The following is a 121,896-nucleotide window of genomic DNA, read 5'->3' on the forward strand; positions in this document are numbered from 1 at the left end:
AACGAACTCTCGACACCCCATTTTCTCCAAATAGCTATTTAAAGAACGCATTTATACACACATCCGTTTGTACGTTCACAAAAAATATTTCCATGTTGCCGCCGACTTTTTGACCGCATCTTTGGCACTCACCAGCGTTGCACAGTGAATAGGCTAAGTAGGAAGCACCGACCAAAGAAAAAACGACCACTTACAGCATCATTTCGTCGCTGGTAGACTCACAGTGGTTCCGAAACGTCTGTGAATTTAGTTTAAACTTGAGTTTGATATGAATTTATTATCATTTAATATGAGCGGTTGAATGTCATGTCAATCGGAAAGATCGGATTTCAAGTCAAGGTCATATTCCTAAAAACCGCCGTTTCTTCATTTTGACCAAGGCAAACTCGCTGATAGTGCACTCTGTGGTAATTGGTGCCCAAACATCGACTGTCAATAACACTTCCAGCTCGGAAAGGTGCGAGAAAGCAGCACCCAAAGTTCAAGTTCAGCGTGCAGGTTCCCGTCTGAGATAAGCACCAAGGTGGGGCCCAAAACGTGGGGGATAATTATGTGCCTGTTACGGGGTATGCTGTTGATATATTTTCCTTATCGTTGGACGACCGGACCGGACGCCTCCTGCTGGCCGTGATATGCGTTCCGAACTCGTCCAGCGGATTTCACTTTCGTTTAGGCTTGGTTGGTGCTTACTTAATAGTAAACGCCATATTGTTTCGGCAGGAATTAGAGAAAAATGTTGCTTTTTTGGAAACGCATGCTGGCTGCGTAGCGATGATTGATTGATTTCGTTTTCAATGTGATGATGGTGTTAACTTTTCTTGCCGAAATTTTCGTACCGCTCGGTATGGCGCGTGGTCATCGTATTTGATGAACCATTATATCATTGTGCGCCACAGGAAAAAGCAACCGGATTGGAAGCTATATGATTCCACCTGATCTATTTTGGTGCGTTTGTTAGGCTCACACGATATTAATTCAAGTTGAAAAGCTTGAAAAATACTGAAAAATACAAGTTTAACAGCATATGGTTAGTTTCATGTGCGATGATGACAATAACATAAAAAAAAACAATAATAAAAAAAAGTTTCCGAACGAACAAAGCGTGTCAATCGAAAGGTTTATGAATGATAAAATTATGTTGTTTTATATGTTTTAATATATCTTTCGCAATAATTATAACCTGGTGGCTCATATTTATGGACTAACTCCATGAGAAACTTTATCAATCAATTTGGCACGCTGTTATTAATACAAGCATTGCTGGACAACTCAGTACGAAACAAACAAAGGTTTTTTTTATTATAGTAAAAATTTTGCTAGGAAATCATGAGATGGAACATTTATTCGAATATGTTGCTCGGCTGTAAACAACAAAAGAAGATAAGTGTGTTTATTTCCCGAAGTTCTCAGGAAGCTCTCGTTGCTAGTGATTTGTCCTACACAGTACAAGTAAAAAATTAATGGTGCAAAACCACATTTACTTGATTTCTGTTGTTCGCATTAAATTAGTGGTAGTTATAAAACATAACTTAGCTAACTGACAATAAAAATGTTTACATAAATTTTAATGGAGTTTTTCATGGATCTAGCCTGCTTGTTGCATTGAAATATATTTTCAATGCAACATATTTTTGTTGTCATATTGGAATGAATAGCTATGTAGTGTTGGCTATGCGCAACCGTTACTTGATTAATTGGTCCGGACTTGACTTAATTCTCTAGTAGTTGAGTAGCAAAACATATTGACGAATGATGTTATTGCAAGTTCACGACAAACCTTGCAGACGCATTTCCATTTTATAGACTGCAGGGCAGCGTTCGATTCAATTAAGGACAACGAGTTGTAACGACAACAGCGTTGCCGGGTATCCAGATTTAGCTGGATTATCCAGATTTTTGAACATGTATCCAGGTAGACAGATTTGATGTCCAATTATCCAGATTTTTTATGAATGATCCAGATTTTATCCAGATTTTATTTTCTCAGTTCCGCAAAAAGGTCATCACTTCAAATTTGACGCGAAATTTTGCAATTTTGTCACCTCAAATTTTACGTATCCCAAGACTTTTATCCGAAGAATTCACCTTTCACCCCACGAAATGACTTCCAGATTTTTTTTGCCTTTTCCAGATTTTTAAAAAATGACCTGGTAACGCTGGAGGACAAGGTTGACAACAAAAGGTTGATTAAATTTTTGCATATTTTCGTGACATTCTGGCTAGAAACACTCACCCATAAGTGACATTGGACAGTTTTAAGCATGTTGAGGGGAACTTGAACTTGCTGTTCAACTTTGGTTCCCATAAAACAATCGGACAGGGTTTGAAACATGTTAATCCAATGCTATATAAGCACTGATGGCTGAACGCAGACTAGCGGATTTTTCGCCAAGTTAGTTCATTCCCCACGGGTCATGTCGTATCCAGTTTATGAGTAGATTGAAGGTCTTTTTTAGAGGTGAAAACTGAATTATCTCTGCGGGAAGAGGGTTAATAGTGAGAAGATCGTTACAGGGTTAAATTGTTCGCTCATCAGTGTGCAGGGTGTCACTGTCAAAGTGGTTCACGTTATTTATGCCGTAAAAGTGAAATAATTGAACATTTCTTCTCTGTTTCTTTTCTATTACTCTTTACAGTAGTATAGATAAAGTGGAAGTAGTTCAGTTCGAAGCTTCCCGTCTTTGTTTTTATCACAGTAAGCGGTAATTACGAAGGTGCAGATATTTGCTTGGTTTTTGAATGAGAAAAAGAATGAAGGAAATAGTTTTACTTTTGTCATCACAACAGCCAAATGACGTCCAATATGAGTGTCTCCGGGGCCAGAATAATTCACAGGAGCTAAAATCTGACACCATTTTGAATTCTAAAATGGCGACTTCCGGTTTCTGGAAAACAACCGAAAATTACCACATAACACCCAATATAGTATTCCTAAACGAGCAATTCTCGCTGATACTAGGCCACTAGGTGCACAAGGTCTTTCAAATTTGATATAAATGCACGTAGTTATTAGAAATAGAGAAAAAATATAATGCCATTTTTGTTTGATCGAATTTGTTGACTCCTTGGTCACAAAAGAGCGAAACAGTTTTCAGAAAAGTTGAAATTTTAGTAATTTTTGCTGTATTATTTGAGCTATACGTATCTCTAAAATTAGTTATGTAAAGTATTACAAGTAGAACATTTCTGTAAAGAGGAATGATAGGGCTTTCATTTAAAGTGATCAGAATTTAAACCTCCATCTTGAATTTGGCCGCCATCTTAGATTATATCAGAAAAATGCAATTTTGACCTTGTTCGCAACTACCGATTTTCGATCTGAGACCAGCATTAGAAAGCATTAGAAAACAAAAAATGCTATAAGATGCAAGAAAAAAATTAAGTGAGCATCAGTGTTAACCCATCAAATGAACCTGTTTTCCAAGATGAGTTTAAAATTATTTAACGTACACCGCGCGAACAACGTAGTATAGTAACCTGTCTACTGAGACCAAGTGGATGCACATTAGGCTGTCCCAAAAAAAAAAATCGATGTTGAAAAAGTCAAGGTGTTCAGCCCCAAATTGAAAGATAATGTTATTTATAGCATTTTTGTAGAACATTTCGACTTTCTAAAAGGTCGTTTTCAGGTTGCCCAAACGTGATTTATGAAAAAATGACTTTTTCAAGCTATAAAACCAATCTTTTGCACTTTTTCCAAATCTGTTCGATTCCTACTTTTTTCCATATATTTTTTTATTTTTGTGGGGTTGTTTTTGAATATTTTGCATGGTATGGTTCAGCATCGCATTTAATAATTTGACTCATAGAGCTCACTGAACATCACAACAAAGTGAATTTTCCTTATAATTTTCAGATAAAACCCTTCAAAACACATATAAAAAATTTTTTTGATCAAGAACTGAAATTTTTACTGCAAAGCGGAATTAAAGACGAAAATTTACATGAAAAAAGATCCTAGATATCTTATCGGGGGGCTGAGATATCGGCGTTTTTACATGCGATGGAAAACTTTGCATTTTGTAAAAAATGCCACTAAAGCTTAATATCTCATGAGCTATGTTCGGAGAAGTTTCAGAATATTCAAAAATGCATCTTTTAATGTAGGAAGAAGGGTAATCAATCCACCAATAAGTGAGATAAAAAAATTACATTTTAATCAGAATGAGATAGACGCAAGGTGTCTTTGACAAAGTTTTGGGTTATCTTAAAACAAGAAACTTTACCGAAGACATCGTGTTTCTATCTCTTACATATTACGAGCAACATTGAGTTTTCTTTTAGAAGGCACGAAAAATCATAATTTTCGTTCTAACTTTTTTCGCAGATTTTTCCAAATTTTGAAACCTTCTACTGAGTTGTCAGCCATCCAAAAATGCATTTGTTTTCTGAACATTGTTATTTTTTATCTCCAAAAATAAAGCAGTTATTTAACATATTTGTTAAAATGCATAGTTTTCCATCACATAGAAAAATGCCAATATCTCAACTCCTCGAGAAGATATCAAGTATCTTTTTTCATGTAAATTTTCGTCGTAAATCCCGCTTTGCAATGAAAATTTCAGTTTTTGCTCAAAGTTTTTTTATTTGTGTTTTGAAGGGTTTTATCTAAAAATTATTAGAAAAAGTATTTTTTTTTGTGATGTTTAATGGGCTCTGGGAGTCAAAAAACTGATTACAATGCTGAACCAAACCAGGCAAAATATTCAAAAACAATCCCACAAAAATAAAAAAAAATGTACGAAAAAATGTAGGAATCGAACAGAATTGAAAAAAGTGCAAAAAAGTGGGTTTGTAGCTTAAAAAAGTCATTTTTCATAAATCACGTTTGGGCAACCTGAAAACGACCTTTTAGAAAGACAAAATGTTCTACAAAAATGCTATAAATCACATTATCTTTCAATTTAGGGCTGAGCGCCTTGACTTTTTTAACATCGATTTTTTGGGACACCCTAGTGCACATGTTATAACCCTACTAGCTCCATATATCATAATAGATTGATGCTACAACTAGTACGCCACTACGTTTTTTTTGACGTAGGAATACGTCTTTGTTTTCGATACTGGTATGCATTCTGTAAAATAGGAAATGAAACTGGCAAATGTTACGTCAGATTTCAAACGATAATAACAGCATAACCACATGATGGATAACAATAATCAATATGTTGTTGGATAGATAAAATGTTGAACAATTTTGTAATACACTAGTTATTATTATTTTTCATATGCAAAGCGGTAAAAATCGATGAAAAGTGTCAAGGACAAATTTAAGCGAACAATCAACGAATTACATGCGAGCATTCCTAGCACAGACGACATGTATAGACACCATTCATTTCGTGATATCCTCTGTATCAATATCCAAAAAAAAATTGACAGAGTCCCTCCGTCCCAATAAGTCAATCTATGTTTGCTTCCATGAACCTAGACTAATTTGATGTCTCGAAGGTAAAAGTTTTACGAGAAGCTTGAGACAACCCCTTTTCTTGAACAATTCCTAAAGCTGCTGTTAGAGCGTAATATAAACTGATGTCTTGATGAGAAGAGGCTGGTAAAAGTAACAGTACCGTACAGTATATGTGGAGCAAGGCGCCGCTAGTTTCTCGTCGTCTATCATTGCAGCGGGCACGACTTCTTTTCGCGTGCAATCGAAACTGCAATGCTGCTACTGATGGTGATTGAAAATTGATCTCATGAATATGATTACCATGAAACCTATAAATTACTCAACAAGAATTGAACATTTTTGTAACGGTTATAAGTTATTATTTATTTTTGACGTTGACTAACGTCTATATCGAAGTTAGGCACCTGAATTTGAAAATCTAGTAATTCAACCAGGGAAAAGTGGTCAGGTTTTGAGTGCTTATTTTTCAGTCATTTATAATCTGGTTTTCGAGGTTTTGGCATCAATCGATCAGAAATTCTTTTACGGTTTAATTTATGTAACATAAACAAACTATTGTTTGAGATACACTATTGAAAAATTGGTAATTAATATCGATTGTCTAAATCATACCGCGCGACAATCACTACCTCTCTTCCCAAGCACAGTCGACACTAACGGATACAATCGATCTGACTTTGTTGTTATTGTTGTTGTCACTTTCTGTTTCCGATGCTTATTACGTTCCATGTCATTTCATTAGCTACTTAGCCCCTCCTTCTTTCTAACTAACTGACGAAGCCTTGGTATAAAGATACTGTTCGAACATTTCACCCCATCAGTTAAGCTTACTAGCAGCAGGCAGCAGCAGCGGACATCAACACCGATGGCAGTAGGCGAAGTGGATCAGCAGCGGGCAACAGCGGTGGTGGTTGGCTGCAGTTCTTACCTCTTTCAGTTCGGCTCCCCTTCGATCTGAGTTGGACCCTACCGCTGGTATTCAGATATCGTTGGGTGAATACAACCCGAAACTGAAAAAGACTCGCACCGCCAGGTGGTTTGAGATGCCACCATCATCCAGCGTATGCATATATAGGGTGTGAATATCTGTAGCGTGTGAATTTCTGCAGCTTGTGTCCCTAATATATAAGGTGTGTGGCTAGCGTGTGTGGCTTGCTATATAGCGTGTGTGTATGTTTATGGCGTGTATGCATGTTTAAGCGCGTGTGGCCAGTGATGCCACATATACAGATTAATCTGCATTTATACAGATTTTTTGCGTATTTTTCATACAGATATCTGCATATACAGATTACAGATTTTCTGGAAATAATACAGATTTATACAGTTTTTTTTGGTTTTCATGGGGTCGTGAATTAAACTTCTTTATATAGTTGAAAAACATAAATTAACTCAAATGCGGTGGAGCGTGTCGGAGGTTTTATTATATTCATATGCTACGCATAAACGTGTGCATGAATGAATCACGGAAAAATGTTAAACAAGCTATATTGCATTTTTTTCGAGAAGGATATGTCCAGTACATATGCAAATTTTATTTTACAGATTTTTTCAAATTTTACCAAGGTGATGAGATTTTTTGAGCTCCAAAATACAGATGAAAATGTGGCATCACTGCCCGTAATGCTGGTGGCTGTTAGTAGTACATGGCTACTGCAAAATACTGAAATGTCTGGAATTCTGGACTAAGCAGTAAACAAGAATAATCGGCAACTGGTACCTTTTGGTGCCTCGAAGTTTTGTAATAGAAGCGGTGCAATACGGTAGTCAACGTCATGCGGTCGTGTCTTGAATACCACCCTCCTACTATTTATCTTCGATATTCACTAAATAATCGTGATCGATATAAAATCGAACGAGTAAGTTCTTAAAACTACTAATTTATAAAAGAATGAGAGCCGGCTAGTGCTTATGAATTCTTTGCACATTTACTAAGATCCATTCAGAATCTTTTTTTTACATATCAACATTGTTAGATATTTTTTATTTTCGACTTCACAAATAAAATATTATACACTAAGGTCGCTTTTTACGCGGATTCCGGAATATATGCGTTTTTTTTACGCGAATTCCGGAATTTACGCGATTGTTTTTTACGCGGATTCCGGAATTTACGCGGTTTTTTACGCGAATTCCGGAATTTACGCGGTATTTTTGTTTTGCGCGGATTTCGGTTTCCCTTCACTCGGAATGCAGAATTAACGCTGGTTTTTCTACGCAGATTCCGGAATTTACGCGTTTTTTCTACGTGGCACGTATCCCACGCGTAAAAAGCGACTTTAGTGTACTTATATTAGCTGTCGTCGTAATAAAGTGAATGTAATTGTTGGCAAATAAAACAAACTTGTGAAGCAAAAAACAAAAATGATTCTTCTTAACTTTAACTTCATTGTAATTGTAAATGTTGTTTGCAAAAAAAATACTACAGACACAACACCACCAAGTGTAAATGAAGTTCTTTCGAGTGTAATTAAATATATTTCTAATTAAAATGAAGGGAAGGCTGAGAAATAAAATACGTAAATCACTGAACAAACGAATTTATTGTGTCTGTAATTACATTAATTACAGTGTTTAGTCCCACGTCACCATTTCATACAACCCTAGGGCTGTAAACTTTGTAGTATTTGAGTTAAGTGAGAATAATGAATACAGCACTAGCATGTTTGATACCATGTGGTCCCCGTGGCTCTGTGGTTAGCGATGTCGGTCGGCTAGCTCTCACACACGGTTGTGATATCGGGTTCGATTCCCGATCGAGTCGAGGATTATTTCGAGCTAAAAGTTTTCTCGACTCAGCACAGGGGCACGGTGTATCGTTGTACTTATCCTACACATACAAAATGTGCCAAAAACAATATCGATAACGAATTCTCTCAACTAAAATCTAGTTGATCGAGACCGCTATTAGCCCCCAGGCTAAGCGTGCGATATTGTTTATGTTTGATACCAACAAAGCGATAGGTTTTTGAAGTAGAATACTTCTCTCAGGAAGTTCGGCTACATAGGGATGTGAAATGAAAATCTAAAACCGAAAAAAGTGAAAAATATGTCCAATTTCAAATGCCGATAAATCGGTTAGTATTCGATGGATTTCCTTCGTTCTTGCAGCAATAGATTGAAAAATCTTCTAAGATTCTTCCCAAAATAAGATAATTGTGATTTTATTATTCACACTATTGTACTATTGAAAATAGTCAAGCCTTGTCAAAATGAAAAATTCGACCTCTGATTGGTCGTTATATGCTTGCTTCCCAAGCACGGTCGACAGGATCATATACCTTGAAATTGAAAACATGCTATTTGGCCTATATAAGAGCCTGTTTCAGTCGAAGCCGCTCATAATAGTTCTAGACAGCGACAACAGCAGTCGTCCTTCCTTAGCAGCAGCACTAGCTCTGTGGTTGGTCACCACGTCTCAGGAGCAGCGCGGTTTTTCTCAGCGTGTGTCGCCAGACAGCCATTATTCCCCCCGTGTTGGGGCAGCATGAAGATTGCCATCAGGAAATCCAATTTTGGAAATCAAAATGCCTTTTTGAAGGCAAATAAACAAGTCATTGAAAGTTAATATTTTTTGTCAACGCAAGCAAGTATTCTGTGTTGCATCCTAGCAATTTAAATTTGTCGCACCCGTCTAATTTACTGAATGTGAAATAGCTCCGTGTATCTTAATTCCCCCAATGTTAGAGCAGCTCAAAGGTTGTAATTAACAACCGATTTTGAACAGCAAAATGCTTTTTTGAAGGCAATTCAAAAAATAATTGAAGGTTAATAATTTTCTGGCATCAGCACAAGCAGACATTCTGTGCGGGATGCAATCAAATTCTGTTGTAGTTGTCTAATTTTTACTTTATTTAGTAAACTCCCCACTGTAGGGGCAGCGCAAAAGCTGCGATCAGCATAACCGACATTGAATAATAAACTGCCCTGTTAGAACGCATTCACAAAAGCAGTTAGTTCGACTATGCAGAGCTAATATGAAGACGATTCAATCAATCAGCGTAAACAGAATTTCGTCGTCTCCCAGCTGCCAAGTTGCAACATGATGCAACACGCAACAGCGAGCAAACGAAATCGCTTGATTTTACAAACCGCAATAAGATACGGGTTAAAACTATTGCGTGTGTGAGAGCACCATCGGTGTTTATTCGCTGGATACACTATCTACTGTCTACTGAACGCAATAATCTGCTTACATGCAACACGGGGACGGGAACATTTTCTTCAACGGAGCTGCGCAACACGACACAAAACATGTTATTTTGTTGCTTCAATGAGAGTGCTATCGGTCCGGCTCGACAAGAAATCATTGTTGTGCATCCGTGCTACGAAACTGAGGAAAGACTTTAGAAACTGAAAAAAGAGGTGGAGCTTATCAAATGATCGCTCTGAGCCGGAATGAAGTCACACATATTTTTCAAGTTATGTCATTCCACCACCTACGAATAATAGTTCTGAACAGCGACGACAGCAGTCCTCCCTTAGCAGCAGCGGGAGCGAGCAGTGGGTACCATCGATAGCGGATAGCGGCCACAACTGTGGCATGGCTGCGGATAAGCGTAGCAGTTTCAGCGGATCTCACCATCGATAGCAGCAGGGCCAGCAGATGCAGGTACAGCGGATACCAATGGCGGCCACAACTGTGGCATGGCTACGGATAGCGTTGCAGTTGCTCAGCAGTTGGGCCAGAGTATAGCGGCCACAACTGTGGCATGGCTATGCATAGCGTAGCTGTTGCAGCGGGTATATCAGCATCGATAGTAGCAGGGTCAGCTGTTGCAACGACACTCCCTTCACTAAAATGCTGTTTCAGTGTGGTAGCGGGAAGCATCAGCAGCAGGCTTGCATGAAGTGAATACATCAGCCAGCAACTTTCTCTAAGGCCTCTTCCATAGTAGACGCGAAAAGCGGCGCGAACCGATTCGCTCGGCCGTAGGTTGATGTACAGCTCTACTGATGGCTGTACATTAACCTACAGCTGAGCGAATCGGTTCGCGTCGCTTTTCGCGTCTATTATGGCAGAGGCCCAATGAGAAAGTTGTATCAGTTTGTTCAGAAGAATATTATCGTCAGTAATATTACAGAGATGCGATTGCGTAAATCCGATTTTGAATTGAACAATTGTTCTTTTGAGAACAAATAACACACTTATTTGAAGAGTTAATAGCTTTTGGTACCAATAGCAGTATAGTGACAGCCTCAGCGGTAGACGCAGACGCAGCCGGTACTTCCCTGAGGCCGATGTAAAGGTAAATGGGAGCAGCACGGCGAAACAGTTCGGGTTATGCTTAGTCGCGCGTCATTTTGCGTTGTTGATATTCCCCACATGAAACGACGCGCTTTCGTATGATAGCGGTGGTATTAGCGGTAGATGCATTTGCCAACACTTCCTCCAGTAAAGCCGTGTCTAGTTTTCAATGTGAAAACACCTTTCTCATTGTGTTGACCGTGCGCCTTAGTCCTCACTATCAAGGTAACACAGAGATGTAAGATAAACACTACATCCTATGATAAATTGAACAATTGTCCTTATAAGGACAACGAATGAATTAATGAAGATTTAATTTTGAATTAGAATACTTCTCTCAGGAAGTTCGGCTACATAGGGATGTAAAATGAAAATCTAAAACTGAAAAAAGTGAGAAAAATTTCAAATGCTAATAAATCGGTTAGTTTTCGATGGATTTCCTTCGTTTTTGCAGCAATCGATTAGAAAATCTTCTAATATTCCTACCAAATGCATGAAATTGCAATTTAATCATTCGAACCATTGTACTATTGAAAACTCTTAAGCCTTGTCAAAACACAAAATTCGACCTCTGATTGGTCGTTATACCGCGCTTTCCCAAGCACGGTCGGCAGAGTTATGGACCTAGTAAATTGGGAATGCATCATTTGGCCTATATAAGAGCTTCATCAGATAATAAACAAACATTTCATCGGATATTAAATTGAACAACTGAAATTTGAAGAACACAAATGATTATTTGAAGAGTTAATATTTTCTCGTTTTGCGCTATAATCCAAAGTTAATTATCTTCATCTACATGCATACCCTGACTATTTTTTATTAAGGGGGGATTTGTTAGTAGCTTAAGTATTTATGATAAATATTAGTAAATAATGAGTATGTGTGTCCAATCACAAATGGTGACTTCTCAACACTGTTAGAAATTTGTAATTTTAATTGTTAGGATTTGTTTGCTTTCGCAATTAGGACTTATAATTCGTAGGGATTTAAACCTACTTGTCAGGAAAGGGGAAGTAAACTTACAACTAACTTAATTGCTAAATTATTGGCTATAAAGAGAGCTTATCGTAGCAATTGAGGATTGCAACGATTTTTGTCGAAAATTGTTAATAATTTTATTTGAAATAGCTTCTAATGGTTCAACACCAGTAAGTATATGTAATTCGAGTGAACCAAACCAAGGAGGACGCTTCAAAATCATTTTCAGAATTTTATTCTGAATCCTTTGGAGCGTTTTCTTCCTTGTTGAACAGCAACTTGACCAGATCGGTACAGCATAAAGCATTGCTGGTCTAAAAATTTGTTTGTAAATCAAAAGTTTGTTATTTAAACAAAGTTTAGAATTCCTGTTAATGAGAGGATATAAACATCTCGTATATTTGATGCACTTGGCTTGTATACTCTCAATGTGCTCTTTGAAAATAAGTTTTTTATCATAAATTAGTCCCAAGTACTTAACCTTGTCGGACCAACCTAAAATAACCCCATTCATCTTGACAACGTGATTATTGTTTGGCTTGAGGAAAGAAGCCCTAGGCTTATGCGGAAAAATTATCATTTGAGTTTTAGAAGCATTGGGAGAGATTTTCCACTTTTGCAAGTAGGAAGAAAAAATATCTAAACTTTTCTGCAATCGACTGCATATGACACGAAGACTTTTTCCTTTTACGGAAATGCTTGTGTCATCGCAGAACAATGACTTTGTGCATCCTGGAGGCAAATCAGGAAGATCTGAAGTGAATATGTTGTACAGGACTGGACCCAAGACTGAACCTTGAGGTACACCTGCTCTGACAGGTCAGCCAAACACTGTCGAATGCTTTTTCTATGTCTAAAAGAGCAGCTCCAGTGGAATAACCTTCAGATTTGTTAGCTCGTATCATATTAGTAACTCTGAGCAATTGATGAGTTGTGGAATGCCCATGGCGAAATCCAAACTGTTCATTTGCAAAAATTGAATTTTCGTTGATGTGTGACATCATTCTGTTAAGAATAATTCTCTCAAACAGTTTACTTATTGAAGAAAGCAAACTGATTAGTCGATAACTTGAAACTTCAGCTGGGTTCTTATCCGGTTTTAAAATGGGAGTAATTTTTGCATTTTTCCATAATTTGGGAAAATATGCAATTTTGAAGCAGCAATTGAAAATTTTCACTAAAAATTCCATTGTGCTCTCAGGGAGATGTTTGATTAGTATATTAAAGATTCCATCGTCACCAGGTGCTTTCATATTTTTGAAATTTTTAATAATTGATTTAATCTCATTCAAGTTAGTTCCAATTATTTCTGCAGGTAAAAAAATCTGGGAAGAAATTAAATCAAATTGACGTGTGACTTCATTTTCAATTGGACTCACAAAATTCAAATTTGAGTTATGAACACTCTCAAACTGCTGAGCAAGTCTTTGAGCCTTTTGTTCATTGGATACAAGAAAACGTTCACCATCTTTTAAAACTGGAATAGGCTTTGAAGGATTCTTAAGAATCTTCGACAGCTTCCAAAATGGTTTTGAATATGGTTTCAATTTTTCAACTTTAGTCTCAAAATTTTGATTTCTCAGAAGAGTAAATCTATGTTTAATCTCTTTCTGTAAATCTTTATAAAAAGTTTTAAAAACAGGGTCACGAGAACGTTGATATTGACGTCTGCGGACATTTTTCAAACGAATTAGAAGTTGAAGATTTTCGTCAATTATTGATGAATCAAATTTCACTTGAGCCTTTGGAACAGAATAATTCCTGGCATCAACAATTGCACATTTTAATGCTTCCAAAGCGGAATCAATATTCACTTCGTTTTGCAAATCAAGCTCATTATTGAATTTTCTCTCAATTTGAGTTTTGTATCTTTCCCAATTAGCCTTGTTATAATTAAAAACAGAGCTCAAAGGGTTTAAAACTGATTTATGTGATAAAGAAAAAGTTATTGGAAGATGGTCAGAATCAAAGTCAGCATGTGTGATCAAATCACTACATACATGACTTTGATCTGTTAGCACCAAATCAATTGTTGAAGGGTTTCTTACAGAATAAAAGCATGTAGGACTATTCGGAGACAAAATAGAATAGTATCCTGAAGAAAAATCATTGAATAAAATTTTGCCATTGCAATTACTTTGAGAATCATTCCATGAACGATGTTTAGTGTTAAAATCGCCGATTATGAAAAATGTCGAACGATTTCTGGTGAGTTTTTGTAAATCACCTTTAAAATAATTTTTGAGCTCGCGTGTGCATTGAAATGGTAAATATGCTGCGGCAATAAATAAAATCCCAAGTTCAGTTTGAACTTCAATTCCCAAAGTTTCAATAACTTTCATCTCAAGATGGGGAAGAGCACGATGTTTGATTCGGCGATGAATAACAATTGCAACTCCACCGCCGGAACCCTGAATCCTATCATATCTATGAACCACGTAATTGAGATCATATTTTAATTTTATGTTAGGTTTCAAAAATGTTTCAGTAATAATTGCAATATGCACATTATTCACTGTTAAAAAAATTAAGCTCATTCTCATTGGCCTTCAATGAGCGAGCATTCCAATTTAATATTTTAATTGTTTTATTTAAAATCATTGCTAAATTTTAAATTAGAAACAATTTGAATAGTAAAATTTGTGCCTATTTGAATGGCTTCAAACATTGATTTTGCCTGCAACATGGCGTTCATAAGATCGAACATTGCCTGTTGCAAAAAAGAAAGTTTACCTGCCGTAATAGGCCCCAGGCAGTTGACATTAGAAAAAATATTTTCGGTAGCAATATTAGCTGGAGTGATAGGTGTACAATTATTTTCTAGCGTGTTTTGCTTACCCATATTAACGGTCATTTTCGAACTACCAACACTAGGCGGTATAATGTTCGAACTACCTGTAACCTGTGCATAAGTTAAACGGGTATGCAAAGGAGTAGGTAAACTATCCGTCACTGGTACGCTTGGAGAATTTTGTTTTGAAGTTGGTTTTAATTGAGAAATTGAATTTTGTTTACCTTGCCTTGCCTTAACAATTGCTAAACGGACTGGGCATTGATAAAAATTTGACATATGGTTGCCGTTACAATTCGCACAGCGAAAATTTTTACTCTCTTTCACAGGACATGAGTCCTTTTTGTGAGAAGAGTCTCCACAATTAAGACATTTTTGGTCCATGTTACAGAATTTGGAACCATGGCCATAACGTTGGCAAGTACGGCATTGGGTGATATGCTTTTCACCTCCGCCATACTTCCTATAAATTTCCCACTTTACACGCACATTATACAAAGCATGTGCTTTTTCAAAAAACTTTAAGTTGTTAACCTCATTGCGGTTAAAATGAATTAAATAATTAACAAGGGAAATTCCAGTTCTCTGACTGTTTTCGCCTCGTGATTTTTGTTTCATTAGAATTACTTGGATAGGGGCTATGCCAAGTAATTCTGTTGAAGTAAGTTTGATCTCATCAACGGTTTGATCGTTGGTGAGACCTTTCAAGACAACCTTGAACAGCTTGGCGTTCTTGGTGTCATATGTAAAAAATTTGTACATCTTGTCAGTTAAATACTGAACAAGACGATCACGACCCTTTACTGAGTCGGCTAATAAGCGGCATTCACCTCTACGGCCAATTTGATAGGTAACTTTAACGTCAGAAACAAACGTTGAAAGTTCCTTTTTGAATATAATAAATTCAGAAGAAATAGTTACCACAATAGGCGGAACTTTCTCCTTTTTTAAAGATTTTATATTTTGTATAGTTTCATTATTAATAACTTCCATTTCACCAGCTTCTTGCTCAGGCAAAATATCAAAAGGATTGTCACTACAGACAATCGAAGTGTCAGAAAGAGATGCCTCTCTTTTCCTCCCCGCAGCGATGCGAGGTTTCTTTTTCCGTCCAGCCATTTCAGGTGATACGAAAAAAGTTAAAACAAATGTTAAATTCAAAAGTAGGAAGTCTTGAGAAAGACTGATGGGAAATAACTTTCAGGTAGTCTTTAAAAGACACACTGACAAAACACAAACTTTGAAGCTATAGGCAGTCAAAGACCAGTCCACAAGCAACCGAAAAAACGTCTGATCTGTAGGACAGTTCAAGACGCACTGACTGACTATTATTACGTGTTTGCGTCGCTTAGTGTTTGGCTACGGTCATGCAGAACGCAAATAACGGCGCGATGCGATTCGGCAAGACGAAGTCTGTTGAAATGTATAGCTCAACTTCGCCTTAAAAGAGCTGTACATTTCACCACGGTAAGGCGAATCGCATCGCGCCGGCATTCGCGTTCTGCATAACCGTAGCCCTTGTTCCGTTCCCGTTTAATGATGTCGTATTAAATGTGCATATTACAATTCGGCAGCACTTCAACTTCTCATTTGCACAAAATTTAAAAATATCCAATGAACTTCATTCAAAATATCAGACAAAAAGAAATTACAATACTGCCAATGAACGGTCAACGTTCATTTACTAGAAAAAATGACTGACACGCAAGCAGCCAGGTTATCTTTCTTGTAAAAGTATTCTACTTCAACCTTGCGGTCGTGGCTCTTTTCAACATCGCTAGGAAAAATATCTAAATATGGCGTTTTGTAGAGCAACTCAAGAGCTTTAATGTCATGTATAAGCCAAGTGTGCCAAATGGGGTAAAACGGCCCTAGAAAGTTTTTTTTTTTTTAACCGTCAAAATCACTAAAATCACTGTAGTTTCTGCTAGACTTAAAAGATTTTACTAAAAATTTGGATTATCACTGTACCTTACCAGAGCTACCTACTCTATCAGAAGATAGGCAATTTGGGGTAAAACGTTCCTTGAAGATTTTTTTTCGAAAAATGCCGTCAAAATCACCAATACTGCAATAACTCGGGTTAGACTTGATAGATTTACTTAAAATTTAGATAATTACTCTAAGTTAATACGAACTTAAAGGCAAGATGACAAAAATGACAAATAGATTTACATAACGAAAATAAATATTTATAATATTTTTTTTTCGTCATGCAAATCTATTTGTCACTTTTGTCATCTTACCCTTAAGTTCGTATCTAACTAGAGTTATTATCTAAAATTTCAGTAAATTTATCAAGTCTAACCCGAGTTATTGCAGTTTTGGCGATTTTGACGGCATTTTTCGAAAAAAATCTTTAAGGAACGTTTCACCCCAAATTGCGTATCTTCTGGTAAAGTAGGTAGTTCTGGTAAGGTACAGTGATAATCTAAATTTCAAGTAAAACCTTTTAAGTCTAGCAGGAACTACAGTGATTCTAGTGATTTTGACAGTTTTTTGAAAAAACCCTCTAGGGCCGTTTTACCCCATTTGGCACACTTGGCTTATACATGACATCAAAGCTCTTGAGTTGCTCTACAAAACGCAATATTCAAATATTTTTTCTAGCAATGTTGAAAAGAGTAGGATGACCCTAAAAATTGACAATTTTTAAAAGAAAAATGCGTTTTTTCGTCAATTTACTCCTTTACCCTATATTGTTACCATGCGTTTTGAAGTACTCTTAATGTAGAATAATACCATCAATTTTTAGAAAAATTCCATCAAGTCTAGTAGGAGTTATTGCACTTTTTAAAATTTGGACGTTTTTGGACATATCATTTTCAATGGCCGTTTTACCCCACTTAATCTCAATGAAAAAAATTGAAATTTTGCAAAACTTCCTACCTTGAATAGACAAACAAATGCTGAAAATTTCAGCCCAATCGGAAAACATCAAAACAACATGCGGTTGCGCCTCTCGCGAACTGGCTCTTAAATTGTCATTTTTAGTTTGGTTGAATACCCTCCCAGCTGGTCTTGAGGTACAATGCTGGCCTAACAAGCCAGTTGTCGTAGGTTCGAGTCTCGGCTCGGGAGAGACTGTTAGTTGACCATTGACCAGTTGGCTGCGAAGTCTGTGTATAATAAACAGATGGTCGAGTTCCGAATAGGAATGTAGCACCAAGGCATTGCTTTTTTTTAGTTTGGTTGAAACTTTGCATAGACGTCTCTATAGGCAAAAGGTGTCATTTTATGCTATTGGTTTAATTTTTTGAAGCCCGACTCATTTTTGAGAAGCTATTGAAAATGCTATTTTGGGAAGGTATTGATGATTACAAATATTTTTAGGGCCAGAACGGTTTGTTTGACGCTTTCGATAAAGTTGTAGATCTTTCCGGAATCAGATTGACATTTGACCTTGATTATATCCTCTGGGCGATTCGTCATGCATTTGCAGACTATAACCAAATCGCAAGCAGTCAATGAATTTGGAATCTTTTAATTTATTTGCTGGGTCAGCTTGTGACGTATAAGTATTACATACTTTAGTATACACAGGTTTCCTTATGACGATTTCAAGTGTAAAAATCTCAGCTTCCACCTAATAAATAGCGCTCGAATTGCTCCTTTCACACATGTAATTTTAGTGATTTTCGAGGAAACTATCTTGCATAATTCGAATACGGAGTTTTACCTCAAACGTTTTGACGGTTGCACAGGAGCGGATGTAGGTTCGCATAAACCTAATTTTTACCACCCTGTAATATAACGAACAGGGATTCGTATGTTTGTTCGTAAAGTGCATGTCAAAGTCAAGTTCCTGCAACAAATTTTAACATGCTTATCTTCTCAATTTTTGCCTTCACCAACGTGGTCAATATTGGCTATCTCCAACTAAAAGGAAGTTACCTCTTCTGAAAAGCGAAAGGTGATTGGCCTGCTCATTAACAGGAATATGGTACTTAACCAAAAAACAATATAAAAATCCGGCAACGCGAATGGTTGGATAATATGCAATCATTTGCTCAAGCAAACAAGTAAAATTTAATCACTAAAGGTTTTGGACACTATCTATGAAGACGCGAATTACATTGGGGTTGGAGTGACTTTGCATTCGAAACAATGTCAGTGTAAATCGCACATAGTTTTTGAGCTTTCCTTTAAATCCGTAGCTCTGATTGAAAAATATTCAGGAAATCAAAAAAGCAACTAACAACAGCCTAATGGCAGTCTTGTGATGCCACGGGTGATATCAGTCATCGTCTGAATTGCCCGCTGAATTGAAGACAGTCGCACTTTCTGTTTCGGCCGGTTCGAGTGACTCGTAGGTAATTAACATAGATTCTGTCCGCCATGCACTTCATCTCGATACAAGGTTCTGGTATTCGCAAACATCAGCCGTGCAATTATCAGATTACTTTCAATTCAACAATCGAACCGGGCGGTAAGCCCAGTTCGCTGACTTTGCAACTAATTTGAGAAAAATTTTCTCAATCTGTGCCACACCAATCTGCATCAATCATTTCGTTCACTTTGTTTTCTTCGAAAACTGTCTGCTCGACTCAATGGCTGAGTCCCTTGTGCATTTGAGTTGCCAATAGAAATATTTATCATGTCATGTAATGAATCGTTTCATAGCTCATTATATGTGTACCCAGGTTTTTTGTTTCGCCCTGCAGTTCAGTTGATAACTGGCCAGGTGGAGAAAATGCTGTTTTTCTTCAAGATGGTCAAAATTTATTTAGTGTGGTTTGTGTGCATTTTCACTGCGTTAATTTTTAGAGCAAACCATGAAATTGTTTAATAAAATAATCTGGTAATTCTTTGAAAAATATTATCAATATGTAACGTAGCTTGAAATAAACCGTGCGCTCTCAACCGTTAACACCAAGAGAATGTTTTAGGAGGTTATCAACCACTTTCCTCCAGAAATGGGTAAATATAAGAACAAGTTATACATAATGAATAATTTGCCCAAAATTGGGAACGAGAAATACAGCGAATTTATTTGTTCAATAACGATTCACTTTATTCAATTTTTTAAAACGTAGACATCCAACGGAAAGGTTGTGTTGCATTTGTTAAACAAAGATATATTCATCACTTTGCAGTAGCTCAATATGAACACCAGAATTATATGACGGATCCGGAGCGGGTTTATAATCTAGGAAATTGAGTGAAGAAAGAAACTGATTTATGGTGTGCCAATTTTATTTGCATATAATAAAACAAGTTAATCTAGATATCACAGATTTCGCCATTATAATAATCAACCGAAAAAACCTGCTCAATTTACACAACACCTGAACTTAGATTCCAACATGGTTGATTGTGAGGCATACGTTATTTTCCTTTTTTAACTATGTTAGATATTTTAGTTTACTTTATTTGAAAATTTCTTATGTTACATTTTGTTTTAAATAATTCAGTTTTTTCAAATAAAAACACAACAAAAATTGTGTGGTTAATTTTGGTTCCAAATTCAAATCATTTCAATCAAAAAAGGTTTATATAGTGCAAAAAAGTTAACATTACAAAAAATTGTGTAAAATATGGTCGACAAATGTCATAACAGAAGCTACGAGAGCAGTAACAGTAATAATTTCACTTCACCTTCACTGAAGCTCAAATGTGTAGATGTTGCCCTAGTCCGTGACGCTATAATTATCAGAATAACATTATTTGTGCGATTCGGAACTTAAGTTTTTCCTGTTGCATTTTGATTACTCTACCAGCCATCACCGATGGTGGTTGTTGTTGCGGTCAGCCATTAGACGCACACATGAATGGGAAATTTTAATCAGCGGCGATGTGCTATGACATAACAATGAGCAATCAGCGGCAGAGAAATCGAATCATAATGTGCGAGTGGAATTGGTACGCGTTGGTTGCCTACTGCCTCAGGGAACGTGTGGCGCTGGGACCTCCAGTAATAATCATCATCATCGCTATCTCGTGCTGCAGTTTTCCGAACGTGACTACGCAGCAATATCGAGCATCGCACCATTTGGCAAGAGAGTAGGTGGTGCAGCCCTGCAGGACAGGTTCGAGTTTTGTTGGCGCACTGCATCACTAGCGCTGTAATGCACCTGCAGCAGTTCACGCGCCTAATTGGAATAAGTCAATTGCACATGCCTGGCTACTTCCTTCCAGAATCACCGATTTCCGATTTAACTTTAGGGTGGAGTAATGCTTTCTGTGTGCGAAAATTTCTCTCATTTCCCTGTCAGAGCTTTTGTTGCAGCGTGCGTGGGTCTCAAATTCAGAGCCTGTGGGCCTCGTCGATCTTGGGAGAAAAAAAGAAGGAAAGGAAAAAAACGAGAGTGATCGCCGACATAGACTCTCACTCTCAGTGGGTCCCAGTGTTTTGGTTACCGTTTTTCGGATGTGTGTGGGATGCAGGCTGTAGCAAGTGCAGCTTTGATGCCGACGACGGTGGAAAGCTATAAAACTGATCGTGGACACAAGAAAATGTTTAGTTACGGTGATGTGATCGTGCGGTTAGCAGAGTGAACGGAGAAGATAAAACTTTATCATACACAGGCGAAGATAGCATTGGTGCATCGAAACAACTCACGGAAGTTGTTGAAATGATTCGTTGGGTATGTTTATTTTGTGACTGAATGGATATATTTCATTGGATATGTGGTTCAATCGATTAACAAAAACTGTGATTTCACCAGAATATTGTAAACAATTAGTTGATGGCTGGTCAGTGTGTATTTCTGAGACGAATAAGCAGAGAAGGATTTGTTTTGAGACTGTGAAGTATGTGAAATGTCACTCGAAATGAAGTTTAATTTTTTTGGCGGGTAAATCAAATAAGCGGCAAGATTAATGCTGATGAATTTGGATGTGACTGTTGATCAATTGTTTAATCATATATACAAACACAAAGAATGTTTGGTAATGTGAAATCAACGACGAGTGCTTAAAATATAATGTCTTGTAAACGCGTGTTCGAACCGTAAGCATCCGTACCTAAATTTTGAATATCACTCAGGAATTGTAGTTCAACAACTCTAATATCGTATTTGTATGCAAAGAATCTAGCTGCTGCAAATCATTCTAATACGAGTGCTAGCAACATTTCCAATTACTAATCGGTGTCATGTAAATATTATGGCCAGTGAATTAAAAAAATGCTTCCATTTAATCTTGGTATAAGAAACAAAGGCGAACAGCACGATTTACGCACATATTATTTTCTGTACTTTGCACTTCAAGGGAAGACCAGAATGTGCAATAAATATTTATGTGTTTTATTTATCAGTTAATCTTGAATAAGTTTTCTATTACAATTATTTCTTTTTGTCATTTTTCAACCATATAAAAATTTTCGGCATCCGGGAATTCCTGGGAATACAATATCAATTTTCGAGTCCAGGGATATTTTTACACCTTGCTAGAAACCCTCTTCACGCAAAGATGGAATGGAGCAAATCTACGTCAATACTGTGCAAATCTATCGCAATGTTTTATTGGTCCTAAAACCCGAACAACGAAAAAGGTGTCTTAGCTATACGTAATTTTAGGCACGGGAGCCTACTTTTTTCGATGTTCCAGTCGGTGATAAGAACTAGTATTGGTGCAAAATTTCGAACAGGGAACATCCTTAAATGCCGTAGCTCTTTCTGCAGGTTTTCGATCGAACCTTGTGCAATTAGAACACATTGTATAATTTAGACTGGAACATTTGAATGTAGTATTGACTAAGCATAACTACACGCAAAAGTTCAAGCTTTAATCATCCAATGTGTCCTTTCAATTCGCACAGAATTTGCTCTGACTTCGCACAACCAATGCGTGAAACGCATAACGCTAAAGTTGTACAAGGAATACATTGACAGAGATCAAAATCAGAATATGTATCATATACACAAAAATCGTAATGTCTCGGTAAACTTCGGCTTCGGGCGAACGATCAGTTTCAAGGCGCTCAAAAAACCGTTCTTTACTTTCGCGAGCCGGTGCGTATCAACGGCTCGTGCATCCCTAAAAATCGTCAGCAACCGAAACAGCCAATAGTGAGCCTTGTTGCCGCGGAAGTTATTGACGCTGGTGTCAGTAACGTAGAACCGAATGCATGTGAATGAAACCAGAGTCATAATTAAATGCACAATGTTTTGGACTAATCTCATGTTTTTGTTTATTGTTGATGATTGAATGATGTTTTCAAATGACCTGATTCATGAATGTGAATCGATCAGACAATAATTTCTTCAATGGAGTCAGTACCCAACTTAACAGTATTGATTGCTGGTTGCACTGTTTTAACGATGCCAACCTTCTGATTAACGGCTGATGCTTTATAAGTGTAGTGGTTTGGAGCTGCGCAATACATTCAAAATACGCTAGAGCATCAAATGCGTTATGCCCAATGCACATGCGTTGTACTGGTTCCAATTTTAATCAGTAAATGCGCTAATTTCGCTCATAAATGATGTGGTTACGCACACTCCAACTTTTGCGTGTAGTGTAACATAGGCTAAAACAATTGAATGATAAACATATAATTTGTCGTCATCCAAATTAAGCATATGTTTATTGTCATTATACGAAGCCGAGTTATTCCCGCTTGCTGGAAAAATTCTAAGATAATTCCTGTCCGGAAGCAGCACCATTTGACTTCAATAATAAACTTGAGGCCTAAAAGCATCTTATGCGCTCTCTCGAAAGTCTTCGAAAAGCTAATTGGGAAGCAGATGACTTCTTATATTACTGAGAACAGTTTACTATCGGAGTTTCAAGCAGGTTTTCGAAAAGGTCACAGTTCTAAAACAGCGATCATCCGGGTATGATGATTCAGCTGTTGTGTTTAATAAAAAGGCTGGCTCTATTCTATTGTTGCTATATTTCTCCAAAGCGTTCGATACAATCGATCGCCTTAGGCTTTGTGTAAAACTACGGTTCAGTAAATCTGCTGAACTCTTATCAAACATATCTGTGATTACTTCGGGAATGCCGCAAAGGTTAGTTCTTGGCCCGCTGTTATTTTGCTGCTAGATACATGTTTTCCCTGGAGTAAGGTAATGTAATTTTTATTTAAAAATATAGAAACCATTAAATTTGGGATCCTCAAAATATTTTTTTTAAAACAAATAGTGATTTTAAGCAAATCGGTAAAAACATATTAAAAAAATATTTAGTGCAGGATACAAAACTTATTGTTTTGAATATTTTTAAAAGAAAGTTAAGACAGTGCTCACTTGGATTTGTTCAGAAGAATTTTCATGATTGTTGAATATTGAAGAGACAGTATCCTAAATCAATGACTATCATGTAGCAAAACGGGAATAGAAACGTTGTTGTAGAGATATTGGTGCGGGAGAATATTGAAGAAAGAGAATAGGAGAGAACAACGTAAAGCAAGAAGTGTTTTTTTGCTTTCTTTCACGACACCGCTTACCGTGAAACGCACGTGCTGTTTAAATAAACCGTAGCGTAATTCAGTCTATGGCCAACTCGTGAACAACATAAGAATTATTGTTCATCGCATGAAATTAACAGTAGGGTACCAAAGGAAACCGACTTCCCAAATTTTGTATAACGATAGGTATCAAAAGTTTAGTCTTTTAGAAAAAAGTCCCCATGAAAATTATAGCTTCATCATGCAGCAGCCTCCTTCCCAGAACCAGGTATAGTCATAAAATTCCATTTACACAGATAGACGTTCAAAGCAGCCTTCTGTTGCGTAGTCTGGAATATTCCTTCGCCTGAATAAAGTTCTGGTGCTGGACACCTTATTACCTCGAATCTAGCAACAGATTTGATTTTGGGCGACCGTTGTTTTCTCCATGCGCACGGAGACATATGTTTTACAAGTCCCTGGCAAATGTCTAGAAAATTAACATGTCCTTTGTAATTTCAAAGGTCGGTAGAATTCCACTATTTTGATCGATGAAAAAAGTATGAAATTGTTAATATCGATTATTTTTGCCAAATATTTAAAAAACGCATAAAACGAATTCGACTTCATTTCAGTAGTGCGTACCGCGGTGTACTTCTGTGTATTCTAACCAGAGTGATTCACCACTCTAATTTAGCACAGCTGTGGTGCAAGCAGCAAGTCTGTTAATTGTTTTGCGAGCACCAGAAACACAGCTCAACGAAGAAGCGAAAAGCGTGGTGCAACAAATATTAGTGCTTATGCTGGGCAAGCAGTGAGCGGTTGATATTCATTATGCTTTTTTCTCATATTTGGAAGAATAACCAGCCTGACCTCAATATTGAAAAAATAAAATAAAGATAGTACCCTAACACAACCCCCTTTCCTTCAGCTACGCCATTGATTAATACAGATAAACTTAAAAAAAAGGTGAAAAATTTTGTTAAAGTAGTTAGGAATACACAGCCACAAAGTTTCATTGTAATCGGGGAGGACATAATAAGGTACATTTTTACTTAAAAGTCTAATGTTAGATATTTTTTAAATTTCATTTTTGATAACAATAATCAGATTTCAATGATGCGATATTATTCTTATAGGCATGTCAAGTCATGAAAATAATACAGAAGTTATGATTATGATCACATTTACGGAGATTTATTTTCATGGGTTGAATCATTCAATTGACGGTAATTTATCAAAATTAAAAGCTTATCAACGGAAAGGAGACGAATTTTGTCCCTTCATAATGGTTATAAGTCGGTTTGTTTTCCATCGATTTACTTTATTCTTGCAGCAATCGTTTGGAAAATCATACACGCATCCGCCCAAATACAGAAAATTGTGGTTTGATTATGCGAACTATTATACTATTAGAAATTTTCAAGCCTTGTTGAAACGAAAATTACATCTCTGATTGGTCGCTTACTGGCTTTCCTTAAAAAGGTCGACAGAATGGGTACACCTAGTCAGCCGGAAATGCACTGGGACATAAAAAGCCTGCTTCTGGTCAAATTGATTACATTCCTTTGGTTGATGGTTTGACGCACGTACGTTCGTGCACGGCGGTAGTTTAGCGGATTGCGTAGGTATCAGCTGGTTTTCCGAGTTTGCTTTCGGCTTAAACAGTTCACTTGCCGGGTGGTCACATATCTCAGCAGCAGCGCGGTAGCAGTAAACGTTTCGATTTGCCGGTTGAGAGCTCCGGCCTTCTTCCCCGCAATGAAACTTTGCCTTTTTTTGGCAACAACACAAGCATGCAATCAATCTGCCGCGGCCGTCCAATTTATTAAGTGTGAGAACAGCTTTTACAATGTGTGTTGTCGAGTGCCTTATTACCCCACTGTCGTGGGGGTTTTTTAGCACAAAGGTTGGGGTTGGTCCATCTGATTTTGAACATCAAACTTATATTCGACTCGAGGCAACTAAACAAGTAATTGAAGATTACTCGCCCAACATGTGAAAAGGGCCCATGTGCCATATGTAAACAAGTCAAGTTTATTTGTTTTTTGATGAATACAAGCGAAATCTAGCCTTACCAATTTATTGTTAAAAGAGTTTACTCTTAATCAAACAATCTAATTTGTACGGGTAGATTATGCTTGTATTCATTGAAAAACGTGAAATTGTGGCTTGTTTACATATGGCCCATGGGCCCTTTTCACATGTTTAGCGAGATTAATCTTTTCTTCAAAGGTCTCAAGTGCTAGAATTTGGAAGTAAATGCGCTCTTATTCTGTTCAGTCAGTGGTATTGTGTTTTTATGTGCGAATCAAAAGTCGATAGCCCTTCACGGGCTCGTTTCCTCGAAAACTCGAAAATATTGCACTTGATTTGAAATGTTAGAACGGGTGAACAAAGGCGGTTATTTCGACTTTACAGCATGAAACATTAAAGAATTTTGTGTTTTCTAGCCGCACAGTTGCAATATAATGCAACACGCAACAGCGAGTAAAAGAAATTGCGCTAGTGAGTTGTGGCAGCAGCAGCAGCGGATTGCAGCAGTAGAAGTAGCGAATTGTGATGGTATGAGCAGTGTGTTATGCCAGTATCAGCTGGCTTTCCGAATTTGCTCTCGGCTTAAACATATCACTTACCGATTGGTCACATATCTCAGCAGCAGCGTGTGTTGACAGAGTGCCTTATTCCCTCACTGTCGTACTAGCACAAAGGTTGCGATCAGCATCATATTCAATTTTAAACTGTAGACTACCCTGCTCAAACAAGTAATTAATGATTAACCATTTTTTCGAAAGGTCTCAATCGATCACAGACATATATTCCGTACTCTAGTACGGCACAAAACGTGCAAATTGTCCTTTACTCCAAGCAGTACAGAATTACTTTAAAGTGTTGCATTATTCTTGTACGATAGACTCCCAGCACTTATTTAATGAAGAGTTTCTTTATTTGAGCTTTACAACCTTCTTTTTTATTTAAAATATGGTTTAGTGTTTATTTTTCTAATTTTCTCAACTTTAATTTAATATAACTTCAAAACGAATGCATTTGCGGAGTTAATCATCATATGCTTTTTGATCAAAAAATAACTGTGCAAATCATTTTACTTCATTGAATTATAACTTTAAATACCCTTGAAAAAAAAAATTAGAATAAAGTTGACTGCTTTTTTTGTAAATTAAAGTTTAGTTTTTAATTAAATTTTTTCGTAATGTATAATTTTTTCCACGGTTTATATGTTTCTTATAAGCAAAGATGACTAGTACAAAATTCCTGACTCTTGCAGTATACATCGGACACGATTGTCGCTGCCCGTGAACAAAAGTCGAACTAATTTGTATACTGGTAATTTGAAAATGACGGTAAGGTGGAGAAAGGTGAAGCACTTTATTTTCGATATCCTTGTATGGTCCTGCCATCTGATTTTCGTTTTCATCTGGCGGATTATGCACGATGACTCGGTTTTGCTAATAACCATAGTTTTATGCGAATTCAAGTCATCAGAGGGCAGCACTAACCTTTTTAAAGGTGTCGAGGGCAAAATGTATGAAAAAAAAACTGGAAGTCATGAGTCTTGTTTTTGTCATCTTTGTTATGAGGCAGCATTCTTTGCCTACAAAACATTCTCAGACAGTTTTTCTATACATGCAAAAGTTTATGGGCTGCAAAGTTTTGAATTAAAAATTATTCTTGGGTCCAAAAACTTTTTCTATTACCGGAAAATACTCAGTTTACTGCATAAGATACGTGCGCAAAATTTCATTCAAATCAAAAATAGTCGATGTCGACGATAGGTCATTTGGCGCAGTTTTGTTTAACCATGATCAAAATCCACTACAGCTACGCAGTAGTGTGACGTTCACCACAATTTGATCAAACTGTGCATAAACAAGGGTATGCACGAAACTGACCCGATTTTCAACCAAAAGTTCAGCGTGTTCATTACACTTCATTCAAAATGTTGGTACGAATTGACAAAGATGGTTAATTCGGTTTACAGCACCTACTCGAATTCTTTGCTCGCGTCTGCCACCAGAAACAGAATTTTACTTAACCCAGCCGCACAGCTGCAATATGCAACACGTAACAGTGTAATAAATTGTCGTGTGGCTGAGAGTGCGATGCATCATCCCCTGTCTGCTTATATTTGACACTAGAAGAATTTGGTTGTTTTCCTTGTAAACCGCAAAAGAATATAATGCTTTTTTTGTTGTGTTACCGAGATTTCCATTAATTCAGTTGCGCTGCACACTGAGCTATAAAAAACCAAGCTGAACGAAATTATTAGCGCTCTCATGGTTTAACCAATCGGTTTGCAATCTTCTAAAAAGTTGCTTGGTATAGTAAGGGCTTCAATTTGGATGCTTAGAATAGTTTGCGATTTGACCGCAAAGATGGCGCAGCAATGCTAACTTCTTTGTCTTACACGATAGAGCTTTGCTGCTTTCGATAAAGTTGTAGATCATATAATTTTTCAAAACTTTGTAGAATTCATGAAAATTCCATCCCTGTCAGTTTCTGAGATTTACGAGTTCTTGTTAAATTTGTCTGAATTTCATGTTTTCTTATAATAATCTTGTGAGTTCAATCAAAATAATTGCTCATAAATTTTCCCGCAATCGAAATTGAATAATCCCCTTCTTTCCTGTTGAGTACGGAAGTTTTTCGAGTACTTAACCCTCTAGTGCCCAGTGCCGCCTTTAGACGGGCTTCAGTCAAACCGCTAAAAAGCTTCAAAAAGGACTTAAAAAATGTTTATAAGGCTTCATAGTGATTTTTTCGAAGTCCGTCTAAAAATTAATTTGGGCACTAGAGGGTTAAGTAAAACTATGACATGAAATTTGACAAAATACAGGATTCCGTGAATTACTCACCTCATTCTTTTTATTGTATTGTCCATAAAACATTTTGTATTTTCTGAAATTTTGAAAGATGTGATTTATGTTGTGTTTTTGTTATATTTCACTTTAAATGCAACCATAGATTCTATGTAAAAATACACTTATTGTGAAGTTATTGCATGGAGAACTTAGTTCAGAGCTCTGATACTCTATCAAATCGATTTTCGGTCAAAAATCGAAGTTTGGCTAACACAGACATTGCGGCTCTATGTTGTATGCTCATCCGCAGAAACATATAGGACAAGCGCGTAACTGTCTTTTATTTTGTTACTTTTTTGTCTAATGTTTGGTTATAAAACACAAGAAGTTTTAAAAACCAGCCCGAAAGCAACAAAATCTTTTCCATTTGTTTTGGGTGTGGCCATAATTAAGATAAGGTTGTCGATATAGTCGTCACGCTGACACAGGATTTGATCATAATCAATAAACAATATCTTTATATAACATTTGAAAGTCGTAATTTTTATTGGCAATTTTATTGTTTTGTTTGCCTATTTGACAGCAGACACGCACTTAATTCGTTGGTGCTCTAAAGCAACCAACATTTTCGGTGCATGCGGCTACAAAGTGAACAAAAGATCTCGAAAAAATATCAATAATAAACAAATAATAATGTGTAGTCTCGACGGTTTTGCTGTTCTATTTTATTTTTATTCAAAACCAGCCTTGAATGACGTGACCTTTTGGAATGGGTACCCAGCAGCTTATGCACAACTCACGAACTCGAAAAGTAAAGTTTGGTGTTGAATTCCTCCTTATTGTGCTTCCAGTAACACTAGACCACACTTCTTATAACTTCCTGCAAATTTACCAGGCATTTTTCATATCTAAAAATAGTACGAGGGTGGTATCCAAGATACGACCGCATGTTTGACGTAGGACTACGATAGTTTTATATTTTATTTAGAGAATTTAGACTTTGTTCGATTTGACCACGTTTCACTCTCGACACGGCACACAAAAGCCAAAAACGAGCGGTTATGTTTAATCATAATTTATAGTTTTCTTGTTTTGGTTTTAAACAATTCAAACTCAACAACCACCAAGAGAAAGGCATTGTGTCCATTATGTTGCCGAAACCGAAACCAAAATAGACATGATCAAAGCAATGCCGTGCTATACCTCTAATTACTCGGAAGGGTCATATCAAGTGTCTAGGTCGTTGAAGGCTTCATGCGGACGTTGTGTTCCGAATACTTTCAGATTATTGAGCCTTAATCCATCAAACGACACCTCTAACAACTTACAATCCTAAAACTAGTTCATTGGTGGCCACATATTGTTAAGGTCATATGCCACCAGAAAGTCATAAAAAGAAAAGCGTTTATTTTTAAAAATAATTTAGATTATTTGTTTGCAGACATCTATTTAAGAAGAAATAAACACTGTTTTTAACATTGATGAATACCTTTCATCCTAATGCAGTCAAATTTCTTCAACACGCGAAAAGGCAATTTTTTATATAGGTCTTAATTAAGAACGATTTAGTAGAAAGCAAACTTACTTTTATCTTCAATTGCGCCTGTAAAAGATAGCTCACTCACCGATTTCAAAGCAGTATCATTGTCAGTTTCATGCAACTGCTTAGCAAAGAAGTCACATAAAAAAATCCTGTATTTACAAGTTCGTTGGAAAAGTGACGATAAAGAGTTGCAGTTTTTAGTAGAAAATCTATATTCACAAATATTTTGAAATTGACATTGGAATTTATGAGGATGTAACATGTCACAGTCATTTTTTTCATTTTTGGCCAATTGAAACATTTATTCATTAGGCAGAACCAGAAAAAAATTAATCAGTTTTATGATACCAATGAAAAAACAAACAACAAAATGCCATATTTAAAAGTCATCCGGCTGTTTCCTTCAAGAATAAACCTAGCTCGGTTTGATAAACAACATTAACCTCTCCAACTGATGTTTGCATAATGTTGTTCAATTACAAGTCTGGCAATGACAGGTTGTGTTCATATGTTTAGTATCTTTACACGGTTGTGTTTATATGTTGTGTTGTGCGACAGGTTGTCTTTATATGTTTAGTAATATTTTCTTGCAGATGCTGATGTAATATTTTTGTAATTGAAAAATACGAATATGAATGTTTGAAACCTAACGTCAAGATGCATATAATTTGGGTTTTCTCTATACCACAACCGCGTAATGCAACTAGGATTGTCATATTGAATTAAATTTATTTAACTGGAAAAATAAAACCATCAGTACAGCTTAAACGAGCTATCTGAACTATCTGTTTAAAAATCTTTACGAAGCATATTGGTTTTCTGTTGTCTTGCAAATAGACTATAGTTGGTCATTTAAATAAATCTGAGAAAAACAGAGTGTAGAATTCAAAAAGACAGCAACCCAATGCAACTTCTAATTTTAGGAATTTGAAAGAAGTTTTTATCATTAAACATGTATAAGAAAATCACTACGGTTGCAGTTCAAATGCCATCTACTCGTCACGACAACCAAAAGGAAACGAGCAACGGGGTAGCAAGCTTCTGATTAGTAGAATGTTAACACAACTTTTGTTGAAGAGATATTTTAATTATTATATAACAATCTTTCGCAATATTCTACCTGTCGATTAAGACATCGGTGTTTGAAATCTGTTCAGGGGTAGTAACACAATAAGCACTTTAAAACGATGACAAAACATCTGTTGCAGCTATATAAAGCGAGCTCGTGATTGGTTGAAAGCTGCGAAACTGAACTAGAAGAAGTGGATTTCAACTGAACTTTTTACTAATTTATGTTCATCGTACAATATACAATGATATGCCAACTATTGTATCACATGCTTTGGCAACCGTCGTCGTTCGATCAAGGTCAAAATCCGTTCAGTTGTAATCACATATTGGATGCAACATCCAATATCGTGATATACTGTTGCGTACAGAATTATTTTATCCCCGGTCGCACAGCGTAGTGTGCGAACACGCACCACTGTACGTCGACAGCAGCTACATTGTTTCCACTTGGCTTGACTGCACACAAATGGCAATCAATGCTACTGCACTGACGACGAGCGACCGTCTTCTCATATGAACTTTCCGAAAGAGCTTTACTTTCAAGACATCAAAATAGTCTAGGTTCATAGAAGCAAATATCAGTTGACCTGTTGGGACGGGGAGGTTCTGTCCAATTTATTTTTGCCACTGAATAGAGGTTGTCATAGCAAGCAGTTGGTGTCCACTCATGAAGTCTGTGCCAGGAGTGCTCGCATGTGATTGGTACATTGTTCGTAAAAATACGACCTTGAAACTTTTCATCAATTTTCACTGTTTAACAATTAAGTAACAATGATATATGAAGAATCACAAAATTGTCCATCATTTTATCAATCCAACGACATATTGATTATTGTGATCCATCATGTGGTTACATCAGTATTACCGTTTGAAATCTTTCATTCCGACGTTACATCTTGGTTTTTAGTTTCCTCAGAATGTATCTCGATATAGTGCGGTTAGACGTAGTCCTACGTCAAAACGTTAAAAAAAACTTTAACTCACTGCTTATGTTTTTTTAACACCATGAATACACAAAGCTAGCTGGTGAAAAGAAAACTCAACAAAAACAATTTTCGACAATTATTCCGACCGTGGTCCATCAGCGTAATTGCAGTAAAACTGTGATCACGTGAGCAAACACACTCGGAAGATAACCCGTAATGGCCGGGGGTTTGGTGCAAAAGCATCTCCGTTAACCTTTCACGTTACTAATTGTCTGCGGTTGCTCGCAGCCCGGAAGTTCATCCAAGGTTACCCCGGTCGGCGGTGGCCATTGTGGGCACCTGAAGTTGCCCAACACCGCTTTCGTTTATGATTTATTATGAAAGCCAGCCAGTAAATAAATTCGTCCGTTCGAACCCCTGTTAGCCTGTCGAACGTGGTGTTAAACGGTTCCACTTGATTTTTTCCGGCTCTTTACGCTAACGAGTGGTCTAAAAATGGTATCCGACGTTCGGCTATTATTAGTTTTTTTCTTCTTCTTGTTTCTGATGAATCATCGCTTCGGAAAGGTTTAAAGACCACGTTGTCTGCATTTTCACATCACCGTTGCTGCGAACTATATTAGGTAGGTCGAATCGAGATAATTTGGCTGATTAGATGTATCAGTTTAAGCTCATTAACGAATCGGTAAATACGGGTGGAGCGTTTTTATTTTTATGATGGAGCCTGTCTGGCGACCTCAATTGCGTAGCTTTTAGAATGATTTCAAAGCATTGCTCGACCATTTGCCGAATCGAAAAGAAAGTGCTTATTTTGCTTTCGGTCTCAGCAGAGAAGGTCTCACCTTATCACACCTTTGCTACTGGTACGTAGAAGCACAGCACCGTATCATCAGCTACGAAGAGATGGGCGTAATTTATGAAAAGTGGTGCATAGTGAAGAGAAGTGAAAAACTTAAAAATTGTTAGTGATATTTAGCTGTGGATTTTGTACTAATGACTGCAATTTTAAAAACAAACTATTAGGCGGGTCAGACGCACTCAAATGAAAGAAGAGTGTTATACTTATGGTGAAAACATATGGTTTAATAAAACTCATACCGTAAATATATGAGTAAGTTGGTCAAATGCATTTCTCTTCCTAAAATATTCGTTTTTGTTTTATTATTTACTGATGCTATGAGGTATAAATCTGTTGGACCTGAAAAAAGCAAAATTGATGCTTTTTCAAGTCCAATAGTTGTTTCCGGGATCTCAAACCAAAAATCATTATCTCCAGACGACATTGAATTCGCCAATCTTACAAATCACCCATATCCGTTCTAAGAAAATGTATGAACCGTGGGTATTTCACAACCCCCCTCAAAGATGCTGTCCACGTGGGATGTGAATGGCCCCCAATACTATATCGGAATTAATTATTTTCCATCATACAGTCTTCCAGTAAACAACTGGGAGATTCCAGCTTAGCTTAATAAAAAAAACAATAGGTTCTTTGACGACCGACGCTGGTGGAAAAAGTACTCCGGAAAGTGTCTTCAGAGGCTTGACCCTGTCGGTTTTTATTGATTGAGTTTCTTTCCCAGTGACAGTGTTTGTTTCGTTTTGCCTTTCCACGACCATAAATCACAATGGGGCGATTTTCCATCGCTGAGAGGGAAAAAATTGTATATCACATGTTTGGACATAAAATGAGTCTGAAGGTGATTTTTTTGCCAAGTTGTAACAAAAAATGGAGAATCAAAATACACAGTACCAGTTCGGGTGTTTCTTCGATTAAACAGTGCAATAATTTATTATGCCTTGGCTTCTATGTATGATTTTTTCATGTATTTTAACGCAAAAACAAATTTCCCCGAGTTTGAACATATTTCACTTTGAGGGGCAACAATAGGGCCTTTTTGAATTTTTGAGAAACAAGAAATTTTCTATGTTTTTACGACGCCCTTTTGTCCCCCTTCCCGCAAAAAGGGGAGTATCATATGACGACAAATTGTTATTGTATCTTTGAGTATCTCTCACACTCTTGATATTACATTAAACAGATTTCAAAGAAGTTAATCTAACGTCGCGATAAACCGTTTCTAGTATTGTATGGGAATGGGACACCCGAAGAATGTTCAATGCTAAAAGATGGCGCTGTAGCGGTAGTGGTAGTAAAATCGAAATTTTCACGAGTATTTTGCTTATTGACCGGAAAAACTGCTATAAATTACCCTGTTTTTGTATTATTCTAACTTTCTAGTACGTTCACTCAATGCAATCTAGTATTACAAAAAAAAAACCTAATTTTTCTTAACAACTATATTGAGTCAACGGAGTTGTATAAGAAAATCAAGTTTTTTGATAAAAATATACTGCATATAGTAAAAGTAAGTACTAGAAAGTTAGAATAATATAAAAACAAGGTAACTAATAGCAATTTTTCCGGTCATTAAGCAAAATGCTCGTGGAAATTTCGAATTCACTACCACTACCACTACAGCGCCATCTTTTAGCATTGAGCAATATTTCGGGTGTCCAATTGAGGCAAAATTGACATGTTGCTGACATTTTTCGTAGATCAGACCTATCGATTCCTGAGACCTTTTCACTCAATGAAAGACATTATTCGACTACCACTTTTAGATATTAGTGCATTATCATTAATGCTCATACAAAATCGATAATATTTCACCTTGTGAGGTATACTAAAACCACAGACAAACAGACGTGCCACTCGATGACGATTTCATCGACCAGAAAAATAACGATTATTTTGAAATATTGCTTAATGGGCAGTAATGCCGCTAGTGTCGCTATAAGCAAGCGTGTACATTCATGATCAAAGACAAAAACCGTCAGTGATGCCGCTGGTGTTGATTTAAGCAAGCAGTGAGTGTAACGTTTCGAATAAGGACGAAGATTTCTCAGGGTTTTTCTTCGAAGAGGCACGTCTATTTGTCTGTGCTGAAACCAGATGGGTAAAGAAAATGCTAACATGTGGACAAGCTCTTGAAATTTTGATATTTAGCTTTAAAACAAAATGGGGTCGAAAAAACATCGGAATTTTCTTATTTCTCAAACATTTAAAATGGCACCACTGTTGCCCCTTAAGGTGAAATGTGTTCAAACTCGGGGAAATTTGTTTTTGCGTCAAAATACATCAGAAAATCATGCATAGAAGCCAAAGCAAATTTTTGTTTCATTGTGTTATCTCATTGATATTATTTATATTATTCTGTGAATTAAGACACAGGCCAAAAACATATTTTTTTGGTTTTCCGAATCTGTTACCTCCCTTTTCAATATCACTTTTGTTCATGTTTTGAAATTTTCAACAGTGCAATCTACATGATGAATATCTAAAGATAATACTTTGTTGGCACCGTGATGTTTCAAAAAATCTTAATTATTATTCAAAGGATTGAAACTTCGATGGAACTTAGGTGATTGTACTGATTTGCCTTAAGCCCGAAAGCTTTAACATCGCTTTTTAAATTTCAAAATTAATGACAAAACTTTTTCATTTATTTTTCTATATTTTGTGAGTTGTTAAAGTCTCGGCAATTGGGTGCGAAGGATTTGAGAATAAATTTTCCAAGTCGGTTGCTGTTTTCGTTTACTTTCCGAACTTACACCGCTTCTAAAGAGGGTTGAAAATAATTTTGCTTGTTGCGAGAAAATTCTCGTGCGCGGATAAGAACCGGTGGGGTGGCAATTCTTAAAATTGGTTAATCAGATAAGCGTAAAATGCTGTAAAACAACGTGTTTGTAAACCTTTATGACGTAAAACCAGGCAAGCATCAACACGGCAAACTCAGTATTTAATGGGTTTTGTTCAATTTTTGACGTAAGATTACGTCTTTGTTTTCTATACTGGAGTATATTTTGTGAAATTGACAATGAAAATGTTTACTGCCAAGAGCACAGTATTACCCTATCAGGGCCGGCGTCACACTATTTTCCCGAGTGGGTAGTAAAGAAAAGGGAAGGTTCATAGGTCGGAACAATCGCCATGGTGGACGAAAACATGCGTGTAGGCAAGTTTTTGAATTATTTCTTGGTTTTATTTACCAATTTTCGCGACAAAATTGTTGGAGCAGATCATACGCTTCAGTTGTGTCCAAAAACTCCCAAAGGGGACGCTCCATCTGATTCAATGATTGTTTCGAGAATTGGGCCGATGGCAGATCCAGCTAGCACACCGCGTTTTCGCCCTTATGATTTTTCTTGATGAACGACGCAACTTTCGGCAGGCACTTCTTACTATAAATTTCCCCGTTCACGGCCAGTCCGGAGTGAAAGAAGAGCGGTTTTGACATCCCCTCCTCGCTGATTGTCAGCCACAGCAGCACTTTCTTGGGAAACTTAGTGTGTCAAATGAACTTTACCTCGGAGCTCACTTCCTTCGTTGAGGAAGTAAAATACGAAATGCCTTGCCAGTCGTTGCCATCCATGTTCATCAGGTATTTTCACTGTTTGGCCGGTGGCACCAACCTCCGAGCTTCTTACCGCTCAGGATCGTCGGTCGTTCGGGACCGGGTTTTCTTTCGATTCTTGTTTAATATTGTCAAGATATTGTAGATGCCGAAACGGGCATATCAGGCGTTAGAGTTCAAGTTAATTTTTTTCTATGATTCATGCTGCATGGGTTGTTTCGGTTTGACCAATGAAAAATATGCACAAGTGTAATTCTTGAGGTTTTTGAAATCGAATTTTTTTTGGGCAAATCGCTTAGAAATGCATGAAATTTGTAACTAGATTTATAAACTCTCGCTGAACGATGTTCATTAATAAGTGGTTACTCGCACATGTGCGTAATGTTCCTAAGTACCACTGAAAGGTGGTGTTAAGAGCCGTTTGCATACGTCTAGATAGAGTTGCATCACATTTTCCCCGAACAATAAGGACTACGTCATTAGCATAGCCAATGATTTTGTGCTCTAGCTGCAATGGCTTGGTTAGGAGAACGTCTACCACCAGTGCACAGTGGTCCAGATCGTCGATTTAGCGGTATTTAATTTTTTGTGCGAAAACAGCTGTTGTTAGGTTAATAGTATATCTGAAAGATATTTTGTGTTTAAAAAGGGTTTCTTTTTAGAAAATAAAAATTAGGGTGGCTCCATTTTTATCAAAAATAGCAAAACTAACTTTTTTGCTGATAAAGATACGGTTCTTTTTTGTTCAGAGAAGTTGTAGATCCATTTATTCTAAACAACTTTGCCGAAAAAATCTAGTCTCTATCTTGCATAGTTTTCACGGTATGATGAATTTAATATAGCAAGTTAGGGTGTCGCTGAAAAATCTATTTTTTTCGATGTAACTTTTTTATTTTTGATTCCGCTTTTCCGATTTTTGATTTTTGGCCACCGCTGCCATTGGGAGAGTTGTTTGACAGCAGCATGAGAAGACGCAGGTTTCCCTTTGTCATTCGGCTGCGTCTCCTGATCGGGAAGTCAGTCGGTCAGGCTCTCCTCTTTCCCGCTAAACGAACCAAAGATTAGTGATGAAACCGAAGGTCCTCTGTCCAGCAATTCGCTGTCGAGGATGAAATCCTCCTCCAGTTCTCCTCGGTTCTGCCTGTTGCGTAAGGTCTTGTAGGAGTGTACGCCATGGAGCTTGTTAACTCTGTTTGTTCCGGCAGAGTAAAGTTTTTATTTATGGAGTTCATGTTTGATCCCACGAGTTTGCTACGAAAGAAAGGTCCATTGCGTGACACGGTAGCCTAACGCAGTAAGGCTGAAGTACTTTGGAGTGCGTCAGGTATCCACAGGCTCCGTTAGCAACTGGGAATTGATTAAGCCTCCCTCAGCATTCATTTCTCGGTAAGGGTCGCATTACACCTTAGCTTAGGGGTTTGACCATTAGATTTAACGTAACAGCCATGGTTACAACCATGGCTTATTACACGGTTATCACAACCATCCTCCTTCCCAGGGGCTTTGTACCCTCCGCTCCAGATCTCAATAACACAGTTAGAATTTTTTAATGCATTTTTACACAAAAACAATTTCCTCCGAGTTTGAACATATTTCACTTTAAGGAGTAAATGTCTGGTCGCAGTGGAAAATGTACCCAAAATCGAGTCCGGTTTCGACTGTGTTAAATTTCCTGCAAATCTCTACAATTGCGGGGCTAGCGCTATGATCCTACTGACAGTTACAGTCTCTCCCGAGCCGACACTCGAACCTTCGACGACTAGCTTGTTAGGCCAGCACCGTACTTCGAGACCAGCTGGGAGGGTTAATTTTAAATTGACTAACCATTATTTTCCTGTACGGACTGAATCACTGTGACGAGAATCGTTAATGCAATATTCCGCACTACTATTATTAGCAATACCGTTATTGAGAGTAAGTGGCATGCTTGTTAATTATCCGTGTTTGAGTGTAAATGTTTTTCCTTTCCTTTTTAACACTTTTTGCTATACTATACCGACGCACATGTTGCAGAATTCAACGTGGGGGAAGGAGGTATTATGCTACTTTCAAGTTATCAAGTTTTATCATGGGTTTCCCATTGATCACCCGTTCTTAAGAGCTACTGAAAAGCACTCGAAAAATTCTCAATAAAACTCCATCATCAATAAATGCGATTCACCCTATGATCGGTTTTAAAACACACTTGATATACCTTTTAAAACATTTCCAAGAAACCTACCAAAGTTTTGTGGTTCTCATTTTCAAGAAGAATCTATCTTTTGAAATAATTTTGTTTTATAGAGGAGAATGCAGTCTTGAGAAAGAAATATCCAAGGACTGATTTTACTGTCCTATTCTGTTGTCTTGAAAAGTTCAAACTAGTTTTTTTTACGCGCAACTATTTTCTTTTTAAGAATGCAATAAGTAAATGCGAACTTATCACGGCACACAATGGGGCAGATTGGTCTGTTGGCGCGACAAAACCTCATAACTCCTTAACAGTTGTTTCCACAGTGTTCATATCTTCGGCAATGTTGTTCACCATAACTTCTTGAAAAATGTATTCAGGCAGCTTTAATTTTTTTTTCTACAGATGGAGCTGACATCTATCTTTTGAAAAAATGTTGCTAGCCATTTTGTTTCTTCGGGAAAGTTGTTTATATCATCAATTGACATAAAGTTGTCGAACATATTACAACTGTAGGACTGACCGTTAACGAGATAAAATTATTTTCATTATTCATAAACCCAAAATTTCAGTAATGAATAACTGGGACTTAAGTACATATGTTTCAATTTCAGATATATTCGAACTTTCGAGTCATCATGAAATGAATTATTGAAGGTTTGTAGTTGCCTTTGTATAGTTTTTTTCAACCTATGATGTGTCATCATATTTGAGAAATAATATAAAATATAGTTTTAATGTTATTGTTTGTGATGAAATGTTTCAAAAAGGAACATTGTTCAATTAAAGATTAGTTGGTCATGTTCCCTTTCTAAGAGCTCCTCTTGTTTAATTTTATGCCATTTAACATGAATACTAAACGCTTACTTTTATTTAAAACACTGTTCACCCAATAACAAACTGTTTCCTAGTACTAATAATTATTTCCGAGGGGTCTTAATACTACTGGACGTCAGTTTCGAAAGACCCCCGAACACAATCATGGTCGTGTTGCATACACCGGCATTCAGCAAAGCCTATTGTAGGAAAAACATCGATACAGACACTGCTGATTGACGATTTTTTACATGAATTGACATGAAAACAATCGTTGCGAAAACTCGAATTACTCGAGAAAACGCAACTAGTAGCAGCTGATTTTTGGTTTAGAACTAGCCTCCCTTGTATTTTAGTACAATAATAGTGTCATAGCAGAACAACGTAGAACTTTATGTTTTTCATATTGCCGAAAATGAGGAAAAATTACAAAAAAAGTTGTTTTACACATTATGCCTCCTACGAACCTATTTTCAACAAAACTGTCTTAATATCACATTACCTATTAGTTTATACTCTATTTTATGAGGATCATATGAGTTAGCTAATTATTTCCTAAGTATTTGCATGCCCTACTGGAAAATATCTGAGAAAATTTTTTCTTCCATTTTACAAGCTTTGTGAATCCTCACTTTAACAATATTATAGCACATTTTCTAAATTAATTTTCAAAGTAAATTATCATACTACTGCTGTATTATCATCTCATACTACTACTGCAAGTATAAAATAGAATGAGGCCTGAAAACTTAACTTCATTTTTTTAGTTTTGTTGCGACTTTTTTTGGTTCTGCCCCACAGTGCGGCGCTATGATTTTTTTAATATTTATTTATTTATTTCGTCAACAAATGTAGACTACAGTTATAATAATGCAATGTTTTCTTATATTCTAAACATTATTTCCAGTAGTTAGTAGTTTTTTTATTTGATTTCTGCCCATGGTGATGTCGATATTTTCGCAGTGGTGATTATAGAGACGCATCATGCGATTTATTGGGCCATTTTTTGAGTAGTTAGTTCTGTGAGAGTTTTCTAAAAATATTTTACGCTTTCTTAATTGACGACTGGGTGCATTAAAATTTAGTTGTGATAATAATTTAGTAGATTGCACGTGTTGAGAAATAATGTCATTGATAAAATAAATCATTGGAAGTTCGCGGCTTTCTTTAAGTACTTGTATGTCTATAAGCATGCAGCGTGCTTCATGTGATGGTGAGGGAAATGCTGTCCAATTTAGCTTACAAAAGAAATTGTTTTTGGACAGATTCAATGCGTTCTTTATGCGTGACAATATAGGGATTCCATACAATGCTACAATATTCCAGAATTGGTCGAGTCGGACGTATGTAATATATAATAGTTTGATTGTATATGGGTCTTGAAAATTATGGCCGAAGCGATTCTAAGGATCTTGTTATTGTTTCGAAGGTACCTTATGAGGAATTAACATAAAACCGTCTATGAATATGGCAAACAGACTGTGATGCACTCCTTCAAAATAATTGTCTTTTGTTAAGCTCTATTTAAAGTTCCGAGCGAAGTGAAAATCTCATACAAAATGTTCAGTTTTTCACGTGCGTGAAGAATGCAACCTGCAAAAATTTTATTTCGCTTGGAATGGTAAACAAATTCGATCCAGCGAAATCGAAGGTTGTGGGTCGAATTAGGCTTACTTTTTTCACGCATGCACACACTGTTAAAAAAAGAAGCAGCTAGCAAGAACTTGACATTCCAGCGCGATTATATTCTCTCAGTTCCGACCAATTTTTACTTCACTCGAAGTGTAAACTCGTGAATTTCGCAACCGAGATTTCGCGACAGATTTTGCTAGCGAAAATTTATGCTTTTTGCCAATTTTTCTCCTCGCTTGGAACTGTAAACTATGCTTTCAATAAAAAATTGTTGTATTTTAATGGTTTTGAAAATTTTAGGTGAACCTTGGGAAGCACCTTCGAATTACTGCTCATTATTACATAACTTTTTTTTAAAGCTAATGAAGAAACAAATGTCAACATGCTCGTATTGTGACGTCATAGGGACCCGATACCCTTGATAGTAATGCTTTTGTGTTCGCACAGTCTAAAAGGTCATTGTCCGATAAACACATGTATCGTGGTTGCAGCAGTAAATCTGAAACTGTGGAGACCGGCATAAAACAAAAATCACTGTTCATTGGCACTGGTGCATCGACTGATGGGTGAGATAGCCATAAACAAAGAGGTCACGTTACCGTCAAGGTATCAAATTGCATTATCGGTGTTACCTGACGTGTGGTTATTCTGCGTTTGTTTTGTTAGAGTTGAGTGGACTTATTCAACTCGCTCTTTGAGGCTGTTTGCTCGAGTGCTGCTATGATTACAAACAATGTAAGGCGTGAAATTTCGCTGATTATGGAGATTTGGGAAAACACCCTTCAGTTGCCCCCATAAACACGATCATATTGTGAAATTTTCAAATAACAAAAAGCAACAACAACAAAGCGGTTTGTAACGTTCACTTTAAAGCCAACTTTCAAAAATGGTGATGAAATAACGCTTCTGGAAGTTGTCGAAAGCAAAAAATGATTCTAGTTCCTACTGGAAATTTAATAGTAATACAAATGTACGTGGATTTAGACAAATATCTCTTAGATTCCGAAAGGAATTTAATTAACATAAATCAAATAAAGCAAGCGAAAACCTGATGATAAAGGTTGATACATCGGATAAATACTGGATCAATCGATCCAGTCCGTGAAGTGGTCGGAACCAGCGAAAAACCGTTCGCAGTCTGTTATATTTCCTCGTCGAATACGCCTTCGCTGGATGAAAATGAAAACTTATTTGTGGAAAGTAAAAAATCTTCCAACAGAGAAAGAGGTAGAGAGACGGTGACCGGTCTCGGTGGCAATAGACATTCAAGTGCTTTTCGATTTAACACTCCATAGGGTAAACCCCCAAGTGTCTGCTTCTTTTTCTGTACGTTTTTCAGTGCACAGTATTGTAGTCGGCGAAAATGGTGATGTTACTCAAAAAATCAATTAAATTATAATATGCATCTTATTTTTCAACATTTTCAAATTTCGCGAGCAATTTTATTGCAGTAGTTAATATTTTTTTTTATTTAATTCCTTTTAGTTTTGGAAAAGTCTAACTGCTCAAATGCAAAGTAAACATTCGCCGTGTGAATTTCCAAAACAACTGCTAGCGGAATTGAAATTAAAAACACACAACACTCATTATTCACTGCTCTGACATGCACTTGGCAGCCACGAGATATGACTCGGGCAGGATCCGGACTTTTGCGAGGCCTTGCCGTTGGACTTTCATTCGATTTTCCTTTCGTTTTCGATTTGTTCCTCCACAACACATGTTCATATGAAAACAAACTGGCTGGTTTTCCTGGCTCTAATTTTGCGGTTATTTTTGTTATTGTTGTTGTGTTCCGACGACCCGCTAAACTGTACTCGTTCCACAGAGTTGAAGAAGGAAACTCGCTCTCTTATGCCATCAGCGAGTAAAAAAAACTGGTCTCAAAGTTTCTTCCTCATCCAGCGGTAGCGTGCGTGTGTGGCATATACCTGCTACTATTTGGACATCTCCGGTAAGCTCTTCTACCAGCCGATGCTTTTATGCGGCGCAAAGCATAACATCAAAAAAGCGGCCGCGGGGGCTTGCAAGCCTGCAGCAGCAGCAGTCGTATCAGCAATAACTGTAACTGGTGTAAAAGGCATGAAGTAGTTTTCGCTTTCTTCGGAAAGCGGGAAAACAGGAAACGTTGGCCAAGCCGGCTGCAGTCCATTCTATGAGATAACATATTTTACGACAGTATAATTTATAAATATGTCATAATAGCAGCTATTGCCAATTATAAAAAAAAATAAGGTTTACGCGCAGTGCGATGTTTTATGTTTGCATTTCTCGACATAGCATGACAATGCCATTGCATAAAAAATCACAGGAAGGTTGTATGCAAAGCCACAACCGCAAGGTTGAAGTAGAATACTTTTACAAGAAAGATAACCCGGCTGCTTGCGTGTCAGTCATTTTTTCTAGTAAATAAACGTTGACCGTTCATTTGCAGTATTGTAATTTCTTTTTGTTTGATATTTTGAATGAAGTTCATTGAATATTTTTAAATTTTGTGCAAATGGGAAGTTGAAGTGCTGCCGAATTGTAATATGTACATTTAATACGACATCATTAAACGGGAACGGAACAAAGGCTACGGTTATGCAGAACGCGAATGACGGCGCGATGCGATTCGCCTTACCGTGTGAAATGTACAGCTCTTTTTTAGGCGAAGTAGAGCTATACATTTCAACACATTTCGTCTTGCCGAATAGCATCGCGCCGTTATTTGCGTTCTGCATAACCGTAGCCAAACACTAAGCGACGCAAACACGTAATAATAGTCAGAGTATGCATGTAGATGAAGATAATTATAGTTAATTTGGATTATAGCGCAAAACGAGAAAATATTAATTTGTGTTCTTCAAATTTCAGTTGTTCAATTTTATATCCGATGAAAAGTCTGTTTATTATCTGATGAAGCTTTTATATAGGCCAAATGATGCATTCCCAATTTACTAGGTCCATAACTCTGTCGACCGTGCTTGGGAAAGCGCGGTATAACGACCAATCAGAGGTCAAATTTTGTGTTTTGACAAGGCTTAAGAATTTTCAATAGTACAATAGTTCGAATAAAAAAATTGCAATTTCATGCATTTGGTAAGAATCTTAGAAGATTTTCTAATCGATTGCTGCAAAAACGAAGGAAATCCATCGAAAACTAACCGATTTATTAGCATTTGAAATTGGACATATTTCTCACTTTTTTCAGTTTTAGATTTTCATTTCACATCCCTATGTAGCCAAACTTCCTGAGAGAAGTATTCTACTTTAAAAATTAGACAACTACAACAGAATTTGATTGCATCCCGCACAGAATGTCTGCTTGTGTTGATGCCAGAAAATTATTAACCTTCAATTATTTTTTATTTGCCTTGAAAAAAGCATGGTGTGGTTCAAAATCGGTTGCTAATTACAACCTTTGAGCTGCCCTAACATTGGGGGAAATAAGATACACGGACAACATGCACTGTGGAAGCTATTTCACATTCAGTAAATTAAACGGGTGCGACAAATTTAAATTGCTAGGATGCAACACAGAATGCTTGCTTGCGTTGACAAAAATTATTAACTTTCAATGACTTGTTTATTTGCCTTCAAAAAGGCATTTTGATTTCCGAAACTGGATTTCCTGATGGCAATCATCATGCTGCCCCAACACGGGGGGAATAATGGCTGTCTGGCGACACACGCTGAGAAAAACCGCGCTGCTCCTGAGACGTGGTGACCAACCACAGGGCTAGTGCTGCTGCTGAGGAAGGACGACTAATGTTGTCGCTGTCTGATGCTACGCTATGCCACAGTTGTGGCCGCTATACGCTGGCCTATCCACAGCCAAGCCACAGTTGTGGCCGCTTCCGCTATCGATGGTACCCACTGCTGCTAAGGGAGGACTGCTGTCGTCGCTGTTCAGAACTGTTATGAGCGGCTTGGACTAAAACAGGCTCTTATATAGGGATGAAAATAGGAATGAATTATTTCACGTACGTGGTGGAATGATATAGCGATCATTTGATAAGCTCCACCTCTTTTTTCAGTTTCTAAAGTTTTTCCTCAGTTTCGTAGCACGGATGCACAAAAATGATTTCTTGTCGAGCCGGACCGATAGCACTCTCATTGAAGCAACAAAATAACATGTTTTGTGTCGTGTTGTGCAGCTTGGTTGAAGAAAATGTTCCCGTCCCCATGTCGCATGTAAGCAGATTATTGCGTTCAGTAGACAGTAGATAGTGTATCCAGCGAATAAACACCGATGGTGCTCTCACACACGCAACGGTTTTAACCCGTATCTTATTGCGGTTTGTAACATCAAGCGATTTCGTTTGCTCGCTGTTGCGTGTTGCATCATGTTGCAACTTGGCAGCTGGGAGACGACGAAATTCTGTTTACGCTGATTGATTGAATCGACTTCATATAAGCTCTGCATAGTCGGACTAACTGCTTTTGTGAATGCGTACTAACAGGGCAATTTATTATTCAATGTCGGTTATGCTGATCGCAGCCTTTGCGCTGCCCCTACAGTGGGGGGTTTACTAAATAAAGTGAAAGTAAAAATTAGACAACTACAACAGAATTTGATTGCATCCCGCACAGAATGTCTGCTTGTGTTGATGCCAGAAAATTATTAACCTTCAATTATTTTTTATTTGCCTTGAAAAAAGCATGGTGTGGTTCAAAATCGGTTGCTAATTACAACCTTTGAGCTGCCCTAACATTGGGGGAAATAAGATACACGGACAACATGCACTGTGGAAGCTATTTCACATTCAGTAAATTAAACGGGTGCGACAAATTTAAATTGCTAGGATGCAACACAGAATGCTTGCTTGCGTTGACAAAAATTATTAACTTTCAATGACTTGTTTATTTGCCTTCAAAAAGGCATTTTGATTTCCGAAACTGGATTTCCTGATGGCAATCATTATGCTGCCCCAACACGGGGGGAATAATGGCTGTCTGGCGACACACGCTGAGAAAAACCGCGCTGCTCCTGAGACGTGGTGACCAACCACAGGGCTAGTGCTGCTGCTGAGGAAGGACGACTGCTGTTGTCGCTGTCTGATGCTACGCTATGCCACAGTTGTGGCCGCTATACGCTGGCCTATCCACAGCCAAGCCACAGTTGTGGCCGCTTCCGCTATCGATGGTACCCACTGCTGCTAAGGGAGGACTGCTGTCGTCGCTGTTCAGAACTATTATGAGCGGCTCCGGCTGAAACAGGCTCTTATATAGGCCAAATAGCATGTTTTCAATTGCAAGGTATATGATTCTGTCGACCGTGCTTGGGAAGCAAGCATATAACGACCAATCAGGGGTCGAAATTTTCGTTTTGACAAGGCTTGACTATTTTCAATAGTACAATAGTGTGAATAATAAAATTACATTTATCTTATTTTGGGAAGAATCTTAGAAGATTTTCCAATCTATTGCTGCAAGAACGAAGGAAATCCATCGAATACTAATCGGTTTATTAGCATTTGAAATTGGACATATTTTTCACTTTTTTCGGTTTTAGATTTTCATTTCACATCCCTATGTAGCCGAACTTCCTGAGAGAAGTATTCTACTTCAAAATGTGAATGTGTACACGTATACCTACTAAATGAACCGGGTAATAACCAACATCAACGTCAATTTAGTAATTTGTGCTACAATTGTGTCCGAGGTGTGAGCTCGAAAGTATAAAATAGACATAACGCTTCCGGAGCTTGAAGAAGATAGCAGCATTGAAATGAAAATTGAAGATGGGATTTTTAATTTACAGATAAGTATTAATGGGACATTTTTATTTATACTATACGTCGCATCATGATTAACTTGGATTATGATTATTAAAATTAGATTAGTCATTTCGCTAATTTTTGAATTTTCAATTTTAAAGTGCCGATTTCTACGCGGGTTGTTTTGATGCGTTTTTTTAAACGGGATATGTTTACAATAACGCGGATTATTTTTACTCGATTCGGAAGATTAATTGTAAGCGGTATCAAATAAGTTTAGTATAAATATATCGAATCTAATCTTTTAAATGCGGTACAATCAACCGCGTAAAAAGCGACCCCAGTGTACTTAAAATGCTAATCACCGAACCGCTAAATTTTCATTATAACACGAGAGAAAATATTTATAAGTTTTTCCACTCTAGGAATCCGACGATATATGAGCCGTTGAGAGCAAAAGTGGTACATGTGCCATTTTTACACTTTTTGGGTTTTTTGCATAAATTGATGCAGAACGCAATAATGTACTAGAATATCCAAGAAAAACCGAGATCTGATAACCTAAACCAAAATTATAGCCAACACAATTTTTGGTAATTAACATAATCACAATTTCGTTGAGAGCAAAAGTGGTACATGTCCAATCTGAGCATATTAGATGAATTGTAAGTCGAGGATCTTAGGATATTAAACAATAATGTCTTCAGCAAAGTTGGTCAAGTGATTGAGTACTTTCAGGTGAAGATCTGTCTGCTTTGGAATTTTCTCACTACGTGGTGCTAGTGTACCCGTGACTATTTTGTAGCAGAAAGCGTTTTACTTATTTCAGTATCAACTCGTATGCTGTTACCAAATACATATACACCAGCGCCACGTAGAGACAGAATTCCTCAACAAACAGATCATAATTCTATAGTACTCAATCACTCGGACAACTCTGCTGAAGACATGAATGTCCTAAGATTAGAGAGCTATAATGCATCCTTCATGCTCACACTGGACATGTACCACTTTTGCTCTCAACATTTTCTGGTTGTCATTATTTTTATGTTTTTCCATTGAAGTTTGTGTAAGTTTCTCAACCAGAACTCGTTATGCTTTCATGTACCGTCTTTTGAAACCTTTCCAGCATTGATTTAGTGCAGTTGTGTTGAAAAAATTGTTGGAAATAATTTACTATTTGAGTATTTTCGTTTACAGCATCTCCTGAAAAATTTACTTAATGGCACATGTACCACTTTTGCTCTCAACGGCTCATATACATCATTAAATTTTCGTTCATGCCTCTTGAAACCTCTAAACTTGCAGTGAAACTTGGAATACTTCTCGTTCAATTCCCCGTAAAGTATCGGACAATACTGAGTTTCTAAGTGGAGTAGTGGATTTATGATTTCGTTAATTTTTTAATTTGTTATTGGCCCTTAAAATGCCCTTAAAATCATCGAATCGCTAAATTTGCATCAGGACGCAAGAAATATAAAACATATTCACTGGGGTCGCTTTTTACGCGGTTGATTGTACCGCATTTAAAAGATTAGATTCGATATATTTATACTAAACTTATTTGATACCGCTTGCAATTAATCTTCCGAATCGAGTAAAAATAATCCGCGTTATTGTAAACATATCCCGTTTAAAAAAACGCATCAAAACAACCCGCGTAGAAAGCGACCCCAGTGTATAAATGTAAAGCAGCGTAACAACCAGTAAATAATTGACGATTACTGGATTCAAATTCACGTAATTTTTTTTCCAAGGTGGCGGAGGTGTTCCGTTGTCACTCCAGGACAAGCTAAAGAAGGTTTTACGGACCGCGTTCTAGATGAGCTGACTCTCGGGATCCAGGGGGGACCCTACGTATCCGAACCTGTGTAGATACTGCCTGAAGCAACTGTGACAGCACAGGATCTGTGTGGAAGTGTGTTTCTCCATGGCTCCTCCCGATACAGCCACACGCCTGTACTGCCGTAATCTCGCAGACTGACGTAAGCGCAATTTTTTCAAATATGGGGTTCTTATGCCAATTTGTTCGTTATTCGAAGACCCATCTTTTGGTATCTTTCTTTTAGTTGTAACTTATTCATTGCATAAAAACAAGAAAACGAAATGACGTATGCACCATTTCAATACAAAAGTGACAAGTAACCCGTTCGTTTTTGGGCCGTATTGAAAAACGGATCAAATGGATGTACGTCATAATGTTGTATCACGGCAGTGTAGGTACTTTTCAGTTTACCACAATTACGTTAACGCTTTTTGACGTGGCTCTTGAACGCGAAATTGTCGTCAACCATAACCCTCAACAGCTTCAATGATCGCTTTGTGGTAATGGTAGGGGAAAGGGGGCAGTTTCGGACAGAGCTCAAAAAAACAAATGGTGCAATTTTCAACCAAACTTAAAATATAAGTAAGTTGGCAGCCCTTCCACCATCATCTACTATATAGTTTGATAGCTTTTGGTTGTTTATTACTTACGAAAACAACACAGTGCCATTTTTCATTCATGTTTTTAACCGTTTGAGCTTCAAGTTGTAAGTATTTCTCTAATTTCTTTGTGAACGATTTAAAAATTTAAGTATACCACCTTAGTTCGTAACTAATATGCAACGAAAAAACGTGATAACATCGGGGGAAACAAAGATCTTATTTATTAGATAAAATTAAGATTTGTCTTCGGATGGTGGTGGGGCACATTCGGACACTTACCAAATTTGTGTTTGATTGTTGTTTATTAACAAATATCGATTTAGACTGATTCTCAGTCATAAAAATGGTTCGGATCTACAAAAGGAAAATCAATAGAGCAAGCATCAACGATGATGAGCTGAGAAAAGTTTCTAACGGAACAATGTCTTTGAGACACGTTTCTGATACCTGCGGAATTAAAAGAAGTTCTTTGGTCTGTCGTCTGGAAAATCAAAAAAAAAAACGGAAAAATCAGAAAGCTTTTCTTTCAAAAACTCAAATCAACAAGTATTTACGAACGTGGAAGAAAAATTTCTAGAGAATTATTTGATCGAAAGTTCTCAAATGAATTATGGATTGACGTACCATATGCCAAGGCGATTGGACAATTGTTTTTCAATGTTCTGGAACACTTGAAAAAGGCTCCAGAAAGCAGCGTAAGTGAACCAATTTTGCTGTTGCTTGACAATCACGAATGCCATTGTACTTTAAACCAATCAAATATTGCCTAGGAAATGGCTTAGTTCTTGTATCCTTTTCCCCTCATAGCCAGTTTGCTCGATTTTTATTTCATGAAATAAATTTGAAAATGCCCGAAACTACGCCACACACGGGGCACATTCGGACAAGCAACAAGCAGCCAGCAACAGCCAGGATGAATTCAGATTTTTTTAAAAGATAACAAAAAAAATATTAAAAATCGTAGAAAAAGTGTCCGAAACTGCTCCTCTCTCCCCTACAGTCTCCGACTCTGACCATCATCCATTACTTTTATTTACGGTTGTTCACAATCGTTACTTCTGTCTTAGGATGCGCTAATTTTATTTTTCTGGAGTGTATCTAGTTCTCGATTTTTCATATAGAATACACCGACCTTTTAATTGACTCGCCGTAAATATCTAGCGTTATGTCATCTGCAAAGCTCACAACCTTTACAAGGAACACTAGCTGCAACACGTCGTCATACATGACATTCCACTATACCGGGGCCAGAATGAAACCTTGCAGTACTTCTGCGGTGATTAGATGCATTGCTTGCCCTACTACGTGTTGTAAACTAGTACACGATTGTGGTAGTAATACTCCAGAATCTTGTAAAGCGACACCGGTATGTGGATGCTCCTTAGCGTGTGTGCTATGAAGTCCCAGCTGGTGCTCATGAATGCATTGTTCACGTCTAGCGTGACGGTTGTGCAATTCCAACACTCTGAGAGCATGGCCATCCTGATAGCTAAGTTCATAACTCCATTCGGTCTCGGTTCCTTGCTCATATTTAAGGAGTTGGCGATTACGATGAGTTCTATTGGACAACCGAAGACCCAGTACTTGGTTCGTGGCGTGAAAAGAGTTGCTCGATGATTCATTCCAGCATCACTGGTGATTACTCCGCACTCGCACAAAGCCTCTCGAAACAAGCCCTCTTGCTCGCCTTCATCGCACTCCTCAGCTCAGATGTTGCTGATTCAAATGCTGCATCGCACTATGTCCTTTGGTTCGCGTACGGTATTCTCCGTCTTGCACGCACTGAGTGATCTCCTATCGCGTCAATCGACCAGTATACAGGTGGCTCTCTTTTCCTAGGCTGGCAAGTCCTTCACGTCGTGGTCTACACTACTGATGTAGCCATCGTATATCCTCCGGTTCGGGATCTGATCTAGGCTGGAGAATGTCATGTCGATGATCGACTCCACACTATTTCTCCATAGTTACCAGGTCGACTATTTGAACGTACTTTTAGATTGACCAACGTGATGGAGCACAACAACTACAGTAAAACACTTCGGCAACCGCGAATCCCTCGTTTGAGGTTGACACAACTTTCTGAAACGGGAACGTTGCGATATTGATCTGTAATGATGGCTAAGTCCGCCAACGACTAGAGTATCCCAAAAGGTGGGGGTATACCCGTAATACTGTATACATCACCAGATTTGGCAGAAAGGGGCAATTTGTGGCATGAAGCCCAAGAAGATTCTTTTTAACTATTGATCAACATTCCAAAAAGATCAGTAACTACAAATTTGATACTTGTTCGTGTCTCGCTCTGTACCAATCTTGGATTGTGGTTTTCAAACTGATGATATTTACCTGGACTTGCAGGTTGCGTTCGATAAAGTGGACTACGGGATACTGCTTGGTAAAATGTTTAGGCTCGGTATGATATCGGGTCCCGTACGTTGGTTCAAGTCATATTTGACTGACCGTAGAATTTGTGTGAAAGTGTAATCTGTTGTTACTGACCTTTCTTTCAATATGTAAGGAGTTCCTCAAGGTAGCAACCTGGGTCCGCTACTTTTTTCTATCTTCATCATTGATGCTGCTCTTATGTAATCACCAGGATGCCGGCTGTTTTATTTTGACGATACGAAATTGTTAGAAAAAATAAAGTGTTTGCGTGATTGCATTGAGCTACAAAAATACCTGAACACGTTTGTGAGTTGGTGTGAAACGAACTGCTTAATAGCATACTATAGTATATATAAATGCACCACAATTTCTTTTCATAGAAAAAGTTTGCAAATCGAATTTACACATTCTATAGAAAACCAATATCTACTTCTTGTAGAGTTCATAAAAGATCTCGAAGTTACTCCGGATCGCAAAATGACCTTTCAAAACTATTAAGATACACGCAAAAGTTGGAGTGTGCGTAACCAGATCATTTATGAGCGCATTTACTGATTAAATTTGGAACCAGTACAACGCATGTGCGTTGGGCATAACGCATTTGATGCTCTAGCGTATAATGTATCAACCGATGTTCAGAAGGCTTGCATCATTAAAACAGTGCAACCGGCAATCAATACTGATATGTTGGGTACTGACAAAATTATTGAAATTATGGTCTGATCGATTCACTTTCATGAATCAGGTCATTTGGAAACATCATTCAAACATCTAAACATATAAAAATGCAGCTCTGTCTGTCTGTCTGATCCATATAGGCTTAGAAATTACTGAACTTATCGGCGTGAAATTTTGTACATGGGGGTTTTAGGGGCCGAGAAAGGTGACTAGGATAGTTCGAGACCCCTCCCTCTTCTGAAAGGGAGGGGTCCCATACAAATGAAACACAAACTTATGCACATCTCGAAAACTAACCAACCAAATGGAACCAAATTTGGCATTTGGATGTTTTTAGCAGTAACAAATATGTCCACATTAGTTGGACACCCTTTCCTCTTCTGGAAGGGAGGGGTTCCATACAAATGAAACACAAATTTCTGCACATCTCAAGAACTAACCCAATAAATGGAACCAAATTTGGCAGGCGGATATTTTTAGGGGCAACAAATTTATCCATTATAATTCGATGCCCCTCCCTCTTTTATAAGGGAGGGGTTCCATACAAATGAAACACGAATTTCTGCTCATCTCAAGAATTAACCAAGAAAATTGAACCAAATTTGGCAGGTGAATATTTTTAAGGGCAACAAATATATCCATAATAGTCTGACACCCCTTCCTCTTTTATAAGGGAGGGGTCCCATTCAAATGAAACACAAATTTCGCACAACTCGAGAACCAATCAAAAAATTATCTTACAATGTCAATTTTGAAATCCAAGATGGCGACTTACGGTTTCTGAAGAACAGCGGAAAGTGACCAAATACCACCCAATGTGAGTATCTTCGGAATCGAAATAATGCACAGAAGCGACAAATCGATCTCAGGAAACATTTTGAATTGTAAGATGGCAACTTCCGGTTTCTAGAGAAAAGCCGAAAATGGCCGATTCCCACCCAACATGATTATACCGGAACCAGAGTGATACACAGGAGCTAAAATCGACTACAGGCATAATTTTGCATTTTAAGATGACGACCTCCGGTTTCTGGAAAACAGCCGAAAATGACCAAATAACACCCAATATGGATATTTCCAGAATCAGAATAACGCTCAGGGGCCAGAAATTGTCTTCCAATGCCTTTTAAAATTCTAGATGGTGACTTCCGGTTTCTGAAAAACAGCGGAAAATGACCAAATACCACCTAATATGGATATTTTCGGAATCGTAATGATGCGCTGATGCCACAAATCGATCTCAGCCAACACTTTGAGTTGTAAGATGCTACAACTAAGTAAAATCTTACAACTCATAATGGTTTGAATTAGTTAGTTTATTTGACACGGCACGATACATTTTCTGTTTTACTGAGCCAAGTACAATTCGTATTAATTCTACGTTAGCAGGGAAAAGAGGGAGGCCTTTTCTTTATTCTCGCGGCCGACTACGAGCTAGTGGGGATTTAAGGTGAGAGGAGGGGAGATACAATTTTGACTTAAAACTATTTTGGAACTTTGTTTTTCAACTGGAGCAATTGTATTCTTGTTTGTTGTGGGTTCAAAATATTTGTGTAAGCATAGATGCGGGCTCTTCGTTTCCGTGTCTTCAGCATAGCATGTTTGTATCCTTAATCTGACAAATAGACAAAGAAAATTTTAAATTTTAATGTCAGCGTTTTTCAGAAAGCAGTATAGCTGTGTCATGTACTGCAGATCACCGCTTCCCAGAATGTCTCTAACGGGAACGTTCGGTTGTTTTCCTCGGGCCCGGAGGGAATCTATAAGCTCGGACCTAACATCACAGAATTCGGCACAAGACCAAACAACATGCTCGATGTCATGGTAGCCATCGCCACAAACGCAGTGATTACTGTCTACAAGCTTTATACGAAAGAGATGCGTGTTTAACGTATAGTGATTGGACATAAGTCTGGACATCACGCGAATGAAGTCCCGACCTACATCCAACCCCTTGAACCATGCTTTCGTCGATACCTTAGGAAAAATGGAATGTAGCCACCGTCCCAGTTCATCTGAGTTCCATGATGATTGCCAACTGTTGAGTGTTCTCTGACGCAAAATGCTATAAAATTCATCATAAGCAATTGGTCTTACATAAATATCGCCATCGATAGCACCCACCTTAGCTAAAGCGTCAGCCTTTTCATTGCCCGGAATGGAACAATGAGAAGGGACCCACGCTAAGGTAACCCGGTAATTTTTATCTGTTGAAGCACTTAAAAACCGCCGTATTTTCCCCAGGAAATACGGGGTGTGCTTCACAGTCTTCATCGATCGCAGAGCCTCAATGGCACTGAGACTGTCTGTGAAGATGAAGTAGTGGTCTATGGGCAGGGTTTCGATGATCCCAAGAGAGTACTGAATAGCAGCAAGTTCTGCGACGTACACGGAAGCAGGAGCATCGAGTTTGTAGGAGGCGGTAAAATTTTCGTGGAAAACACCGAAGCCAGTGGACTCACCTAGATTAGATCCGTCAGTATAAAACATTTTATCACAACTCACCTGTTTAAACTTATTTAAAAAAATCTTTGCATTGTTAGAAGTATCTAAAGGTGCGACATTGAAGGGAACGTATGAAGAAGGGTTAAAGCCATGTAGTCAAAATATAAAGTCATTAATCTGGTTTGGGATTGAAGATCGACCAACCTCTCGAAATTTTCAATTACTAATGTCCTCATGACCGTACATCGAATTAGTAACCGGTAAGAGAGATTCCAAAAACGATGTTTCAACGGAAGAATACCCGCTAGCACTTCAAGACTCATCGTAACCCAAGGCAATACGCAAACAACGATATTGTATTCTTTCTAGTTTTATAATGTGCGTTTTCGCAGCGGAGCGAAAGCAAAAACAACCGTACTCAAGAACTGACAGTATCGTTGTTTGGTATAACCTCAGAAGGTCTCCTTGGTGGGCACCCCACCAGGTTCCGGTAATCGTACGAAGAAAATTAATCCTCTGTTGGCATTTTCGTGTCAGATACCTAATATGGCAAGCCCAGGTGCATTTAGAGTCGAACCAGACCCCGAGATATTTAGCGACTAAAACCTGAGTGATTGTTTTACCCGTTAGTAGGAGCTGCAGTTGAGCTGGGTTATGCTTCCAAGAAAAAACGACCAGCTCAGTTTTATCCGAAGAGAATTCGATACCCAGCTTAAGAGCCAATTCAGACAAATTGTCTAAGGTATCTTGCAATGGTCCTTGCAGATCGTTAGCCTCGCTTCCAGTAATGGATATAACGCTATCGTCTGCAAGTTGCCGTAGCGTGCATGAATTTGCAAGACATTTATCGATGTCATTGACGTAAAAATTATATAAGAGAGAACTTAAACATGAGCCCTGGAGAAGGCCCATGTAACTAATTCGGGAAGTTGTCGAATCGCCATGTGAGAAATACATATGCCTTTCTGACAACAAATTGAGCAAAAAGTAATTCAAATTTGGTGAAAGCCCCTGCGAATGAAGTTTCGCGCTTAAAACTTCTACAGAGACAGAGTCAAAAGCCCCCTTAATATCCAAGAACGCAGAAGCCATTTGCTCTTTTCGAGCAAATGCGAGTTGAATTTCAGTAGAAAGCAACGCTAGGCAATCGTTCGTCCTTTTGCCCCGGCGAAAGCCAAATTGAGTATCTGAAAGTAAACCGTTTGTTTCGACCCATTTGTCTAACCGTAAGAGGATCGTTTTCTCCATTAATTTCCGGAGGCAAGAGAGCATAGCAATCGGCCTATGAGAATTGTGATCAGAGGCAGGTTTCCCGGGTTTCCGAATAGCAATGACTTTTACCTCCCTTCAGTCATGCGGAACAATATTTAGCTCAAGAAACTTGTTGAACAAATTCAACAAGCGTCTTTTTGCAGAGTCGGGTAGATTCTTCAACAGGTTGAATTTTATTCTATCTAACCCTGGAGCCTTATTGTTGCACGACAGGAGAGCCATTGAAAATTCCAACATCGAAAATGGAGGCTCTTCCGTAGTTACTAAAAACGCGTCGCGAAAGGTTTTCTGTTCCGGTACAGAGTCCGGACAGACCTTTTTGGCAAAATCGAGTATCCAGCGATCTGAATACTCCTCACTCTCATTCGAAACGTCACGGTTCCGCATGCGCCTGGCGGTATCCCAAAGAGTGCTCATCGCTGTTTCCCTCGACAACGCGTTTACGAACCGCCGCCAGTACCCGCGTTTTTTCGCCTTTACTAAGCTCTTCATCTGCCTGCCCAGTGCCTCGTACTTTCGAAGTAGATTGACAGTGCCGTACTCCCGGTAGTCCTTATACGCCGCGGACCTTCGCGCGTACAGCTCAGAGCACTCTTTGTCCCACCATTTGTTGGGAGGGCGCTGTCTTATCGTTACCCCGGGTATCGGTTTCGTCTGAGCTTGAGTCGCGGCGTCGATAATCAAGCCAGCTAAGAACGCGTATTCTTCCTCCGGAGGAAGTTCCTCGTGAGTCTCGATAGATTCCGCTATAAAAGACTCATAACGCTTCCAATCAATATTACGTGTAAGGTCGTAGGAAATATTGATTGGGCTCGGAGGAGTTGAACCATTAGCAATTGATATAACGATTTGAAGATGATCACTACCGTGGGGATCGTTGATTACTTTCCACTGGCAATCTAACGCTAGTGATGTCGAGCAGAGGGATAGGTTAAGCACGCTTTCACGGGCTGGAGGATTGGGTACACGTGTCGCTTCCCCAGTATTCAAAAGTGTCATATTGAAGTCGTCGATCAAGTTACAGATTAAAGAAGATCGGTTGTCGTCGTACAGCGACCCCCATAGCGAACAGTGAGAGTTAAAATCTCTCAAAATCAAAAAAGGTGCGGGAAGCAATTCTGCTATATCAAGGAGTTGCTTCTGTTCAATCCGCGCGGATGGGGGAATATATAACGAAACAAGGCAAAGGTCTTTTCCATTCATATTCGTTTGAATGGCAACAACTTCAATATTCGAGATCGAGGGGAGGTCGATTCTGAAAAAAGAATAGCACTTTTTGATCCCTAAAAGTACCCCTCCACCGTGTGAGTCTCGATCTCGACGAATGATGTTGAAATCGTGGAAATTAAGTTGGTCATTTGATTTGAGAAAAGTTTCACAGAGCGCGAACGCATCACAATTGTATGTGTTTATCAAATTAAAAAAAAAAAACCGAATTTGGGGATGATACTTCTGCAATTCCACTGTAATACAGTGACAAAATTCTTAACCTCTTTCGACGTATTAGTCATCGAAAGATACGATAGCTGAAATGAGGGGCCAAGATGCTGTGAGTTGCTTCAAAAAGGTTTTCACTGTGGGGAGAAGGGCAAGAAGAATGTTTTGAAAGGGATCTAGTATGTTGAATGTTTAAAATATCCAGTCCACAATATCAGAGAATTTTATGAACCCTGTTTCTTTTATGTCTTCTGATCGAGAAATGGGTGCACGAGGGGTTTTTGGTGCCCCAGGAAGCGGTGGGTACTCCTGGTTTGATTTGAAATTAAAACAGGGGGGTACTTGCTTCGGTTTTTCTTCACCGCTTCCTTTTTCTGTTGTCTTATTGGTCATTCCGCTAGGGGTTATCTTACGACCTTTGCGAGAAAGATTAGGAGAGTTTAGCACTCTCCTCTTACTAGATCCCTCTGGCAAGGCATAAGAACACCCTTCGACGGGATCGTCAGATGTACCCTCATCGGTTGGCAAAAAGGAAAAGATGTTTCCTGTCGAGGGTGGCTCAGCCCTCTTAAGCATTTCTGCAAAAGAGCGCTTTGATCGTTCCTTAAGGGAACGCTTAATTTTTTCCTCGCGCTGTTTGTACGCGGGACATGCCGAAAGGTCATGCCGAGTTCCCTCGCAGTAAAGACACTTTTCAGTATTCTCACTGCAGGCGGTCTCAGCATGATTGCCTCCGCACTTGCTGCAGCGTGCCTTGTTGCAGCAGTAGGTGGCTGTATGACCTAACTGCTTGCAGTTTTGGCAATGCATGACCCGCGGTACGAACAGGCGTACAGGCAGACGAACCCTGTCAAAAGAGATGTAGTTCGGCAGTGCGGATCCGGCGAATGTTACTCGGAAGGAATCCGAAGGGAGGAATTTCTTCTTCCCTTCTTCGATGGATACTGAATGCAATTGCTTGCAATCCAGTATCTTTACACTTTGCATCAAGGGGTTTTTAAAACAGCCAACTCCATGACGCAAAATGTCATCGACAGTGAGATTCCCCTCGGTAACCACACCGTCGATTTCTACATCCTTGGCAGGGATGTACACGCGATACTCTCTCGTGAAGAGCTCGTAGCCAGCAATTTCGTTTGCTTGCTTCAAGCTACTCACGACAACTCGCAGTTTGTTCGGCCTCACCTTCGTAATCTCGGTTACGGCCGAAAAATGTTTTGCCAGGTCTTTGCCAATTTGAATAATTTTCAATGGCTTCTTTATGGGCCGGAAAAAAACAACGTAGGGACCGCCAGCGGCATCTGGGTAAGCTTTTACCCGTACTTCCGGTACTCTTGGTACAGGACTTGGCAAAAGGGAGGGCACAGGGGAAGGTAGGGGTGAGCTGATGGGAGAAATTTCAATTTCTTCCCCGTTTGTTTCCACCTCCAGGAAAAGTTGCACCTGCATGTCGTCCATTTTGCGGGAGCGTTACGCTCTACCGCACACAAACGATAAATATTCGAAAATAGGGGGGGGGGGGTGGTTCAAGAAGTTGATATTAAATTTTAAAAACAATTTTTCAATCTACAATGGATCAAATAAAAAAAAGACAGTAATACTAATACTAATAACAATAGTAATAATAATAATAATAATTATTGTAGTAATAATAATAATAATAACAATAATAATAATATCAATAACAATATTAATAATAATATTATAACATAGTAATAATATTGATAATTATAGTAAAAATTCTAAATGTAATACTTCACCGAACGTCTAAGTCACGACCTCACGGCTGATAGTTGGATTAATCGAGTGTCTCTGCAGTACAAACAATGACGATCCAGCTTCGTGTTGGGACACAGTGGCCGTATCCTACACGCGACCTTGTAGATGCCACTTGTAGTTGACTGCTAGCGGGGTAACAGCGGTGCGGGAGAATTATTCTTGCTGATATATCAGCTGCGTATCAGATCACTGGCGGGGTAGTCTGCCCCTACCAGTGTGCAGAAGATGTTTCTGCCGATATACTACAGGCTATTGTTATCGCACAAGAACTAATCGACAAAAAAAAACACCCGTACGATGACTCGTGTATTGTTATTTTGCGAACTCAACGGAGATAAACAATTTGCGTCTAATCGAGACGAAAGCAAAACAACGAATGAACTCATAATGGTGTCTGAGGTCAATTTGTAGCTCCTTGCATCACACTTGTTCCAGGGAAACTCATATTGGGTGGTATTTGGTCACTTTAGGTTGTTTTCCAGAAAACGGAAGTCGTCATCTTGGACTTCAAAATGACATGTGAAATCAATTTCTGACCTATGGACGTCATTCTGGCTCCGAAAACATTTATATTGAATGGTGTTTGGTCATCATCGGCTGGTTTCCAGACACCGGAAGTCGTTATTTTGGATTTCAAAATGGCATGCTAAGTCAATTTCTGGCCTCTGGACGTCCTTCTGGTTTTGGAAATATTCATAGTGGATGGCATTTGACAACGGAAGTCGCCTTCTTAGAATTTTTTTTTACTCTGTGTATTATTCTGGTTCCAGAGACCCCCCCCCCCTCTCCTTCAAACTATGGAAGAGTGTCAACGTATCATAGAAACATTTTTCCCCTCCACATATCAAGTTTGGTTCAATTTGCTTCATTAGTTTCCGAGTTATGCAGAAATTGACGTTTGATTTGTATAGGAGGATTACACCCCGTTAGGCATACAGACGCGAGGCAAACGGACGCGAGGCATTGTACGCAAGGCATACGGATACGAGGCATATGAACGCGAGGCCGAACGGACGCAAGGCCGAATGGACAAAAGGCCGAGAGGAACAATACAATATCGCACGATAGCCTAACTAACCCTAAGGCCTAAGGCTAACCGCATCAACTTGATTAGTTGAGAGAATTCGTTATCGATATTATTTTCCGCACATTTTGCATGTTGTAGGATAAATACAACGATAAACCGTGCCCCAGTGCTGAGTCGAGAAAATTTCCAGCTCGAAAGGATCCTCGACCTGATCGGGAATTGAACCCGATATTACAACCGCGTGGGAGAGCTAGCAGACCGACATCGCTAACCACAGAACCACGGGGACCATTAGGCCGAGAGGAAGTGAGGCGAAAAACGGTATTATCATCATCATCACAGCCCTCTTCAAATAACCTGTATTTCGCTTCAGAGTGTCATTTGGAGAGCAATAAACTCGCGGCCTTCGGCCGACTCGCTGTTCGGGCAAATGCTGTCCTTGCTCGCTACCGCTCGTTCGGAATTAACTGAGGTAAAGAAACTCTGTTTGAGTTGACCTAGTAAATCAGTTTTTTTTTGTGTGGACCCCACTGCGACCAGTAGTTGTTTGATCTATTGTTGCATTGTCCGGACGTTTTTGCTGTTTGAACTTTTTGTTTTTTTTTAACATTTTGCAGGGCTACTTATTGAGAAGTAACCTGCTCCGTGTTATAGTGCTTTTTGTCTTCTCCTTCAGACTTAGTAATCTACTACCTTCCTTATCGACCTTATCATCTCCTTCTGCAGGCTTTCACTCTAAAAGCATATAACGTGCTATAGTCTATGATATTATCGAAGCTTCAGATCAGTGGTTATTGAGTCTGGAGGGAAGTTATAGTACTTTTTGTCTTCTCATTCAAATTTAGTAACCTACTTTCTTCCTTATCGATTCTATCATATCCTACTGCAAGCTATCACTCCAAAAGCATATAACGTGCTATAGTCTATGATATTATCGAAGCTTTAGACGAGAGGTTATTAAATCTGGAGAGAAGATTTTGTGTGGAAGAGCCTGAGAATAAACCCATACTTAAAGTCCTTTTTGCGAACGAATGGTTTGGTTCTACTAAGATTCGAACCTATCACCATTCGCTTGTCAAAGTGGACTCTGTAACCTTGCGGCTACGAAGCTCGACTAGTAAACCAGTTGATCAGTTGTTTGTGTGTGAAAGGCCGCCGCTCCCGATGGCGGGTCGGCGGCCGGCCTGGAATGCGGAAACCACGGCGGCTTAGTGCCGCCTCGTTTCCTTGCCCTAAATTATGCGTCTTCGCCACATAAATAAAAAAAAATTCCCAGCCTGAACATAAGGAATATATTTACTGATCTTAAGGAATATATTTATACTTGAACTACATACGTAGAATAAAAAATATCCTAGTTGAATAAACAATTCATTGAATGACGCTTTTTGTCAATTATCAAACGTGCAATATATTTTTCAATAGATATTCTGATGCGAAAAGGATGTTGCAAATCTGGGACACATAGTCACAATAATTGGATCTCATGCGATCATAATCATCGTATTCGACCTCGCATTTATTCGGCCCCGCATCCGGTATGCCTTGTGGCAGTATGCTTATTGCCTCGTATCCATTATGCCTTACATCCATTTTGCTTCGCGTCTGTATGCCTAACATCCATATGCCTAGCGCCCATATGCCTCGTGCCCCGTCCCCGTATAGGAGCACTCACTTCCAGAAGAGAGAAGGATGTCGAACAACCATAAAAATATTTATTGTTTCCAAAATCATTACTTGCCAAATTTGGACAAACTTGATTCTTGAGATGTAAAAAAAAAATTGTTTCATTTGTATGGGTGTTGAACCCCCATTTAATATTTATTACCCCCTGAAAACATCCACATGCCAAATTTGGTTTTATTTACTTGATCAGTTCCTGAGTTATGCAAGAATTTGTGTTTCGTTTGTATGGGACCCTCTCTTCCACAGAAGAAATGGGTATCGAACCTACAATTAAAAGTTGATTGCCTCTAAAATATATCCACATGCCAAATTCATTTTTTTATTACTTAGTTCTTGAATATTGCAGAAATATGTACTTCATTTGTATGAGAGCCCTCCCTTCCAGAAGAGGGAGAGTTGCCAACGGTCCCGGTTCCATTTGCTTCATTAGTTTTGCAGGTATGCAGGAATTTGTGCTTCATTTCTATGAGAGCCTCCCTTCCAGAGGAGGAAGGGGTGTCAAACTAAAAAATATGTTTTGCTCTCAAAAACCTCTACTTTCCAATTTTAATTCCATGTGTTTGATTATTTTTCGAGTTATGCAGAAATTTGTGTTTCATTTGTATAGAGCCCCTCCCTTTCAGAGGAGGGAGGGGTCTCAAACCATCATAAAAACCTTTCCCGGCCCCAGAAATCCAAATTCCAGAGTATAGTGTACAAAAACAAAACGTGAATGGATTCGCGTACTATTAAGAAAAAAAGAGGACAACGTTACTTAAACGGGGAGTTCAATTGACGAGAATATCTTCCTAGGGTTGAAAATTAAAAATAGTGGAATAAATATTGAAGTTTTAATATAACGAAAATTGGAATAGTGATTTAACTTAGCATACGAGGAATTGGAATTCAACGATTGGTGAGCCCTCGATCAAGTTCGGAGACCGAAACGACGCCATTTTCAAATCCAAAACGGTGACTTCCGCTTTCAGGGACCTGTATAAAACTGTGTAAAACGTTCTCTCTCGTGTTAGTATTTTCGGAAACAGGATGACGCACAGTGGAGCACTTAGAACATATCGAATCTGATCAAAATTATCTCTAAGAATCTTTGGACTGGTAACGAATGTAGTTTAATAAATAGTTGTGACTGACTTTTTTTTTGAGATCAGTGAGATTCGGTGTTTCGAGGACGATAATTGGATAAACCTGACGATAATAGGGCTGATAAATAGATATATTTTTTAACGTGATGACGACTAGAGACCAAAAATCGGTGTCTGACACCTCTTTTGAAAACAGAACGGCAACTGTTCGAAGCCATTTTAAGGTGAAACTCCGCGCTCGAATTTGGCCCGAATTTTGCAAGATAATTTCCTCGAAAATCAGTAAAATTACGTGTGTGCGTGCGCTATTTATTAGGTGGAAGCTGAGATTTTGACGTTGAATATCTTCAAGGGGAAACTAACCTAACCTCAAAATTGTATGGAAAACTTTGAAACCTAATTAGCCACTTCTGGTCTCATAAAACTGTGTAAATCTGAAAAATGTTCAAATACTGCTCAGTATTGATGATATGGAACCGGGACCATGTCTAGAATCTGAAAATCAATGTCCAAGGTGACTCTCAGAAGCTAGAAAGTAATGTTTAAGAGATTGATAGGTGTGGTACAAACAAGTTTCATACATACCGATTTTACTAAATACTATTTAAGAAATGATTTCAATTTAAAGTGAACTCCGTGATGCCAAGAGATATTCTGAGACGAGATATTTCTTGGATTACTTCTTTTCTCTCAGTAGGACGTAAATAATCGTAAGGTAGTGCTCTGGAGAATTCATCTCGGCAAACCAGTTAGCAAAATTAGGAACAAGCAACCAAAATCTATCTTACATTATTCCCCTTATTCATATTCTTATGCACATAGCATTACCAAGTAGTCAATTTGAATTTTGTTACACTCTCCTCACAGATTTAATGACTAATTAGCTGTAAAAAAAATTTGATTTTAGAAACTTTTCTTTTTTATTTGAGAGTCTTTTGGATTAAGAAAAAACACGATTATGTAATTTGCTAATAATGATCGATTTCGCTTATTGGCGATATTACTAAAAGCATTGATAAAGATCTGTTAAAAGTCTCAGGTTGGCGAACACTTTATTTTCTTAATCTGGTTTAGGAAAATAGTTGGCATGTCATAGAAACAAAACATAATTTGTAAAATATTCGACCACAAGAAAATCATTAACAAAAATTTATTCTTCTACTTTATATTACTTCATATTATTCTCATTTTACATATATATCAATCTCTCATATATTTACTAATATTCTTCTTTAGATACTGCTAATGGCGCTGCTAGCGTCACCAGGTCTGTCTCAGAAAGCCGAAAAGCGTCGTGCCTTCTATCGAAGAACAACGACAACGACAGCGGCACCTGTCCAGAAAGAAATAGAGAGCACGGAAAGCAAGCAAACGGATAAAGGTGGGGAAGGCCTCTACACTGTAGGCGATTCATTCGCAATCGGTGCGTCGAGCGGGGATAATGTTGGCAAAGGAAGTTCTTTTAAACCAATTACCAGCAATGGCGATAAACTAACGGTAATAAGCTTGCATTATGACATTTCACATGTAGATGACGACTAAAACTACAATTTGTTTCCAGTCGTTCTCGGAGTACAACTTTGGCGGTACTAAACTTTCCGACAGCTCAGACCCAGACTCAGACGAAGATTACGGCTTAGCCCCCAGAAATCACAAACCACAACTACCAATTTCTCCAACCAACAGCTACAAACCGAGCGGATCTTTTGACTTTTTCAACAATGACTATTCCAAACCTTCCCTGGACACCAAACCAAAAACTTCCATTACCAGCAAATTCTCCATTTCCCATCCAACTCCCACGAAAAATACTTATACGGGTAGGTTAGACCACTTGGACGATTCGTCGGAGTATGACTTGTATTCAAATTTGAAGATCGGCCATAACTACAAATCCGCGCTTCAAAGCTATACGGGGGGGAAAAGTTCACCATTTTCGACCTTTTCAGGTTCACCTTTGAGTTTCGAAGCCAAGGTTAAAAAATTACCTTCTAGCTACGATGACTATGGACTATCCACGATTACCACTAAGAACAAGAAGAACAAACTTTCACTTGACGACGACACGTTCGGAGGGACCGGAGGCTCGTATGGCATCAGTAACAATTTCGGTGTCGGTAAGGTTGAAAATTTCTTCTCCGGTGGTGGCAAAAAGAAGAACCCCTACGGGTTCGGCGAGCCACCGCTGGTGAAATCTGCTGTATCGACATTGAAAAACTTTGGTGAAGGACTTTTAGGTAAACCCGAGAAAGCATCTGCTTCCCTTTATGACATTGATAGTAGCGAGAGTGGTTTTGGAAGTTCAAAATTCAAACCGTACAAAGGCAGCAGCTTGACGAACAGTTACCATCTAGACAGTAGTGACGAATCGGACGAAACATTCGTAAAGCAAAAGTTTCCAAAACTGCACTCATCCTATGGATCCATACCGCAGAAACCAATCACAGAGTACGAGAGCGACTTCGATGTGAAAAACATCAAGCTGCCCGGCGCTCACAACAAGTTCCGACCCCACACGAATACTAAATCGAACCCATACAAATCCAAACTACACGCATCAGACATTGACAACCCTAACCCGCTTGAGTTCCGACCTAACTTTAAGTTGCAAGATGTACCAAATCTGTATCCTGACGAACACATAGGTGCCAGCATCGCAGCCAAAGGTCAGATCGAGAACTTTCTCAATGCCGAGCATGGATTCAAAGCGACCACTCATTTCCTGGATGGGCATCCGGGAAAAAAACCAACCTACCAACAGTTCCTGAAAAGCCAAGAGGACGAGAAGTTAGAAAAGGAGGCACTCAAAGCGCAGATCGAATACCTGAAGGCACATGCATCCAAACGCCCCTCGGAAATTCGACAGCGTCCACCGGGTCCACCTGGTCCACCCTTCCCGCAGCACCCGGTCGGACCACAGCACGCGCACGGAGGTCGAGGACGACCGGTTCGGCGTATCCCCGGTGCTCATTTACCGCTCGGCGTGAAGGCGCCCCATCCAGCGCCAAGGATTCCACACTTCAACGACAGGCCGTATAGTATAAGCTTCAAGCTTTAAAGCGAACTATCCTTAGTCAGCCGGACTAGATCCATAGTGCAATTTGCCTTGTGTTTTAGTTTAGTATATCGTTAGTACCTACTCAAAACAACGTTAGGATTAGGTTATTTATTTACCCTAGTGTCTAGGATAAAATTTGTTTTGCTGTGGACAGTAAAATTCCGAACTCGAAATTAATTGGGCGTGGTGTTTTCGATTGGGACTTCAAAAGAAATGGCTAGGTGGCGTGGTGGGTTCGACTGTCTGTTTCATTTTGCCTTCTACCATTGACTGTCTATAAACTACGTTCTCATAACTGGTTACTCCAGATATCGATTTGATCCAGTCATACATTTTTCCCTAATTTATATGAAACGTAGTTTCTGGTCAACCCCCTACAGCCCCTTCATAGTTCACGTGATTTATGGTCGTCCCTAAACTTACTTTTTTATCATGTTATTCATGTGAATTATTCGTAGATGCACTACTGTTCATTTAACAAGTATCAAATTCAACTTTTTGTTTTTGGCACAATCTCACCCCATAGAAGGGGTGAGATTAGGCCAAAGTTCATTTAATTTTAGCAAAATTATAGTTCGCTCTTGTCCCGCTGTGTCGTTGTCATTTCTTTCTTCTGCTTTCGTTTTTTTCTTTTTTCCATTCATATTCTCCTCCTTCTTTTCTTCTTCTCTGTCTTTTTCTCATTTCTGCTCTTCATGGTGATTCACTTCATGCTCCTACCATCGGCATATCGCTTCTCATCATTCGCCGGTCCCATTCAGTCGCCTGCTTGTGGCTTAAGAGGCTTTTCAAGGCCTGACTAAACACTTCTTCTAACTCTTTCTCGGCCATTCAGCTCTCTTTTCCCACACACTTAAAAAAATTAACGAAACTCGGCATTATTTGGGTCGAGATTTGGACAGCTCGGCAACCATCTCGGCTGAATCTATTTTGCCGAGAGCCTCGGGAAACCAGCATTTGACAGATGTCATTTTATACCGAGAATTTCGGTACGTATTTGACTGTGTTCTCAGCAAATCTAACCGAGATGCGGAAAACTAGTCTAACGACTTTTCGGTTATATAAGCTGAATATTTCGGCTCAGTAAAGAGGCGATTTTCAGAGGAATCTACCCCCGGCTAAGCGCCAAGGAGTGAAGACGAAAACACCGCCCCGCCGAGGACCGTTGCAGCGACTGGTGGAGATTCAAACTACACGAGCAGCTGGGAAATAAACGCGGTAAATTTTATTTGTTTATTCTGTTTGTGTTTTTAGTGTTCTAGCAGAGGTCCGTAAGTCCGTTAAAGGTACTTGGCCGCCCTGTAAGGGTTCCGCCGGGCAATTTTAAGTGTGTATAGGGTGACCCCCTGTTACACAGTGTTGCTGTGACGAAACCGATGCCTCGTTCAGCTCTGCGTCGCCACTGTAATAGATTTTTTTTGTTTGCTTCTTTTCCGTCGGTCTTGTTCAGCCACTGTTGTGCTAATCACTGATGCCCTGGGATGTGACTCCACCTAGAACTCTTACTTGCGACCTGTTGTTTAATGGAATGGCACCAATGGCTTTACTAGGATAAGGGAGGGTATTTCCAGCAGTGATTGAAATAGAATGTCAGGGGTTAGGAAACAACCTACGAAGCTAATTTTTAGCATAATGCTTCTACTCAACTTCATACACCACACTGCAAAAAAAAGTTCCGTAGTAAAGCGGGCAATGTATGCAGTTTTGCGAGGATGCGAGTATGAACGGGAATAGAAGGTGTGACTTTTAGGCTTGGAAAAAATTTCCCTCGTCCAGACGGGACTCGAACCCGCAATCTCCGTTGTCTAGACGAGGGAAATTTTTTCCAAGCCTAAAAGTCACACCTTCTATTCCAATTTTAAAATGGTTTAATTTGGGTACCCAGGCACCCACAGGCCGGATATCGGCATCAAATGCCATTATAAAATTCCAGATTGTGACCACCGGTTTCTGGAAAATGGTCAAAAATGAACAATTACAACGCAATATGTACGTTTCCGACGGACCGTTTACCGGTCTAAGGCCGAACGAATTAGAGATGTCCAGCTTCTTCTCTTTTCGACAGCCTTCCTCCAGTCGCATCGTACACTTAGGTAACTCGTGCATCTTATTCCACCGCGCATCCACCGAGTGCAAGGTCTACCACGAAGTCGACGAACTCTTCCTGGTTTCCTGCTTAAAATAGTTTTGGTGGCTCTCTCGTTCTGGCTACATGTCCAGCCCACAGAAGCCTGCCCCGATGTATTACCTTCGCTGTATTAGCATGTTTGTATACCTGGTACAACTCGAGATTCATGCGTCTGGACCACACTCCATCTTTACGATCAAAAACTCCGATTAGCTTCCTTTAGCGTTCATGCTTCTAGTACGTTAAGGACCACCAGGAGGATCAGCGTCCTATACAGTGCTAGTTATGTGCGAGTTTGCAAACCTTTGCGATACCTTAGCCGGCTACGTGGTCCTTATAACGCCCTATTCGCAACTGCAACTCGCCGTTTTACTCAATGGCTCATACCGTTGTGACGTATCACAAACGTACCAAGATAACCGAATTCATGAACCACTTCAAATCATTTTCCATCAATTTCCACTTCAGCACCAACACCACCGGAACTCTCACGCTTCCTGCCAGCTACCATATACTTTGTTTTGACAGAAGTAAAACTGAGTTCCAACCTCGCCGCTTCTTTCTTAAAAGGCTCCGACGGCCCGTGGGTCGATACCGATGCGATGATATCAATGTCGTCCGCAAAACCAAAGAGGCATGTAAGAGCGTGATGATCGCACCGTTTCTTTGCACGTTTGCTCTTCGTACCGCAACTGCAAGGACGATGTTAAACAGTAACCACCATCATTCCCAGCGGCCTTGTCGTTTTTAAGCTCACTGATTGCCTTTTCAACCTCCTTCTGCGTTTGTGGCTCCACAGCTTGTCCTGTTTCTGTTTTACTCATCAGGCTCCTCACCTTTCAATAGCGCCTGAAAGTGCTCCTCCCACTTCGCTGCAACAGTCGGTTTTCCGTGAGCAGGTGGCCTTCACATCACCGGAGCTGGGAAATTCCTGCTTTGGGTTTGTTGACTGTTCTTCTTCGGGCCGTTTCTAGCAAAGTTCTTTTCTGCGCTGACGATTATCTGCTCCTCGTGCTCGTTCGCCCGCAACTGAAGTTTACCGGAACATCATGTCTATGTCAATGTGTTTGCAGTATTTCTGCGAATCGGGAAGACGCATTGATTGTATAAGACTTGAACTTTTGCAGTTCATACCGGAATTAGGCCCTAATCCCTTGCTTTTGTACGGCGCTCACGTGAAAAGAGATTAAAGAGGCTTTTGTATCGGACCCTGAAATCAAAATCGTGCTGAATCCCTGCTCAATGAAATAGATAGCTTGCCTTTTGAATATCTGGTGGTGACAAAAGAGCTGTGTCACTTCAAATATGCTCTGCTCAGGGGTGATCAGAGTGTATTTCCGAGATCTCTATGGAATAGAGAGCCCATGATGGTTACTCAGGCTTAACGATGGTGAAGAATCATTTAATGTCAACCATGTGGTGGCCGGAAATGAACAGAAATGTCGAGAGCTACGAAAAAGGTTGTAGAGCTTGTTGTCTTGTAGCAGCACCGGATACACCGGAAGCAATGACTCGCAGCCAACTTCCGTCGTATCCTTGGCACTAACTGGTTGACATGGCAGCACCCTGATGGACAAAGCCTGTTCATAGTGGTCGCTTATTATTCTCGATTCACCGAGATTTGCGGAATGTGGTCTACTACAGCAACCGATGTGGTAAGGGAACTAACTATTATGTTCTGAAGGATCGGTATTTCGTCGTTCATAAAGCCAGATAATGCTGCTTAGTTTGGCACTTAGTGTACGGGGACAGACGAGTTTTGTAAGTCTACTGGTTACAAACAGTAAATACTATCCCTCATTGACCTCAGTTCAAGGGCGGATTGGAGCGGCAGAATAGATCAACATTGTAACGACTTTGCATCGCACAGGAGCTTGACCTGAACTTGAGAAAAGAATTGCAAGATTACACCTCAACGTATCATTCAACATGATGATTTTTCCATCAATCATGATTTGCAACGAGGTCAGTGCTGTACGTGAGCATGATGCAGTAGGTAGGCAGAAAGGGAAAAAATATGGAGATGGTAAACAAAATGCCCAAAGCTCAAAATAAACGAGGGCAATACAGTACTGAAGAAACCTATGCGGATATGTATTAAGCTCATTTTGCAAAAAAAAAAAATTGAATAAATAAATCTAGGGGTAATAGTTTTGTGCATTTTATTTCAAGGGGGGATTGTAGTATCACATATTTATCCAAAGATCTTTGCCTCGGTAAATGAGAATTACCTTTCCGATCAATGTACTTTGCATGAACGAAATAGTAGTGTGAGGATAACGGAGAGAACTTGGGAATCAGCAGGGGATGGCACCGCTGTCAGCTACCATACATTTGACGCGTTACCAACATCACTGGCACTGGCACCCGAAAAATGGTCAGTTTACCTTTATCTTATGTTGATTTGGACAGACCGACCATATGTTGACTGCAGTTATTGACAGCATATCGGATAATTTTGAGCAATTTTTCAAAATGTTTGTATGAAATGTGATATTCTAAGTGTTATTTTGTACAATAATTGTGCCCCAAAACAAATAAAAGCGAATTGTGACGGCATAAAAGGAAGTTTTGTGATGAACGGTACAGAAGTAGATGTGCGTTACGCTTGAAGGCTACCATACCAATCCCTTGGGAATCAGTATCAGGAAAGATATTCGTGAGGCGACAAGTTAGCGGATAGGACGCGATACTACAAGAACAGACTAACAGACATAAAACTTAGAATAAATTATCAATCAATCCATTGTTCGGATGATAACAGTAGTTTACGTAAGTAACACTAGCATTATCTGCTGCCCTGTTCGCGCTGCGTCCTGTATTCCGGCAACAGCGCTAGCGTACGAACGGCGTTGTCGCGCGACGACTGTTATTTGAATGAAAATTCAATCGTTTTTTTTGTGGCGATGGAGCTTGGTTCCAGTGTTACGTCTGTTAGTCTGTGCTACAAGTATCTTCGAAGGGCATTTGTCCTCTACGCGGACAGTCAATATCGAAATTATTGTCTTTCAAACGACGGAACCAATCACGGTTCGTTTCACTAAGAGTAGCATTTCCGTAATTTATTTTGAAATTTTTATACCCTTCAGCCACCTTTTTCTGTGAATGAAATGAATGAAGTAACGCTTCTCATAAGTGACATCATTTCCACACAACAAGTATATGACGCCACGACAAAATGACTAACGCATTAAGGGGTTATATACCTTTTTGGTTGAGAAAAATGAGGGAAGTTTGAATCTATTTTTAAGTGCATAGCACCATTTTCATTGCTTCAAAGGAGTATTTTTCTGAAAGTACAGTTTATCAACAACAAAAAAATACATTTGATTTTGAGATATACCAATTATTACTCGAGTAATGGCCGTTTCCCCGAAACGCTATTTTTTTGCAGAGGCTTGCGGTGATCCTGATAGAGACTCAGCGGGTCAACCGAAATCGAAAAACTCATATTATTTCATTAGTTTAGAAGTGTGCCGGGTCCTTGAACGATCGCTTTTATGAGTATTTTGTTTTCAGTGCAAACGGGAACGTTTTTCCCAAAAAATGCACGTTTTGAGCGCTAAAAATTGCATTAAAAAATTTTTTGCGGCAAAATGTAACTGTATATTTCAAAAAGCAATCGTTCAAGGACCGGTGAATTTAATAACGAAAATTAAAAAAAAATATCACAGGAAGGTTGTATGCAAAGCCACGACCGCAAGGTTGAAGTAGAATACTTTTACAAGAAAAATAACCCGGCTGCTAGCGTGTCAGTCATTTTTTCTAGTAAATAAACGTTGACCGTTCATTGGCAGTATTGTAATTTCTTTTTGTTCGATATTTTGAATGAAGCTCATTGAATATTTTTAAATTTTGTGCAAATGAGAAGTTGAAGTGCTGCCAAATTGTAATATGCACATTTAATACGACATCATTAAACGGGAACGGAACAAAGGCTACGGTTATGCAGAACGCGAATGCCGGCGCGATGCGATTCGCCTTACCGTGGTGAAATGTACAGCTCTTTTTAAGGCGAAATAGAGCTATACATTTCGACACATTTCGTCTTGCCGAATCGCATCGCGCCGTTATTTGCGTTCTGCATGATCGTAGCCAAACACTAAGCGACGCAAACACGTAATAATAGTCAGAGTATGCATGCAGATGAAGATAATTAAATTTGGATTATAGCGCAAAACGAGAAAATATTAACTCTTCAAATATTCATTTGTGTTCTTCAAATTTCAGTTCTTCAATTTAAAATCTGATGAAATGTCAGGTTATTATCTGATGAAGCTCTTATATAGGCCAAATGATGCATTCCCAATATACTAGGTCCATAACTCTGCCGACCGTGCTTGGGAAAGCGCGGTATAACGACCAATCAGAGGTCGAATTTTGTGTTTTGACAAGGCTTAAGAATTTTCAATAGTACAATAGTTCGAATGATAAAATTGCAATTTCATGCATTTGGTAGGAATCTTAGAAGATTTTCTAATCGATTGCTGCAAAAACGAAGGAAATCCATCGAAAACTAACCGATTTATTAGCATTTGAAATTGGACATATTTCTCACTTTTTTCAGTTTTAGATTTTCATTTCACATCCCTATGTAGCCGAACTTCCTGAGAGAAGTATTCTACTTCAAAAATGAAGGAAATCGGTTCAGTAGTTTTCCCGCAATCAGGATCACGGCAAAGTCATTTTCCGGAAAACACTATTCCGAGATAATCGCGTGTAAAGTTTCAAGTTTAGCTAATGCGGCCGTGGCGAGGCGCGCTGCAAACCGCTCTAACTTTCTTCCTATTGCTCAGATCTTTATGAAAATTTGCGAAAATGTTCTCAAGATGTTGTATTTGAAGATAATACAATAAAATTTTTTTCGGTTTTTTGAAAACTAAAAAGGTATATAACCCCTTAAAGCGGTTTGTTTACCATAGGTCTCAGCTTGGTTCATCACGTTATAGATAATTTGTTAAAACCAACCAGCACTTACTGTTGGAGCCGTCTATTGAAAAATTACGAAAAAAATTCGCAGTACGTCTTGCATCTATAATAATATTTAAGAAGCTTTCAACAGTACGACGATTTATTGATTAAAACTATTTCTCCAATATTTCATCTATTATCTAGCAAAAATACATTATACATTCTCGTTCTGTTAAAGTCGATATTTTTTTCCAATTGTTACGTTACATGATACAGTTGAAGAGTAACTCTAAATTACAACGTCACAATTGCGCAGAATTACAGGAACATTTAAAATTCACAGAGCAATAAACATCAGGTTCGTTTTTCTCGCAATGATAACAACTTGGCCCAGTCTGACTCAACATGCTATCGTCTATCGTCAATAGTGCAGAGTGCAAGTTCAGCTCGTCTGTAAGTGATTAGAATCGATCAGTTAGATTACCGATGAATGAAATGCATCGTTTACATTACGTGCCCCTACAAAGGACGTAGGTATTTCTAGTTTCCAGTCGCGCTGTGAAGTCCCTACTGAGAGGATGAATTTGATACCGATAAGATGCGCCGCTTTAGTTCTAGTTCTTATATATTATGGATGGTGCGATCAGGTAGAAGCAGGTGGGTAGCTTGTGATAACGTGTATTGTTTATTTTCGGTCAAACTTAGATTTTTCTGATGGTGGTGGTGATGAAAAAATTGTTTTTTTTTTCAGAAACTAATTACGATCTAGAAACAAAATCGGGATCGCTGCAAAGCAATTCCAGCAAACATGCGTTGTGTTCAGGTTTCAAAAGATCTCGCAAAGGAGTTTACGTGTACGATGCAGATGCTAACGAGTGGACAGTTGATGTGGCAATAGTTCCATATCGACAGCAGTATTGTTCACGTGCCGATCCTCATCAACAAAAACCTAACCAGTCGCAGAGAAAAACTATACGTATTTACGATACAGACACTCAGCGTTGGACGGATAGTGTGATCACAGAACTGTCACCTACTCCGGTTTAGTGAAATTCACCGTTTATCTGTGTTTTGTAAAAGTTTTTATCGAATAACTTCAGACAGAAAGCAATCTACTGATCCTGAGCAACCCAATTGATCACTTGAAAAGTTATGGTATGCCGTCACTTACTTCGACTTTTCGCATTCCGGCATCTGAAACGACAACGGTGAAGGTTGATAATCTAGGACATTAAGGAACACGGAATCTTTGCAATCCTCAATAGCTGCGATAACCGCTTAGTTAGTCAATAAGTAAACAATTAAGCTAGTTGTAAGATAAATTTTATTTCTTGACTAGTAGGCTCAAATGCCTACGAGTGATAGCAACAGTGTCGAGTCGTCACCATTTGTGATTGGCTGGACGAAATATTTTATTAACAAATGAATAATTTACCCCTGTTTACACTACGTGCGTCTATAAATTTTAAACTGAATTCCAATTAGATAACCTTTACTCACTCATGATTTCGAGCTGACAAAGTTGGGAGTTTCCAGTCGCGCTGTGAATTCCCTACTGAGAGGATGTATTTGGTACCGATAAGATTCGCCGCTTTAATTCTAGTTCTAACATATTGCGTATGGTGTGATAATGTAGAAGGAGGTAGGTAACTTGTAATAACATTCGCTGTTTACTTTCGTTTGAATCTAAATTTTTCTGATCGTGTTTCCTAAAATGTTTTTTTTTTCAGAAAATCATAACTATCTAGAAACAACATCGGGGTTGCTTCAAACCAACTCCAGCAAACATGAGTCGGTTCCATGTTTTAAAGGATCTCCCAAAGGAATTTTGGTGTACGATGCAGATGCTAACGACTGGATAGTTAATGTAGTGATAGTTCGAAATCGACAGCAGAATTGTTTACGTGCAAATCCTCATGAACAAAAACCGAACATGTCGCAGGAAAAACCTTTTCGTATTTACGATACAGACACTCAGCGTTGGACGGATAGCGGGATTTAAGAACAACCACCTATCTCGGTTTTGAGGAACCCATCTGAAGTCATTATTGGTCCATTTACTAATCCCAATAGCAACCCAAGAGACCGCATAAAAAGTTTTGCTAGTCCGTTACCTACTTCGACTCTTCGCTACACGGCCTCGTCCGAAACAACAACAGTAAAGGTTCGTGGTAGAGGATTTCAAGAAACACAGAATATGGGCTCTGGTCGTAAAACGATTCCATTGCTAGTCTATAATAGTGACACCAAAAAATGGATAACTATTGCCGCCACATCCAATTTTTGATGTGCTTTATTCAACATAACAATTAAAAGAAGAATTTAAAATGGATTCATGAAAACATTGTAAGTAACCCGAAATTTTAGAGAATTGATACTATAATTTTACCAAATAAATGTGTTTTATCTTTAAAAATCAGCAAAAGTTGAAGAATTTAAGTAAAATATAAACAATCTTCCATTACTCAAAAACTACTTCGTGTTCTAAGGTACATTAGCATGTCTGAACAGTATTCTATTGGCGATAAGGAAATAAAGAAAAATGAAAGAGGAAAAAAAAACGGAATCATTTGAGACCGATAATACTCCAGAATAAACACTAGGCAGAATAACAGAACACAATAACGAATATCACTGTTTTGAACAATATGAAGATACATTAGAATGTTGGATTCCTAGTCCATTATTGTGTATATTATGAAACTTTGTTTTTTCGAACTAAATTTCTATTTTTAACAACGGATTTTACCCGTTAACACACAAGTTTAATTAAGCAGACAGTATGTGCAGTAGGGAAAGCGAAAAATAAGCGAACTGGAAATATGATACAGATTCGGAAAAATATACCGCATCCCGACGGGACATGAACCCGTAATCTCCTTGTCTACGGCATGGTGATTTGACAGCAGTGTGTGTAGTTGGGGATGAGCAATAGAATAAGTCGGCAGTGGAATGTGATACGATATAGATTGAGAAACAGTACCGCCGTCCCCCGTAGCTTAATTGGTCAAAACACCATGCCAGAGACAGGGAGATTGCGGGTCCCGTCGGGATGTGGTATATTTTCTCAAATCTGTATCATATTTCCAGTTTGCTTATTTTTCGCTTTCACTACTGCAAATACTGTCTGCTTAATGAACCAACCGCAAATAATTAGCAAAATCAAGAACTTCCTGGCAAATTTATCGGCGAAAACGACCTTAGTTTTTGTGGGGGGCATCATCTCTGGATACGGATTATTAGTTATAGTTACGAATTTTGGCGATGTTGTAATCCAAGAGTTCTGAATTTACCCTTATTGTTCTAATTACACTCTAACTCAGCTTTCGATCGTAAGTTCATAAATACACAACAATAGAACAGCAACAGTTCTACCACAGACAACAGACATCCAATCTAGAACAACAAACTCCAGAAAACGCAAATTCTTACTTGTTTGGAATGCCAACGACATCTTTCTGCAACTTGCGACTTCGACCATTTTAGTGACGGCAACCAAAAAACATCATATCAAGAAGACTGGCATCTCTGAATTGATCCCACATAAATGACAAGCGTCAAATCAAACAGCGCACTCCATCTATTAAAGGTGGAAGTTTGCTATGAAAGTGCTGGTAATTACATTGCTGCGAAGACAGAGTGTGCGTATGTGGTGGTCAAGTCTGTGCGTTCGACTTGCGCTCGCATCGCCAGCACATAACTATCATTCGTCAGTTCCACTTTTACTCAACAGACTGCACTGCCAAAACTGTCGCTCAATCTCAGGCAGAGTTTTCAGTCTCCTTGGCATGATGTTTTTGGGGCAACGCTGGATTATAGTCAAAGCTGCCAGACGCATGAAAATTCTTACAGGTTATAGAGTCGCTGTTTTTGTAACGATATAACCCTGATTTTGTGAGGTTTGTGTTTTTTTTTTGAAAACAACACTAAAACAAATAAATTTAACGCAAATAAAAACTGGGATTGAATAAAATTGTCCATTGTGTACAAATTACGACTGCTCAAAACTTCTACATTAACAAACGGCAACCGTTATTATTGCGATTATATCGATAAGAGCTGGAAAACTATCGATTTTATCAAATCATTTACTACCATGTGTTCTTAGCGCCACCATACTGCGTATTGCGACATGCTAAAAAAACCGTTGCGTCTCTATACACATGAAGCGAAACTAGCTTGGATGTCTGTTATCTGTGGTTGTACGCTCAGGGGAACGCACATCGTACACGGTCGATGAACCCACTTTTAGCGATTGATTTTAGTACCTGATCAGGCCACATCAACAATTTTTAATTTTTAGGTACAAAATAAGTTCCTTCTCTGGGACACCTGAAACAATGTTAAATTCTGAGAGATGGCGCTGTAGTGGTAGTGGTAGTAAATTCGACATTTCTACGAGCATTTTGCTTATTGACCGGAAAAACTGCTACGAGTTACCTTGTTTTTATATTATTCTAACTTTCTAGTAGTTACTTTTACTGTATGCAATCTATTTTTATCAAAAAACTTGATTTTCTTATACAACTCCGTTGACTCAATATAGTAGTACAGCAAAATCAAGTTTTTTGATAAAAATAGATTGAATATAGTAACAGTAAGGGCATCTTCAGCGGTGGTCTATAAGGCAATCCACGGGTGACGTTTTTTTGCTTGTACGTTTGTTATTGTTGCTGTTTTTCAAGCTGCAAAATCAAAACACGACCAAAACCGAAATCTTTTAATGTCGGCAATAATATCAAAAGTGATTTTATATTGTTGTATTTAGGATTGGCACTCGCGATACTAGAGCTACCGATCGGATAACATTTGTTTTTCACGCTTCTGGATCCGGATTGCGTCCAAGTTGAGACCGATCGAGCGGATCGAACATACATGAAACTGTCATAAGTTGAAAACAGACTGAAATCAGCTGATCGCAACTGTCTCGTGGATTGCCTTATTTTTGAAACAACTTTATACTAGATTTACACCAGCGAAACCTAAATAGAACCAGCTAATATAGACCAAATTTTCGTTCTCCGCACCGGTGTTGTATATCTTGTTGTTTTAAACCGTTGACATCTGTCACACTGTCAACAATTCAATACCCCATGCTATCAGTGAATGAGACTTGTAATAATAAAAAAACACTCAATATTTAACAAACGGAAATTCGATAATTTTTACGCACATTAAACAATTACTTTGGCAAGACACTTTATATCCACAAGACTTTATGGATTATGGATTTATTCTCCTTCAGAAAAGCCACAAAAATGAATTGTGAGTTGTCATAAAAATCTTTGTTTTGTTTATTCCCCAACACTCGCAAAATGCTTATATGGAAATAGCCAAAAATGAGGTATTCAATTGAAATATGACATTTTCCCACCTATTGGCAGCGTACAAAGGGTTTTAAAACGATCTATTTCTTGTTCCAAAAAGTGACAAAAATAGACCAAAACGTATACCAGTTTCAAATTTTTTTAATTTAGATCTGGTATAAAACAAAATTTACACCACCGGTGCAGCAGTGAATTTGAGTTTGTTCCAAAAAAATAGAACAAAACAACGATTTGGACTACCGCTGAAGATGCCCTAAGTACTAGAAAGTTAGAATAATATAAAAACAGAGTAACTAGTAGCAGTTTTTCTGGTCATTAATAGGGATACCATCTGGTTCGAGTTTAAAATCAGGACACCTTTAATTTTGGCACAAATTTAATCTAATATAAACTAGCAAACCGGCACTACCGGGCGGGATTCATGGGTGCCCGCGCCACCACGGATCAGATATTCGCGGATCAGATGCCGCGAATACAACGTGCCCACACATCATTAGTTTATCGATTTTAAATCGACGTACGACACAATCGATCGAGACCAGCTATGGCAAATTATGCACGACTACGGATTTCCAGACAAACTGACGCGGTTGGTCAAAGCGACGATGGATCGAGTGATGTGTGTAGCAGTGCTGATAAAAGTCATTTTCCCCAGCAAAATTCTTCGAAAATTACAGCCAATCATTTTCAATTTTCACTTCCAACGATCGCAGCACACTTTCAGATACACTAGATTTTCGTCCTAGTAACATGCTGTTATACTCATATGAAATAGATCGCGCGCATCGTTCACGGTTACGGAATAAAATTTGACGACAAATCCAACCAAATGATCTTCACTTCAAAGCGAAAAAGAAAAACAAACAGTCCACTCAACCAAAATGAACTTCACCGAAACACTTCACTGACACTGACCGATGCCTTGACAATCTTCGTTAACTGATAAACTGATTTTGTTGTCTTGCTTTCATCGCATGAAATATAATGAGGTGTTTTGACAGTTGACTTCCATGCTAAAAGCGCTCGGGACTGTTTGGTAAGGTAAACTAGCAAACCAAGAAAAAATCGCTCTAATACAATTTCGTACTATTGCTTCTTATGAGATGGTACAAAAAATTTGGATGTTTTCACAAAGTTCTTCAATAAAAAGATGTCAAATTCATCTACTATTACTAAACTATACATTGTTAGTGTTCGCGCAACATCTCTGGATGACCCCCATTCGTGCAGTTTACCCATGCAGCTAATCTATTTTATCCACGGTTGATAGAACGATAACACCGTTTCTGCCCATCTATAGTTGTGCCACTTTAGACTTCCTGATCTCGTTCGCAGATAGTTAATAAAACCTAATTACTACTTCAGTATACACGCGTTTTTTTCTAACCGTGGCCATTCCGGGTTTTCAAGAGACTTTCGCATTTTTCGGGCTCTGGCCACTCCATAAATTGGTCCTTCGAACCGGATCGGGCCGCCGGTAAACCATAAGTGCGTATTTTATCCACTATTTATTTCCGGGTCGCGATTCGCAAACGAGTGTCAGAGTGCGGTTAGAATAGCACCTCAGAACGTGTTAGACAATATTAGTGAATATGGATAAACTTTTACGTGAGCGAAAATCACTAGATGCGCGACTTAATCGAGTATCTCTAAACTATGAGCAACTTCGTAAAAACGCAGATCTAGACGAGATTGACATCCAGACGGAGTTAGATAACCTCCTCGAAATTTGGAAGCTTTATTTATCTGTTCACAAGCGTATGGTGGACTGTTCCAGTGATGAGGAGATGAACGAGGTGCTTGAGCATCAGTCGGTATTTAAGGGACAATTTTCTACACTAAAAAGTTCCCTGTTGAAGCTCCGAAAACGGTTCGACTTTTCGTCGACACGCCATGATGCCGCTCTGTCGCAAGACAATGGGGACGCTATTCGTATTTTGGCAGAGCAACAAGCTGAATTCATGCGACTTATTTCCAGCAATCTTAATACATCAGTGAATGTATCCCAACCATCCGCTGTTCCAGTGCAAAACATCGTTCCTCATACGGATATCAAGCTACCGCGTATGAATTTACCTACCTTTAGCGGCGAAATTCTCGAATGGCCGTCCTTTTTCGACCTATTCGACAGTGCAGTGCATAAAAATGCGACTCTTCATGATAGTCAGAAGCTCTACTTCCTTAAGACAAATCTTGTTGGCGAAGCAGCGGCTTTACTATCGCATTTACGAATCGAAGATGCCAACTATAGGCCCGCGTTAGAAAAATTAAAGGAGCGATACAACAAACCACTCGAGATTGCTGCGCACCACATTCATCGGTTTTTATCTCAGCAACCTATGACGTCACCATCTGCAGCCGGCTTACGCACATTACATGTGTCCGATGTGTCCGATGAAGTAATTAGAGCACTGAAAGCCATGAACCAAGAAGGGAGAGATGTTTGGTTACTGTATATTCTGACCGAAAAACTTGATCCAGAAACCAAGCAGCTTTGGTGTCGTAAAAGGTCAGAGTTAAGGGATGAGGGGATTACTTTGGAAAATTTCCTGAAATTTGTAGATGCACAGAGCGGTGCACTCAAAATCGTTACAGCATTTCGACCGAGAAAGCCGATGTACTCAATGCCCAACAAAACGTTCTCCCGAAGCCCAACAACACTGGTTGCAACCGGACAGCAGTCACTCTCATCCGTGTGCGTTTTTTGTACAAAATCACCACATCAGTTGTATCAGTGTGGTAAGTTTCTGCACGCGAAACCTAGTGATCGACTTATTTTTATCCGTAGGCAAAACCTTTGTGAGAATTGCCTTAAGCAGCATAATGGAGAACCCTGCCAATCCGGCAACTGCCGAATATGTAATCTCGCACATCACACTCGCCTACACGACGCTTTGCAACTACCAAGACCGTCAATGCAAGGTAGTGCCACTGATGCCATAAACGGTGCTTATGGGCCAGCAACCATGTCACAAGCGCTAATTTCATCATTAAATTTGGCGACAGACTTAGCAGACACGAATGTCCAGTTGTTAACTGCCACTATAAACGTTTTCGACAAATTAGGGCGTCCACATGCCTGCCGAGCAGTTCTGGACTACGCATCTCATACGAGCTACATCACCGAGGATTTGTGCGCAAAGTTAGATTTACCCACATCGGAAGTTGACTTCGAATTTGGGGGAATTACTGGTTCCTCTAATCATGCGAATCGTGGAACGCTAGTAACATTCGGCTCTCGCTGCTCAGACTACCAGAACGTAGTACCCTGTATTGTTCTACGACGTATTACGTCTGATTTACCGCTTAAACCGGTTAATATCACTGACTGGCCAATTCCTAAGACAATTAATTTGGCCGATCCACAATTTCATCACCCGGGAAAGATCAGCATATTGCTTGGCAAAAAACTGTTCTTTCATTTGCTGGAACTAGGTACAATTCAACTTGATTTTGATGGTCGTCTTCCCGTGTTACAAAATACTAAGCTTGGCTGGGTAGTCTCTGGCGGATTCGAGAGTAGTGAACAAAACAATTGTGTTTCATCTCATGTTTACTCACAATTTCAAATGACCATCTGTCTGATCAGCTTCGTGCATTCTGGGAGCTAGAAGAGTGTGCGCATTCGTCCCCACACTATAACGAAGAAGAGAAACGATGCGAAGAGCATTTCGCTAAACACACCACTCGTGATCAATCTGGAAGGTTCATTGTTCGGCTACCGTATTCGGAGAATCTTTCGTCACTCGGAAAGTCAAGGGAAATTGCGGAGAAGAGATTTTTTCATCTTGAGCGAAAATTAGAAAGGAATGCTCATCTTAAACAGCAATATCATTCTTTCATACGAGCGTATGTTAATCTAAATCATATGAGCCCTGCCAGTATCTCAAGTGAGAATTGTGTTTTTCTTCCGCATCACTGTGTCATTAAGAATGATAGCACCACAACGAAATGCAGGGTAGTCTTCGACGCCTCATCTAAAACTAGTAACGGCAAATCTCTGAATGACATTCTCCTTACTGGCCCTGTGCTGCAAGACTCTCTGATGGACATACTATTGCGTTTTCGATTTTCAGCAGTCGTATTAGCCGGAGATGTGAAACAAATGTATAGAATGGTGCAGCTAGGAGATGAAGATCGAAATGCCATTAGGATTTTGTGGCGGTGGTTCAAAGGTGAACCCCTGCAGGAATATTGTTTGAACACCGTTACGTATGGCACTAAGAGCGCCTCGTATTAAGCAACAAAATGTGTTCAACAGCTACTACTATCATATGCAGACCAGTTTCCCCCAACAGTCGAAATAGCAACAAAGGGAATTTACGTAGACGACGTGCTAACAGGCGCTGACTCCATTGAAGATGCCAAGCAGCTTCGGCGAGAGCTTTCCTACATATTTTCCGGTGGCGGTTTCCACTTGCGCAAGTGGGCATCCAACAGAGTTGAAGCCTTGGAAGGAATACCACCTGTTGGAAACAAACGAAAAACGCTACCCCGCTTGGAGTTATGCGCAGCGGTAATTCTTGCTCGTCTAATTAAGAACGTGTTAGCAGCCATCAATCAACCTTTTTTCGAAATACATGCTTGGGTAGATTCGAGTGTCGTCCTTGCCTGGTTGAATGGAGGTGCATCCCGATGGAAAACGTTCGTTGCAAATCGAGTGGCAGAAATCACCACATATTTAGCAGCAGTAAATTGGAGTCACATCGACTCTGAGAGAAATCCTGCTGACGTTATCTCACGAGGGGCTTCACCAGAGCAAATTAAACACAGTACTTTGTGGTGAAATGGTCCACCATGGAATCTTACTAGCGAGCACGGTAATTCGATCAGTTTCTCTGCATTAACCAACACTGATAAGCAGCAAATCGATCGGGAGGAAAGATCGATACCTATTTCTCTCATCAGTGTCTACGAAAATCTGTTTCTGGATGAAATGTTAGCTCGATTTCATACAAATCTCACCATGCTTCTTCGGGTAACTGCTCGTATAATTCGCCTCGTTTCTATCGATCCTCAAAACTCTCCACGGCTGCTTCCTAACGAACTCGAACGAGCTCAAACAATATACCTCCTTCACGTTCAACAGAAGCATTTCCACGGAGATCGGGAGCGTCTACGTCAAAGGGGAGAAGTTAGCTCATCTAGCAATCTGCATAAATTGAAGCCGTTCTTTGACCGAAACGGTGTGCTTAGGGTGGGCGGTAGATTGCGACAATCGGGACTTAGCTACGATATGCGTCATCCTATATTATTACCTCGTCATTCTATTTTTACCTCATTGATCTTAACCCATGATCACATCACACATCATCACTGTGGTCCGCAAACTCTTCTTTCAATATCCCGCAGACGTTTCTGGATAGTCAGGGGAGCTAGTGCAGCTAGAAAAATCTACCGCCAATGTGTGACCTGCGCTCGCGCTAGACCAATACCTTTGGCTCAGCAAATGGGCCAGCTACCATCCGAACGAGTTCAACCCAATCCACCGTTTGCAATTACCGGCGTGGACTATGCGGGACCAGTCAGTATTGTTAGCCGAAGAACCAGAGGAGCAAAGCAAAGTAAAGGATACATAGCACTATTCGTCTGCTTCTCAACTAAAGCAGTTCATATGGAAGCCGTGTCTGATCTCACTACTACAGGATTCTTAGCTGCATTCACACGCTTCTATAGTCGGTATGGTTTGCCAGCGAAAATGTTTTCGGACAATGCGACGACGTTTCGTGCAGCAGCTAAGCATCTGCGAGAAATGTACAATCTGATCAATTCCTCGCAACACAATGATGATGGTAATCGACTTCATGACCGATAAGGGCGTGGAGTGGAATTTCATCCCTGCTCACTCACCACACCATGGAGGAATATGGGAATCGGCAATTAAGGTTGCAAAGCAACACTTAGCTAAAATTACTAGTAATTATATTTTTACATTCGAGGAGCTATCAACCTTGATTGCGCAAGTAGCTGCCACCATGAACTCGAGACCTATCACACCCATTTCGGATTGCCCAATGGATGCACAACCGCTCACGCCTGCTCACCTACTCATCGGGCGAGCGCTTACAACTGTCCCCATCAACATGTTGGAGCGCCAGATCACATCCATGTCACGATGGCAGTTTATTCAGCGCCTTTCGCAGGAGTTTCGCAGTAGATGGCAGAGGGAATACGTACTTTCTTTGCAGCGAATGACGAAGTGGCAGCGATCATCTTCAAATGTGGCCATTGGAGATGTTGTTCTTTTAGTGGATGGTGAATCCAAACCAACGCAGTGGCCGTTAGGAAGAATTGTTGAAACCTTTCCAGAAGAAGATGGACTTATCAGGGTTGTTGAGGTTAAAACATGTAGTGGTAGCACTCGACGCGACGTAAGAAAGTTAAAGGTTATACCCTTAGACGTTGATGAGTTTGTGCCTAGAAGACTGAGATCTGAAATTCCCGGAGGGATTTCGGTGGGCGGTTTATGTTCGCGCAACATCTCTGGATGACCCCCATTCGTGCAGTTTACCCATGCAGCTAATCTATTTTATCCACGGTTGATAGAACGATAACACCGTTTCTGCCCATCTATAGTTGTGCCACTTCAGACTTCCTGATCTCATTCGCAGATAGTTAATAAAACCTAATTACCAGTGGTGGGCACCATTCCGCTAATTCGCTAATTAGCAACGCTAAAATTCAGTAAGCGATTCAGCGATTTCGCTAATTTTTGAGCTGGTTAGCGAAACTGTTAGCGTCGCTCAAATTTTGGCCTTCGAAACGCTAATCGCTAATTCGCTAAATTTTGTATTGAAGCGACAATAGAAATATTTAGAAAAACTGTGAATTGCTGATGGCGTACATAAATTGCTTCGAAAGATGAACATACTTTACTGCGAAAGTTACTTTTGTCAGTTTTTTTTCCCTAGAATGGAGTTCCAGTTATCGTACAAGCCACAGGAGCATTTTGAAGAACAAGCACAAGGTCTAAATTGAATTTTCGGCACACCAAGAACTTTGGTAAATTGCAATGCGCTTGAAATTATGAAAACTTTGGTTCTACTGTTTCGATTCAGATAATGATTGAATTTTTATGAAAACATTCCTAAAGGTATCTATTTTCAATGCAAGCTAAATAACTTTTTTTATTCTTGTTTTTACAAAATCAAATATGAATACTGTTTCGTGAACCTCATACTGTAAATAGCTTCAAAAAGTAATTGTTTTCGTTTGTTTAACCAAAACAGATCAAAGTGGTCCAAATCTTACGAAACACGAGCAATAAATATAGCGATATAACTGTTTACATATAAAAAGTTAGCGATTAGCGATTAGCGAAAGTTCCGCTAATGTGGGTTTAGCGTTTAGCGTTTAGCGATTATCGAGCTAAATTTTCCGGTTAGCGACTTAGCGATTAGCGTCGCTAAACTTTCGGTTAGCGGTGCCCACCACTGCTAATTACTATTACAGTATACAGTATACACGCGTTTTTTTCTAACCGTCGCCATTCCGGGTTTACAAGAGACTTTCGCATTTTTCGGGCTCTGGCCACTCCAGTTAGCTACCATTTTCTCTCAAAAACTCAGCTTTCGTAAAAATGCATATAGATTCAACCGAGCACAAAAATCGATCTCAGTGAACGTTGTATCCCGAAATCGGAAAAAGATCAATTTCCAAAATAAAATCTGCGTATTGTCAAGCTACAAGATTGAATATTTTGGGAAAATCAGGACAAATGCTAGAATATGAAAAATAAATCAGGACGCCCAAATCTCGCTAAACATGTGAAAAGGGCCCATGTGCCATATGTAAACAAGCCAAATTTTCTCGTTTTTTGATCAATACAAGCGAAATCTGCTCTTACCAATAAGATTTATTGATAAAAGAATTCACTCTTTATCGAAAAATCTTATTTGTACGAGTAGAATAAGCTTGTATTCATTGAAAAACGTGAAATTGTGGCTTGTTTACATATGGCACATGGGCCCTTTTCACATGTTCAGCGAGAAATAGGATTTCAAAATCAGGACATGTCCTGCTAAATCAGGACGGATGGTATCCCTAGTCATTAAGCAAAATGCTCGTTGAAATTTCGATTTTACTACCACTGCAGCGCCATCTCTTAGAATTGACAATGTTTCGGGTGTCCCATTGCCACCCTGTACAAATTTTCAAAATAAAACGGATTGTCTAGTTAATTTGCTTTAAAAATATTTCAGACATGAGACTTTCAGCATATTGACATTAAAATCATCGTCTTGATGTTAACAGTAATTTACGGTAGTAACACTAGCACCACCTATTGCAATGTTCGCGCTACGTCCTGTATTTCGACAGCAGCGCTAGCGTACGTGCATGTGTCAAGTTGGGAACCACAAAAATCTGGGGGGATTGTATGCAGCCCCGCATAATCAATAACCATAAACGGATGATAATCCATATGATTTAACTATAGCCCATACAGTCGGGACTATATCCCGAACTAGTTGTTAGGCACGTTTTATGGTTAATGATTATGCGGGGCGCCCTAGACGGAGTATTGTTATCTGACTGGAAATTTGAAATGATCGTTATTGGTGGCGATGGAGCTGTGTTCCATAAAGAATAAAATGAATAATATATGAATAATCAAACCTTTCTATCCTCAGTCGAATACAGAATGTTGATAACAACTAAAAGTCTCCTTCTGTAGCAATGTAGAAGTTGTTTTATTACACGTTTATTTTTTGTACGAGAGATTAGACTACAACACTCGTTGATTGATACGTCTATTGGTTTGTTTTATGTTCCAAAATAATCATGTCTACTAAATACTTTTCAAAAAGATTTTGGAGCTCTTTTATTGCCACCTACCAAACAAAATGAGCGTTTGTAGTCAGGCCCGGATTTGAGGGGGGGCAAATGCCCCGGGCCTCCCGATTCAAGGGCCCCCCCTAGTCCTGGGCCGACCTTTTTTTTTGCTCGTCACCTTCCAGAACGTTACCTCTAAATGTTTAAAGAAAAGAGGGCCTCACAAACAAATTTGCCCCGGGCCCCCCACCGTCTAAATCCGGCCCATTTTGTAGTGTATATTGTTAGACCGTGAAAGTTAAATTGAATTTTTTCAACCGTGTTATCAATTTGATTTTCAATTAAAAAAAACCTAAATTAATCCACCTAGCGGTCAGACCCAGCCTTTCTCATTCAAACTTTTATTTGTAAAAATAGATTTATATGAACGCTTCAAACCAATGAATGTATAGTCACTCTTTAGGTTCTAAAATATTGATGTTGTAATCTATACATATAAAAATGCAGTCCGGTCTGTCTGTCTGTCTGATCCATATAGGCTCGAAAACTACCACACCAATCGACGTGAAAATTTGTATGTAGGGGTTTTTGGTGCCGATAAAGGTTCCTATGATTGTTTAAGACACCTCCCTCTTCTGGAAGGGGGATGTCCCATACAAATGAAAAACAAATTTCTGCACAACTCAAGAACAAACCAAGTAAATTAAACCGAATTTGGCATGTGGATGTTATAAGATGTAACAAATATGTCCATAATAGTTGGACGCCCCTTCCTTTTCTGGAAAGGAGGGGTTTCATACAAATGAAACGCAAATTTCTGCACAGCTCGAGAGCTAATCAACTAAATGGAACCAAATTTGGCAGGTAAATGTTTTTAGTATTAACAAATATGTCCGTAATGTTTGACACCCCACAATCTTTCAGAAGGGAGGGGTGCCATACAAATGAAACACGAATTTCTGCACATCTCGAGAGCTAACCAACTAAATGGAACCAAATTTGGCAGGTGAATGTTTTTAGAGGTAACAAATATGTTCCATAATCGACCTCAGGCAACATTTTGGATTGTAAGATGGCAACTTCCGGTTTCTGGAAAACAGCCAAAAATGGCTGATTTCCACCCAATATAATAATATCCGGATCTAGAATGATACACAGGAGCTAAAATCGACCACAGATACCATTTTGAATTCTAAGATGGCGACTTCCGGTATTGGGTGTTATTCGATCATTTTCGGCTGTTTCCCAGGAACATGTGCTTCTAGAAGAGGGAGGGGCGTTGAACCATTATGGACATAATCGTTACCTCTAAAAACATTCTACCAGAATGACGCTCAGAGGCCAGAAATTATCTTAAATACCATTCTGAATTCCAAGATGGCGACTTCCGGTTTGTGAAAAACAGCCTAAAATAACCAAATACCATCCAATATTAGTATTTCTGGAACCAGAATGATGCAATGAGCTAACAATTGACCTCAGACACCATTCTGAATTGCTAAAGGGTAACTTCTAGGAAACAGTCGAAAATGACCGAATAATACTCTATATGGATATTTCCGTAATCGAGATGATGCATAGAAACCAAACATTGACCCTGGACACCATTTGAATTTAAAGACGACCACTTTTAGTTTCTGGAAAACAACTAAAACAAGAAAATTTTTCCCAATATGGGTATTTCCGGTGTCAGATTGATGCCAGAAAATCTACTAAAAATGACCGAATACCACCCAATATGAATATATTCAGAATTAAAGCGATGTACAGAAGTCAAAAGTCGAGGATTTTGTCATTTCGATAAAACCAATCATTTTAAACGATTTTATATTTGACTTTGATCATATCCTATGGTAGTTTTAAATAGTCTTTGAATTTCTTTTCTTTCCATAACTTTTGAGCTACATATCAAATTGTTATGAAATTTGTTATTTGTAAGTTCGAGAGATGACTCGTTCGTATGACACTAGTTATGTTCAAATACATTATGTATACTTTGAGATAATAGACTTTCGTTGTTTTATTAACAATTTAATATATAACAATTGCTTTAGTCCGATTACAATCAAATGAAATGGGAACGTATAGGGCACCCAAATTTTGAAACCACGTGTTAAATCATAATTCATCAGTTAACCTTTAACTAGCCCGCTCATCTGATAATAATATTGATCAAATCGGTTGTGTAGTTTCTGAGATAATGAAGTTTCATGATTTTCACATTTTGGTACTTTACAGACGAAGTTACAGTTCGATTACAGTCAAATTATAAGGCTGTTATAAGGCAGGTGTTGTAAGGCAGCTAGACTTATTATTTGACACTAATTTTGTGGAAATCGGTTCAGCCATCTCTGAGAAAAGTGAGTGAGTTCAAGTTGTCTTCGGAATATGCTCCTATGAAAAGCTGGATTTCACATTTTTAAACATAACAGGCAAAGTAATAGTCCGATTGCAAAACAAATCAATAGGGTCTTATGGGTCCGCTAGACCTTCCATTTGAGACTGACTTTATGAAAATCGGTCCAGCCATCTCTGAGAAACATGAGTGTGATTAAACAGTCTTCAGAACATGTTTCTTTTCATAACTTTTGAACCACAAGTTTAATCTTTATAAAATTCAAAAGTTAAGGGTTTTCCAAGTTAGAAACCAATATTGTTCAAATCGGTTGTGTAGTTTTCAAGATAATGATGTTTCATGATTTTTACATTTTGATACATAACCTCTAAACTAAAAATCCGATTACAATAAAATTTATTAGGGTCTTATGGGACAACAAGACCTTTCATTTGCATTTAATTTCATGAAAATCGGTCCGGCCATCTCTGAGAAAAGTGAGTGAGAATAAAAATCTGCACATACACACACACACACATACACACACACACATACAGAAAATGCTCAGCTCGTCGAGCTGAGTCGAGTGATATATGCCATTCGGCCCTTTGGAGCACTTTGATACTTTCGGTTTTGCAAGTGATTGCTATACCTTTCTAGGAGAAAGGCAAAAATGACCGATTTCCAAACACTATTGTTTGACCAAATTTTATCTGTAAGACCTTTTAAGAGCGTGGTTCTAACCTTCTGATGCAAAAAAAATAAATGAAAAAAGTTCTCAATCGTAAATGGACGACGTAGTTTTGTTGTGACCAGTGAGCAGTAAACTAGTAAAAATTTATACTAATTTCTAAAATTAAGTATTTGAAGTACAAAGGTACCTCCTTCTTGCATCCGTCATCATTTCAACAATTTTCCGAACCATTCTTGTGTGATTCTTTATATATGACGCAAATAATTAGATAGTTGATAAATGGATAGCTATCTTGCTGGCTGGCCCTCTAGTGCCCAGTGCCGCCTTTAGACACGCTTCAGCTAAACCTGTAAAAAGCTTCCATAAATCCTTGAAAAAGGTCAACAAAGATCCATAGTGATTTTACTGAAGTCCGTCTGAAAAATGACTTGGGCACTAGAGGGTTAAAAAACGATGGATGAAATTTAACATTTACATTATGAACCTTCTGCATATAAAGAATTTTTGAAATTGATTAACATTCGATAACCTCTGCTTGGGAATTCCCAGTCGCACTGAGAATTTCCTGCCGAGAGAATGTTTTCGGTCCCGTTAAGATTTGCTGCTTTATTTCTAGTTTTAATATATTGCGGATGGTGCAATCATGTAGACGCAAGTAAGTTTTTTTTATAAACATGTCCGTTGTTTGAGTATTTTAGTAATGATTGTAGTAACAATTGAAAATGTATTTTTCAGGACCAAATAACGATTTTGAAGCCAGGACAGAATTACCTCAAAGCAATTCCAGCGTAAATCCATCTGAAACGACAACAATTAAAGTGTATGCTCATAAGAAAAGCAATAAATTTGTCTTGGTTGTTGGTTATCATGACACTCAAAATGAGCCCTATTCGAAGAACGTTAAGTAGAGGCTGCGTAATCACTAAATTGTGTTTTCATGAGAGATGGTGAAAGAGAATAAATCACTATGAATCAATTCGCTTACCGGTGGAAAATTATCAAATTCATCTGAAAACGAAAACTCCCTCACCGATTATGCAATCAATATTATACTAGAGTTTTTGCCATGATATTCAACATTGAATCTACGATATTATATCATGCACATTATAAAAAGTGCTATCAAATTTGACTCATAATAATGATAATGTTTGTGTAATGCTCTAAAAATGTTTTGTAAATCATACATCTTTTTAGGCATCGGAAAGTGTCAAGCTTGTTTCTCGTTTGATTCTCGTATGTATTTTTTGGTTGAAGCTATAAGGCACTGGCTCCCAATCTTTTTGGCTCCGCGGCCACTTTTGCTAAACACAAAGAGCTCCGCGGCCCCCTTGGCGAAACACAGAGAGCTTCGCGGCCCCCAAACGAATTCCTGATACAAATTTTGCAATACTCATATCGTCCCACAAGTCTAATTTGTTCCACGTCTTGGTCCTAATACGCAGAAAAGTTGAAAATCCGCTTTTACAGATATATTTAGAAATTAATTTCAATTACCTGTCAAATTGAACAAGAGCTTCGCGGCCCCCCTAGATAAGCCTCGTGGCCCCCTTGACAGCCGTGGACCACCGGTTGGGAACCACTGGTATAAGGTAATTAAAGGATACTTCAAAGATATTAAAGGAAAGATTTTCTGAAAGATTGTGGGCCCATGTGACAACTCTGCCACCAAGAAAAGAGCTAACGCTGCTCAGATATAGCATCGATTCCCTTTGAACGGCTCTGCATAAAGACCCCTTAGGAGAGTGATATCCAAGTTTGGCGCTTTGCGTCTAGGACGGAGTTCGTGATGAGATGCACTTTGGCAGGTTTTGCCACTAGGGTTTCGGGCCATCCAAAGTAAACTTATCATTCTCTGTTCTGGCTTTACACCATAACTTCTACGTCACGTTGTGATTCTGGGATACTTTGGCCGCTTTGAGGCTTCACATTCCGATGCTCGACTGATCTGAAATTTTCCTCTGACACTTTACTTGCGAGAAGACGAAACCGCTAAACAAAATTCGAAAGGCTCCAGAGGGGTTTTAACCCTAGAATCCCTTAGCTACGCCTTTGCAAGTTAGTTATTTGGTATTGGTGAAAGATTCGGAAACAATATAGAACCTCCTTTGAGCTAGTTTACTGTAGCAATACTCAGAGGGAGAGATATGCGGAGAGAATATTGTGATCCAAACAAACATGCCAAAATCCGAGTCAAACGAACAAAAAAGGTAACACATTGAGATACATATTTTCACACGTTTTCCATGTTCTATTGCTAAACAATGAATTGAGAATGCTCCACATTTGCTCTATCACAGTGGTTTTCAACTGGTGGTGGTTCACAAACCTTTTGTTTGCTCAACAAAATAATGATCTATTATGGTGAAAGTATACAAAATTTAACAAACATCAAATTTAACACCTTCACGGTTTTTGTGGTGTGTTTTATTGTTCCCCAGGATTTCCACCGTCACCATCAGTTATACGAGAAACGCAATATTTGTTCAAACTGGAAGTTTTGCTTGTATCACGACTCTGTATGTTTTGGATCTCCTTTCGCATTAGGCATAATTAAGTAGGTCGTTTTATTTCGATTGAATATGGTCTAATTCCAAACTTATCTTCGATTATTCTGTCATTATTGTACTCACTGAGAGCCTTACCTTAACCTTTTTACGAAACAAAAAAAAAATGAAAAACGCAATTCTAGATTGGAATTCAACGTTCATAGTATGTACCTGAACACACCACCTATTTTTGAAATTGTCTTGCACTCGATAACCTTTGCATACTGGGCAAATTTTGAGCTTGCACATTTGGGGTTTCCAGTCGTACTGTGAATTCCCAGCTGTGATGATGTTTTCGTTACCAATGAGATTTGTTGCTTTTATTCTAGTTCTAATATGTATCGGATGGTACAATCATGTAGAAGCAAGTAAGTAACTCGAACTAATGTCCGTTATTTATTTTAGTTTTAGCTCAGAAACGACTCAATGGTAACTATCGACACAAGTTTTTTCCAGGACCTGATTACGATCCAGAAATAAGAGCGCTATTAGGTAGAGATCCCCGCGTAAATCCATTTGAAGCGACAACGCCAAGAACTCAAACTGAAAGCTATTATAATAAATTTGTGTCGGTCGTTGGTTATCACGAGCCCCATTCTGAAAGCGTTGAGTGACGGCAGTAGCATTCAACATTTTCGGTAGAATACCTGACTAAAAACAAATATTCTGCATGACTACATTGAATGCATTGAATTACGTGAAGAATAAACCAAATTTAAATATAAAATTGCAAATATTATAATAATTATAATTTATTATGAGAACGCTCTGAAAATAAAACACTGTGCTCTGCTAAGAATTGGTGGCGGAAATATGTGGTCGAGTTTCGTATATTAATTTATATGATACTCTCATTCCCTGGAAATCTTGTTAATTTCTTCAAAGTAAGTTGCCAAAATCCTATCTGACAGCATTCGTGAAAGCTTTCGTTAAATGATGAATGCTTTACACCACAAGTTAATGTTGCTTTTTGCTGCCATTTGGTTTTCGAGCTTGAAATGTTTCACTATGCCATTGAAATATTTCCCCATGATTTAACGCTGTCTTCTGCCAGGTGTTTTGTTTTTGAATGAGGAGAGATTTTCTCCATCCTCGCATAGATCGACAGTTCACTGGTGGTACCGGTTCAATCATTAAACATATGTTTTGTAAAATGCAATCATCGATTTCATCCTAGTAAAAAAAACTTAAACTAAAGCGGACCTACCCCTGAAACAATTCTAACATCAAAATACAACCATGGCGCTTGACTGTATTAGAGCACGCACGTGCTCCACAGCCCCCACACACACAGGGACGACGGGTTGAGGAAAATCATCGTCGCCCCTGTTTTTCCACCCGATTCTGGCAGATTTTCGTTTGCCACACATACAACCAGCGCGGCCGGGCGATGCAAAACACAGACAACCAATTGTTTCGTGTTCTACGATACGACATGACACTTGCAGGATTCGCTTCAGGTGGTCCATTTTTTTCACGTCATTGATGTGGCAGTAGAGCAAGCAGTACTAGTAGGTAAATGCAAAAGGTGAAAATTTTACACTTCAGCAGCTGCCAGTTAAAAGAGTTGCAAGAAAATGGCAGTCTCGGAGGAATGAATTGGAAATTCGTTTGATAACTCGGTGCTCGGGTGCTCCAGAAAACAGTGAAGTGTATTGGTGGTAAAAATGTGCAGTTCAATTTATCACCCAGAAGAGAGAATGAAAATTTCCAGACATTTTGGAAGAGGGAATGAATTGGCTATTTAGGCAGTTTCCGAGTGACGGGGATTGATAAGGGTGCAGTCCTTATCAGCTAGCAGTAGCGATAGCAGAAGTGTAAACTGCTTTTTAACACCACATTCAGGATGTCTCTAGATGGGTCCAGCTCGTTTGTGGGAACCTGGGAGGTAATCAGAGTTTTAGTACAAACATAATCAAAGACTATATTTTCGCATTTAATTACTTCCAGATTATTGAGTCTCACCTGGATGGAACCACCGATAAGCTTGGTCTGGAAGGGTAATTTGAAACTTATATTAGTATGGGAATATTTTACCACAGTGTTATCACTTTGCATGATATAATTCTGTGGTGGGAGGAGTGGCATTATGGGAAAAAATATTTTCCAGTTCATAACGGGAGTTCCTCAAATTGGTCTTTAGGAATTCTTTTGTGTGTATGAGAACGAGTACTTAAAAACATGTGGGCAAAATTATAAAAAAATAATTTTTGTCTTCAAAAATATAAGCATTAAACCAAAAACGAAGAGAACAATAATTAATTTTAATTCCTGATTATACAATTATTCATATTATTTGGTCACAAACTGACTCTAGTAAAACAAACAAAAACCTTTTTCTCGTTTTAACATTTGTAGCATATTATTTTGAATATAAGTGAATCGATTAGATCGAAAACAAATACCATTTCATAACAAGGAAAACTTATTCTGACACTCAGCGCTACCGAATAGCAATAATTCATCTGCCGGAAGAGAGAATCTGAAAAACTTGGGCCTTCTTGTCACGATAATGTAAACTTCAAGTAGAAAAATACCTAAATGCGAAACCTAATAAATCATATTTTTACTTATGTTAGAAGATACCAAACTTCCAGTTTGATTGAAATATTTATACCAGAAATTAACAGTTAAAACATGTTCCTAAAAATTTGTATTTGTGATAGAATCGTGTTGTTTTGAAAACTAGTACGAGGTCGTCGTTCAGACCAATTTACCTTTCCTCTTATAAATTTTCTTATCAACGTCCTTTCTAAATTGCTATGAAATTTTGAGAAAAAAAATCTCTGCTAGCGTTTTCTAAACACTTAAGATGCATTTGTTAACACATCTCTCAACTTTACAAAACTACTATTACTATTACTATTATTATTATCGTATTTATTATTGTTTCAATTACAGCTTTTTGCCTTTCTCCTAGAAAGGTATAGCAATCACTGAAAAAACCAAAGGTATAAAAGTGGTCCCAATGGCCGAATGTCATATACCACTCGACCCATTTCGACGAACTGAGCATTTTCTGTATGTATGTATTTATGTGTGTATGTGTGTATGTGTGTGTGTGTATGTGCAACTTTTTTTTCTCACTCACTTTTCTCAGAGATGGCTGGACCGATTTTCATAAAATTAATTGCAAATAAATGGTCCAGTTGCGCCATAGGTTGCTATTGAATTTCATTGTAATCGGATTTTGAGTTTAGAGGTTATGTATCAAAATGTAAAAATCATGAAACCTCAATATCTCAGAAACCACATAACCGATTTCAATAAAACTGGTTTCAAATGATCGGGCTGTCTCCAGAACCCTTAACTTTCAAATTTCGTTATGATTGAACATATGGTTTAAAAGTTATGTGAAGAAAAGTTATCCTGAGGTTGTTTAAACTCACTCATTTTTCTCAGAGATGGCTGAACCGATTTTCACAAAATTAGTGTCAAATGAAAGGTCTAGTTGGCCCATAGGTTGCTATTGAATTTCATTGTAATCGTATTGTAACTTTGTCCGTTGTTCATGAAAATGTGAGATCACATAATGAAAGAAAACATATTGACTTTCTCCTAACGATCACTTGCTAATTAAAAGGCAGAAAAGTCCAAATGGCCGAATGTCATATACTACTCGACTCAGTTCGACGAATCGAGTAATTTCTGCATATATGCATGTATAGGTGTATATGTTTGTGTATGGGTGTGTACGTGTGTATGTGCACCTTTTTGCCTCTCTCCTATAAAGGTATAGCAATCACTGAAAAAACTAAAGGTATAAAAGTGCTCCAAAGGGCCGAATGTCGTATATCACTCGACTCAGTTCGACGAGCTGAGCATTTTCTGTCTGTGTGTGTGTAACGCTCTCCCAATCTCACTCGATTTTCTCAGAGATGGCTATCGTTTTTAATTGCAAATGAAAGGTCTATTTGCCCCATAAGACCCCATTGAATTTTATTGTAATCGGATTTCTAGTTTGGAGGTTATGTATCAAAATGTAAAAATCACGAAACATCAATATCTCAAAAACTACGCAACCGATTTGAACAAAATTGATTTCAAATGAACGGGCTACCTAAAAAACCCTTAACTTTTGAATTTCATTAAAATTGAACATGTGGTTCAAAAGTTATGTAAAGAAACGTATTCTCGAGATTATTTAATCTCACTCATGTTTCTCAGAGATGGCTGGACCGATTTTCATAAAATCGGTGTCAAATGGAAGGTCTAGTTGTTCCATAAGACCCTATTGATTTTTTTGCAATCGGACGGAGGTAAAGTAATAGCCTGTTATGTTTCAAAATGAGAAATCCAGCTATGAAAAGTAAAATATTTACAAGACTACTTAAACACACTCACTTTTCTCAGAGATGGCTGAACCGATTTTCACTAAATTAGTGTCAGATGAGAGGTCCAGCTGCCTCATAACACCCTATTGAATTTAACTGTAATCGGACTGTAACTTCGTCTGTAATGTATCGAAATGTAAAAATCACGAAACTTCATTATCTCAGAAACTACACAACCGATTTGAACAATATTGATATCAGATGAACGGGCTAGGTAAGGGTTAACCGATGAATTATGATTGAACAGGTGGTTTCATAATTCGACTGCTCTATACGTTCCCATTTTATTCGATTATAATCGAACTTAAGCAACCGTTATATATTAAATTGTTAAAACAGCGAGTCTATTATCTCAAAGATTACACGACTTATTCAACATAACTAGCGTCATACGAATGAGTTCTCTCTTAAACTTATGAACAACTAACTTCATAACAGCTTGATATGTGGTTCAAAAGTTATGGAGCGAAAAGAAACTCAAAGACTATTTAAAACTATACCTGCTTTGATCAATATACGTGGACTCAACATAATTTAAATGCGGTTTCGTACTATTTGAACGTTCCAGGTATCGCTCGTGATGAAATTGTTCGAAATTAAAAGTCATTTCTTTTATTTCGCTATTTCTTAAGCACTAACATCACGTCAAATTTCATATTTTATACTACAATAACAACATCAATATTTTAGAACCCAAAGAGTGAATATACTTTTATTGGATTGAAGCGTCCATGTAAATCTATTTTTACGAATAATAAGTTTGAATGAGAAAGGCTGGGTCTGACCGCTAGGTGGATTAATTTAGGTTTTAACTATGTTTATTACTGTTCTTGTAACTTAAAATAAATGAATAGGTTACATATCAAAAATATATTTTCAATATAATCTCTTTAGGTTTTGTTATTTTTGTGATAGAACTAAAATATTTTTTATAAGTCGATAAAGAGATTTTGGTGATTAGTTATGATTTGTATAACTCTTTAAGTTACTTTTAAAACAAAATTGATTGATCGAAAATAATATTTAGGTTGAAAATCGTGGAATAGTTAGCTAATTATCATCCCTCACATTGTTTTAACGTTTGAATTTAAAAATGGACATTTTTTGTATTTGTCACCACAAAACTAACACAAATAATTGAGATGGATAAATTTCCCATGGAAGGTAATTATAGAAGCTTATTTGCAAAAAAGTCCATGCCCTTGCGGGCGACCTTTCGACAGTTAACCGGAACATTCGTCATGGTGGACGAATACATGCGTGTAGGCATGTTTTATTTATTTATTCCTCCTCTGTTCCGTACACCAACAGTTTTGGGTGTATAGCTTCAGATAGCCCCGAAATTCTTAATGGCACGCAACTGGGGGACGTTGAGCGGGTTAGGTACCACGTCGATTTTCAGCCGCTACATGTCCTCCAGCGATCGCTTTGAGCACTGGGCCGACACCAGATCCAGCCAGAACACCACGTCTCCGCTGTTGTGATGTTTCTTCATGAACGACGCAACTTTCGGCAGGTACTTCGTACTATAAATTTTTCCGTTCACGATCAGTTAGGAGTGAAAAAATAGCGGCTTTGACAGTCAGCCACAGCACCTTCTTGGGGAACTTGGTTTGTGAAATGAACCTTACCTCGGAGCTCACTTCCTTCGTGGGGGAAGAAAAATACGAAGTGCCCTGCCAGTCGTTGCCATCTAGGGTAAAACAGGTCTCGTCGTCCATCATCACCGCCACGTCGTGATTTGCCGGGTTTGACCATCTTATTCAGGCGCTGCCGCTGCGTTATTGCCTGAAGCTCCAAGACTAGTGAACGGGACTACCGCTTCCTGACATGTATGTCCATGTTCGCCAGGTACTTTTTCACTGTTTAGCCGGTTGCACTGACCTCCCGTCGAAGCGGATGCTGCGATGTAGCCACTTTTCTCTCGGTTTTCCTCTTGGCATTCTTTGAAGCTTCTTGTCGTTCAGTGCCGTCGGCCGCCTGAAACCAGGCTTTCTTTCGATACTCTGATTGTTATCCAAAAGTGACAAGATGATGTAGATCCGGCGTCCACAAAGTGCCGCACGTTGTCCGTTTTTGACGCGGCGGGTGAAATGCATAATGCAAAATCAGTCTGCTATGGCTACCAATCTGTATCAACAGTGCGAGGGTGGATCACGTCGCGTCCATGAAACGAGCGGAAACAGCGGAAAGCTCTTTAAAGAAAACCAAAGTGCTTCGAAGCGGCTACCACAGAACTAACCGCGAAGCGAACGAGAAAGTCTCCGGAGGAGCAGGAATTCACGAGCGTCAAGAAACGGTTGATCGAGCCTGGTTCGTCAACCGAGCTAACAACACCGACGGAAGAAAAGTCTAACAGGGATGATACGGACGACGGAAATAGGACTGCTGTTGCAGGCAAATTTTCGCGAGATTCGCGAAAATCGCTCAAAAAACCGCAAAAAGGCAAGTAAGCGGATCAAGGGTGATGTTGTCTTATTCAGGACATACGGGTCTAAATGCTCCAAGGTCGTGAGGGCCATGAGAGGCGATGCTCAGCTAAAAGACCATTCGTCGATCTTGTACCGGCGAGTAGGAGAGCTACTTATAAAGGGGTAGCTTAAATGATTAGATCACCAAAGGGTGCGACATTGCATAGGTCTTCGATATCTATCATCTGCCAGACGTTCGCTTCCGGTGCTTCAAGAGGGGGATGAATCCTGGTCGTATAATTTTTTGTAAGATTTGGACCACTGCGACCATTATTTTGATCTTTTGTGGTATACCTCTTCTTTAGTCTAGGTACTCGTGGCAGACATATCACTATTGATGGAAGTGATCGTCGTTGTCCTATCGCACCCTTTCTCCCAATTAGGCACTGTATTTCGTATGAAATGTATTACCTCATTAGGATTCGCAGACCAGACCTCAAAAGGCTCCAAAGTTCCTTTTCCAAAGGCTCTTATTCTGCGCTGTATTAGTGCACTGCAGTGGCAGAGCAAATGTTCTGCGGTTTCACATTCGAACCCGCAGACACGACAAATTTCGTCATCTGACTGACCAATTTGTTTCAGGTGATGCTTACTTGGACAGTGTCCTGTAAACAGTCCGGTGATCGTCCTTAGTCCCTTTTTATTTAAACTAAGCAATTACTGGCTTTTCTTGACGCTTGGTTTCATAAAGCGTTTAGACTGGCTTAGCCCTACTGAGCATCTCCAGTTCTCTTGTATTGTCCTATGTTTCCAGGTTTTCAATTCTGCTTTCAAGGCGCTTGATGACACCCCACAGAACGGTTCTGGGTCAATGAAATCGGTACATGACCCCTGTCTAGCTATCGTATCGGGTTTTTCATTGCCTTCCCCTCCGCAGTGACCAGGAACCCTGTATAAACATACTTGGTTCCTTTCTGCCAGTTGTTTCAGTGAAAGGATGCACTCCCATACTAGCTTAGAGGTACATGTGAAGGCTTTTAGTGCTTTAAGTGCTGCTTGGCTATCAGAAAAAATGCATATGTTAGCATGCCTATACTTGTGATATAGACATTCATTTTTGAGCCATCTGTGTAAAAGACGACAGAGCCTTGTCGGATGTTTGGGCCACCTTGTTCCCAAACTTCCCGGTCGGTCTCTATGATTTTGAAAGGTATTTCGAAGTTTGCTTCTGTATTCATCCAATCTTCGATACCTGGTATATGTTTGCTCAGCTGAAAATGTTTGAGGATTGCCAGCTGGCCTGTCTGATCTCCATCAGGTACTTTTTTAAGGCGTGTTAGTCTCAATGCACTTTTTTCCGCCTCTAGTTGTACTACCTGGTGGAGTGGTAATAGATGCAGAATTGCATCTAAGGCTTTCGACGGAGCACTTTTCATTACTCCTGTAATTGCATTACAAATTAGCCTTTGCAACTTGCCAAGCTTGTTCTGCGTTGACCTTTCTTTTGTTTTAGGCCACCACACTAGCGAGGCATACGTTATTCTTGGTCTTATTATTGCCTGGTACAACCAATAGATCATACTTGGCCTTAGACCCCATGTTCTGCCAATAGCTTTGCTACATGCTCAGAGGGCACTCGTAGCTTTACCGATGACATATTCAATATGTGCATTCCAGCTGAGTTTCTGATCTAAAACTACTCCAAGATGTTTAGTCTCAGTGGAAAGCTGCAGTGTAGTCTCGCCCAGCTTCAGGCTCTCCAAGTTGTACCTTCTTTTCCGGGTGAAGGGAATAATGGTTGTTTTAGAGGGGTTAATGGACAGCCCCTCTTGTCTGCACCATTCTAAAGTATAGTTTAGAGCTAACTGCATTCTCTCCGATGCTGTACTGTCGAATTTTCCCCTCACAAGAATCACAACATCATCGGCGAATCCGACAACTTCGAAACCTAGCTCAGTTAGGTTTCTAAGTAGCTGGTCTACAACCAATGACCACAGCAAAGGCGATAGAACTCCACCTTGCGGGCATCCCTTAGTTGTGTTCCTTGTAAGTGTAGTATTACCCAATACTGCAGTTATCTCACGACTATTCAGCATGGTTTCAATCCATTTTGAGGTATATGTATCAAACCCATGGTGTCCCATTGCGTTCAACATTGAGTGATGGGATACATTATCAAAAGCTCCCTCTATGTCTAAGAACGCAGCGAGTGCGATTTCTTTTGTATCTATAGATTTCGCTATTTTTGTCGTTAGCATATGTATTGCATCCACTGTTGACATGTTGCTTCGATGTGCAAACTGATACCTTCTCAGCGGAGACGTTTTTAGGTACGTTGATTTAATGTGATAGTCAATTAGTTTTTCCATAATTTTTAACATAATGGAGGTTAGACTAATTGGTCTGAAGGCTTTTGGAAGTGTTTTGTCGCGCTTCCCAGCCTTTGGTATGAAGATCACTCTCGTTTTTCTCCAGTTGGTGGGTATGTAATTAAGTGTCAGGCTTGCCCTAAATATCTCGGTTATGAATGGAATTATTACCCTTCCACACCGTTGAAGCATTATTGGTAATAATCCATCCAATCCCGGGGACTTATAGGGCTCGAATGAGTTGATTACCCATTCCACTTTCGATTCTGTGAAGATATCGCAGGCTATGTAATGCGCATTTGTCCTAGCGATAGTCGAACCAGCACATGGCGCATTTGAGTCCTGCGTTTCTTCTTCTAGAATGGATCGTGATCCTGGGAAATGTTTCTCCATCATAACATTGAGTGTTTCAAGAGAATCGGTAGTAAAAGTACCGTCGTCCTTCTTTATTCTGCCCAAGCCATTCGTGTGATCTTTGGAAAGGGCTTTGTGTACTCTTGCAGCTGCAGGGGTGCTTTCAATTTGTTCACACATTCATATCCATCCCCTCCTGCGTGATTTCCTAATTTCTTTATTGTATTGCGTAAGGGACTCTCTATAAGCATCCCAATTTGAGGTTAACTTGGCTCTGTTGAACAACCTTCTAGTTAACTTCCTCAGTTTTTCTAGATTTTTGTTCCACCAAGGCGCGTCTTTGTTGGATACTAGCGTCTTGGTTGGACAGCTTTGGTTATAAAGGGCTATGATTTTATTCGTAAATTTTTGTGATGAATCCTACAGTTCTTTTATTGTCTGGATTTGCCCTTCAAAGGTAGATTCATAACGAACAATTTTTGAATGAAAAAGCTCCCAGTTGGTTTTTCTAGGGTTTCTATAAACTTTCGTTACTAAGTCCCCTGCGTTATAGTCAAACAAAATTTGCTTGTGATCCGATAGAGAAATCTCATCAGATACATGCTAGTTGACGGTTTTTTCCGATAGTTTAGGTTAGGTCGAGCACTTCTTGTCGAATTGCATTTACAAAAGTTGGATTATTACCTCGATTGCATATATCAATATTTGATGAGTTTTCGACTGTTGGGATGTTGTGGACTTATGTTATACGTTCAGCTGAGCAGTCACAAAAAATAATAAAAAATAAGTAGTTCTAAATTTATATCAATATTATTTGTTAGTATATATTCAAAAAGGCACTCACCTCTTTTGTTTATATCTGTGCTTCCCCATATGGTCGTATAATGGGTCCAGGTTTAATTTATGACGATGTTGCGGTGGTTCAGGCCACGAAACGCGAGACTCTAGCCGCCTCCCAAGTATTTGCTTCGTACCGAAAAATGGGACGCTAAGCACATCACCAGAGGCACCAAGTGCCCGGCTTGCAAACCGGTTACTAAACGGCAGGCGTGACGGTGACGCAATTTAACCTGAAATACTGCTCCGCGGCAAAGCAGCGGCTATACCAAGCAGCCTTTGAGTCGTTGTCGGACATTGCCACTGTATAGAACTCCTACCATATCTCTCCTGAAAACGGAAACTAAGGTAGCCAGTCCGGGACCAACAGTAAGAGCTCGCCTAGGGTTGGTGAGGGACGGACACTGAGCAGTCGTCATAGTAGCCCATAAGGCGCTATGGGCGACCTACCCTAGCCGTGACCTCACTGCTTCCGTATAGGCGACTACTCCACTATGAACAAGGATAGCGGCTGGAAGAAGGAGCCTTTTAAACACGATGAATGTTACAAACTAAATGCAAGTGACGGGTGTGAAGGGACTTCCAATTCCCTTCACGTGAGATGCCATTCAGTGATCTCCGGAGAAAAAGGCGGAGACGGATGCGGTTAAACCCGGAGGTTGAAAGGCTAACACGCCAATTTCCGTAGCCGACGGCCCCTTGCTTGTCTAGGCCATCGAAAAGAGTATGGATGGCACACCGACCAACTCAAGACTCAAGGCTGGAGCGTCGGCCGGAGCGGTGACTACGGGAAATCCATGGGTTAACGTGGTGGGGAAAGGATGCCAGGAAGGTAGGAAGTGCCAAGACGGACCGGCGACAAAACGATTGCCAAGGGTCAAGAAGGCGCGGAGCAGGGAGGAAGCTCTCATACTCAAGACAGACGGGTTTAAGTATTCTGATGTCTTGAGGAAAATGAGGAGCGAAATCCAGCTCAATGATTTAGAGGTGTATGTGCGGACCATCCGTCGATCTCGTGTCGATGAGATGATTCTTGAGATCCAAAAGGATGCGAAGAATAATGGCGCTACCAACAAGACGGTAGCCGAGGACTCCCTCGAAGGCAACGCTCCAGCTTAAAAACCTGTAAGAAATTACCGAGGGGTGCGATGTTGTGCAAGCCTTCAAAGTGAAGTGCAGAGTAGAGGAGACCACTGAGTCAATCTGCATCCGGGAGGATCCAGGGGGAACACAGGTGGCCAACTTCTGACTAGCGTTGGCGGATGAAAAATCAGAACTAAAGGAATGCAAGCTCAAGGTCTGCTGGTCAGTATGCTCTCTGGGTACACTGCAGCAACCAGACGTTTGATTCAGGTGCTCTGAGGGAGGACATATGTCCTGGACCTGCGAAGGCCTTTTAGGAGCTAGTTTTGCAAGTGGTGCAGGCCATAAAGCAAAGGATTGCGTGTAGTTTCCCAAGTGCATTATATGTTCCGGAAAACGGGACGTCAAACACTTCACGGAAAGTCGCAAGTGCTCAGTCGGCAAGCCGGCTGCAAAACCACGGGCCTAATGGTGACGCAACTGAAGTCATTGTCGGACATGGCTATCGTATTGGACATCCACCTCATCCCTCCCGGAAACGGTAACTTGGTTGTGGATGAGTGCAGTATGGCGGCCATATGAACGACGAGCAGGTTTTCGGCGGTAAGTGACGGGAAGAGCCAACACTCCAACCGTCCACGGGTGGAAGACATCGCATTCCGATGCCGAGGGATTCGAAGAGGCAATAAGAAGACAGGGCGAGATGGGTAGTTGGACCCGCCCAGCTGCTAAACAAGTAGTTGCCATACTATCGCAGGCGTGGGATGCTTCTATGTCTAGGATTCTCCAACCTAGGAACAAGAAGTCTGGTGGACTGACGCGATAGCTGACGTGGCTCCGTGAAAGACCGCGCAGCCTACAGGCTTGTAATGGATCAGATCAAATACGTGTTGGCGCCTGAAGAGCATCACCAGCGATGCTGTAGCGTGTCATCGAGGGACTCTTTCCATTCCACGAGCCAAATCCTCGCTCTTTGGCAGTCGACTCTCACGTCCGACGTTACAGTCTCTTGGGCACAGGCCAGGGATGGTCAGGCAACCTGCCAAACATCCACTTCGTGAGTGATGACAGCCGTGTAGAGCTAGAAGAGATAAGGGTTACGAATGAGGAACTCATCGTGATCGCCAACTCTCTAAAGGTGAGCAAGGCCCTAGGACCGTAAGGAACCCCTAACCTGGCAATCAGGTTGGCGATGAAAACGGCCTCCAGGCTGGTTCGGGCAGTCTTGCAGAGGTGCCTGAATGACTGCCTTTTTCCGGAGAGGTGGAAGCGGCAGACATCGGTCTTACTGCCGAAGGCTGGGAAACCGCCAGGGAACCAATCGACGTATAGGCTTATCTGCCTGCTGGACACTGCGGGCACGGTGCTTGAGAGGATTATCTTCAACAGATTGGTGAAGTAAACGGCAAATAACCAGCTCGATTTCTGGAAGGGTGAATGCTCTATCCTGGGCCCAGTGTTGCGGAATGTCATGTATGACGGTGTGTTGAAACTAGTCTTTTTGTAGGAGCTGTGATCGAGGAGATCGAGTTGACGGCCGCGCACTTTATACGCAAGGTAGAAGACTGGATGTGCTCCGGGAAACTGGAGCTAGTGCATCATAAGACGGAGGTCACGGTTGTGAATAACCGCAAATCAGAGCAACAGGCGGTAGTCAGAGTCAGAGACTGCATAATCACCTCAAAGCGATCATTGAAGCTTTTGGGGGTTTTGGACAAGCTCACGTTTGCCCGCAGGAGGGCCTCATAAGCTATTGCAGCAGTATCTCTTAAGATGTCCAATAGCTCAGCGGTGTATGATAGTAAGCGAAAATTTCTTACCAACAGGGATTTGTCCATACTTATGGTGGGCGAGTGTGGTCCATGTGTGTCTGGAAAGTGTGACTACCCCAGTATCACTCTTCTTGTATCATTCATACACCCTGAGTTTTCTTCTCAGGTCTGTTTGCAAATTTACCTGCCACCTTTCAAAAAAACAAAAAGGTGGTCGAACTGTGGAACTAATTAGTCCAACGCCGTTCCGGCGGCGGGTAACTTCCACGCTTGGGCTACCGAGAAGGGGAGGCGTCGCACAAATTATAGGGGTCATATTTAGTTGGATGCTTTGGTGAAGCTCTACATAGACTACCTGACCAAGGTCAGCGCCGATTATGGACGTGACGTTCGGCATTCCAGGAATGATCACGAACTGGAGGGTAGACGATGGTTATACCGCAGACAGACGTCCAAGCTGAGTTCCAAACTTGTGCAATGATTTTTGTAGTAGCAATTTGTAACCAGATAGCGCTACTAGTGACGCCAGCCTCATACACCAGCGAAAAAAAATGTATTGTAGCGATAAGGTCACCAGGCGGCGCTAGTTTACAAGTGATTTATAACGCAATTCTCTTTGAAAATTTACACGGAATTTTCGATCATTTTTGTTCTTGCTTGGACGTCTGTCTGTGGTTATACTCATAGCGATCAACAGTCGGTCAGCGTGCACACGAGGCAACGGACAACGGGCCGAGACAATACTTCAACCATTCGCGGAATTAATAAGAAAAGATCACGAAAGATGTCGTGGGCGTGTGACGCCACCATACCTAGGTCTTGTCAGCCTAGAAAAGGCAGCGCATACCAATGTGTAAAGAGCGGAGCTCCGTGCAGTATTCAAATCTACTAAGGTAACGCTGAGGTGCGCTAGAAATGCCAGTAAACGAGTCTGTTTTGAAAGACTATGCGCAAGTGCCAACACGAACTGGTGGGGTGATACCTATAGGGTTATAATAACCAAGACTAGAGGTGCGTCAGCTTTGACTGAGCAGTCAGCAGCGATGTTGGTACGAACCATTGAGGGACTTTCTTCACGTCACGAGCCAAATGCCTGGCCACCGGTCGTTGAAAAACCACGAACCACGAGCTGCGCAGAGGTAGGGGAGACGGTAGCAAGGCACCGAAACCAGACGGAATCCCGAATATAATTCATAAAGCTCACAAATGTAGCGCCTGGGTTGTTCAAGGCGGTCATGCAGAAATATTTCGGTCCCCAGCCTGTTTCGGGCAGTCATGCAGAGGTGCCTGGATGACTGCCTCTTCCCGGACAGATGGAAGCGGCAGAGTTTGATCTTACTGCCGAAAGCCGGGAAACCGCCTGGGGACCCATCGGCATACAAGCCTATCTTCCAGCTGGACATTGCGGGCAAGGTGCTTGAGAGGATTATCCGCAACAGACTGGTGAGGTACATGGAGGGTGTAAACGGTCTGACAAGTAACCAGCTTCGGAAGGGTAGGTCCACGCTGGATGCTATCCTCTCCGTCACCAAGACGGCGGAGGTAGCACTCCAGTGCAAGAGAAGTAGCATAAACTATTGCGCAATCGTCACGCTTGACGTGAAGAATTACATACCACTTGCGCTCAGGAGTATCCATGTACCAGCGTCGCTGTACAAGATTCTGGAAAACTACTTCCAGAACCGAGTGCTTGTTTACAACACGGAGGGGGTCAGAAGTGCGTCCCAAATACCGCAGGAGTTTCGCAAGGTTCTATCCTGGGACTGGTGTTGTGGAATGTAAACTATGCTTGCAAGAGGGCTCCAACGGCTATTGCAGCACTACCTCGAATGATGTCGAATAGCGCAGCGGTGAATGACAGCGAGCGTAAACTTTGTGCCAGCGTGGTTTCGTCCATACTTAGGTATGGAGGCCCAGTGTGGTCCAAAGCGCTTGGTACTAACAGTTATCGTGGTAAACTGGAAAGTACCTACACGCTCATGTGCTTGAGGGTTGCGAGTGCGTTCCGTACAGTGTCATACGACGCAATCTGCGTCCTGTCCGGCATGATGCCTATCTGCATAGCCATTGGAAGGACGTAGAATGCTTCGACCAACGTGACACAAGGGGTATACGAGGTACCAGAAGATCACTATCAATGATCAGATGGCAGCAGGAATGGTCCAATTCCACAAAAGGTAGATGGACACACCGACTTAATCTGGTGGTGTCCGGGTGGGGTTGGGAGACGCCATGGAGAAGGTAACTTCTTCCTGACACAGATCCTGTCAGGTCATGGTTGCTTCAGGCACTACCTATACAGTTTCGGGCATGCGGGGTCCCCCATGTGCCCCGAGTGCGTGAATGCGGAAGAGACTACAGAGCATGTCTTTTTCGTAAAAAAATGCAGAAATACTTAAATAACTGCCTTTTCTCGGACTGGAAGCGACAGAGACGGGTTATATTGGCTTCCATAATGCGTAGTGGAAGTATGCTGGTCGCCAAGCTCCCCATCATCCAAGTGCGAATGGGCAAGGCCGAAAATCACTTACCTGCTTCAAGTGCCCTCAGCGTGGACTTGTGATGGCAAATTTTCCAAAGAAAGAAGAGAAAATCAGCATCGGAGAAAATACAAGTGGTACTGAAAGACGCGGAACGCTACGGGTTAAAGATCAAGTAGCAGAGGTGTCAGTTTCTGAAACGGTGGTTCGGGTAATAGTAGTACGAGATTGAAGAAAAGATCATGTTTACAGTGATGAAAATAACGGTGGTGAAGAACTTCCGGACCCGAAAAACGGCAAGAAGATCGTCACCGACTGGTTTGTGGTAAGATGAGGAGGTGTGGTAAGACGACTAAAAGCTAGGAGCAATCGCAAAAGTGTTGGAGACCGGTACTTCTTGGATAACGGAATCTTGTAAAAGTATCATACGGCGGTAAACTCTTGGTGATTCCCGGAGCAATGCAAAACTCTGTCATCCGCCAAATCCACCAATAGGGACACTTCGGGTTAAAATAATTGAAGAAACTCGTATAGCGGGATTATTGGATCGACAACCTGGAAGCCGAGCTGAATAGAACTGTCGAAAGTTGTGTTCCATGCATCTTAGCAACAAGAAAGGTCGTGAAAAAAGGAAGCCTACTTCACCCTATCCGCGAAGAAGTCCTGGCGTTGTCAACGTATCATGTTGACAATCTTGGACCATTGACAGCATCGAAAAACCAGTATCGCTACATCTGCACGATTGTGGATGCTTTAACGAAATTTGTACTATCCGGTGAAATCTACAACTAACGTTTATGAGGTTGAAGATTTGCTAGCCATCAACCGCACATGATTCGATAGTCATCCTAAAATCGCTAAGAAGTTCCTGGTACCCTACCGGATTACGCAACAAAACCGGAATGAGCGTTATTGAGTGGAAAAAGTTGTTGTAAACGAGGGACTGAACAGAACAGCTACGTGTGTCGAGTTCATGAAGCGATTTGTTCCGGACAATGATGGCGATTACTTCGACGAAGATGGCGGTTCAAACTAGAACGGCGAAGGTGATACGGTAGAAGATACGAGCATACGAGACAAGGGACCGGTTCTTTACCAGTTTGTAATCGATTGGTTAATCTGAATACTTTCTCTGTAGATATCGAACTCGATGAGCGACACCTATATGGAATCCGATTTACTCGAATTATAGAGCAAGTTTTTCTAATATGCCTCATAGATCAAAAAGAAGTGGTTTGTAACTTTTCTCATCGCATCAGAATTGTAACCCTTAACACATAGTGAGAGGAGTACATATTTTGTTACCAAGAGTCGTGCTTTCCTAATAAAGTTTTCCAGATAATTAACACCTAAAACTGTTAAACAACTATTTCTTACCTTACAGAGTGAAATTCCGGTTAGATGAGATGGGTGACATTGTTTGGTACAATGATTTGGTTAACACGAACCAGAGTAGCAGTACCGACGAGCAGAAGATGTCCGGACTGGAGTCCGGGTTCTGTCCAATCAACGATTCGGCTGTGGTGCTGTTCAGCTGTGAAACGTTCGAAGTTATCGAGTTGAGCTCCAACGGGCCGGGGTTGATTTTCGGGGCATACACGGGACACAGCATCGAGTTCCGAACGGACGCGTACAATCCGACCGATCGTATGTCCCTCAAATGTGACGGCTGGTGTCAGTTGGTTTGCAAGCGGGTCATGGAGGATCAGTCGATTGGCCAGGAGATTCCGTTCACGCTGCTGTCGGTGCTGGATGATGGCAATTTCTGTGACGTTACACTCAAAAGCTGCGACGATGTTATTGTGAGTTCTTCAGCGTTGTGAAGTATCATTAATTCTATTGACGATTTGATTTTGTTTCAACAGTATAACGTCCACTCGCCGATACTGCGCTTGAACGGGTTTGATTGCAGTAGCATGGCTGCTGCCACCACCTATCAACATATAGCAAGTCGTTTCGAAACGGCTGCAATCGGGGAAAAGCCGCACCCACCACTTATGAAGGTGTCATCGGTTCCGTGTGCTCAGTTACCGAAAACCTCGACGCAACATATCAGTCAGCGCGCCAGTCCAACGACTACCAATAACTTCCTGCTTCCGCCTGCTCTGGATTTATATAACCTTTCACCGAAACTGTTGAACAACATCTCGAACTCGTTTAACTGCCTCACGGCGAACGATTCGATTTTTCTGAATGTTCCGAAAAAGACCTATGTTTCGTCTTCAGATTCTAACCTTAACTCAGACAGGAATGTCTTCTGCTTTCCCGTTCCTAACGTCACTCCGTGTTTGGATCAATTCCAACGGGGTAAATTCAAACCGCCCTCGTCTCCCTTTCGAACTAGAAGTCCTTCACTTTTCCCGTGTTCTTTGGATACTCCCCCTTCGTCACCGCTCACCCCTTTAACGGTTCTGAATAATATTCCATCAAAAATGCTGTCTACTATCCTGCACTGGCTTTACTGTGAATGTCTTCCCGAGGATCTGGACGAAGAAACCTGTTCCGGCTTGATAACAATGTGTGAGAGTACGACTCCGCTGAGCCGAATGACTGAACCGTGCAAGAACTATCTGCGAAACATACAACTTAAGAAATGTAGGTATCACAGAATAAAATAGATCACACTTCAGATATAACGTATAATTTCACAGTCGTCATTGACGTCGTTTCTGATCTGCACGAAAGCTTGAATCATATGATCCAGATGGTGAACCCGAACACGCTCTCACATAGTCCGTGTATTCTGTGTCAGGTGTTCAAGGAGGGATTCAAGGAGACTTTAACTGGTACGGCTGGTTTGAAAGCTTTATAAAGTGGTTTTTCAAATGCTGATTATTGTATTTTAGCGACCATCAAACTGTTGCAGTTTTGCAACATTTTTACGAAGGACGCCACAACGTTCACCCGGCACCAGCGACACGAAATCATCAAGTACGTGCGATCCCGGATGCCCATTTTCCTCTCCCAGATCCATCAGTTGCTGCAAAATTGCAACGTGGTACTGTGCGGTCTTAGTAGCGAGGAGAAAAACGATCTGGTATCCTATCTGGTGCCGGAAATAACCTACGTCCTCGAGGTGCTTACGTCGTCGATATCGGAGTTTAAAAATTCGCTGGAGAAGGTTTGCAAAGTAAGTGTGTGAAGTGCTAGTTTTACCAGATGTAGCAAATCGAAAATTAATGCTGTTTCAGGACCTCAAATCAACGCACACCGCTGGTGGTGAAGCTCACAACAACGGAAACGCCTCGCAGGATGTACGATCAACCCGAACGCGGACTCGAAGCTCAAGTGGATATTCCAGCAGTAATCCCTACCATGACCCAGCAGGTTCATCCTCAACTGGAGAGGCGCGAATGAACCGAAATTCTGAGAGTGATCTCAAATTTTTCCTATACATGTACGAGGTGAAGAAAATGCGAGACATCTATGGAAGGGTTTCCAGCGCATTGGAAGTGATTCTTCACAAGAGGTGTGTCTGTGTGTGTTTTCGGTTATTCGAAGCGGTTAAAAATTCTGTTACTTCTATAGGGCAACATTTAACGAAATGAACCATATTCACCAACACCAGACTGTGCGGAGAAACCTGGATCAGCTTATTCTAGAAGTGCCAATCTTTATTGCTAGACTAGAAGAACTATGTGATACCATTGATGAGAAGATTGGTTGGAAGGAGTTTAAGTTTTGCTTCAAATTTTTGACTAGCCAAGTGGTGAGTGATTCGTTTCTTTTTCGACCGAAATTCTGAATAGACGACATTTGGCTAATATTTACAGAACGGAATCATTTCAAAGCTATTGGAACATAAATCTGCCTTAAACGATGCAATGTTGTATGTAAGTAAATCAGGTTCACCGGAATACAATTTAGAACCTCTTGCTGACCATTTTATTCCAGGTATCCAATCTAGTGCAGAAGGAACAGTTCACTCGTGCCATGATAGAATTAGGATTGTTAGAGAGCTTTTGCATTGATAGCAGTGGACTTGGAGACCCCCGGCCTTGTCCAAGCCGTTATCTGGACTACAGCAATACAAAGGTTAGTAGCTTAATTTTGCAATTTTTTACTCCTGTAATAACAGTAACTTTTGTTTAGTTAAATTTAGTGCAAAGCCTCTGCGAGCCCCCGTCGGCAACACACAGCAGTCTTTCCAAGAATGCCCTGAAACTGCTACACTCGGGTCAACTGGCTGACATGGAGTTCGAGATAGTCGTGTCCCCAACGGATTGTCAAAACGAGAACATCGTATCGGCGTTCGACTTCAGCCCAGATGACGCACTGATGTCTACCAGCACGAACGGAACAGGATGCGGAACTCCGGTACGGAATCAATCCCACACATTTAAGGCCCACAGAGTGATCGTCGCCGCTCGGTGCGACTGGTTCAAAAAGGCTCTACTGTCTGGAATGCAAGAAACCATTAATAGGTAATAGCAAACCCGTTCGCTGCGTGACACTATAAAAGCAAACTGTTTGATTTTGCAGAAAAATTGTCATTCATGACACTTCGCCTGTGATATTCCGAAGATTATTACTTTATCTCTACGGCGCTCCGGTGGACAAATCGGTTGGTGTCGATCAAATTTGCGAGCTCATGCTTTTGGCTGATCGGTACTCTGTCGATAACCTGAAAGATATATGCGAGAACACGTTAATTGCATCGATTGATGGTGAATCGATAATTTATCTGCTAGGAATTTCAGATCGCTTTAATGCTTCTACTCTAAAGACAAGTTGCCTGTCCTATGTTTCGCAACATTCCGAACTCACAATGTTGGACATTTTCAAAGAACTTCCTGGATATCTACAGGTGCGACACAAACACTGGACGTAGTTTTCAATCAAAAACCTATAATTTCTCTCTCACCAGAATGAAGTTCAGGATCTGATCAAGTGGTGCGGTCGCGTGCCGGAGCCCTGGAGCGAATCCCGGTCGGATCGATCTCGACGTAGTCTGAAAAGCCCATCCCGGTCGAAGTCATCCCGCTCAAGAAAAACTTCACCCTCTTTTATGTGACAATGATGCGGATTAGCCAACAGTCATCTGTGAATACTAGTTTGAGTAGAAAACCTGTGATTAGGTTAAAACAAACGAAAAGCATAACTTTCTTAAGCGATTATTAAAAAAAAAACAATTCAATAAGATCAACCAAAAAAAAGCTGTGCATCAAAAAGTAGATAGTGAATGAAATTTCAATTGAGAAAAACAAGTCTTGGCATACGAATTGTGCATATTCAGTGAGTGTAAAAAAAGGTGGCAGAACGGATTTTAGTCTTTCGATTTCACAGCAAACAATATCCGTATTTTTTCCACATTAAGAGACAAAAAAATAATTAATCGAATGGAGACAAAACCGTAGCAGAAAGTTTGAGTGCTTGTTTCTGGATTTCAGTAGCGATTTTCTTTTTGTGTCTTAGGTATCACAGACATTGTAACACTGATTGTATGATGTTGTTTAGCAAAACTGAAATAGTTTGTTTCATAGTTTGGCTGAGTTGTGTTTAGGAAAAAAATATTAACAATGTTTCACACCTTCGTCGAGGTTAATTTTAAGCTGGATTCCGTGGATTCTGCTTCAATTATGTATGAAGTTGAGGTTGAGTACGAGATTGCCTAGCGGATCTGTTTTACTCCATTATTTTAGGTGTTGAACTAATAAAAGCAAACTGAATCATCAAAAAACGGATATTTATTTGTTATTTAACTCGAATGATATAGTGTGGTTGTTTCATAGTTTTATAAAAAATAAATTTGGAGAATTTCGCAATCTAGAATGGACGAAACGCGTTTGTTAACATACCTACATACATGTTTGATTTATAGTGGATGGTTGCATTTAAGATGGCGATTCCGTCGCTGGATTAGGCATAGCGGCTCAATCTAGAAATTACCCTATTTATCTATCTCTATCTACGAACATTCAAGAAAAATATTTGAACCGGAACAATCGATACGGACCTTTACGAACGAAAGGAATCAAAGATTGGAAACTCAGTACTTGGAATGTCAGATCTCTTGAATGAGAGTGCGCGGGTATGGAAGTCGCGGCCATTCATGGTGGTCAAAGGCGGGTGAATGTGAGTTCCAAGCGGCTGATGCGATACATGAAGTGTTTCAATACGTGGATTCTTCTATCCCATTATTAGAAAGCAAAGCTCCTTTACTCCCACGAATGAGAATGACCTTAAGGTGAATTTCGCCACAGCTGGACTGGAGGTATGGTAATCTGTAGCACATATTTTGCACGACGAGACATTAAAAAAAAAAAAAAAAACACGTGGTAACACTTTATGGTATCGGATGTGGCTTACTTTCAAATCAATCATGTTCTTCAGCGTCAAGAGGTGGCGACGGGGAAAAACCAGATCCGGGGTGAGCGAACGGTTAGACGGACTCGAATGTTCAGTTTACGAGAAGAGCCAGCGGTTGGAATATAGAAATTATCGAGGAATTATGAGGCATCCTCAATGTGCATCAAATGGTGAGATGACAACCTGGCAGTAGCGACGACCTAACTCCGATCAAGCCAAATTATCCGGTCGTGCCATGTTATCTCAATCATGGATACAGATGGTTGGTGTAGCCTGGGTAATGTTGTCAATCCAGCAACATCTGAGTGAGAGGGAATGAAGCGTTAATTGGCGTGGTAACCATTTTTCAGTGGTAGAAAAAATGCTTCGCAAACTCAAGCGTCATTCAAAACAGAAATTGTCCTCCATGTAAGAGGCGGCTAATCAACGTTCTGGTGACAGTGTAGGACTTTTCACAGTATTGCCATAGTGGTGCTTCGTCGAGACTAGGGATTGGTACAAGACTTACTAGCCAATCGTAAAAGCCTCAGTACTAGAAAGCAAATAGTTAATACGGACTGGAACAATCGGCATAGACCTAGGCGTAGAAAACGAACTAGCGATTAAAAATTCGGATCATGGAACTGCAAGTCTCTCAATTTTCTGGAAAGTACCCACATTGCTTCCGACTTATCAAGAGTCCACAAGTTCGACATTGTAGCCTTGCAGAAGCTTAGAAGATACACCAGAAAAATAATGATCCTGGGAAGTACTGATGAAGTTAAGGACTCTGAAGCGAGCATACGTTTGCTGCCCAAGACATGACGGTAATATCTTTATCGGAAATCTTTACGATTAGATTGGCTAGCAGGAGAAATTTAAACCAGTTTTTGGGTGTGCGGTGCACAGCGGCTCACGAACGAAAGCCCATTGGCACCACCGTCTTCAAAAACAAGGCTACTACCTACTTAGTAGTATCTACTTCTAGCATTGTCTCTCATATCGGTAAACCTCAACAGAACGAATCATAAATCAATCACGTTTTGATTGACGGAAGGAAATTGACGCTCACTGTACTTTAGTTTAGTGCGATCCATACTTGAAACAGCAGCTATAGTCTGGACACCTTTCACAACGTCTGGATCAGCAGAATCGAGAGAATTCAAGCGAAGTTCGTAAGGTACACCCTGCGATTTTTACCCTGGCAAAACACTTGCGATCTTCCATCTTACGAAAGCCGTTGCCGCTTGCTGGGTATGGATACGCTGCAAAAGAGGCGAAAAATCTAGGGGACCATCTTTTTGGCCAAGGTCCTCTCAGGAGACGTAAGTGTACCATGGATTCTTGCTCAGATTAATTTGAACATTATTCCTCGACCACTGAGACAGCGAAGTTTCCTGCGACTCCAACAACATCGGACTGACTATGCACAGCACGAACCAATAAGACATATGTGTTTTCTGTTTAATTCATGTTATCATTTGTTTGACTTCAATGTTAGTGTTAGAGTGTTTCATGATCGTGTAACAAATTTTACCTTCTAACCATTTTTAGTACGTAAGTGTTCATGTAGATAAATATGTCCGATGAATGTAAATAAATAATAATAATAATAATAATAATTAATTCTGACCACTATCTTACCATCAGGAGATCAGGAGTGCGTCAAAGACGTCCGCTACCGTTGTCAGCCACGATATGATCCGAAGCGACCTTAGCTTCCTGAAGCTACCACGAAGTAAGCGCAAAGCCTTGAGGACGTGAGATGAGTTCGGTAATCGGATGAGTTCTCGAGGATTGTTGAAAGAATTTCAATATACTGGGATGATTCAGATTTTCTATAATGGACGTATAGACTGTTCCGAAAATTATCAATACATCTTCTTTCTTGAATAAAACAAAAAATACAGGATTTTTCGGGTCATTTTGTTCTGAAATATAGATATTAAGTTGATAATTTCTTCTTACTCGTATTCAAACAACTTATTTTCTTATTTCATATAACAACTTTATTTAGTAACGCCCAATCAGGAAAAGAGGCTGAGGTTCTCACCACTCTCTCTTTATAACCATACAACCGGAAACACACTGCTTATCAATATAATTGCAATATCTCAAGATAGTATAATCTATCTAGAACTCAAGGCTTACGATCTAATCTAAATAAGAAAACGAGGGAGTTAAACAATCTATTCAACACCTCCCTGCCTAAATTCCATTACGTCAGATTAGCGTACGGTACTGGTTTCTTCCCTACTCTTTTACTCTTTCGAATCTCTATATTTGTTCTGGGAACTCTCGGTGGTTCCGCACTTACACTTCTCTTGTGTTTTTCCAGTGTTCTCAGTTTTTCGGGTATATCGACAATAAATGCTTGTGAGCTCCCATTAGATTGCTTTGATTCGCTCACATTTTTCTCAACTTAAGGATAAATATAATCATTTCGTCCAACATTAAATTCAGATTTTTCACCCGTTTCTTTTACATAATTCTTGTCATTGATATCCAAATTAAAGGTAACTTTTCTTTTCAATTTTCCATCTTGTGGCTTCAAATTCGATTCAAGATCCGTTTTGGGAGTAAACGCGAAAACCTTACTAGCAGGGGTGCAATCTATAGCCTGACTATAGCTATTACGGCTAAACAAAAACATTTCTATAATTTTACTCAATTTTAGATGGTTAAACTTCGGATCGACCAGTAATTTCTTAACTCCACTTTTAGCAGTCTGTACTGCTCTCTCTGCAAGTCCATTGCTCTCAGGCGAGTAAGGGGGACTATGCAACAACTGTATTCTCATCATCTTAGCATACTTCGAAAAGGCTTTACTACAAAAAGGGAGGACCGTTATCGCTGACAAGGGTATCACATTTGCCAAAAATCCTAAACACTGAATTCAGCACGTCGATCAATGCTTCCGCATCCTTCTCCGGCATCATCCTAATATCCATCCATTTGGAGTAAGCATCAATTAAAATTAAAAACCCGGCTAATTGGAAAAAGTCCAAATGAACACGACCAAAAGGACGGAGAGCTTTAGGCCATTCTGAAAACTTTTTCTTGACAGATCTTCCCATACTACTGCACACCTCGCATTGCTGAACGATCTCTTCGATTTCCTTATCCAAGCCCTGCCAAAACACAAACTTTCGAGCTGCCTGTTTCATGCGCACGACACCGAGATGGCATCCGTGCAACAACTCTAAGATTCGTATCCTACAAGACCTTTGAGCAACTACTCTCTCAGAATACATCACACAGTTCTTGTACAGTGACAAACAGCTTTGATTCGTAAAGAAAAATCTTAAATCGGCTGGCACAGAACTCTCTTTCCATCCCTCTCTGATACACGTAAAAAGTTCTCTCATTCTCGGATCCTCCTGAGTTGCACGACCGATCATTTCTAGATCGACGATTTCCGCTTCGTCACTCACCCAACGTAGATCAGCGACATCTTCTATCCCTGTTTCTCTCTGAGTCGGCAACCTACTGAGAGCATCGGCGTTAGAAATTTTCGAACCCGGTCGGTACTCAATTTCAAAATCAAAAATAGACAACATGTGAACGTACTTTTGCAATCTCGTTACGGTTAATGACGGAATTCCCTTCTTGAAGTTGAAGATACTAGCCAACGGCTTGTTATCGGTAACGACTTTAAATCTTTTACCGTAAATGTACTTGAAAAACTTAGTAAGCCCAAATACAATCCCAAGTGCTTCCCGATGAAGATTCGGATAATTCTTTTCCGACGCAGACAGAGTACTAGAAACATAGAACACCGGCTTTTCTATCTCGCCTACTCTGTGACATAACACTGCGCCCACCCCATTTGAACTCGCATCACAAATGACCACGATGGGCAACTCAGGGTTATACAATTCCAACAGGTTGTTACTTAGCAAGAGCTTCTTACACTCCCCAAACACTTGCTCGCACTTTTCATTCCATTCAAAACGAGAGTTTTTTTTCAACAACGTATAAAGAGGACTAAGTTTCACTGACAAATTAGGGATAAACTTCGAATAGTAATTGATCATGTCTAGAAACGATTTTAGTTGCGAAACATCTCTGGAACGTGGGGCATCAACGATGGCTTCGATCTTCTCATCTGACGGACTGAGACCTTTCTCCGAAACCTTGTGCCGTAAATACTTAATCTCTTGCACTAGAAACTCACTCTTGTTCCAGTTAACTTTTACTTTGTGCTTTAGCAGCTGATCAAGCACTTTATAAACATTTTTAAACAATCCTTTAATAGTCTCACTCCCAATCAAAATATCGTCTAGATAACTCTCAACACCCTCTATGCCCGCCAGTATCTCGTCCATAATCCGTTGAAAAGTAGAAGCGGCACTCGAAATTCCAAACGGCGATCTAGTATACGCGTACAAACCTTTGTGGGTGTTAACTACGAGATATTTCTGAGATTCTTCGGTGACCTTGATCTGCATATAGGCACCTGGAGATCCAAATTAGCGAAATACTTATAACCACTTAATTTAGCGAAAACGTCGTTAATGTTGGGTAACGGATAATGCTCGTTACAAATGACCTTGTTCACTGTCACTTTACAATCCATACAAATTCTCACACTACCGTCAGGTTTGGGAACTACTACGATCGGCGATTCCTAATCACTATGGCGCACCGGTTTAAAAATATTTTCTCTCACCAACTTGTCCAACTTATCTGATACCTTTTCTCTGAGTGAAAATGGTACCTCATATGGCCTATAAAACAACGGGGACGCGTTTTCTCTCAGACGAATGCTACCTTCAAATCCTTCAACTGGATTTTGTAAAGAGTCCATGAAAAGCTCTCGGTACTTTGTTTTCAACACAGTTAACAATCTACTTTTCTCGCGATCGATCTCTTGGTCACTCACAGTTCCACTTGTTTTTACACATTCACCCAATCCGTGAACAAAAAAATTCCGCCATTCGGGATACAATACATTTAACCAGTCTCGACCCATTAACGGACAAAATCTATCTCCATCGATAATAATTAACGGTAATACGAATAATCGACTCTCATCATACTTAACCTCAACTTGAACCGTCCCCGCGATCTTCATAACGCTTCCCGTAATCACTTTCAATTTTTTTCAAAATTCTCTAAATAATCGTACTTGCTCAAAACTGTATATGATGCGCCTGAGTCGATTTCGAAATTCAGCCACTTACCGTTTAGTCATATCTTTCGGAACAGCGGATGATTAGCCACGTGGTGCATCTCCGCCTCGCTGTTGGTCCCCACTGGACCGCCTTCGTCGTCGCTGCTCATCAGTCCATTCATATTCCGTTTCCCCCAGCAGTTTCTGGCGAAGTGTCCCCTCTTACCGCAGTTGTAGCAGGTTAGGTCTTTCTTGTCACGATTTTTTGTCTTTCTCTTGGATTGTGACCACGCCGCCGGGCTTCTATGCTGGCTGCGCTTGCCGTCTTCCTGGCCACCTGTTTTCGAACGGCTGCGTCGCGAGTACTGTCCAGCGTTGATCCGATTGGCGTATTCTTGTTTGCTTTTCATCTTCATCATGTCCGCTTCGATCTGCTCCAGATTTTCTGCTACCGTCACTGCCTTCTCAAACGTGGTGTCGTCTGAACTGTTCAACAGGTCCCCTTGGATTTTGGCGTTCGAAAGCCCTGCTATGAACTTGTCTCTCAGCGCTTTATCGAGAAACTCACCGAACTCACAATGTTTTGAGAGTGCCTGTATCTCAACCGCAAAATCTGCTACCTTTTCAAACTCATTCTGGGTTCGCTTGAAAAATTCCACCGATTGGGCTATGCGGTTCTTTTTGGGACTGAAGCATGACTTCAACTTTTCAATCACCTCTTCGTATGTGACCTCCTTGTGCGTTTTGGGATATAGAAGCTGCTGTAGTTTCTTCATCGCTGGCAACCCGATGTAGTGTACGATTAGCTTTTGTTTGAATGTATTATCCTTGATATCGTTCAACTCAAAGAAGTTCTCCGCTCTTTCGAAATAATCGTCGAAGTCCGCACTTGGTATAAAGTTCTCCAGTGTCCCGATCAGCTTTACGGCTTGTGAAGAACTTTCTCCATCTTCTTTTTTGGTCGTCATTTTAATCTATTAAGCGACCGCTGATTCCAGCTATGTTCACAACGACGTGCTTTATTGAAACTTCGATACGATGTAACGCGCTTCCTGCAGCTTCTGCTGCTTTTTTTCTCGTCGCCAATGATAATTTCTTCTTACTCGTATTCAAACAACTTATTTTCTTATTTCATTTGATAACTTTATTTAGTAACGCCCAATCAGGAAAAGAGGCTGAGCCTCTCACCACTCTCTCTTTTATACCATACAACCGGAAATACACTGATTATCAATATAATTACAATATCTCAAGATAGTATAATCTATCTAGAACTCAAGGCTTACGATCTAATCTAGATAAGAAAACGAGGGAGTTAAACAATCTTTTTAACATAAGTGGAAAGCAGTTTCAATTCAAGTTGCGGATATTTTTCGTAGGATACGCGAGTTCTCTAAATTTTCTCTTAACACTACTCATAAACTTTTGCACAGTGTGTTCTCCGACCATTTTTACCACTTTGGGCCAGTCTTTTTTAAAATTTTCAACATTGTCCGATGGTTTGACATATTTCCTCAGCCTTGCCCTGGTCAAAGCCCAAAAAGTTTCAATAGGGCGCATTTCAGGGCAGTTTGGAGGATTCATCTCCTTTGGGACACATGTGACATTATTTGTTTTATACCACCCTAGTGCATCCTTAGAGTAATGGCAGGAAGCGAGACCGGGCCAAAAGATTGGAGGATTGTTATGCTACTTAACCATGGGTAACAACCTTTTCTGCAAACACTCTTTCACGTAAATTTTACCATTCATTATGTCATTCGCAATGAATGGACGAGATATTTTCCCACATTCACAAATGGCCTGCCAAACCATTACCTTCTTGCCGAATTTTTCGGTGTAAATGGCTTTCACTGGTCCAGGGACATCCTTTCCCGGGCGGTCCTGGCAGAGTCTTATAGCCCAGTTTTATGTGGGTTTCGTCATCCATGATAACACACCCCATTTTTTTGGTCAGAAGTTTGTCATAAAGCTTCCGAGCTCTCGGTTTCACAGATTCAG

General features: G+C 39.7%; 5 protein-coding genes and 1 long non-coding RNA gene across 12 annotated transcripts; 4 read left to right on the top strand and 2 right to left on the bottom strand.

Annotated features, from left to right (window-relative positions):
• Window positions 1–20,891: 20,891 nt before the first annotated feature.
• On the top strand, window positions 20,892–66,312 carry LOC129717749 (uncharacterized). Of its 6 annotated transcripts, none has more exons than XM_055667878.1 (5): window positions 20,892–21,017; window positions 64,314–64,574; window positions 64,639–64,897; window positions 65,027–65,194; window positions 65,306–66,312. In XM_055667878.1, exons 1-5 carry the CDS (start codon window positions 21,006–21,008, stop codon window positions 66,133–66,135), a joined length of 1,530 nt encoding a protein of 509 aa, XP_055523853.1. In that variant the 5' UTR covers window positions 20,892–21,005; the 3' UTR covers window positions 66,136–66,312. The 6 variants fall into 6 exon arrangements, with proteins under 6 accessions (XP_055523853.1, XP_055523854.1, XP_055523850.1 ...); XM_055667879.1 differs by having other exon boundaries at window positions 65,315–66,312; XM_055667875.1 differs by having other exon boundaries at window positions 64,639–65,194.
• A 7,298-nt stretch (window positions 66,313–73,610) lies between these two features.
• On the top strand, window positions 73,611–75,599 carry LOC129727758 (uncharacterized). 2 transcript variants are annotated; one of them, XR_008728590.1, is made up of 4 exons: window positions 73,611–73,627; window positions 73,702–73,831; window positions 73,926–74,816; window positions 74,905–75,599. It is a non-coding gene; the product is annotated as an uncharacterized LOC129727758 (long non-coding RNA). The 2 variants fall into 2 exon arrangements; XR_008728589.1 differs by lacking the exon at window positions 73,611–73,627 and having other exon boundaries at window positions 73,685–73,831.
• Window positions 75,600–80,093: 4,494 nt separating this feature from the next.
• On the top strand, window positions 80,094–81,444 carry LOC129716725 (uncharacterized). The gene is made up of 2 exons (XM_055666563.1): window positions 80,094–81,240; window positions 81,290–81,444. The coding sequence occupies exons 1-2, from the start codon at window positions 80,094–80,096 to the stop codon at window positions 81,442–81,444; spliced, it is 1,302 nt and encodes a 433-aa protein (XP_055522538.1).
• Window positions 81,445–94,289: 12,845 nt separating this feature from the next.
• Window positions 94,290–116,327, top strand: LOC129730922 (uncharacterized). Its single transcript, XM_055690570.1, has 13 exons — window positions 94,290–94,739; window positions 94,802–94,851; window positions 109,876–110,293; window positions 110,357–111,086; window positions 111,143–111,277; window positions 111,338–111,621; window positions 111,683–111,960; window positions 112,020–112,200; window positions 112,265–112,324; window positions 112,386–112,526; window positions 112,584–112,915; window positions 112,974–113,298; window positions 113,359–116,327. Exons 1-13 carry the CDS (start codon window positions 94,698–94,700, stop codon window positions 113,503–113,505), a joined length of 3,123 nt encoding a protein of 1,040 aa, XP_055546545.1. The 5' UTR covers window positions 94,290–94,697; the 3' UTR covers window positions 113,506–116,327.
• Window positions 116,328–117,607: 1,280 nt separating this feature from the next.
• On the bottom strand, window positions 117,608–119,230 carry LOC129716726 (uncharacterized protein K02A2.6-like). The gene has a single exon (XM_055666564.1). The coding sequence runs from the start codon at window positions 119,228–119,230 to the stop codon at window positions 117,608–117,610; it is 1,623 nt and encodes a 540-aa protein (XP_055522539.1).
• A 742-nt stretch (window positions 119,231–119,972) lies between these two features.
• Window positions 119,973–120,863, bottom strand: LOC129716727 (uncharacterized). The gene has a single exon (XM_055666565.1). It carries the CDS (start codon window positions 120,861–120,863, stop codon window positions 119,973–119,975), a length of 891 nt encoding a protein of 296 aa, XP_055522540.1.
• Window positions 120,864–121,896: the final 1,033 nt, after the last annotated feature.

Source organism: Wyeomyia smithii, chromosome 1 (genome assembly GCF_029784165.1).
Source record: "Wyeomyia smithii strain HCP4-BCI-WySm-NY-G18 chromosome 1, ASM2978416v1, whole genome shotgun sequence".
NCBI lineage: Eukaryota > Metazoa > Arthropoda > Insecta > Diptera > Culicidae > Wyeomyia > Wyeomyia smithii.

What these genes read in the sequence shown, in the direction of transcription:
- LOC129717749 (XM_055667874.1), top strand. An exon ending in GCAATGGCGATAAACTAACG is followed by an intron (nt 64,575 to 64,638) that starts GTAATAAGCTTG and finishes ATTTGTTTCCAG; the next exon opens with TCGTTCTCGGAGTACAACTT.
- LOC129716725 (XM_055666563.1), top strand. Translation starts at nt 80,094, where the DNA reads ATGGATAAACTTTTACGTGAGCGAAAATCACTAGATGCGCGACTTAAT. An exon ending in ACATCAGTTGTATCAGTGTG is followed by an intron (nt 81,241 to 81,289) that starts GTAAGTTTCTGC and finishes TTTTATCCGTAG; the next exon opens with GCAAAACCTTTGTGAGAATT.
- LOC129730922 (XM_055690570.1), top strand. Translation starts at nt 94,698, where the DNA reads ATGTCTCTAGATGGGTCCAGCTCGTTTGTGGGAACCTGGGAG. An exon ending in GAAGTGATTCTTCACAAGAG is followed by an intron (nt 111,961 to 112,019) that starts GTGTGTCTGTGT and finishes TTACTTCTATAG; the next exon opens with GGCAACATTTAACGAAATGA. An exon ending in AACTTCCTGGATATCTACAG is followed by an intron (nt 113,299 to 113,358) that starts GTGCGACACAAA and finishes CTCTCTCACCAG; the next exon opens with AATGAAGTTCAGGATCTGAT.
- LOC129716726 (XM_055666564.1), bottom strand. Translation starts at nt 119,230, where the DNA reads ATGCAGATCAAGGTCACCGAAGAATCTCAGAAATATCTCGTAGTTAAC.
- LOC129716727 (XM_055666565.1), bottom strand. Translation starts at nt 120,863, where the DNA reads ATGACGACCAAAAAAGAAGATGGAGAAAGTTCTTCACAAGCCGTAAAG.